Source organism: Suncus etruscus, chromosome 16 (genome assembly GCF_024139225.1).
Source record: "Suncus etruscus isolate mSunEtr1 chromosome 16, mSunEtr1.pri.cur, whole genome shotgun sequence".
Lineage (NCBI taxonomy): Eukaryota > Metazoa > Chordata > Mammalia > Eulipotyphla > Soricidae > Suncus > Suncus etruscus.
Window position 1 is genome coordinate 56,923,530 of NC_064863.1, and position 144,179 is coordinate 57,067,708.

General features: G+C 35.5%; 2 protein-coding genes across 2 annotated transcripts in view; both read right to left on the reverse strand.

Moving 5' to 3' along the window:
* Positions 1-37,818: 37,818 nt before the first annotated feature.
* On the reverse strand, positions 37,819-74,106 carry TMPRSS11D (transmembrane serine protease 11D; the record flags this gene model as incomplete). Its single annotated transcript, XM_049789849.1, has 9 exons — positions 37,819-37,980; positions 41,730-41,872; positions 46,638-46,897; positions 50,422-50,602; positions 51,117-51,155; positions 52,300-52,457; positions 67,617-67,684; positions 68,162-68,280; positions 73,980-74,106. Coding segments are annotated over 9 exons (1,257 nt in total), but the record flags the coding sequence as incomplete, so codon positions are not given.
* A 19,187-nt stretch (positions 74,107-93,293) lies between these two features.
* The window catches only part of TMPRSS11A (transmembrane serine protease 11A), a 54,345-nt gene continuing 3,459 nt past the window's right edge, over positions 93,294-144,179 (reverse strand). The window contains exons 4-10 of the mRNA XM_049789850.1: positions 121,947-122,014; positions 118,221-118,381; positions 109,545-109,583; positions 106,197-106,368; positions 103,803-104,062; positions 97,970-98,112; positions 93,294-93,455 (exon numbers count right to left, since the gene is read on the reverse strand). Of these exons, the coding sequence (XP_049645807.1) occupies positions 93,294-93,455; positions 97,970-98,112; positions 103,803-104,062; positions 106,197-106,368; positions 109,545-109,583; positions 118,221-118,381; positions 121,947-122,014 (1,005 nt within the window). The remainder of the gene's footprint in view (positions 93,456-97,969; positions 98,113-103,802; positions 104,063-106,196; positions 106,369-109,544; positions 109,584-118,220; positions 118,382-121,946; positions 122,015-144,179) is intronic.

The following is a 144,179-nucleotide window of genomic DNA, read 5'->3' on the forward strand; positions in this document are numbered from 1 at the left end:
AAAAAAAGGATTGAAGAATGGTCTCACTGATCAAAATTATATTGGTTAATCAAATTATGATGCATCCATACTGTGTAATATTACCTAGTGCTAGAAAAAAGCTATCATGCATAAAAAGACAGGATAGGATATTAAATTCATATTAATAAGTTAAATATATAAATCTAAATGGGTATATAATTCCAATTATATGACAGTCTAAAAAAGATAAAAATACGGAGGTAGAAAATGTCAGTGGTCACCTGGATTTAAAAGAAAAATAATCTAAGCACAGAAGGCTTTGGGGCAGTCAAATGCTTTGTATGATTCTAAACTGATTAATAAGTGTCATTATAAATTTGTCCAAATTCATAGACTATACACAATTGAGTGAGCACTAATGACATTTATGGACTTAGGTCTCATTCTGAATTGCCAGGTTTATCAATTGCAACAAATGCAACTATCGGACAGCAGTGTTGATATTGAAAATAAATGGTATGTTTCTCAATTTTCTTGGAAACATTAAAGTATTCTGAATATAAGATATGGACAAGGGTGCATTGCCTATTTACTATGACTTCAGAAACATGCTAATTCTAGACTAATTTAATTTTAGGAGCACTTATGTAATAACAGTTGATCATTATAGTGAAACTTAATCTTTCTTAAGTGAGAAGGAATCAAAAAAAAGTGCCCAGAATATGTGATATTTAACTATGCATTAGAAGATAATATTTAGGGCCCGGAGAGATAGCACAGTGGCGCTTGCCTTGCAAGCAGCCGATCCAGGACCAAAGGTGGTTGGTTCGAATCCCGGTGTTCCATATGGTCCCCTGTGCCTGCCAGGAGCTATTTCTGAGCAGAAGTAACCCCTGAGCACCGCCGGGTGTGGCCCCAAAACAAAAAAAAAACAAACAAAAAACACAAACAAACAAACAAAAAGATAATATTTAGATAGTGAAAGGCAATAATTACTCAACCTTGTAAAAGAAGAACAGAAAAACCTGGAATGACTTAAAATTACCCAAAGATAATTTTACAAAGTTATACAGGATGCTGGAGTACTTAGTGTGCATGTTGCATGGTAGTGGTGGCTGTAGTGGATGACAGAAACTGAAGAGGAAGAAGCCAGTGTCTTGATTCAGCCAGATTTACTAGTGTATTTATGGAGTTTGTGTTTCAAGTAATATAGTGTTAATGAAATTTAAATATAATTATATAAATAATATATAAATATTATAATAATATATATTATATATAATATAATATATAATACATATAATTTAAATATAGGAAAAAGTGGTCTTTGGTGTGGAGTAAAAAAGCTAGAAATTTATTTTAGTTATTAAATTATTCAATTTAAATTTATTTGCATCGAGTCAGTAAGATAAAGATATGGAGACTCAGACAAGAGACTTTATAGAATGTAATGACTAAGGAGTTTGAAGAAGTTGAGAAATCAACAATATTAATGTAGCAAAAACATAGGATCCAACTAAACCTAAATGTCCATCAATATATGGTTGCATACTAAAGCTGTGGAATGTGAGCTTTCCAATAAAAAAGATAAAATTGGTACAAAATGGATTAATCTTAAAGTAATCACTTTAAATTTGTAAACAGCAAGAGCAAGTCAGTGACATACATTACTGGATGGTTCACTCACATGTGGACTAAAGCAAAGAGACAGTCAAGAAATAATGCAAATAACTCAGACTAAATAAATTTGTTTATTAATATCTTTATTTAAACACCTTGATTACAAATATTATTGTTGGGTTTCAGTCATATAAAGAACACACCCCTTTCACCAGTGCAACATTCCCATCACTCATGTCCCAAATCTAAAATTAAGGTAGTTACCAGATGGAAGAAAAAGGAGTGGGAAGAAAGAATAGAGGTGTTTTATTGGTAGTGGAATAACATTAGAATTTTGCTGTAGAGAGCAATGAGAATTAGACACAGACTAAGGTGAGAAGCCAAACTCTTGAAATTTTGTAATATTGTAAATAAATAATAAATTAATAGAACATTAAAATGCTTATGAATAATTTTTATCCAGAACAACAATATGTAGATAGGTTACTCTCCAGTTCACGAAACTTTTATTTAGTGTTAATCAATAATCAGATAGAAATATATTAAAATTTTGTAGTATAAGCTTTGCTTTGGGCTTTCAATGTTTTCAGTAGTTCCTATTTAATTTGAGTCAATAATTTAAGGAAAGAGAAATTTGATAAGCATAGCTCACATGATAGATTTAATCAACTTAAGTTATAAAATTATGAGACGTAATACATTATATTACTCATAGGCTAGTTATATGACTGCATTAAGGTCAAAACATAGCAACATAATGAAGATATATATCTATGAAGATTGTTTTTCAGAACAAATAACTAATGATTAAACTTGTGCTGCTACTTCCAATTCCCCCTGCATGTTGTCCATTAACAAAAAAATGTCTGTTCCAAATTACAGTAACTATACTATGAGCTCTCCTTCTTCCTGTATCTTTATTGTTGGTCCTATGATTTCTTGTCTTATGAAGCTTGCAATGAGCTGGGTAGTAAGTTACATTCTGTGGTTTCTAGGATAAAACTGGCATTGTAAGAGATTGCACAAATTGATATGGATGGAGTGTGGGTCATATATCTGACCTCATGCAGGCAAGTTAGACACTCTACCATAGAACCACCCTGGACTCAGTATTATCACTGACATGATTAATTATGAGATCATATATAGATTATATACAATTTTGGATGTAGTGATTTCAGAAGAATTATGAGATTAAAAAACTAGAGAATAAAAGCTAGAAACATGGCATGGTTGAAAGTCAGAAAACGTGGCTGATGAAATTAGAAAGAAAAGTATGGTAACTAAGGTGAGGCATAATATAGCTGAGATAAGATATTATATAAAATATTTGACTCATCATACTTAACTCTTTTGTGAAATTTCTCTTTCTAAAAACACACAGAACATTTATAATAATATTTTTCAGTGTTTTAGTTCCCCCAGAAACCCATTTAATCAGTGGTGAGTCTCCATTTACTGTTTCATACAACTGTTCAGGGCTTACCTCTGGCTTGATTCAGAGATCATTCCTGTTCAACTGAGAGAATTATAAGAGGTGGCAGAGATAGAAACTGGATCTGCCTTATGCAAGATAAGTGTCCTACCTGTTTTACTATATCTGGCATCAGTTCATGGTTTTCTCTTACTTTTTGTTATAGCATTCTAAATTTACTTCCATGATGTCAAACTTAAAAGAATGTCTGCAAGGCAAGCGGTTAACCTATGTACTATCTCTCTAGTCCAGAAGACATTTTAATATACTTTTGAATATGCTATTAAGCATGTGATGAAATCAATTTCTTAAAAATTTATTTTTAATCAACAGAGATTGGTTCTTTTAGTTATGGGAAAAATGAGTTCTTACACAATGTGACTTAACAACACTGAAAATATTCTTTTTATTTTTGTGGCTTGGCTTCGTGTTCAGGAGATAAAAATGCTGAAGGTAATGAGGAAAGATTTCAGTATAAGGCAAGTTTCTAACTGAACTACCATCTCTCCATCCTTCCATTTCTTTCCTTAAATGGGAGGCATCACTCTCTTCAACTTCAAACTGTAATATGAATTAGTAGTCATTGCAACAGCATGATATTCGAATAAAAAATAGACCCTCAGTTCAGTGAATATTCTGAGACTGACTCTCAGTTCTGTGATTAATTAATCTTTGATAAAGGGGCAAGAAATATGAAGTGGAGCAAGGAAAGCCTCCTCAACAAGTTGGTGTTGGGAAAACTAGTCAACCAAATGCAATAAAAGTGAACTAAGACCTCCATCTAACACCATGCACAAAGGTTAAATCAAAATAGATTAGAGACCTTGATATTTGACCTGAACCATAAGACACATAGAGGACAATGCAGGCAGAATATTCCCATGCCATTGAAGCTAAATGTAAATTCAAGGATGAAACAATATTATCCAAACAAGAGGAAGCAAAGATAAACAAATGGGGTACATTATACTAAGAAGCTCCTGCATCTTAAAGGAAACTGACTAGGATAAAAAGACTACCTGCAGAATGGGAGAAACTATTCTTCTCGTACCCATCTGATAAAGGGTTAATATCCGAGATATACAAGGCACTGGAGAGCTTAGCAAGAACAAGAAATTTAACTCCATATAAATCTGAGAAGAAATGAACAGACATTTCCTCAAATAAAAAATACAAGTGGCCAAAGGCACATAAAAAAATGCTCTACATCACTAATTATCAGGGAGATTTCGTTTCACATCACAGAGACTGGCATACATCACAAAGAACAAGAACAAACAATGCTGGTGTGGACTCTCATTCATTATTACAGATTAATTGATCTTAAATCTGTGGGTTGACCTTTGAGTATTCAAGTTTATTTAATTGATTTGAGGGTCTCTCTTTATTCTAATACAATGCTGTTGTAATGACTACTGCTCTATAGTAAGTTAAAGTCAGGGAAAATGTTGCCTTTCATCCTCTTGTTTTCAAGGACTGCTTTAGCAGTTTGTATACATTTATTGATCCATATGAATTTCAGGAGCATCTGATTCACTTCCTTGAAAAATGTCATGAGATCACCCAAAAATTGTCCTTTACCTCTGACTGACTTTACTTAAGATAACACTGATTATTGCATCCAGTGATATTGATTTTATTTATATTTCATGCACTTAAAAATTTATAAGCTGCCCCAGGGACCCCGGCGGGCTGGCTGGAGGAGTGAGTGAGGGAATTTCTGTCTCTTTGCGCGCGGCATTTGGGACGGACCCTTCCCCAAGGAACCCCTGCGTGCCAGCCAGAGAGGGTTGAGTGACTCCCTTCCCCCAGGTGGGAGACTAGAAAGTCAAGTTGAGCGACCCGAACAGACGGGAGAGATAGGGCCAGCCATCTGGACTCGCAGGGGAACTAGAGCAGTCCACCTCCCTGGACCCTGGAGTGGACCAGGGACTCCCCAAGGGTGAGGACAGAGCCTGAAGGGTTGAACTGAGGGAACCCTTCAAGGGAGGCGTGGAGGGGGCGGAGCTCCATTGACTCCCAGAGAAAGGAGGGGGGACTGAGAGCTAGGCTCAACAGCGCCAGTAACCATTGTGGCCAGGAGTGGAACTGCACCGCTGACAGAAATAAGGAGCAGAAAGGGACAAGACCCACAGCAGGAAGGCTGCACTCTAGGTAGCAAAGGGGAGGAGAAAGGGCTAGGCCCAACAAACTCACCCAACAGGCCCCTCTAGAAACACCTTCAGGAAGGGGACCAAAGCAGGCCAAAATTAGAAGCCACAGCACTCCAAAATACACCATTAAATACAAAGAACAATGCGTAAAGCAAGGAAATCGCTAATAACTGGAGACACCATGACAAACCCTATCAAATTTCCAAGTCCACCAAAGCGCACAGATCCACGGGAAGAAGACCTAAAAGCAGTCATGAGGAAGGAAATGCAAGAATTACTAAAAGAATTAAAAGAAACCCTAACAACCGAATATAAAAAATCCATGGACGAACGAATCAGCCAAATTAAAGAAGAAATGTCAAAGAACATGAGAGAGTCCATACAAAAAGAAGTGAAGGACTTAAAAGACAAGGTAACAAGCCTTATGAGCAGAAACACAGAGTTGGAGAAGCACATAGAAGAACTCGAAGGAAAACTGCAATCAAAAAATGATTAAGAAACCAACAAAGAAATAAAAGGCAAAGCACTGGAAGGAAAAATCCAATATCTAATCAACAAGGACAAAAGAAACAATCTAAGAATTGTGGGTATACCAGAAGGGGAGGAAATAGGGAAGGGGGTAGAACAGGTAGTCGGGGAGATAATAACAGAGAACTTTCCCACCCTCTGGAAAGACAATTCAGGACAAATCCAAGAAGTCAAGAGAGTCCCTAATAAAGTAGACCCCAATAAACCCACACCAAGACACATAATAATCCAAATGGCAAAAAACAAAGAGAAAGAGGAACTCCTGAAAGCAATAAGGGAGAAAAAAAACCTCAAGTACAAAGGAAAGGACATAAGAATCAAACCAGATCTCCCATTTGAAATAATTCAAGCAAGAAGACAGTGGAATGACATATTTAAACGACTGAATGAAAGAAATTTCCAACCCAGGGTCCAATACCCAGCAAAACTATCATTCATATGGGAGGGCAGACTAAAAACATTCTCAAACATGAATGAACTTGAACTATTTGTGCAAACTAAGCCGATCCTAAGCGACTTACTCAGAGAAGAATTACACAATCCAAACCCCCGATTGTAACAACAACCACTCCACACAATACAACTGCACAACAGTCCTCTCTATCAATAATTTCCCTAAATGTAAACGGACTAAACTCTCCAATTAAAAGACACATAGTAGAGAACTGGGTTAGGAAAAATAAACCGGACTTCTGCTGTCTGCAAGAAACACACCTACAGCTACAGGATAAGCACAGGCTTAGAATAAAAGGATGGAAAGTAATTATTCAGGCCAATGGAAAACAAAAAAGAGCAGGGACAGCCATTCTTATATCAGACCAAATTGTATTCAACCTCAAGAAAGTGATCAGAGACAAAGAGGGTCACTACTTACTGGTCAGGGGAACATTAGATCAAGAAACACTAACCCTGGTCAATATCTATGCACCTAATGTAGAGTCACCAAAATATGTGAGGCAACTACTGGCAAATCTGGAGAAACACATGAAGGGAATTGTGATAATAGTAGGGGACCTCAATACTCCACTATCACCACTGGACAGATCCTCCAAGCAGAAAAATAGCAAAGAAATAAGAGCTCTAAATGAAAAATTAGAAGATTTAGGGCTAACAGACTTATATAGAGCCCTCCATCCCCAGAAAGCAGAATACACATTCTTCTCAAACCCACATGGAACCTTCTCCAGAATAGACCATGTCTTAGGATACAAAGCCAACCTATGTAAGATCACAAAGGTAAGGATAATTAGAAGTACCATTTCAGATCACTATGCAACAGAGCTTAAAATTGATGTCAAGAAGAAGCAATGGAGGAAAACTAATACCTGGAGACTAAACAACATGCTGCTTAACAACAGCTGGATCAAAGAACAACTCAAGGAAGAAATAAAAAGATTCCTTGAGACAAATGACAATGAAGAGACAACATGTCAAAATCTATGGGACACAGCAAAAGCAGTAATTAGGGGGAAACTCATAGCAATACAGGCCTATGTCAAGAAACAGGAAAACAACAAAACCAACAGTTTAAAAATCACCTCAAAGAATTGGAACAACAGCAACAGAGAAATCCAACCACAAACAGAAGGCAAGAAATAATAAAAACCAGAGCAGAAATAAACAATATCGAAACTAAGAAAACAATACAAAAAATCAATGAGACCAGGAGTTGGTTTTTCGAAAAAATAAACAAGATAGACAAACCATTGGCGAGACTCACCAAAAAAAAGAGGGAAAACACCCAAATCACTAGGATCACAAATGAAAGGGGAGAGATTACAACAGAACCCCAAGAAATACAACATATCATGAGATCATATTATGAACAACTATACTCAAGTAGGCTAGAGAACCCAGTAGAAATCGACAGATTCTTGGACAAACACCCTCCTCCAAGACTGGAAAAGGAAGATCTAGAAAGTCTAAACAGACCAATCACTTCAGAGGAAATTGAAGAGGTAATTAAAAAACTCCCTAAGAACAAATGCCCAGGCCCAGATGGATTTACTGGTGAATTCTATCAAACATTTAAAGAAGACCTATTACCACTGTTCCAAAGGCTTTTCCAAACCATAGAAAAAACAGGAATCCTCCCCAACTCCTTTTATGAGGCTAATATCACACTCATTCCCAAAGAAGGCAAAGACACCACCAAAAAAGAAAACTACAGACCAATCTCACTAATGAACATAGATGCAAAGATACTCAACAAAATCCTAGCAAACCGAATCCAACACTTCATCAAAAAGATCATACATCACGACCAAGTGGGTTTCATACCAGGAATGCAAGGTTGGTTCAACATACGCAAATCAATAAACATGATACATCACATCAACAACATGAAAGACAAAAACCACATGATCATATCAATTGATGCCGAGAAGGCATTTGACAAAATCCAACATCCTTTCATGTTAAAGACACTCAGCAAAATAGGGTTAGAAGGAACCTTCCTCAAGATAGTTACAGCTATATATGAAAAGCCTACAGCCAACATTATACTTAATGGCGAGAAACTAGAAGCATTCCCACTAAGGTCAGGAACTAGGCAAGGCTGTCCACTCTCTCCACTCTTATTCAATATAACCTTAGAAGTGCTAGCAATAGCAATCCGACAAGAGAAGGGAATCAAAGGAATTCAAGTAGGGAAAGATGAACACAAGCTAGCTCTATTTGCCGACGATATGATGATATACATCAAAAACCCTAAAGAGTCCACAGTAAAACTCCTAGAAACAATCAACCAATACAGCAAAGTGGCTGGATACAAAGTCAATACACAAAAGACAGTAGCGTTTCTATATACAAACAATGAAGTTGAGGAGAGAGAGATTAAAAATACAATCCCATTTAAGATAGTATCAAAAAATATCAAGTATCTAGGAATAAACCTTACAAGAGAAGTGAAAGACCTTTACCAGGGAAACTTCAAAACACTTCAGAAAGAAATTGAAGAAGATCTAAAGAAATGGAAGAACATCCCATGCTCATGGATAGGTAGAATTAACATAGTCAAAATGACTATCTTACCCAAACTTCTATATAGATTTAATGCAATCCCTATCCAAATTCAGACACAATTCTTTAAAGAAATAGAACAATCAATCACAAAATTCATCTGGAACCACAAAAGATCCAGGATAGTCAAACACATACTGAAAAACAAGAAGCTGGGAGGCATCTCCTTACCTAACTTGAAACTATACTATAAAGCCATAGTAATTAAAACAGCATGGTACTGGAACAGAGACAGGAGCTCAGACCAGTGGATCAGAACAGAATTCCCAGACATAAACCCCCAGATATACAGCCAACTAATATTTGATAAAAGAGGCAAGAATCTGAAATGGAACAAAGAAAGCCTATTCAACAAATGGTGTTGGTACAACTGGAAAACCACATGTACGAAAGTGAAAATTGACCCATACCTCACTCCTTATACAAAAGTCAACTCAAAATGGATTAAAGACCTTGAAATCAGACCTGAATCTATAAAGTTTATCGAGAATAAAATAGGCAGAACACTCGAAGACCTATATATCAAAAAGGTCTTTGAGAACGGAGCACCAATGGCAAGAACGTTAGCATCAAATATAAACAAATGGGACTACATCAAACTAAAAAGCTTCTGCATGGCAAAAGAAACCCTACTTAATGCAAGAAGACAGCTAACAGAATGGGAAAAAATCTTTTCACTTGACATATCAGATAAAGGGCTGATATCTAGAACATACAAAGCACTCAGAAAGCTGAGCCCCTCAAAACCAAATAAAGCCATAGAAAAATGGGGAGATGAAATGAATAGACACTTCTCTGAGGAAGACAGAAGGATGGCCAACAAACACATGAAAACATGCTCACCTTCACTCATCATCAGGGAGATCCAAATCAAGACAACAATGAGATACCACCTTACACCAGTGAGGTTGGCTCACATCAAAAATAATGGAAACAACCTTTGTTGGCGAGGATGCGGTATGAAAGGAACTCTCATCCACTGCTGGTGGGAATGCCCCCTAGTCCAACATCTATGGAGAAAAGTCTGGAGAGTGCTCAAAGAACTCAGAATTGATCTGCCATTTGACCCAGCAATTGCTCTACTAGGCATATACCCACAAGATGGAAGGACATTCATTCCAAAATATATATGCACCCCACTATTTATTGCAGCACTCAGTATAATAGCCAAATCTTGGAACCAACCTCGATGTCCAACAACAGATGAATGGGTCATTAAGATGTGGTACATATACACAATGGAATATTACATGGCAGTCAGAAACGATACAATCACAGACTTTGCAGCAACATGGATGGACCTAGATCATGTTATGTTAAACGAAGTAAGTCAGAAGACAAAAGATAAACACAGAATGGTAGCACTATTCTGAAACACCTAGAACACATAGTTTATACACAACTAAATCCTATCAAATAACAGGGTAGAAACTCCGAACACTGTAATAGTCAGCATAGACGTGGGAGCAGTGTCCAAAATACATGAAAAAGGAACAACGCAAACACTTGACTACACATTATACCACAAAGAAAACAGCAACAACAGAAACGGCAGCATAGAGAGAACAGGTATGTAATCAGACTTCTACAACAAAGGTCCACAATAATCCCTGAGAGTTCATATACAGGAACACAAGTATAGAACACCAAGGGAAATCACGGACTACAATGGCAACATACCATAACACTACCTTTTAATGCCTTTATCTTACTATACTTTAAATAACCTCTCAGCTTTTCTGCCCACAGGTGCCCTTGGATACAAAGGGCGGACAAACTAAGGTGGCAACTCGGGATACCACACGGGATACCATACCTTGCTTGCACTACGAGATGGCCACAAGAAAACTCTTTAACATACACTTTATCTTTAGGTAATACCTTCATTTAGGAATTGAAGCACGTGACCAGTCAGACCACTGAAGCAGTACCTGAGACGTACAGACTTAAACTACAGGCTCTATTCTTCGAACACATTCAATCAAACCAGCATTCCCTTGCTATTCTCTCCCCTCTCCTCACTACTTTTTTTTTTCTTTTTCTTCTTCTATTCTGCTCATTACTTTTCTCCCTTTCTCCCCCCCTTTTCTCTCTAAGGTATTTTCTCTTTTCTCTCCCTTCAAACCCTTCCCATACACCTTCCCCTTTCCCCCCTCCGGAAATCCAACTATCCCCTCACCCCTCAATCCCATCCAGATCTCCCACCATATTAAAACTCTTCTCCCCCAGTCCTTATTCTATTAGGCATCAAGATCAACCTCCTACCCAATGAACCAGTACCCAGCACCCAGGCGAGAGGACACCCAGATAAAACCACACCTCGTCTCCTGAAAGAAAAGACAGCCAACTCCCCTATGGACTCATGCTGCGAGGCCCTCCCGACCAACTCCCCCTAACGCGAACTGCTCCTTGAAACCGGGCCTAGATCCAAAAGTATCCCCAATGCAAGAACTCTTCCAAGACCCCCCTGCCGCAAATATTTACCAATCTGAAGAAGGTCAGGGGGTGGGTTAGGAAGATGCCTGGGAACCCACACACCACAAGAAAAACCCAAAAGACAATGGGAAAAACTGTACTTCCAACATAGGCATAAGACCTGTAATACACCACCTCTTTACCTGCCCTCCCCCAAATGTAAGGTAGTCTTTTGCACCACTTTGGTCCCATAAAAATTTCGCTAACTCATTTTATTTCTTTTCTTTTTAATTTATTTATTTATCTTTTTTTTAAATGTTTGTCCTTCATATATATTTGTGAGCACATACAGTTTCAATCCCCCCCCTTTTTTTTTCTTCGTTTTTTGGTAGGTGACCTGTGGCTGTTATCCCATCAGTCCACCCACGAATACACAGACATTATAATGTAGCACCACTTCCCCCTACAAAGGCACACTAAGTAAAGGGGAAATTTTACATTTAAAAAAAAAAAATAAAAGAGAGCTCTTATCTACTAGAGATAGGAACTCATAGTTATTTAAAATATAGGGATATCTCCTGTCTTGAAAATATGTCATGTGGAATCAAATTAGACCTCAGGTGATTAGATACCATTCATCCAGCCTTGAACCCTGGATCTCCGACATAGAAACGGCACAGCTCTCCACAACAGCTGCAGGAAACAAACTCCATCCAGGACGGCCTTAATACGACGAGACCAACAACAAGGCCCACCTCTAACATGATATCCTGACAACGGGGAAAATGCGATCATTTTGACCTTAGAGCAGATTAGCCTACCTTACCAACTAACGACAAGACAAAACCAGAAGTCTTGGCTCCCTTTGGTAGGACAAAAACCCAAGATCGGGATTTACAGATGACTGGCTGCTTGATTCACGACCAGACTGTATACATCTTGGGACCAATAAATAAGCCCTAGTTTAGGGTTTGAACTATGACCTGCACAAGAATCATGATCCCCAGCCCCAAAGATCCGGCAGAGACAATTGTAACGGAATGGGGCTTTTGGGAGCACAAAGAAAGACGCTATCCTAGGTGCCACCCTAGGCTCAGTGCAAAGACCAAGATCATCAACCACAGAAGATGGGTTAAAATGACACTGAGGTAACAGAACCTCTAGAACCACAAAGACTGACTTCATCATAAGTCCCACCTCAGGATCTGTACAGATACTGAGACCTCTAAACACAGAGCAGAAGTCTTCCACACACCAAAGGAAAAAAAAAAGAAAGAAAAAAAAAAAACACCACCGGGAAAGTAAAGGATCCTGAGCAAAGTCTAGAGTCGATCCCATGACAGTATGCTCCAAGGACGGAGAAATCCCATATCTCTTAGGCCAAGTGAATTCTTTTTCGAATGACCCCAATATTTACTGTGCCAGTGCAGGAGGGAAAAAAACAAAAATACAAAAAGCACAAAACCTTGGTTATTTTTTTGATATAAATATATATAGTACCTTCATTTATTATTGTTATTATTATTTTTGATTTACCAATCTATTTTGGTCGATTTCTCTGTTTGGGTGTGATTATTGAAAGTGTAGTCCCCAATTATACTTATTTTTTTTATTTTTTTTTCTCTTCCTTTCTTCTCTTTCATTATGTGCTATGCCATGTTTCTTAATTCAAGACCATGGCGTGATTTTTGTTTGTCTGTTTTTGTTTTATTTTTTTTTTCTACTTGTTTGTTTGTTTGTTTTGTCTGCTCTGTGTGGTGCTTATCGAAATAGCTGGAGCCCTCACTGGATATTTGACACTTCTTTTGGTACTAGTGGAGTGTTTCACCTACTTTTTCTCCATCTCCCAGAGTGATGATGAGAGCCTTTAGAAGGACTCCGCCCATTTTCGGGGTATTAGACTCTTACCCCAGTTTATTGCTTTTTTCTCCTTCAAACAAAACCACGCAACTTGAACTAGCTAGTCCTGACTCCAGATAGAGGGGGAAATAAGGGAGGCATCAGGACCAAACAGGTGCAAGACTACTAAGTAGTGGGTTAGATACAGAGGGGACCCATATTCTAGCCGCCCTGGGGTGAGGGAAAAGGAAAAGGGAGGTAGGATAGAAACGGAGGCGTAGGGATGACAATTTGGCGATGGGAATCCCCCCTGATTTTATGTAAATATGTACCTAAAATATTATTGTCAACAATATGTAAGCCATTATGATCAAAATAAAAATTTATATTAAAAAAAATTTATAAGCTATTATTTGTCTTATATCATGATGGGAATTCTGAGATCTAAATCAACTACAGCTAAATTTATTGAAAATGCAAAATTTTTAAAGAATTTTGTGAACTTTGTAACATGTATATTATGTTGTTTTTTAGAAAAGTCATGGCATAAACTGGTGATAACGTTAAATGCTATTATTTTTTCATTATAATCCTTAATGAGTCTATCATTTAACTGTATTAGATTTCATAATAAATATGAACATTAAGTATACATATGCAGATAATGTTTTTGAAAGTTAAAATTTAATGGATAATTAAAAATTAAATGTCAGAATGTCAAATAACAAAATGCATTTCCCATCAAAAATTCATTTGAAATAGCTGAAACACTCATATCAGAATACATTTTCTTTTAATTGATATATAACATCAAGTCTGCTTATCAACAATGAACAAGAAATTTTTCTATTTTGCTCGTTTGCTTTTAAAATTTTAGAAGATGTTTTAGATTTTAAGGGCATGAAAAAATACTTTATGGAGGAAAATATTTTATCTATATAGAGTGGTATTTCTCCTGAAAGTTATTCATATTTTCTAGATTTTTTTTTATTTGTTTTTGGGCCACACCCGGCGGTGCTCAGGGGTTACTCCTGGCTGTCTGCTCAGAAATAGCTCCTGGCAGGCACGGGGGACCATATGGGACTCCGGGATTCGAACCAACCACCTTTGGTCCTGGATCGGCTGCTTGCAAGGCAAACGCCGCTGTGCTATCTCTCCGGCCCCCATATTTTCTAGTTTTACTACTGCTTCTGTTGAGGAAAGACCTACTCTTATATGCTTCTATATTGGAATTTATCTCCTAGATTTTATATACCTACAAAGAAAAGAAACTTAACTTACTTCAGGGAATTTAAAATTGTAAAGATAAAAAGAAAAATCTTTATTTCAATCTCATACCATGGTTATCATAAGTTTCTATAAAAATTGAGGACATTTTCCCGCCAGCCCCGACCGCGCGAATGGCTCCATTTCTCCGGCTGGGGTCCCCTAGCCCCAGACAGAGTAAGGACGCCCCTCCCGCCAGCCCCGACCGCGCGAACGGCTCCATTTCTCCGGCTGGGGTCCCCTAGCCCCAGACAGAGTAAGGACACCCCTCCCGACAGCCCCGACTGCGCGAACGGCTCCGTTTCTCCGATTGGGGCCCCCTAGCCCCCGGCACGGTAAGGACGCCCCTCCCGCCAGCCCCGACGCGCGAACGGCTCCATTTCTCCGGCTGGGGTCCCCTAGCCCCAGACAGAGTAAGGACACCCCGCCCGCCAGCCCCGACCGTGCGAACGGCTCCATTCCTCCGGCTGGGGTCCCTTTGCCCCTGGGAAGGTAAGGAAGCCCCACCCGTGCGCCCCGACCACGCGAAGGGCTGCTTCGCTCCTGCTGGGGTTCCTGTGTCCACGGGAAGGTAGGGAAGGTCCGCCCACCCACTCCGACCCCGCGAACGGCTGCCCTCCTCCTGCTGGGGCTCCTTTGCCCACGGGAAGGTAGAGAAGTTACGGTCACTCACGCAGACAGCGTGAACGTGCCCCGCCCCCCGTCGAGAATCTCCTACCTCCCAGAAATAGCTGGCAACAATAAGGCAAAGCAACGAATCAGACCACAGAAGGAGCACAAGAGGAGCCAAACCGCAACAAGCCCACCCAACAGTACCACTAGATCCACCCTCAGGGAGGGGACCCATTCCCACACCACAGGGGATCAAAACAGGCTGAAAGTGGAAGAAACAGCACTCTAAAGCACAGCAATAAACACAAGGAAATATGGGTAAATCAAAGAGAACCCTAAGATCTGAAGATATGGAGACAAACCTTAACAAGTTTCCAAGTCCGCCAAAACACACAGATCTATGGGAAAGCAACCTAAAAGCAGCAATGAAGAAGGAAACGCAAGAACTAATTAAAGAAATGAGAGAAACTTTAGCTACCGAGTATAAAACAGCTATGAAGGAACAAATCACCCAAATTAAAGAAGAAATGTTAAAGAGTATGAGAGAGTCCATACAAAAAGAAGTGAAGGAATTAACAGACAAAGTAACAAGCCTTACTAGCAGAAACACAGAGTTGGAGAAGCACATCGAAGAACTCGAAGGAAAACTGCAAACAAAAAATGACCAAGAAACCAACAAAGAAATAAAAGGCAAAGCACTGGAAGGAAAAGTCCAGTACCTAATGAACAAGGACAAAAGAAACAATCTAAGAATCGTGGGTATACCAGAAGGGGAGGAAATAGGGAAAGGAGAAGAACAAGTAGTCAGAGACATAATAGCAGAGAACTTCCCCACCCTTTGGAATGAAACTTCAGGGCATAGCCAGGAAATCAAGAGAGTTCCTGGTAAAATAGATCCTAATAAAACTACACCAAGACATATAGTAATCCAAATGGCAAAAAACAAAGAGAAAGAGGAACTTCTTAAGGCAATAAGAGAGAAAAAAACCCTCAAGTACAAAGGTAGGGACATAAGAATCAAACCAGATCTCCCAATCAAAATAATCCAAGCAAGGAGACAGTAGAACGACATATTTAAACGACTGAACGAAAGAAACTTCCAACCTAGAGTCCAATATCCGGCAAAATTATCATTCATATGGGAGAACAGACTGAAAACATTTTCAAACAAGACCGAACTAGAACTATTTGTCCAAACAAAACCGATCCTAAACGACCTACTCAGAGATGAATTACACAATCCAAACCCCCGATTGTAACAAAAGCCACCCTACACAACACAACCACACAACAGTCCTCTCAATAATCTCCCTAAATGTTAATGGACTAAACTCTCCAATTAAAAGACACATAGTAGAGAACTGGATTAGGAAAAATAAACCGGACTTCTGCTGTCTACAAGAAACACACCTACAGCTACAGGATAAGCATAGGCTAAGAATCAAAGGATGGAAAGTAATTATTCAGGCCAATAGAAAACAAAAAAGAGCAGGGACAGCCATTCTCATATCAGACCAAATTGCATTCAACCTCAAGAAAGTGGTCAGAGACAAAGAGGGCCACTACTTACTGATCAGGGGAACATTAGATCAAGAAACACTAACCCTGGTCAATATCTATGCACCTAATGTAGAATCAGCAAAATATGTGAGACAACTGCTGGCAAACCTGGAGAAACACATGAAGGGAAATGTGATAATAGCAGGGGAACTCAACACTCCACTATCACCACTGGACAGATCCACCAAACAGAAAAATAGCAAAGAAATAAGAGCTCTGAATGAAAAATTAGAAGATTTAGGGCTAATAGACTTATATAGAGCCCTCCACCCCCAGAAAGTAGAATACACATTCTTCTCAAGCCCACATGGAACCTTCTCCAGAATAGACCATGTTTTAGGATACAAAGCCAACCTATATAAGACCACAAAGGTAAGGATCATTAGAAGTACCCTCTCAGATCACTATGCAACAGAGCTCAAAATCGATGTCAAGAAGAAGCAATGGAGAAAAACTAATACCTGGAGATTAAACAACATGCTGCTCAACAACAGCTGGATCAAAGAACAACTCAAGGAAGAAATAAAAAGATTCCTTGAGACAAATGACAATGAAGAGACAACATGTCAAAATTTATGGGACTCAGCAAAAGCAGTAATTAGGGGGAAACTCATAGCAATACAGGCCTATGTCAAGAAACAGGAAAATAATAAAACCAACAGTTTAAAAGATCACCTCAAAGAATTGGAACAACAGCAACAGAGAAATCCAACCACATCCAGAAGGCAAGAAATAATAAAAACTAGAGCAGAAATAAACAACATAGAAACTAAGAAAACAATACAAAAAATCAATGAGACCAGGAGTTGGTTCTTGAAAAAAAAAAAACAAGATAGACAAACCATTGGCAAAACTCACCAAAAAAAAGAGAGAAAACACCCAAATCAGTAGGATCACGAATGAAAGGGGAGATATTGCAACAGAACCCCAAGAAATACAACATATCATGAGATCATACTATGAACAACTATACTCAACTAGGCTAGAGAACACAGTAGAAATCGATAGATTCTTGGAAAAACACCCTCTTCCAAGACTGGGAAAGGAAGATCTAGAGATCCTAAATAGACCAATCACCTCAGAGGAAATTGAAGATGTAATTAAAAAACTCCCTAAGAACAAAAGCCCAGGCCCAGATGGATTTACAGGTGAATTCTATCAAACATTTCAAGAAGAGTTACTACCACTTTTCCATAGGCTCTTCCAAACCATAGAAAAAACAGGAATCCTTCCCAACTCCTTTTAAGAGGCTAATATCACACTCATTCCCAAAGAAGGCAAAGACACTACCAAAAAAGAAAACTACAGACCAATCTCACTAATGAACATAGATGCAAAGATACTCAATAAAATCTTAGCAAACCGAATCCAGCACTTTATCAAGAAGATCATACATCACGATCAAGTGGGATTCATTCCAGGAATGCAAGGCTGGTTCAACATACGCAAATCAATCAACATTATACACCACATCAACAACATGAAAGACAAAAACCACATGATCATATCAATCGATGCAGAGAAGGCGTTTGACAAAATCCAACATCCTTTCATGTTAAAAACACTCAGCAAAATAGGATTAGAAGGAACCTTCCTCAAGATAGTTACAGCTATATATGAAAAGCCTACAGCCAACATTATACTCAATGGTGAGAAACTAGAAGCATTCCCACTAAGATCAGGAACTAGGCAAGGCTGTCCACTCTCTCCACTCTTATTCAATATAACCTTAGAAGTCCTAGCAATAGCAATCCGACAAGAGAAGGAAATCAAAGGAATTCAAATTGGGAAAGAGGAACACAAGCTGTCTCTATTTGCCGATGATATGATGATATACATCGAAAACCCTAAAGAGTCCACAGTAAAACTCCTAGAAACAATTAACCAATACAGCAAAGTGGCTGGTTACAAGGTCAATACACAAAAGACAGTAGCGTTTCTATATACAAACAATGAAGCTGAGGAGAGAGATTAAAAATACAATTCCATTTAAGATAGTATCAAAAAATATCAAGTATCTAGGAATCAACCTTACAAGAGAAGTGAAAGACCTATACCAGGGAAATTTCAAAATACTTCAGAAAGAAATTGAAGACGATCTAAAGAAATGGAAGAACATCCCATGCTCATGGATAGGTAGAATTAACATAATCAAAATGACTATCCTACCCAAACTCCTATATAGATTTAATGCAATCCCTATCCAAATCCAGACACAATTCTTCAAAGAATTAGAACAATCATTCACAAAATTCATCTGGAACCACAAAAGACCCAGGATAGCCAAACAAATACTGAAAAACAAGAACCTGGGAGGCATCTCCTTACCTAACTTGAAACTATATTATAAAGCCATAGTAATCAAAACAGCATGGTACTGGAACAGAGACAGGACCTCAGACCAGTGGATCAGAACAGAATTCCCAGACATAAACCCCCAGATATATAGCCAACTAATATTTGATAAAAGAGGCAAGAATCTGAAATGGAACAAAGAAAGCCTATTCAACAAATGGTGTTGGTACAACTGGAAAACCACATGTACGAAAGTGAAAATCAACCCATACCTTACTCCTTATACAAAAATCAACTCAAAATGGATCAAAGACCTTGAAATCAGACCCGAATCTATAAAGTTTATCGAGAATAAAATAGGCAGAACACTCGAAGACCTATATATCAAAAAGGTCTTTGAGAATGGAGCACCAATGGCAAGAACGTTAGCATCAAATATAAACAAATGGGACTACATCAAACTAAAAAGCTTCTGCATGGCAAAAGAAACCCTACTTAATGCAAGAAGACAGCTAACAGAATGGGAAAAAATCTTTTCACTTGACATATCAGATAAAGGGCTGATATCTAGAACATACAAAGCACTCAGAAAGCTGAGCCCCTCAAAACCAAATAAAGCCATAGAAAAATGGGGAGATGAAATGAATAGACACTTCTCTGAGGAAGACAGAAGGATGGCCAACAAACACATGAAAACATGCTCACCTTCACTCATCATCAGGGAGATCCAAATCAAGACAACAATGAGATACCACCTTACACCAGTGAGGATGGCTCACATCAAAAATGACGGAAACAACCTTTGTTGGCGGGGATGCGGTATGAAAGGAACTCTCATCCACTGCTGGTGGGAATGCCCCCTAGTCCAACACCTATGGAGGAAAGTCTGGAGAGTCCTCAAAGAACTCAGAATTGATCTGCCATTTGACCCCGCAATTGCTCTCCTAGGCATATACCCACAAGATGGAAGGACATTCATTCCAAAATACGTATGCACCCCACTATTTATCGCAGCACTCCGTATAATAGCCAAATCTTGGAACCAACCTAGATGTCCAACAACAGATGAATGGATCATTAAGATGTGGTACATATACACAATGGAATATTACATGGCAGTTAGAAATGATACAATCACAGACTTTGCAGCAACGTGGATGGACCTAGATCATGTTATGTTAAACGAAGTAAGTCAGAAGACAAAAGATAAACACAGAATGGTAGCACTATTCTGAAACACCTAGAACATATATTTTATACATAACTAATACCTAAGAATCAGATAACAGGGTTTAACAGGGTAGAAACTCCGAACACTGTAATAGTCAACATATACGTGGGAGCAGTGTCCAAAATACATGAAGAAGGAATAACGCAAACTCTTGACTGCACATTATACCGCAAAGAAAACAGTAACATAGAGAGAACAGATATGTAATCAGACTACTACAACAAAGGTCCACAATAACCCCTTAGAGATCGTTAACAGGAACACAAGTATAGAACACCACGGGAAATCACGGAATGTGATGGCAACATACCATAACACTACGTTTTACTCCCTTTACCTTACTATATATTAAATAACCTCTCAGCTTTTCTGTCCACAGGTGCCCTTAGATACAAAGGACGGACAAACTAAGATGGCAACTCGGGACACCACACGAGATACCGTACCTTGCTTGCACTACGAGACGGCCACGAGAAAACTCTTTAACATACACTTTATTTCTAGGTTAAACCTTCTTTTAGGAATTGAAGCACGTGACCAGTCAGACCACCAAAGCAGTACCCGGGACGTACAGACCTAAACTACAGACTCTAGCCATTGAACACATTCAGCCAAACCAAAATTCACTTGTTTTTCTCTCCTTTCTTCTCACTACTTTAGTTTTTTTCTTTTTTATTATTATTTTTTAAATATATATATTTTTTATATATTTTTTTTCCTTTTTCTTTTTTTCTTCTTTTCTTTTTTCTTTTTCTCTTCTATTCTTCTCTTTACTTTTTTCCCTTTCTCTTCCCCCTTTCTTTCTACGATATTTTCTCTTTTCTCTTCCTTCATACTCCTCCCATATACCTTCCCCTTTCTCCCCCCCCCGGAAATCCAACTACCCCTTCACCCCTCAATCCCATCCAGATCTCCCACCATAATGAAACTCTCCACCCTCAGTCCTTAATCTTTTAGGCATCAAGATCGACCTCCTACCCAACGAACCAGTACCCAGCACCCAGGGGAGGGGACACCCAGCCGAACCCACACCTCATCTCCTGCAAGAAAAGACAGCCAACTCCCCTGTGGACTCATGCTGCGAGACCCTCCCTACCAACTCCCCATAAAGTGGACTGTTTCTTGAAACCGGACTTAGGTCCAATAGTATCCCCAATGCAAGAACTCTTCCAAGACCTCCCTGCTGCAAATTTATACCAATCTGAAGAAGGTCAGGGGGTGAGATTGGAAGATGCCTGGGAACCCACACACCACGAGAAAAATCCAAAAGACAAGGAGATAAACAGTACTTCCAACATAGGCATAAGACCTGTAATACACCACCTCTTTACCTGTTCTCCCCCAAATGTAAAGTAGTCTTTTGCACCACTTTGGTCCTTTAAAAACTTCACTAACTCATTATATTTCCTTTATTTTTTTATTATTTATTTATTTATTTTTTCAAATGTTTGCCCTACATATACATTTGTGGGCACATGCAATTTTTTTTTTCAATCGTATTTGGGTACGTGACCTATTTACGTTACCCACTCTGTCCACCCCAAATACACCGACAATATAACGGAGCACCACTTCCCCCTGCAATGGCACACTAAATAAAGGGGAAATCTTACATAAAAAAAAACAAAAAACAAAAAAAACAAGAGCTCTTACCTACTAGAGATAGGAGCTCATAGTTGTTTACAATACAGGGATATCTCCTACCTTGAAAATATGTCATGTGGAATCAACTTAGACCTCAGGTGATCGGATTCCATTCATGCAGCCTTGAACCCTGGTTCCCAGGCATAGAAACGGCACAGCTCTTCACAACAGCTGCAAGAAACAAACTCCATCTGGGACGGCCTCAATACTGCAGGGTCAACAATAAGGGCCAGCGCTAACATGATATCCCGACAATGAAGAAAACGTGAACAACTTGACCTTAGAGCAGTTTAGCCTACTTTACCAGCTAACGACAAGACAAAACCAGAAGACGTGGCACCCTTTGGTAGGTCCAAAAGCCAAGATCGTGATTTACAGGGGACTGGCTGCTAGAACCACGACCAGACTGTATACATCTTGGGACCAATCAAAAAGCCCTAGTCTAGGCTCTGAACTAAGACCGGCACAATAAGCATGATCCCCAGTACCAAAGGTCCGGCAGAGACAACTGTAACGGAAAGGGGCTTCTGGAAGCACAAAGAAGGACACTATCCTAGATGCCATCCTAGGTTCAGTGCAAAGACCAAGATCACCAACCACAGAAGACGGATCCAATTGGCACTGAGGCAACAGAACCTCTAGACTCACAAAGACTGACTTCACCATAAGGCCCACCTCAGGAGTTGTACAGATACTGAGACCACTCAACACAGAGCTCTGAATGTATCACCCTGGACAAAGCAGAAGTCTTCCACACACAAAAAAACAAACAAACAAAAAAAATAAAAAAAAAAAAAGAAAAAAGAAAAAACACCACCGGGAGAGTAATGATCCTGAGCAAAGCCTAGAACTGATCCCATGACAGTATACTCCAAGGACGGAGAATCCCCATAGCTCATAGGGCAAGTGAATTCCGTTTCGAATGACCCCAATATTTACTGTGCCAGGGCAGAGGGAAAAAACAAAAATGCAAAAAGCACAAAACCTTGGACATATATATATATATATATATATATATATATATATATATATATATATATATATATATACATTACCTTCGTTTATTATTGTTATTACTAATTTTATTTACCTAGCTATTTTGGTCGATTTCTCGGTTTGGATGTGATTACTGAAATTGTTGTCCCCAATTATTCTTTGTGTGTGTGTGTGTGTGTGTGTGTGTGTGTGTGTGTTTCTATTTTATTTTTTTTAATTTTTTTTTATTTTTTATTTTTTTTCCTTTCTTTTCTTTCGTTATGTGCTACACCATGTCTCTTATTTCAAGACCACGGCGAGTTTTTTTTTTTTTTTTTGTTCATATGTTTGTTTGTTTTTGTTTGTATTTTTTTTATCAGTTTTTTGTGGTGCTTATCGATATAACTGGAGTCCTCACTGGATATTTGACACTTCTTTTGGTACTGATGGGGTGTTTCACCTTCTTTTTCTCCTACATTATCCAAATCGATGAGGAGAACCTCTAGAAGGATTCTGCCCATTTTTGGGATATTAGACTCTTACCCCAGTTTACTCATTTTCTCCTTTTCAGGCAAAACCACCCAACTTGAACTGCTAGCCCTGCCCCCACTTAGAGGGGGAAATAAGGGAGGCACCAAGACCAAACTGATGCAAGACTACTAAGTAGTAGGTCAGATACAGAGGGGATCACATATTCTAGCCACCCTGGGGGTGAGGGAAGAAGAAATGAGAGGTAGGACAAAAACGGAGGTGTAGGGAGGACAATTTAGGGATGGGAATCCCCCCTGATTTTATGTAAATATGTACCTAGAATATTATTGTCAACATTATGTAAGCCACTATGATCAAAATAAAAATTAAAAAAAAAAAAGTAATTATTTAAAAAAATTGAGGACATTTTATGCTGTAATCTTTGTTTTCTGAGCAAAAATGGCATTATAGTCAATTTTGTGTGTGTGTGTGTGTGTGTGTGTGTGTGTGTGTGTGTGTGTGTGTGGTTTTTGGGTCACACCCGGCAGTGCTCAGGGGAAACTCCTGGCTCCATGCTCAGAAATTGCTCCTGGCAGGCACAGGGAACCATATGGGAAGTCTGATTCGAACTGATGACCTTCTGCATGAAAGGTAAACGCCTCATCTCCATGCTATCTCTCCGGCCCCTAATTTTTTTGTTTTTGTTTTTGTTTTTGGGCCACACCCGGCGGTGCTTAGGGGTTATTCTTGGCTGTCTGCTCAGAAATAGTTCCTGGCAGGCACGGGGGACCATAAGGGACACCGGGATTCGAATCAACCACCTTAAGTCCTGGATCGGCTGCTTGCAAGGCAAACACCGCTGTGCTATATCTCCGGGCCCTATAGTCAATTTTTTAAAAGGCACCGAGGGGAGAGTAAATGAACATGCAAGAAGTTTATAGTTATTCCCATGACAGTATATTTCAAGGGTGGAGAAACCCTGTATCTATTAGGCCAAGGGAATTCCCTTTCTAATGTCCCCAATATTTACTGTGCCTATGCAGGAAAAACAAAAACAAAAACAAAACAAAACAGCACAAAATAATCTTTTTATTTATTTATCTATTTATTTTTTATTTCTTTGTTTTTGTTTGGATATTGAAGTTGTTGTCTTCGATTTTTTTTCTCCTTTTTGCACTCCATTATGTTTTTATTTCAGGACCGTGGTTATTAAGTGGTGCTTGTTTTTATTGCTGTAGTGCTCACTGGATTTTTTTGATATTTCCTTTTGTATTGCTGTGGTGTTTCACTTTCTTTTTCCCTTTCTGTTCTCAAACTGAGGTTGAGAGCCTCTAGAAGGACTCCGTCCATATTCGGCTTATTTGATTTTTACCCCATTTTATTGCTTTTCTTTTCTTCAAACAAAACCACATAACTTGAACTATGTAGTTCCGCCTCTCAAATAGAGAGGGGAAATAATGGAGACTACCAAGACGGAACAGTTGAATGATCACTAAGTAGTAAGCTAGACACAGAGGAGATCACTTATACTAGTAATCGGGCGGTGAGGGTGGGGGATATGGGATGCATGATGGGAAAGGGGGTGGAGGGAAGACAACTTTGGTGATGGGAATGCCCCTGATTTAATGTTATTATGTACCTAAAATATTACTGTGAAAGCAATGTAAGCCACTTTGGTCAAAATAAAAATTATAAAAAAAGAAAAGAAAAGAAAACAAGCTAATGAAAAGGCAGAATAGAATATGGCATGTGTGAGGGAGAGGCCCTTTAAAAGAGCTTTTGAACAGTCTTCCATTGTTTCTCCGAACAAGTTGTATTTCATTATCTTTTGCCTTTCACCTTTTCTATGATCCAAGCTACATCTACCCTAATTGTCTATGATTTCAATTGTTTGCTTTGTTCCATTTTTATTCTGCAGAAATATATTTCACTTACACTAAAAAAAAAAACACACACACACACATTTAATATGGCACACATAGAAATTTTAGAGAAGGGATTAGAAATAATCAATGTTTTTAAAATAATCCTTGCTTTGATAAATGCTATAAATGAAATATTCTTTTTCACTTAAATAATATAATTAAACAATAATAGTATTTTAATTATACCACCCAATTAGGTGGTATATATATATTTGGAACTAGTGTTGAATTTATTATATTATTATTTTTTGATTTATCTCTTGAAGCTACACCTGTCTATGGTGCTCAGGTCTTATTCCTGGCAAGGGTCAGGATATAATACAGGATGCTGAGGATTAAATTTAGGAAGAACTTTTCCTGCTGTATTATCTTTCTGGCCCTATATTATTCTATTTTTAATGGTTATAACTTTGATAGTTTATTAATATATATATATATACAACACTACCATTATTATTGCCAGCCTAAATTAATTCAGTACAAAGTGTCAAATGCAATCTTTCCATGAGGAAATATGAATTGTCACAAGAACATAAAGCAAGGTTTGCTGGTTAGTTAGACAAAGTAAGTTTGAGTGGTACTGACTTACGATAGAATTAGAAAAACAAAGAAAACTTAGATTAAATTGAAATTATTCACTTGATATTTATATTTCTGATCACATTTTAATGCTTATATTGTTGACTAGCAAGATAACATGATTTTTGCATGAAATTTAATTTCATTTTAATTTATGAAAAAAATTTCTCCTGTATTTTATTTTATTTTATTTTTTAGTTTTTGAATTTTGGACCACACTCGGTGATGCTCAGGGGTTACTCCTGGCTATGAGTTCAGAAATTTCTCCTGGCTTGGGTGACCATATGGGAAGCCTGGAGATCTAACTACGGTCCGTCCTAGGTCATCTGCGTGCAAGGCCAATGCCCTACCACTGTGCCACTGTTCCAGCTCCTATATTTTATTTCTTAATATGTATGACATATAATGAATGTTGTACACCTAAATAAATGGTATAGCAAGGGGAAAAAGAATAAACAGCTGCCCATGACTCTTAAAAATAATCTCAGTAGTTATAAGTTATATACTTATACTTATAAGTAGTATAAGTTTAAATGTCTCTATGCATGTTCTGAGCACATTCACAAATCAATTGTTTGAAAATAAATGATAGAACATGTTTAAATTTTTTTAACTTTATTGTTCAGATACTACCTGACTGAGTTGATGGGGTATCTAAATATTGTTAATCTGCAGCCTTAAATTACATTAAATTATTTATCACTTCCTAGGCCACTGTCATGCACTGGTTTTTGCAAAGAAAAACTCTGGGGAAATCATTATATTTTCCCTCACATGCTTTTTTATTTATTGAAGATACATATCCCTATTTAAAAAAGTGAGGAAATGTATGTAAATTATATATCACAATAATTTTTTAAACTAATAAATAACTTCAAAACTAAATGAAGAGACTTAAAACAATTGACTGAAATGAACCAGAAAATCAGTTTACGTGGGAGTATTCTGGTAAAACTACTAACAATAAAAATAAACTTTTTATTTTGTTTGTTTGTTTTTTTTTGTTTTTGAGTCACACCTGGAAGCACTCAGGTGTTCCTCCTGGCTCTATACTCAGAAATCGCTCCTGGAAGGCTCAGGGAATATATGGGATGCCGGGATTCGAAACACAGTCCTTCTGCATGCAAGGCAAATGCCTTATCTGCATGCTATCTCTTGGCCTCAAAAAATATCTAAATAAAATTATTTTATCTGGAACAAGTTTTAACACAGAATCGAGGAAGCTATAGAAATAGGTATATAGATATAGATATAGGTTGTAGATTCTAATAGATAGTGAGGCCTTTTATCTTATTTTTTTGTTTCTGGGGAATACCTAGAGATGCTCAGAGCTTATTCCTGGCTTTCAGCTCAATGATGATGCCTAGGGAACTATAAGCAATGCCTAAAATCAAACCTTGGTCAGCAGCGTGCAAGGCAACCCTATATTCTGTAATTACTCTGGTTCTAAAGGAAAGGATTGAAAATGTCAACTACCATATTTCAATATACTATTAAGTGTTTAGAGAAGCAATAAAAATTAGGTTTATGCAGAAAAAAATTATGAAAAGTACACAAACATTTTTAAAGAATAGATATATGATGGGAACCAGAGCCATAGTACAGCAAGTAGGGCACTTGCATTGAACATGGTCAAGTCCACACAGCCCACCAGGAGTGATCCCTGAATGCAGAACCAGGAGTGAGCCCCTTTCTTCAAGATAAAACTGATATTCATATTCTGTTCTCTGATTAGACATAAATCTGATATATAAAGAATGTAAACAATTGAGAAAGGCAGGTCCCCTGTCTGTGACATCAGACTGGAAAAATCTACACCTGCCTAGTGGTTCCCAACTGCAAGAGACTGTGAGTTGTTGCCTGTGCATGTTTTTCTACTATCCTGTGTCCTGAACCTCTCGTGAGTGGGCTGAAAAGGGCTCAGAAAAATCGCTCTTTTAGAGTTATTCAGGCTGGGCCAGAGCACCAAGGAAGACTGCGTTGGAGAGTGAAAACAGGCTATCAGCAGTAAATTGCAGAAAGGTAGGTCCCCTGTCTGTGATGTCAGGCTGGAAAAATCTGTGCCTGCCCAGTGGCTCCCAAATGCGAGAGACTCTGAGTGTTGCCTGTATGTGTTTTTCTACTGTTCTGTGTCCTGAACTCTCGTGAGTGGGTCACTTCACTTCGTGGCCGTGTGCTCTTTCTAATGAATGAACGCCACTGCAACACACAGAAAAAAAATCACGCTAGGAACTGTGCTGGATCTCTGGAGCCCCGCATATCTCTCTGGACTGTCTTCTCTGCTGCGTGCTCGGGCCTAAGATTTGATCCTGTGTGTGGCTTCATCCACGGAGGGCTCCCCTTCCTTGGGTGTGAGATTACCAGCCCAGAAAGGGTGGAGCCAGAAGAGAGTGGCCATGCACATCATTTAGCTAATGAATACCACCACAACACGGAGAAAAACCCACAATACAAGTGTGATAATGGGGAAACAACGCAGGCTAGCACCAGGCATAGTGAATGAAGATGACAACTCTGATGACCAGAAAATGGCCAACCAACTAGTCAGTCTCTCAGATATGGAGTTTAGAGAAGAAATATGGAGGATGCTCACAGAACTCAAAGAAAACATAGATCTAGTTGAACAGAACACTAATAAGAACCAAGAAAATATGAAGACAGAAATCAGAAAACTCCAAATTCAAATAACAGATCAAATAACAGGTCTGAAAAACTCAGTAGATAAATTGACAGACAGAATGGATAACCTCTCCAACAGGGTAACAGAAGCTGAAGATACAATTAGTGAGCTGGAAGATGCAATGCATAACAACTCCATACAGCAGAAGAGATTGGAAAAAAGCCTTAAAGCAAAATATCAGACAATGGAAAAATTAGTCAAAGAATGTGAACAGATGAAAATAGAAGTCTATGATAAGCTCAACAAAATCTCCAGGAAAAATCAACGGTCAAGAACATCATTAAACAGAAACTACCAGAACTAAAGCATACATGTGATCAAATCCTGCATGCCCGAACAGTACGAACTAAAAGAGACCCCAGAAAAAACACCCATGACACATCCTAGTCACAATGATGAATCCCACAGATAGAGACAGAATTCTGAAAGCAGCAAGATCAAAAAGGGAAATTACATTCAAGGGAGCATCCTTGAGATTTACAGCAGACCTGCCACAAGAAACACTCAAGGCCAGAAGGTAGTGGTGGGACATAGTGACAAAATTCAATGAAATAAATGCTTTCCCTAGAATACTGCACCCAGCAAAACTCACTTTCAGGTTTGAAGGAAGAATACATGGCTTCACAGATAAACAACAGCTCATAAACTTTGCAGACTCAAAACCAGCCTTAAAAGAAAAACTGAAAGACCTAATTTAAGACAAGACTGACTAAAAGACACACCAAACTTCGACACAAAGATGGTACTAAATCCTTTGACAATTCTTTCTCTCAATGTCAATGCACTAAAAGCATCAGTTAAGAGACACAGAGTGACTAAATGGGTCAAAAAACTCAATCCAACCTTCTGCTGCCTACAAGAAACACACCTGAACAGTCAGAACAAACATAGACTCAAAATAAAAGGCTGGAGAAAATCATCCAAGCAAAAAACACCCATAAAAAAGCTGGAGTGGCCATACTAATATCAGATGATGCAAACTTTATACTCAGAAAAGTTGTAAGGGACAAAGATGGACATTTTGTATTAATTAAGAGATATGTACAGCAGGAAGAAATCACTCTCCTTAACATATATGCACCAAATGAGGGGCCAGCAAAATATTTAATATGATTGTTGACAAATCTGAAAAATAATATCAATAACAACACAATAATTGTGGGAGACCTCAACACGGCTTTGTCAACACTTGATAGATCAGCCAGACTGAAACCCAACAAGAATATACTAGACCTGAAAAGAGAAATGGAAGAAAGAGGCCTAGTAGATATATATAGAACACTTCACCCCCAGAAACCTGGATACACATTCTTCTCCAATGCACATGGGACATTCTCCAGGATAGAGTACATGCTGGCACATAAAACATACCTCCCTAAGATCAAGAGGATAGAAATTTTGCAGGCTACCTTCGCTGACCACAAGGTTCTGAAATTATATGTGAACTCCAAAGGGACTCAGAAGAAAAACTTTAACACCTGGAAGTTAAACAGCCTCATACTGAATAACCAGTGGGTCCGAAATGAAATCAAAGAGGAAATAAAAACTTTCCTGACACAAAATATCAGAATTTATGGGACACAGTGAAAGCAGTCCTGAGAGGAAAATTTATAGCTTTGCAAGCACACTTCAGGAAGGAAGAAGGGTCATACCTGAATAGCTTAATGACACAGCTCATAAAATTAAAAAGTGCTCAACAAAAGGAACCAAAAATAGGGAGACAGAAGGAAATAAAGCTGAGAGCAGAAATCAACGAAGTGGAAACCCAAAAAACAATCCAAAAGGTCAAGAAAGCAGAAGTTGGTTCTTTGAAAAAATAAACAAGATTGATTATACCTGAATAGCTTAATGACATAGCTCATAAAATTAAAAAGTGCTCAACAAAAGGAACCAAAAATAGGGAGTCAGAAGGAAATAAAGCTGAGAGCAGAAATCAACAAAGTGGAAACCCAAAAAAACAATCCAAAAGATCAACGAAAGCAGAAGTTGGTTCTTTGAAAAAATAAACAAGATCGATAGACCATTGGCAAAACTCAAAAAGAGAGAGAAACTTGATAACTCGTTTTAGAAATGAAAATGGGGAGATCACTACTGACATTGCAGAGATTCAAAGGGTAATAAGAAACTACTTTGAGAAACTCTATGCCACTAAAATTGAGAACCTGAAAGAAATGAATCAATTCTTCGACTCTTATAACCTTCCATAAAGAGGATGTAGCATATCTAAACACCCCCATTACTATCGATGAAATTAAAATGATAATCAAATGTCTGCCAAAAAACAAAACATTAGGCCCAAATGGATTTACTAATGAATTCTTCCAAACCTTTCAAGAGGAACTACTACTAATCCTGGCCAGGCTCTTTCATGAAATTGAAAAAATGGGAACACTTCCAAATAGCTTTTATGAAGCCAACATCACCTTGATACCTAAACCAGAGAGAGATGCTACCAAAAAAGAAAATTACAGACCAATATCCCTGATGAACACAGATGCAAAGATCCTCAACAAAATTATGGCAATTAGAATTCAATGCCTCATCAAGAAGATCATTCATTATGATCAAGTAGGTTTTATCCCAGGAATGCAAGGATGGTTTAATATTCATAACTCTATCAACATAATACAAAACATCAACAGCAAGAAAAATTAAAATCACATGATTATATCAATAGATGCAGAGAAGCATTTGATAAGATCCAACACCCGCTTTTGATCAAAACTCTCAGCAAGATGGGAATGAAAGGAACCTTTCTCAATATAGTTAAGGCCATCTACCACAAGTCACTGGCAAATATTATCCTCAATGGAGAAAAACTAAAAGCATTCCCTGTTAATTCTGGCACAAGGCTAGGCTGTCCTCTCTCACCATTCCTATTCAACATAGCACTGGAAGTACTTGCTATAGCGATTAGACAAGAAAAAGATATCAAGGGAATCCAGATAGAAAAGGAAGACGTCAAGCTCTCACTGTTTGCAGATGACATGATACTCTACTTAGAAAACCCTAAAGACTCTACCAAAAAGCTTCTAGAAACAATAGACTCATATAGCAAGGTGGCAGGCTACAAAATTAACACACAAAAACCAATGGCCTTTCTATACACCAATAGTAATAAGGAAGAAATGGACATTAAGAAAACAACCCTATTCATAATAGTGCCACACAAACTCAAATATCTTGGAATCAACTTGACTAAAAAATGTGAAGGACCTATACAAAGAAAACTATAAAACTCTGCTCCAAGAAATAAGAGAGGACACGAGGAAATGGAAACACATACCCTGCTCATGGATTGGCAGGATTAACATCATCAAAATGGCAATACTCCCCAAGGCATTATACAGATTTAATGCGATCCCTCTAAAGATACCCATGACATTATTCAAAGAAGTGTATCAAGCACTTTTGAAATTCATTTGGAACAATAAACAAACTAGAATAGCTAAAGCAATCATTGGGAAAAAGAACATGGAAGGCATTACTTTCCCTAACTTTAAACTGTATTATGAAGCAATAGTTATCAAAACAGCATGGTATTGAAATAAAGACAGAGCCTCAGATCAGTGGAATAGGCTTGAATACTCAGAGACTTTCTCCAGACAATCATTTAATATTTAATAAAGGAGCAAGAAATCCTAAATGAAGCAAAGAAAGCCTCTTTAACATGTGGTGTTGGCACAATTGGCTAGCCACTTGCAAAAAATTGAACTTAGACCCCCAGCTAACATCATGTACGAAGGTAAAATCCAAATGGATTAAAGGCCTCTATATCAGACCTGATACAATAAAGGTATATAGAACAACACATAGGTAAAACACTTCATTATATTGAGACTACAGGCATCTTCAAGGAGGAAACTGCACTCTCCAAGCAAGTGAAAGCAGAGATTAATGGATGGGAATTTATTAAGCTGAGAAGCTTCTGCACCTTGAAGAAAATAGTGACTAGAATACAATTGCCACCCACTGAATGGGAGAAACTATTCACCCAATACCCATCAGATAAGGGGCTAATCTCCAAAATATACAAGTCATTGACAGAACTTTACAAGAAAAATACATCTAATCCCATCAAAAAATGGGGAGAAGAAATGAACAGACACTTTGACAAAGAAGAAATACATATGGTCAAAAGACACATGAAAAAATGCTCCACATCACTAATCATCAGGGAGATGCAAATCAAAACAACTATGAGGTACCACCTCACACCACAGAGATTGGCGCACATCACAAAGAATTCGAACAAGCAGTACTGCGGGGATGTGGAGAGAAAGGAACTCTTATCCACTGCTGGTGGGAATGCCGTCTAGTTCAACCTTTATGGAAAGCAATTTGGAGATTCCTCCAAAAACCAGAAATTGAGCTCCTATACAATCCAGTTATACCACTCCTAGGAATATACTCTAGGGACACAAAAATACAATACAAAAATCCCTTCCTTACACCTATATTCATTGCAGCACTATTTACCATAGCAAGACTCTGGAAACAACCAAGATGCCCTTCAACAGATGAATGGCTAAAGAAACTGTGGTACATATACACAATGGAATAATATTATGCAGCCGTCAGTAGAGATGAAGTCATGAAATTTTCCTATACATGGATGTACATGGAATATATTATGCTGAGTGAAACAAGTTAGAGAGAAAGAGAGAGAGAGAGAGAGAGAGAGAGAGACACGCAGAATGGTCTCACTGATATATGGGTTTTAAGAAAAATGAAAGACATTCTTGCAATAATTTTCAGAGACCACAGAGTGAAGGGCTGGAAGTTACAGCCCACTTCATAACCTCACCACAAAGAGTGATGAGTTTAGTTAGAGAAATAACTACATTGAGAACTATCCTAACAATGAGAATGTCTGATGGAAATAGAAAGCCTGTCTAGAGTACAGGTGGGGGCGGGGTGTGGAGGAGGGATATTTGGGACACTGGTGGTGGGAATGTTGCTTTGGTGATGGGTGGTGTCCTCTTATATGACTGAAACCCAACCACAATCATGTTTATAACCAAGGTGTTTAAATAAAAAATATTATTAAAAAGGAATGTAAACAATTGAATATGAGGTTAGAATATGTAAATATATAAAAATACAAAGAAATATATATTTTAGACATATACTATTTATTTTTTTTTTGGCTATACCTAGCAGTGCTCATATGCTGACTGTTTCTGGTTCTGTGCTCAGGAGTGATCCTTTTCTAGGTTCTTTATATTATATGTGGCACTAGGGATTGGAAATAGGTTTGTGACATTGTACAAGGCAAGCAACTAATCTCTGATACTCTTATTAGCCCCAATTCTGGATAATTTTGAATAATTTATTGTTTGGCAATTTGTAAAAAGGAATGGAACTTTGGTTAATTTAACATTAATAATATGAGATATTCTTAGCACCTTTATCGCTACCCACAGAATAACGATTGTGCTTCAATGGATGCTGACATTGGATGATCTGATAACACATGGCTGTGATATGGTCATGAAATATTTACCTGAATCTTATTTCACTGTGAATATCTGCTCTTCATTATAGCATCTCTTGTGTTCTCCAGTATTCTCTACATTGTAAAGATGGTATAATGTACTATATACATTTTTAAATTGTTTTTGTCTAGTTGTGAGTCCAGAAGAGCCTTCTTGGGTTTCTTAAATTGTGATATGTTCTTTGTAGTTAAGATCTCCAAAGTGGTGCAACCAATAGTTTCTCTCTCTTTTTCTTTGGCTTTATATTTCCTTAGATAATTCTGACTATTTGTTTTGTACACTATAATAAAGTGATTTTGGTTTGGAAATGTGTACTCTTCCATTCATTTAAAAATTAGTATCATTATTTACTTTTTTTCCTTTCTTTTCTTTTTTTGGGTCACATCCAGCAGCACTCAGACTTACTCCTGGCTCTGCACTCAGAAATTGCTCCTGGCAGACTCAGGAAACCATATGGGATGCCAGGATTCCAATCACCATCTGTCCTGTCAGTTGTGTGCAAGGCAAATGCCCTAACACTGTGCTATCTCTCCAGATAGTATCTTTATTTTCTATATGATATTTAGTCTTTTCCCTTGTGTTTATAGTTCTGCTGCATTAAAGCAGTAAGAATTGTGTCCAAAAGCTTCCAAGATATATTTTTAAGGACTGAAAAGGTTTGTGAGTTACTATAGCTTTTCTAAAATCAAAATTTCTTTGGCTGAAAGTTCAAAGTTAAGATATCAGCAATAGGACTACTGAGAATTCTGTTTATGGGTGATTGTCCTTCCACTGTAACTACCTTGTCCTCTTTCTTTGCATCTTTGTTCTCATAATTAAAAATAAAAATGAAAAAAATGTAAAAAAATAAAATTTTTTTTCATGAGGTTAATTGACTCTAAAAATATAAAATTTGTCAGTATATTATAAAAGAATCCTGTAAATAAGTTACTCAGATGTTAATTTTTTTTCGGCCACACCCGTTTGATGCTCAGGGGTTACTCCTGACTAAGCACTCAGAAATTGCCCCTGGCTTGGGGGGACCATATGAGATGCCGGGGGATCGAACCGCGGTCCTTCCTTGGCTAGCGCTTGCAAGGCAGACACCTTACCTCTAGCGCCACCTCACCGGCCCCTAGATGTTAATTTTTTTAAATAAAAATAAGCTTCTTTATAAAAAAATTTATGTTAACACTGGTTGAATTGTATTTTCTGCTAAATAAGTTATTTATATAGTTCCTAATATATAGGAATAAACAAAAATATGTTTCTTTTGTAAAAGCATGTGTGTGCACATTTATACAAACACAAAAACATACTCATACACAAGAATACATTCCTCCTGAGGCTTATATAAATTAGCAGTTTAAAGTCCTCACAGGGTGCAGTCAGGGAGTGTCAAGCTGGACGCTCATCTCAGTTAAACAGTCTGATTATAAGGCATCAGAAAGTGTCAAGTCTTTATAGTCCAGTTGGCAATTCTCTTGGAGATCTAATTAAATTAATTGTTTTTGATTGTCATTCATAAATCATAACATCCATAAAATCGTAGTAGATAAAACTTAAGAGTTTATTAGACTAAGGTGTATTCCAATGATTTGTTTTATACTGTAGTTAAATTGTTAACTCTTTTCTTAAGAATGAATGTCTTTATTATAGATCCTCAAAAATATATATGAATAAATGCAGAAATTTTTCATTACAATGTAAATAATTATTTTGATACCTAGGTATTTGAAGAACTAGGAAGCCCTGACACATAGATGCTCATGCATAACCAAGCTTTTGTTATATGAGGAATAATATAAAATTCAATAATGCTTATGACTCATAATATATAGATTGCTGTATCATTAAATTTTAATGGACTTTATGCTCTTCTGTGATGTGTGTATACGTGCATGTGTGTGTGTGTTTGTGTGTTTAAGAAGGTAGAAAGAGTGAAGTTCTTTAACTCAAGGTAATTTTATTGAAATTAAACCTTTTATTTTTTTGAGGCGGGGTCATTTGGGCCACATCTGGTAATATTCATAGTTTACTCCTGTTTTTGTGCTCATGAGTCACTCCTGGTGGTACATGGAGTACCAAATAAGGTGCTGGGAATTGGATCAGGTTCAATATGTGCAAGAAAAGCACCTTAACATTTGTACTTTCTCTCTAGTCTCCCAAATAAAGTTATTTCACTGTTCTCTTTTTAAGACAATATTTTATCCTTCTTTCTGACTTTTAAGATATGGCTTGGTTTTAGCTTAATGAGTGTCTTTAATTCTCAAAAATAATTTTAATTGGGATCTTTATTTTGTAGAATTACTCTCATATTTAGTTAATAAAAAGTACTTTGTAGTTGTAAGCTAGCTGATAATGTTCTGTAAGCATATTTTCTCAAATTTTCTATGGAGGAAATAAATTCTTTCTTCACATAGAATTTTATTTTTAATAAAAATTTATAATGGAAATTCTTACTGTTTTTTTTATTGGAGTCAGAATTCCTGATTTGATCTGAAATGCTTAAAGCTCATCTGTTCGTATGAAAAAAATTTTCATATAGGATAATTGAGATAGTTGTAGAATTATTCAATGATTTCATGTATTTAATTTCAGAACTTACTTACACTACCTATAAAATATTAAGTAACCAGAAATTTCAAGTAAAGAGTATTTTTCTTGTCTCAAACTTTTTAAAATGTCTTTAATATTACTTCACAACTCTCTTCACAAGTTTCTATGCTTTGCTTAGTAATCAGTTTAGAGAGATTTTTCCTATTGCAGATATGTCAAGATTTTTCAAGCTCAGGATTGCCTTTTCCTCCTCAAATGTAGCACTTGTTACAAATCTAATAACATTGAGTTCTTTCACTAGCTTATTACATTCCACTGATGCAAAACCACATACTATGCAACATTCATAAAGTTTTCATAGAAAATATAATATCTACCACCTTAAAAATTATAACAGCTAGTCTTTTGATAGGTTTATTGGTTAGTTCTCAAAATTTTCTTATAAGTATCAGATGAGAAAAGGAAAGTGTAAAATATTCTAATATTTTTTTGATCAATTAAACCAAAATTTGGATAACTTAATTAAAATGTTTAATAAATTCTTCTGGAATATATGTGATCCATAGTAAAGTTATTTTAAACTAAGTCACAGGTAGAGTACCAGTGACAAATACTATTTAGTATCTCACTTCATTTGTAGTTGGTCCGTGAATACTTGAGTTTAACTGGGCATCCCTAATCTGATGACAATTGATAAAAATCTCATAAAGTCAGCTGTCAGATAAGTTTTATGCAGCAAACATTTATTATGCACAAACAGTTTCTGCTATAGGTCAGGGTTGAACCAGCCACACACCAGAACTAGAACTAATGAAAATTTCAAACTCTAACCGTCATCTTCATATCCCTCATTCCTCTATAGTTCCTTTTTTGGGGGGTGGGGGGAGTGTGCTTGGGCCACACCTTGTTGTGCTTAAAGGTTACTCCTGGCTCTGTGCTCAGAAAGAGCTCTTGGCAGGTTCAGGGGACTATTTGAGATGGATGGGAACCCTGTTTTGTCCTGGGTGGGTAGGATGAGCAGCATGCAAGGAAAATGCCCTACCACTGTGCTATCACTCTGGCACCCTATTCCTCTATAATTCCTAATAGACTAAAACCTTACAAGGAACATGCATAAAACTAAAACTGATGTCACATTCCAGTCCTGAAAGTGATGCTGCTGCCGTCTTTGGAGCCTATGTCTGCTGCTGCTGCTTTGTTCTTAGTTCCTTGACCGGAGTATTTCAGCTTGGGTAGGAAAAATTTTTAGAAGCTTTATTGCTCAAGAAGAAAAACGGAAAAGAAGAAAAGAAAGAAAGAAATGAAAGAAAGAGAAAGGAGAAAAAAGAAAATAAGAAAGAAATGAAAGAAAAAGAAAGAAAAAGCAAGAGAGAAAGAAAGAAAAAAATCTGTATAGCAAAGAAAAATTAGTGTTTTTGAGAACCATTGTATGTAACAAAATGCCAACGATATACTTGTTTCAATTGTGACTGAGAAACAAAATTTAGGGATTTTAAAACAGAAACATTTTTGTAACAGGGTACATTTATTGTGCTAGACTCCAGTGTGTTCTCGTATCCAATTTCGATAGGCTGTCACTCGTGTGTATACCCCAGGCTTATCTGGTAGACCACATTGATAACCCCAGCTTACTATCCCCACCAGGAACCAAAGTCGCCGTGAATCTTCTTGTACCAGAGGGCCACCAGAGTCTCCCTGAAGAGAAAGAAATGCGTAATTACTTAGTGTGAGCACAACCCCAACTATTAGGAAGTTTATTTCTAACTTTAGTTTTTATGACAATAAAAGTCACATTCATAAAAACAACAAGAGTAGTAACATAATCTGATAATATATAACACAAACCTAATCTTTCCTATATAAATATACCATCTTGCAGAAATTTCCTGAATAGCCAAGTGTTGTTCCTTCAGCAAGTGTAAGACTAAGGGAAGCACCTTTACAAGGAGCTGACTGATATTTTTTCTTCAGGAAACTCTCTGACAAACTCCTTTTCTATATTGTGTCCACCAGGTATAGCTTTAGACTAGGTTAGTTTTTCATGCTCCTGTGTCTTATATGTATGTCTTTAACAATCTCTTCTGTACTTTTTACAAGAATTTTTGTGTCTGTTTGGATTTACTCTGACAAATTATTCTTATGTACTAAATGCACTTCTCTACATATTCATTTGTTTTCCTGATTATACCAAAAGGGACATCAGATTGCCCATCTGGCCCATCAGTGACCACTAAACACTAGGCTTCAACCCAGAGATGATGTTAAGAAAATATTTGTTAAATGAATAAATTTTTAGAAGTCTCCTATTCAGTAATACCCTGCATACATGATGTATATCATCAAAAATTTGTTGACGAATAACCAGAAAGATATTTTTATATTTCAATGAGTAAAACACTTTTTATGAAACACCAGCCAATTATAATAATAAATATACTAACATTATAATAAATATAAATATGATAGCAATCTGCATCTAGTTAGTGAGGAAACAATTTTGGTACATTTTACATGCTATTAGCTAATTTGTCATGAGATAAAATATGCTTGAATTATCTAACTTACCAGATATTTGAATTTCATTAAATTAGATAATTATTTCTTTGCATCTTCGTTTTCTTATCTGTCAATGGTGTATTTTTATGCTTACATAAATTCAACACACATAGCACTTTGACTGAAGTTTGGCATAAGCCAACACTAATGAAAGTCAGCTATTATTTCAAGTGCTTCTTACATAGCTTGCTATTCATTTGACTCTCCTAGTAGCTAGTTTTTTCATTCTCACTTAAATACTAGTTCAAGTAAGAAGGGCCAGTTTCTGTAAATCAGCAACAAATATGACATTTGTGATATGCATCTGACCTTTATAAAAATAAACATAATTAGTCTGCTAAGCTTATTTTATTTATTATTTATCTCATTTGGGTCACACCTGACAATGCTTAACGACTATTCCCAAATTAGTGCTTGGGATTTGCTCTTGGAATTATTAGAGGTACAATAGAGTACCAGGAATCATACCTTGGTTTCTATACACAAACACACACACACACACACACACACACACACACACACACACACACAAATGTGCTCAAGCAAACTTGAGCTATCTCCTTTGCCCCTTCCTGTTATACTTAGTTTACTTTATTATTTTATTTCAGATCAAATTATGGAACAAAGATTTATAATTTCAATTTTGTAACTTTGGCAGTACAAATTGTTAGTGACCTTGTTTTGTTTGAATAAGCTTGAATTTAAATATATTTTAGTTTGAATATAATTCAATCTGACATAAATTTGAAGTATAACATGATTATTTTAAGTTTGTATGTGTATTTATACATATATATGTCATTATTATACACAGTGTGTGACAATGTACATTTTAATGGAAATCATACTTCAATATAAATTTACCTAGCTAGCTGAGTGAAAAGCAAGTGCCTTAACCCTATGCTCTTACTTTGGTCCTGCAATGACATTCTTTAAGTGAGTAGAACAAAGGACAGTGAAATTTGTATGAAAGTACCAACATCCCTGAATGGCTTTAGCAAGCCTGTGAAAAAAGAATAATGGGTGCATCATGCTTGAATATATTGGATAGCTACATACACAGGAATAAAACTTTATTTTCATCTTGCACTATGCACAACGGTTATCTCAAAATATACAAAATGATTGTAGATTATTTTTGAAACCACACAATCCAATGAAGAGAACTTAGGCAAAATGTTTTATAATATTGACTGCTCTGCTATATTTAGGTATTTGATTCTAATGTCAAAAGAAACAAAAGCAAAAATAAATAAATGGTATTATATCAAACCAAAATATATTGCAAATGTTACAATTAAAAAAATAAATTTTTTACAAATGAAAAAAGATATTCCCAAATCATCTAAAGGCTAGTAAATTATTAACAAAACCTCAGAACAAGAAAATAAATAACCCCATAAATAATCTCTATTGCATAAAATATTAAAATTGTTCACCCTTAAAAATGGGAAGAGCTGATCAGATATTTCATGAAAGGTTTGCATATGGGCTCAAACACATGAAAAATGCTCATTATTATTATTATTATTATCATCAGGTTTTATGTTCAAATTTTCTGTATTCATTACAATTTTTTATCAGAACAATACAAGCAAAAAGAGATGCCACCTCACACTACTGAGAATTACCTGTATCTAAAAGTCTTGGTAATAACACAAGTTTGTGTGGAATGTTAAGACAAAGGAAACTTCATTCATTGTTGGGATAATGTAATTTGGTTCAGTATTTATGGAAACCATATAGATAACTCTCATAATATTAAAAACAGATGTGCCTAATGATCCAAAAATTCTAATACTAGCAATTTATTATGATAGCCAAGATCTGATAACAGACCAAGTGTCCAATATTGGAAGAACAGATAAGAAAATTGTTGTATATTTATAATGAAACAACTATTATTCAATTATTATCAAGAAGAAATAATTCCATTTGGTACAACATAGGAGAAATTGGAGGGTCATACTAAGTAAACTAAATTGTAGGATAAATCACATATAATCTCACAAATAGTAGTGGTCACTGAAATAAAACAAGAGAAAAAATGTCGAAATAAAATGATCCCTGAGTTTCTGACCTTAGAACTGCTATGACCCTGGCATGAGACATGGTTTAGTAGGACGATATGGTCCAAAAATATGGTGGAAGGATATAAGTACTTACATGTGATTGTGGTATTAGAACAATAACTTTGAATATACATGAAATTTAATTTCTAGAACATATATTATGATAATTTAATCCTATCTCAATAAAACAAATTGAAAAAATTAAAAGATGAACTGAAAATGTAAGTAAAAATTACTTAAAATAGTGCTTTATAGATTCATTGACTAAGTATTCATTGCATCTAATCTTTAGTAGTACATTAAATAATAATTGAATTTGGATGTTATTTTTTTTTTTTTTTTTTTTTTTTGGTTTTGGGTCACACCCGGCGGTGCTCAGGGGTTACTCCTGGCTGTCTGCTCAGAAACAGCTCCTGGCAGGCACGGGGGACCATATGGGACACCGGGATTCGAACCAACCACCTTTGGTCCTGGATTGGCTGCTTGCAAGGCAAACGCCACTGTGCTATCTCTCCGGGCCCGGATGTTATTTTTTTATAGATAAAAATTAATCATAGAGCTAAGGGATTTAAATCTAGGTTTATCTGGGTTGAGCTTGGGAGGTTAATCACTCTACAATTTGGCTTCTCATAATTAATGTTTGAATGGTAGAGAAACTTCATTAAACTTATTTTATCTGTAAAGTTTGACCTTAAATTTTGTATAAAATCAGTTCTGTGTATTTTAATTATGATGTCCCTACTTCTCATGACATCACTTTCCAGTATACACTTGAAAAGTTGGAAGATGAATGAATAACATAATTCATGAATTTACCTGGCATGCATCTACTCCACCTTCAGGTACTCCAGCACATATCATTCCAGAAGAGATCATTCCATTATAGCTAGATGGTGCATTACATACTTCATTACTTATTATGTAGACCTGTGCCTGTTCTAGATCTGGAACACTGTGGCCTGTTAAAAATAAAATCATAAAGAAAATAGGTTTCAGAATAACAAATTAAGGTCTATGGGGCCTATGTGGATGAATAAATGTATCGCAAAAATTAATAAAGGAATCGATATAGACAGTGAACTTAACAATTTCTTCTCAGAAAAATATCTTAAAATGAGGATGGATAAAAGATGAGCTTTTATAAGGATGAGAGAAACAATCTAATTTTTTCTTCTTTTCTCTCCCACCCTTCTCTCTCTTTATCTTTCTCTCACTTTCCCTCTCTTCTTCTCTCTAGCCATCACAGCTGGGCTCCAACTAGCCATACAGTCCAAGAAGCTAAGGCAAACTGAAAGAGCAGCAGAGGGTCCTTTTTGTGACTCAGAAGCACCAATTTCACACCCAGGTAGACCAAGAAGTGGTGCACCGTTAGCAAGCCGCATCGCAGCACATATAAATACTTCCAGACTGAATAATTCACAATGGGAAAGCAAAGCAGAACCATATCCCACTAAGTGAGCAAAGATGGTAGTTCTGAAAAAACAAACTAGTATTGCAAACTATAAAACCTCTATGAGAAAGACATAAGAGAGGAAATGTTGAGGATGTTTGTGTAATTCAAAGAAACTATGGAAGATATAACTAATAAAATTTAAGAAGATATGAGATCTGAAATGTAAAACTTCAAACATAAATGACAGAACGGAAAAATTAGGTAGATGAAATGAAAAATTTACTGGAAGGCCTTAATAGCAAAATAACATCTCCTGAGGACGGATTCATTAAACTCAAGTAGGATTTATATTATGCTCCAGACAGCAGCAGATGGAATATTAAAATAAACAAGCGGTTGACAGAGAATGTTGGAATGAATTCAAGAGGAACAATATAAGAATCATTGATGTCCCTAAGGGTAGAAGACAAGTTCTATGAAGAAATAACATTCAAAGACATCATTGCAGATGTTGCAGAGCAACAGAATGCCTGCACCTACACTCTGAATGCCCAAAAAGAATCAGCTAAAAGAGATCCAAATAAAAATACTCCTAGACACATCATATTTAGAATGATAACAACATTAGATAGAGATAGGATAATGAAGTCAGCAAGTCTAAAGAATGAAATCATGTAAAAAGGAGCTTCCTTAAGAATTACAGCAGATTTGGCAAAACAACTTTCCAGGTCCAAAGACAACAGACAATGAAAAAGATGCCTCACCAAGAATCCTTTACCCAACAATGTCTCATTTTTATTTGAAGAAGTAATATACATATTTATAGATATATAAATATTTAGGAAATTTATAGACACAAAACAACTATAAAAGAACTGAAGGGGTATTTAAACAAGATGAATTTTATCCAAACCGTAAAGTTTTACCCCCATTCTATTTCTTTTTTTTTTCCTTTTTTTCTTTTCAAACAGAACCACATAACTTGAACCATCTTGCTCTGCCCTCAAATTGAGAGGGAAATAACAGAGGTACCAAGTCCAAACAACTGTATGATCATTAAATAGTAATAAAAATGATCAGACTTAAACACCAAATCCAAAGCCAATGACAACAGAATCAATACCCAATATACAACAAGCTAAGACACAGAGGGGATCACTTATACCAGCAGCACGGGGCGGGTAAGAGAGGGGAATATCAGATGCATGCTGGAAATGGGGGTGGAGGGAGGTCAACTTTGGTGATGGGAATTCCCCTGATTCAATGTTAATATGTACCTAAAATATTACTATGAAAGATATGTAATCCACTTTGATCAAAAATTAAAAAACGATGGCACAAAATCCCATGACAATAATATTTCCCCAAATCAATGTACTAAATGCACCAATTATGAAACACAGAGTGGCAAAATGATTTAGAAAATTAAAATAAAACCAGTGGTACAAGAAGAACAAGGATCTACTTAAATGCAAAGCATTCCAACAAACACACCAAACCTTGATAAAAAAATATGACACTAAATCTTATGACAATAATCTTTCTCAATGTAAATGGCCTAATTTTTTTTAAGTAAGATGCACAGAATGGCAAAACAGACAAGAAAGTAGGGTTCAACTACTTTCTTTTCTTTCAGGTTTTGCTACCTGAAAGAAATACATCAGAGCAAACATAATCAGAGAAGAAAAGTAGTCAGAGCAAACATAGACTCATAATCAAAGATAGAGGAAAATCATTTAAACTAAGCAACTCTTATAAAGGCTGGTGTGGCCATATTAATATTAGACAAGAGGGTTTAGGAATAAAAATATTATACGAGACAAAGATGAACATTTTTAAATAAATCAAGGATGTATACACAAAGAAGAAATAATACTCCTAAACATATACACATCAAATGAGGGGCCAGAAAAATACTTAAAATAATTGCTGATAGATTGGAAGAAAGATATCAATAGCAACTTGATAATAGTGAGAGACTTCAACACTGCTCTGTCACTCTTTGACAAGTCAATCAGGTTAAAACTTAACAAGAATAATGCTCTAAAGTAAGAAATAAAAAGAGAGTAGCCTAATATATATATATATATATATATATATATATATCTTAATCCTCAGAAATAATACATATTCTGGATAAACATTCTTCTCTAATGCAGATGGCACATTCGCAAGATAGACCAGGGGCTGTGCCATAAAACATACTCCATTAAATCAAGAGAATAGAAATTGTTTCTAGTATCTTCTCAGATCATGATACACTAAAATTTGAAGTAAATCACAGATATAGTGAAATAACTTTAACACCTGGAAACTAAATGGCCCCCTACTAAAGAACCAGTGGATCACAGACAAAATCAAAGAGAAAATAGAAAGATTCTTGGAAATAAATAAAATGAGAATGAGGACATGAACTGTCAAAATTTGTGGGACAGCAAAACAGTACTAAGAGGGAAATTTACAGTTTTGCAAACATTCATTAGGAATGAGAAATGGCCTACATACATGAAGAAATTAAATCCCTGCTTAAGCAATTAGAAAAAGAGCAACAAAATGAGCAGAGAATAGGCAGGCCAAAAAATAAAATCTCCGAGCATAAACTAATAAAGTGGACATTCCTTCCAAAGTCTAAAAGGTCAACAAAAACAAGAGTTGCTTCTTTGAAAATATAAACAAGATTGATAAATCATTAGCAACACTCACAAAGAAAGGGAGAGAAAGTTGATAATCAGAACCAGAAATGAAAAGGGAGATATTACTATAGATACTACAGGAATTCAAAGGGTTTTCAGATTACTTTGAGAATATTTATGCCACAAAACAAGAAAACCTGGAAAAAATGGATACATTTTGAAATGCTATAACATCCAAGGTTAAACCAAGAAATCTGGAATACACGAACAGGTCCATCACAATTAAAGAAAATGAAATTGCAATTAAAAGACTTCCCAAAAACAAAAGCTCAAGACCAGATGAATTCATTCGTGAATTCTTTCAAACCTTTAAACAGGATCTACTAGGAATCCTTCTCAAGCTCTTCCAGGATATTGAAGAAATGGAAACACCCTCAAATAGTTTCCATGAAGCTAACATCACCTTGATATCAAAAGCAGTCACACAAAAACAAAAAAGAGAATTATATACCTACAACCTTGATGAACACGGTGCAAAAATCCTCAATAAAATATTAGCAAGTAGAATCTTATAACTCATCAAGAAATATACACCATAACCAAGTAGGATTCATTCCAGGAATTCAAGGAGGGTTTATCATACACAAATCAATCAATGTAATACACCACATCAATGAAAGAAAAACAAAATCCATATAATCATCTCAGTAGAAGCTGAGAACGCATTTGACAAGTTACAGTACCAGTTCATAATAGAAATTCTCAACAAGGTGGGAATTAAGGAACTTCTCAATATTGTCAAAGTCATTTTTCACAAACCCATTGCAAAGTTAAACTCAATATGGAAAGACTAAAACCCTTTTCTCTCAAATCTTCCACACAGCAAGGTTGCCCCTTTCACCACTTTTCTTTCTTTTCTCAAAGCTAGTCTTTAGCTTGCTTAATGTATGAAGAGGTGATAGCATGCTGTTGAAGTTTTCAACTGCTATGTGTCATTACTGTCACCTTTTATTTAAAGTCTTTTAGCAGTTACATATTTTTGCTGGTCCCCATTTGGAGGCATATCTGTTTAGGAGTGTGATGTCTTCCTAATGTACATATCCCTTGATTATTAAGAAATGACTATGTTTTATAACATTTTTGAGCCTGAAGTTATGTAATCTGATATTAGTATGGCCACTTTTTGAAAAAGTTGTTTGCTTGAATTATTGTCTTCCAACCTTTGGCTCTGGCTCTGTTTTTCTTGCAGACAGCAGAACGTTGAATTCAATTTTCTGTTTTTTGAAAAAATTCTTTAATCACCATGGTTACAGAATTGTTCATAGTTGGGTTTTAGTCATATAATAAATACCAACGTTCACCAGTGTATCATTCCTGCCACAAATGTACCCATTTCCCTCCCACCCTGTTATCCCTGCCTGTCTTCGGATAGTACATTTTACTTCTCTCTCTGAAACTATTGTTTAAATTATGTTAATGAAATGGTGAATTGCATGTCACTTTACCTCATTTTAGAAGCCAGTTGTATGAGCACTCAATTCCAACTATTATTGTTATAATAGACACCTCTCCACTCTAAGTGCATTTACTGATCTTTGTGGCAAGCTTCCTACCATGGAATGGTTTTCCTGACCCTCATCTCAATTGTTTCAGAATATTACTACTGTATTATCTTTTTTTTTTTCCTGAGATACTTACCATTATATCGTTTTGATCCCCATCCTGTGACATATGCAACGGAATTAGGTAGAATATTCTGGGTAGCCTCTGGGAGACATACTCTATGGATATTTTTGGTAAATTTGACACTTCTCTCAAGTTTCACAGCTGCAATATCATTTTCATGAGTTGCAAAAATGTAATTGCTATGAACTTTAATCGTTTGTACTCTTATGATCTGCTTAGGAAATCTTGTGGAAATACCAAAAGTAGCAGTCCATTGACGAGGATCAGATTTTCTAAAAGACAAAAATCATGCTATTTTTTTTATAACAAGCTTGAGAACATTTAAAATATTTGCATATTGTTTAGTCATTTCTGGCCACCATCTAAGAATGTCATGATCAACATAAGTTTGCTAATTATTTTTGTTAATTAATAGCTAGGAATTAATTCATGAATCTAACTTAAAATGATAGGTCACTTGATAAAATAAACATATTTTATTTTATTTTGGTTTCTAGTTTTTGAGCTCAGGGGATCATATGGGATGCCAGGTGTCAAACTTAGGCCAACCACATGCAAGGCAAATGCTCCATCTGCTGTACTAGCTCTCCAGTCTTCAGTTGATTTTAAACCAGTTCTTTCTGGTCTTTTCTTTTCTTTTTTCTTTCCTTGAGTCCAGCTTAAATAGTAACAATAAGATTGTGCATCTTTTCTTTTAATGAATATAAATATATTGTTTTATGTATTAATGTGATAGATGTAGAAGCTTTTGATACTTGTGTATATTTGTGTGTATGTATAAAAGAGAGTCTATTCAAGAGAGGGGAAGCACACTAACATTTAAAAATATAAACCTTAAACAAAACCAGAGTAATAGCACATAGGGTCGACTACTTGCCTTAATATATGTCTGACCCTCAGTTGATTTTTGCCATCCCAAATGGTTTCATGAGCCCTCAGAAGTGATCCCTGAGTGTATATACAGGAGTGAAGTCTGAGCTTTGCCAGTGTGTCCCAAAAAAGGAAGAAAAAAAAACCCCTCAAACCCATAAATTTAAAAATAAATAAAATAATATTTAATATTTAAGTATATGAAATATGTTTACTAGATCCATGAGAAGATATAAAATAAGGACAATATATAATACCTAAAGTGTTAATATACCAAAGGGTAAATATACCCAAGTGTTTAAATATACCAAAATTATCTATAGGTGAATAGCTGAGAAAAAACTGTTGCATAATAGCAGCTAATTTAATAGGAAATTCATTAAGGGTGAAATCAGGGAGCTAATCGATAATATCAACATATAATTAAATTATTAGTCTTGTGATACATGTAAATTATGACAATAATGGCATCTAAATATATATTTATAGGAATGAAAAACATCAAAAATGCTGGTGAGAATTATGAACTCTTCTATATTTTTTGAAGATCAATTTCTTTTTTGTGTGTGTGTGGCTTTTGGAAGCATTCAGAGGTTTCTTTTGGATCTGTGCTCAGAAATTACTCCTGGAGGTACTCAGGGAACCATATGAGATGCCTGAATTCAGTCTGGGTTGTGCTCCTTAGAAGGCAAATGCCCCCACTACTGTGCTATTTTTCTGGCCCCAATTATTTGGAAAGCATTTGACTAGCAGACTTTATATACTTGTGGATACATATTTAAAGAAAAGTTTTGAAAAGTTATAGAAACAATTACATATATGCCTACATGTCTTTCAGATTATATATGTGTATTTGAAGTTTAAGAAAATTAGTTGGATGAAGGAATATGATGAATTTATGATTGGAACAGATAAATCTTCAGGTTTAAACAAAATAGCAATAATATTTTAATATAATACTACTTAAATAAAAATCATACATATATTTAATAAAACAAACAACCCACCTATATGTCTTATAAATACCTATAATTTCTATATGGAGAAACATAATATATTTTATATATTAAGAAAAGGTCATCGATATTTTTGTGAGGCTTATGAGAAAAAGGGATGATAATGGAAAGATATATAAGAAAAACATATAGTGATGAAAATAAGGATCTGTGATTTGAAGGGCTGATAAATCAGCATTTCTAAGGTTGAGTAAAATATAAACTTAGGCATTTTGAGTAATGTATTTTAATATTTAGGTAATTAACTGGTATAGAAAAATGAAAATTTTATGTTTAAGAATTTTTTCCCTGCTATAGAGATATTACAGAGGTTTAGATGCATGCCTTGAATGTGGCTGATCCTATATATATATATATGATCCTAGATTAATATATGGTACCACAATTTCCTGAGCATTACTGGTGAAGCATAAAATGTGACTCACAATACCACCTTATATAGATGAAAATGTTATTTAAGACAAGTATATAATTCAAACACAATACTTGGATCAAATTAAGCACTCACAAAAATGATTACTTTCATTAATTTTGATCAACAAGTCATTACTAAGCATCTACCTTCTATAAGAGCTTGTATACATTTTTGATGAATATAGCATAAGTAATTATGCTCTTTGTCCCTGAGCAGCTGTCCATACCATCCATATTACTGGAGGAGGCAACCTATCATAAATGACAGGGATCACTATTAAAGACGGGTAAGCACATTTATGTAGGAATGATAAAGTAGGTAACAATTCAGGAATTATCTATATGAGAGTTTCATCACTTCTGTGTTCCTAGATGTAAGGCCGGGCAGATGCCAAACAAATCATCGTGGCTTCTCATGGAAACTGGGTTTACAGGAAAAGTACCATACAAAGAAATCTTGTGGATCAATCATGATAGTGGATTAGAGATAAAAGTGAAAGATGGGGCCGGGTGGTGGCGCTAAAGGTAAGGTGCCTGCCTTGCCTGCGCTAGCTTTGGACGGACCGCGGTTCGATCCCCCGGTGTCCCATATGGTCCCCCAAGCCAGGAGCAACTTTTGAGCACATAGCCAGGAGTAACCCCTGAGTGTTACCGGGTGTGGCCCAGAAAAAAAAAAAACCAAAAAAAAAAAAAAAAGTGAAAGATGTTCTAAGTCTTTAAATAATGAACTTTTCTACAATGGTGATACATTTTCTTGTAACTTATTATAATAATATCCCTTACTTAGATTTTGTTAGTTGGATTTCAAAGAGCTCAAAATATAGTATTGTTTTAATTACATATTCTGATTATACTAAGTGTTGCTAAGTCCAGGTATTTGTAGTATATGCATTTTTAGGGTGAATGATTTCAAATAGCATTTGAAATGTGTCTGTGATTAACATTATATATTTTTTGTCTTCATTGAGACATAACAGTTAATTTGTCACTTTAAGTAAAATATTTAAAAACTCTAGGGTAGCATTTAAATTCTTTAGGATAGGATTTAAATTTATTCACTGAGTATCAAAATATTAAGTTCTAAGATATCCTTGAGAAATTTGAGAATTATTTCCTGGGGTAAGTTCCCAATAATTTTTCTAGTCTAAGATACCTCAATAATAACATAAGGCCAAATCTAACAGATTTTAGTCATACTAAAGCCTAAAGTATTATTACAAGAAGAAGGATTTAAAAAACACATAGAATATTTAAAAGATATGTTTATATATACTACCTTTTCCTGGTATTTTATTATCTTATCAAAGCCTTTGTCACATCAACAAAGGAAGTACATTAGCAAAGTGAAAGAGAAGACATTATGGAAAGGAAGACAATTCTCATGATTATTTTTTGATTTATATGATTTCTGAAACAATTTGTAATAAAGTTTTGTGAATATGGATGTAATCCTGATAAATGTTATTCCAATTGTTTCCAGGTGGGTGTGCTCTCACCCTCTGAAGCAATGAGCTGCTGACAGGACCCAGGAGTTGCTGATGAGAATCCCTCCACAGAAGTGACCATTATTTAGTCGTAGACTGACTTGCCAAGGCCAGTCTCCTTCCTCAGCCTTTGTGCCTCCAATGATCCTCTCCTCTGACAATGTTATTAGATCTGGACGAGCCCCACAAGATGCTTGGAAAAGGGATTAATATGGGAAATTTAGAATTAATTTACAATGGAAAGATCCTCATGTTTTAGCATTATAATGAATTTTTAAATTATTTAATTATTTGTTTACAATAACATTTTTAGGTATAATTTCAATACCATACACATCATCATTGTACATTTCTCCCTCCCTCAAGTAACCCATCCCCTTCTTTTTTTTTATCCCCAACTCAGTTGTGTCAGTTTTCATTTCCATGTAATGTCAATTTGCTTTGAATCTTCGTTGCTACCTTGTTGTGTATCTGTAAGTCTACATCTGAGAGATCATTCTGTATCTGACCTTTTCATTCTGACTGACTTCACTCAGCATATCTTCTAATTTTATTCATGTTGCTACAATTGCCTGGTTTTTCTTTCTTAGCGTTGCACAAAATTGTTCTCAAGGAAATAGATATATACACAACAAGCAGCACAAAATAACTTGACGTTTATTTGATATTTATGTTATTTATATTTATAAAATAATTTGAAAACTTACTTTGAGTAAAAATATCTACAGTCTCCTCATCAGTAATGGCTGGTGTTAAAAAAAGAATAAAATTATAAGCACAAGAAGGTAAAATGTCATACAATCCTCCTAAATTTCTTACATTAGAATACCAAGACACCCAGTTAGAATTATTTAGACTGTAGCTAAAATGCTGCATTCCTAGGCTCCATTATCAAATGGAAGAACTTGAGTTATGGACTCATAAATCTGTGTTTCCAATATTTCTTTAGTTTATACTAAAATATATGGTTTGATTGCCCATCAAATACTTTAAGAGATACTTAAAATCAATAGCACAGTGGTAGGGCATTTGCCTTGCATGTGACTGACCCAGGATGGACCTGGGTTCGATCCCCAGCATCTCATATGGTCCCCCAAGCCAGGAGTGATTTCTAAGCACATAGCCAGGAGCAACTCCTGAGAGTCACTGGGTGTAGCCCAAAAACAAACAAAATAAAATATATTTAAAATCTATCCCTACTTTGGAGTACAGTATTTTTACATAAGCACATTGTTAAAAATGCAAGGGTGGTGGTTGGGATACACTCAGGAAAGATGATGGAGGGAGTTAGTAAATAGTGATGGGATTGGCCCTGATTCATTGTTTGAAAAACAACTATAAAGGACTTTGTCAATCACAGAGGTTTCAATAAAATAAAATTAAATACAAAATATACAATGCAACGAATAAAAAAGAAATTATTTTTATTGAAATATATGAGTATATATTAGCATAGCTTATTACTTCATAAAACTATTTGCTGGAGTTATAATTGTGAGAAAAATAAAAGAATCAGCTCTCGCTTAATTTACATATAAAAACTAAGCAAAAAATTATTCAAATCAATTATTCCAAAGTGGAGAGGAAAGAAATTCTAATTGATTCACAGAAGTTATCATGGTGAGAATACATTGGCTATATATTAAATACTTAAAGTTGAGAGCTAAATATATTTTAAAATCATATTACTTTTTATAAAGTTCAATTAAAACGAAAACAATGTTGATCTTTAAAAAATTTTAAATGTGCAGCTAGACCCAAGTAGTGAGTGGTCTCAAGATCAACCTAGAGTTAACCTATAGCAAACCATAAACAATGAAAAATGTAAATTAAGACTGGTTAAGTTGAGGAATATATTTGATTAAATGGTATGTAAAGAATACTACTTGCGTTTTATCTCAGGTGAAGGATTTATTTCCCAATTTCCAGAGTTATTCAACATATGGTTCAAGACAGACTCAATTCTTTTTTTCATTGATGCTCCATTGAAATTTCTAGTAAATTTAAATTTCATGACAATATGTGCTATCACACCATTATCAGTTTGCCTAAAAATATATCGTAAAGAATATTTAATTATTAAAAAGTCATTGTTTTATCGATTATTCTTGATTAAATAATTTTAAAAAGTTACTTTGGAAATTTAGCTTTAGTAGTGATTCATACAATAGAATTTAAATTTATAATTATATAATAAAATATCCCCAAATATTTTAATGTATAATATTTTGTATCAACCATTTAATAGAGTTCACTCTAAAATCAGACAACCAAGTTTGACTATACACTCTGCCATCAGCTGTTTGGCTTTGGTAAATTATTTAAATTTCTAAATCTTCTATACTTATGTCTTTATATAAAATGCATTGTTCTTAAGATTGTTATTAAACTAATGTGTATAAAATTTTATTATTTTTCTCTTATCCAATAGAGCTAAGGGTTTACTCCTGGTTCTTTACTGTGACATTATTTGGGGGTACTATATACATTTCCAATGATCAAAGATCCAATCTGGGTCAGTATGCAATCAGAACACTCTATCTTCTTGCTAGTTCTTCAGACACTGTGTACAACTTTGTAGTTAACATTTCAAATTATCCAAAACGTTTTTATATATAGCATTAATACTTAAATTATGACGTTTTTAGCATCCAAGACCATCACCAAAGTTTACACAAATAATTATTAGAATACAACTGATATTTTTCAGAGTATTAAAGCAGTTTTATTTTTATTTTCTTATTTTTATTATTTAGCACCATAGTTACAAACGTGTTTGTAGTTGGGTTTCAGTCATAAAAAGTACACCCCTTTACCAGTGCAAACTTCCCACCACCAATGCCTCCTTTTCTTTCCTCCTTCATCCCGTCTATTTTCAAGACAGACATTTTATTTCTCTCACTCACTACCATTGTCATGATAGTTATTGGTGTAGTTGTTTCTCTACACCTAGCAAATTTTTTGGTAGGCTTCACATCATGGGCCTGTTCTTTAAAACCTCATCTCTATTGTCTCTGGGTATTATTACCATATTCTTTTATTTTTCTAAATCCCACAGATGAGTGAGACTATTCTATGTCATTTCTCTTCCTCTCACTCATCTCACTCATTGTAATAGTTCCCATGTCCATTTATGAATAGGAAAATTTCTTTCTTTTTTTTTGGGTGGGTCACACCTGGTGACATTCTGGGGTTATTCCTGGCTATACGCTCAGACATTGCTCCTGGCTAGGGGGACCATATGGGGTGTCCGGGATCAAACCAGGTTTGTCCTGTGTGCAAGCCAAATGACCTACTACTGTGCTATTGCTCTTGCCCCCCCCCCCCGTTTTTTAAAATAGTGTATTTAAACAACGTGATCACAAACATTATTGTAGTTGGGTTTCAGTCATACAAAGAGCACCTCCCTTCACCACTGCAACATCCTCATCACCAATGCCATGGCTTCATTTTCCTGAAAGCTGCATATTGTATATATATTTTGTTTGTTTGTTTTTGTTTTTGTTTTTTTTTTGATGCTCAGGGGTTACTTTTGGTTAAGCGCTCAGAAATAGCCCCTGGCTTGGGGGGACCATATGGGACACCGGGGGATCGAACCGTGGTGGCTAGTGTTTGCAAGGCAGACACCTTACCTCTAGCGCCACCTCTCCGGCCCCGCATATTGTATATATTGTATATAAGTACCACAGTTTCTTTAACCACTTATCTGTTGTAGAGCATCTGGGTTGTTTACAGATTCTGGCTATTTTAAATAAAGCTACAATGAAAATAATCATGAAGAATGCATATTTATATTGTGTTTTTATTTACCTAGGGTATATTCTTAGGAGTGATATAGCTGGATCATATGGGAGCTCAATTTTCATTTTTTTTGAGGAATCTCTATATTGTTTTCCTTAAAGGCTGGACTAGATGAAATTTCCTCCAGCAGTGAATAAGTTCTTTTATCCCTATATTCCCTCCAACACTAATTGTTCCAAAATTGAAGGAACAGAGAAACTCTCCAAAAGTTTTTTATGAAGGTAACTTCACCCTGATACAAAAAGCAGAGAGATGCTGCAATAAAGAAAAATACAGACCAATATACATGTTGAATATAAATGCAAAGATCCTCAACAAAATCCTAGCAAATAGGATCCAACGCCTCATCAAGAAGGTCATATACCATGACCAAGTAGGTTTTATTCAAAAGATATAAGGATGGTTTAATATACACAAATCAAGAAACATAACACATATTATCAAAAGAAAAACCCATATGATCTTATCAATAGATGCAGAGAAAGCATTTGATAAGGTTCAACACTCATTTGTGATTAAAAAGTAGCAGCCCGGGGGGTAAAAAAGGAGGATATGTCATGCATGCTGGAAACAGGGGTAGAGGGAGGACAACATTGGTGGTGAGAATGCTCTGATTCAATGTCACTTTGTACTTAAAATATTACTGTGAAAGATTTGTAATCCACTTTGGTCAAAATAAAAATTTAAAATAAAAAGAAAGAAGCAGCCTTCTAAGCTGTGCAATAAAAAAGTCTGAAAAAGATGGGAATGGAAGAAACTTTTCTCAATATAGTTAAGCCATTTACCACAAGCACACGTCAACTTTTATACTCAATGAAGACCAACTAAAAGCTTTTTCTCTAAAATCTGGCACAAGACAAGGTTGTGCCCTTCTCTGTCCCATCTCACCACACCTATTTAACATACTACTGAAAGTACTTGCCATAGTAATTAAGGAAGAAAAAGATAACAAGGGCATCCAGATATTAAAGAAAGAAGTCAAGCTCTCACTGTTTGTGACTACATGTTACTATATTTAGAAAACCCCTAAAATTCTACCAAAAAGCTTCTAAAAAGAATAGAACCATAAGGTATAAAAGAACATGTAGGTTAAACACTTCATGACATTGAGACTAAAGGTATCTTCAAGGTGGAAGCGCCACTGTTCAAACAACTGGAATCAGAGATAAACAAATGGAACTACATTAAACTGAGAAGATATGTATAGCAAAGTGGCAGCTACAAAAGTATTATGCAAATCAATGGCCTTTTTGTACACAAATAATGATAAAGAAGTGGACCTTAAAAAACAACCCTATTCTGGCTCCCTGTGTGTGACACCAGGCGGGGAAAATCCGCGAAAGTACACCGGCCCAGTGGGGCTCAGCTGTGAAAGACTGTGAGTGTGACCTGTCTATGTCTGTCTACTGTCCTCTTGCATGAAACTCTTGCGAGTGGGGCAAAAAGAGCCTCCAGAAACCTCGCTCGCCCAGACGCCATTTTCAGGGAGGGACTTCAGAGCATAAAAACCGGCTAACCTTTGCAAAAGCTGGCTCCCTGTGTGTGACACCAGGCGGGGAAAATCCGCGAAAGTACACCGGCCCAGTGGGGCTCAGCTGTGAAAGACTGTGAGTGTGACCTGTCTATGTCTGTCTACTGTCCTCTTGCGTGAAACTCTTGCGAGTGGGGCAAAAAGAGCCTCCAGAAACCTCGCTCGCCCAGACGCCATTTTCAGGGAGGGACTTCAGAGCATAAAAACCGGCTAACCTTTGCAAAAGCTGGCTCCCTGTGTGTGACACCAGGCGGGGAAAATCCGTGAAAGTACACCGGCCCAGTGGGGCTCAGCTGTGAAAGACTGTGAGTGTGACCTGTCTATGTCTGTCTACTGTCCTCTTGCGTGAAACTCTTGCGAGTGGGGCAAAAAGAGGCTCAGAGAGCACGGCCGCTCCGCTTCGCTACGCGGCCCTGCACTCTTTCTAAGGAAAGAACTCCATTGCAACAAGAAGGAAAAATCACACTAAGAACGGCGCTATATCACAGAAGCAAACATTTCTCTCTGGACTGTCTTCTCTGTTGCATGCTCGGGCCTAAGATTTGACCCGGTGTGAGGCTTCATCCACGGAGGACTCCCCTCCCTTAGAGGCAAGTCAGCCCATCCAGAAAGGGAGGAGCCAGAGGAGTGTGCTGCCTACATCATATAGACAATGAATACCACCACAACACGTAGAAAAACCCACAATACAAGTGTGACAATGGGGAAACAACGCAGGCCAGCATCAGACATAGAGAATGAAGATGACAATTCTGAGGACCAGATAATGACTGAACAACTAATCAACCTCTCAGATAAGGACTTTAGACTAGCAATATGGAAGGTGCTCAACAGACTCCAAGAAACCATGGATCGAGTTGAACAGAACACTAATAAGAACCAAGAAAATATGAAGGCAGAAATGACAAAACTCCAAACTGAAATAACATGTCAACTAACAGGACTGAAAAAGTCAGTAAACGAAGTGAATGACAAAATGGATAAGCTCTGGGACAGGGTATCAGAAGCTGAGAATAGACTTGGTGCTGTGGAAGATGAGATACATAACAATTCCATACAGCAGGAGAGATTGGACAAAAAACTTAAAGCAAATGAGCAGACAATGGAAAAATTAGTCAAAGAATGGGAACAGACGAAAATAGAAGTCTATGATAAGATCAACAGAAACAACTTAAGAATCATTGGAGTCCCAGAGACCCAGGAAGAAAATTTCCAGGAAGAATCAATGGTCAAGAACATCATTAAAGAGAAACTCCCAGAGCTAAAGAATATATGTGATCAAATCCTGCATGCCCGAAGAGTACCAACCAAAAGAGACCCCAGAAAAACCACCCCAAGACACATCCTAGTCACAATGACAAATCCCACAGATAGAGACAGAATTCTGAAAACAGCAAGATCAAAAGGGGAAATCATGTTCAAGCAAGCTTCCCTGAGATTTACAGCAGACCTGTCACCAGAAACGCTCAATGCCAGAAAGCAGTGGTGGGATATTGTGACAAGACTGAATGAAATGAATGCTTCACCCAGAATACTATACCCAGCAAAACTCACTTTCCGGTTTGATGGAAGAATACATGGTTTCACAGACAAAAAACAGCTCAGAAACTTCACAGACACAAAACCAGTCTTAAGAGAAAAACTGAAAGACCTAATCTAAGACAAGACTACCCAAAAGACACACCAAATTTTGAAATAAAGATGGCGTTAAATCCCAGGACAATTCTTTCTCTCAACGTCAATGGACTAAATGCACCAGTTAAGAGACACAGAGTGGCTAAATGGATCAAAAAACTCAATCCAACCTTCTGCTGCCTACAAGAAACGCACCTGAATAGTCAGAACAAACATAGACTCAAAATAAAAGGCTGGAGAAAAGTTATCCAAGCAAACAACACCCATAAAAAAGCTGGAGTGGCCATACTAATATCAGATAATGCAAACTTTATACTCAGGAAGGTGGTAAGGGACAAAGACGGACATTTTATATTAGTCAAGGGGTACGTAGAGCGGGAAGAATTCACTCTCCTAAACATATATGCACCGAATGAGGGGCCAGCAAAATATTTAATACAACTGTTGACAAATCTGAAAAATAATATCAACAACAACACAATAATTGTGGGGGACCTTAACACGGCTTTGTCAACACTGGACAGGTCAACCAGACTGAAACCCAACAAGAATATACTAGACCTGAGGAGAGAAATGGAAGAAAGAGGCCTAGTGGATATATATAGGACACTCCATCCCCAGAAACCTGGATACACATTCTTCTCCAATGTACATGGGACATTCTCCAGGATAGACTACATGCTGGCACATAAAACATACCTCCATAAGATCAAGAGGATAGAAATTTTGCAGACTACCTTCGCTGACCACAAGGCTCTGAAATTATTTGTGAACTCCAAAGGGACTCAGAAGAAACACTTTAACACCTAGAAGTTAAACAGCCTCATGCTCAATAACCAGTGGGTCCGAGATGAAATCAAGGAGGAAATAAAAAGATTCCTGGAAACAAATGACAATAAAGACACAAACTATCAGAACTTATGGGACACAGCAAAAGCAGTACTGAGAGGAAAATTTATAGCTTTGCAAGCACACATCAGGAAGGAAGAAGGAGCTTACCTGAGTAGCTTAATGACACAGCTAATAGAACTAGAAAATGCTCAACAAAAGGACCCAAGAATAGGAAGACAGAAGGAAATAACAAAGCTGAGAGCAGAAATCAACGAAGTGGAAACTCAAAAAACAATCCGAAAGATCAACGAAAGCAGAAGTTGGTTCTTTGAAAAAATAAACAAGATTGATAGACCACTGGCAAACCTAACAAAGAAAGAGAGAGAGAGAAACTTGATAACTCGTATCAGGAATGAAAAAGGAGAGATCACTACTGATATGACAGAGATTCAAAGGGTAATCAGAAACTACTTTGAAAAACTCTATGCCACTAAAAATGAGAACCTGGAAGAAATGGATAAATTCTTGGACTCTTATAATCTTCCACGGTTGAAGGAAGAGGATGTAGCATATCTAAACACCCCCATCACCATTGATGAAATTAAAACAGTAATCAAATGTCTGCCGAAAAACAAAAGCCCAGGTCCAGATGGATTCACTAATGAATTCTATCAAACTTTCCAAGAGGAACTACTGCCAATCTTGGCAAGACTCTTTCATGAAATTGAACAAACAGAAACACTTCCAAATAGCTTTTATGAAGCCAACATCACCTTGATACCTAAACCAGACAGAGACGCTACCAAAAAAGAAAATTACAGACCAATATCACTGATGAATGCAGATGCAAAGATCCTCAACAAAATCCTGGCAAATAGGATTCAATGCCTCGTTAAGAAGATCATCCACTACGATCAAGTAGGTTTCATCCCAGGAATGCAAGGCTGGTTTAACATCCGTAAATCTATCAACATAATACACAACATCAATAACAAGAAAAATAAAAACCACATGATCATATCAATAGATGCAGAGAAAGCATTTGATAAGGTCCAACACCCATTCTTGATCAAAACTCTCAGCAAGATGGGAATGGAGGGAACCTTTCTCAATATAGTGAAGGCCATCTACCACAAGCCAGTGGCAAATATTATCCTCAATGGAGAAAAACTGAAAGCCTTCCCTCTAAATTCTGGCACAAGACAAGGCTGTCCTCTCTCACCACTCCTATTCAACATAGCACTGGAAGTACTTGCTATAGCGATTAGGCAAGAAAAGGATATCAAGGGAATCCAGATAGGAAAGGAAGAAGTCAAGCTCTCACTGTTTGCAGATGACATGATACTCTACTTAGAAAACCCTAAAGACTCTATCAAAAAGCTTCTAGAAACAATAGACTCATATAGCAAGGTGGCAGGCTACAAAATTAACACACAAAAATCAATGGCCTTTCTATATACCAATAGTAATAAGGATGAAATGGACATTAAGAAAACAACCCCATTCACAATAGTACCACACAAACTCAAATATCTTGGAATCAACTTGACTAAATATGTGAAGGACCTATACAAAGAAAACTATAAAACTCTGCTCCAAGAAATAAGAGAGGACACACGGAAATGGAAACACATACCCTGCTCATGGATTGGCAGGATTAACATCATCAAAATGGCAATACTCCCCAAGGCATTATACAGATTTAATGCCATCCCTCTAAAGATACCCATGACATTCTTCAAAGAAGTGGATCAGACACTTTTGAAATTCATTTGGAACAATAAACACCCTCGAATAGCTAAAGCAATCATTGGGAAAAAGAATATGGTAGGAATTACTTTTCCCAACTTTAAACTGTACTACAAAGCAACAGTTATCAAAACAGCATGGTATTGGAATAAGGATAGGTCCTCAGATCAGTGGAATAGGCTTGAATACTCAGAAAATGTTCCTCAGAGATACAACCATCTAATTTTTGATAAAGGAGCAGGAAATCCTAAATGGAGCAGGGAAAGCCTCTTCAACAAGTGGTGTTGGCACAATTGGATAGCCACTTGCAAAAAATTAAACTTAGACCCCCAGCTAACATCATGTACAAAGGTAAAATCCAAATGGATTAAAGACCTCGATATCAGCCCCAAAACCATAAGATATATAGAACAGCACATAGGCAAAACACTCCAGGACATTACAGGCATCTTCAAGGAGGAAACTGCACTCTCCAAGCAAGTGAAAGCAGAGATTAACAGATGGGAATATATTAAGCTGAGAAGCTTCTGCACCTCAAAGGAAATAGTGCCCAGGATACAAGAGCCACCCACTGAGTGGGAGAAACTATTCACCCAATACCCATCAGATAAGGGGCTAATCTCCAAAATATACAAGGCACTGACAGAACTTTACAAGAAAAAAACATCTAACCCCATCAAAAAATGGGGAGAAGAAATGAACAGACACTTTGACAAAGAAGTAATACGCATGGCCAAAAGACACATGAAAAAATGTTCCACATCACTAATCATCAGGGAGATGCAAATCAAAACAACGATGAGATACCACCTCACACCCCAGAGAATGGCACACATCACAAAGAATGAGAATAAACAGTGTTGGCGGGGATGTGGAGAGAAAGGAACTCTTATCCACTGCTGGTGGGAATGCTGTCTAGTTCAACCTTTATGGAAAGCGATATGGAGATTCCTCCAAAAACTGGAAATCGAGCTCCCATACGATCCAGCTATACCACTCCTAGGAATATACCCTAGGAACACAAAAATACAATACAAAAACCCCCTTCCTTACACCTATATTCATTGCAGCTCTATTTACCATAGCAAGACTCTGGAAACAACCAAGATGCCCTTCAACAGACGAATGGCTAAAGAAACTGTGGTACATATACACAATGGAATATTATGCAGCTGTCAGGAGAGATGAAGTCATGAAATTTTCCTATACATGGATGTACATGGAATCTATTATGCTGAGTGAAATAAGTCAGAGAGAGAGAGAAAAACGCAGAATGGTCTCACTCATCTATGGGTTTTAAGAAAAATGAAAGACACCCTTGTAATAATAATTTTCAGACACAAAAGAGAAAAGAGCTGGAAGTTCCAGCTCACCTCAGGAAGCTCACCACAAAGAGTGATGAGTTTAGTTTGAGAAATAACTACATTTTGAACTGTCCTAATATTGAGAATGTATGAGGGAAATGTAGAGCCTGTTTAGGGTACAGGCGGGGGTTGGGTGGGGAGGAGGGAGATTTGGGACTTGGGTGATGGGAATGTTGCACTGGTGATGGGTGGTGTTCCTTTTATGACTGAAACCCAAACACAATCATGTATGTAATCAAGGTGTTTAAATAAAAAAAAATCCCCTACAAAAAAAAAAAAAGAAAAGTGAAACCAGAGGCTCATGGGATAAGCCACTTGCTACATCTGGAATTCCCTGAACTCTGTTTCTAGGGACTTTGTAGAATATTATCACCACAAATCAGAATAAACTATGCTCTTTGTGTGAAAAAAAAAAAACCCTATTCACAGTAGTTCTACAGAATCTCAAATACTTTGGAGTCATCTTACCTAAAGGGGTGAATGATCTATACAAAGAAAAATTATTAAACACTGCTTCAAGAAATAAAATAGGACACAAGAAAATGGAGATATGTACCTTGTTCATGAAATGGAAGGGTTAACATCATTAAATGGGGCAATATTTCCAAAAAGCATTGTACAGATTAAATGCAATTCCTCTAAGAATATCTATGACATTCTTCAAAGTAGATCAAACACTCCCAAAATTCATTTGCAACAATAAATGCCGATGATAAGCTAAAGCAACCCTTAGGAAAAAGGTAAGTGGCATTAGTTTCCCCAACTTTAATTTGTATTACAAATCAATAGTAATTAAAACCTTATGTTATTGGAATAAAGAAAAACCCTCAGATAAATAGAATAAATTTGAGTACTCAGAGAATGTTTCCCAGCCATACAATCCGTTAATCTTTGATAAAGGGGCAAAACTCTAAAATATCGAGCAATGAAAACCTCTTCAACAAGTGATGTTGGGACAATTGGTCAGCCACATTCAGAAAAGAAAACTCTGTTCTAACCTCCATCTAACACCATGCACAAAGGTCAAATCAAAATATATTAAAAAACTTGATATCAGACCTAGAACCATAAGGTATAAAAGAACATGTAGGTTAAACACTTCATGACATTGAGACTAAAAGTATCTTCAAGGTGGAAGCACCACTGTTCAAACAACTGGAATCAGAGATAAACAAATGGAACTACATTCAACCGAGAAGATTCTGCACCTTTAAGGAAACAGTTGCTAGGATACAAAGGCTTCCCAAGGAATGGGAGAAGAAATCATTCCCCAATACCCATCAGATAAGGAACTAACATCTAAGATATACAAGGTACTGACAGAACTTAACAAGAAAAGACAGCTAACCCCATCAAGAAAATGGGGAAAAGAAATTAACAGACAATTCCCCAAAGAAGAAATACAAATGGCCAAAAGGCACATAAAATATTGCTCCATATCACTAATCATCAGGGAGATGTAAATGAAAACAACAATGAGGTACTTGGCACACAACACAAAGAACAAGAAAAATTTTTGTACAACTTTTAAGAAAAGTTTACAGGAAGCTTTACATACATTAAGTACTAGTATATTTGACTTCACAAATCTTTAAAGAAACCTCCCATCTCATTAAACTTATAAAGAGATATAATTCTAAACTTATATGGCTTATAAAAACTAAGTACTTTTTTAATACTTGTAACCATTCCTCTGAGTGTAAATGTCATACAATTTTCACAGAAATATATTTAGATTGTATTTTGCATTTCAATAAATCACAGATATATATAATAATGTGAAACTGATAATGTGAAAAAAGCTAAAATTATTTAAAATGCAGATAATTCTGCTATTTTTCATGTAAACTGCTTCCTCCATGGGCAGATTTGTTTGTGATACTCTCATATTCCTCCTTATCTTTCTCCTCTAATTAATACAATTTTTATTTCTAATCTTAATTTAATATTTACTCAGTTTATATTAAATAAGAACAAACTAATAATTGTAATTTTGTCTAGTGTTGAAAATTAATTGTAAATAAAATATACCAATGTTATTTTTCATGTATCTTGGCACCAGATGAAGCAGACTTAAAAAACTATAATTTTCATGTCTAGACATAAAGTCTAAATAATTTTATATAAAACAGTCATAAATGGTGGATGAAATGTAATAAACTGTACTTGAAATACACAGCTAAGTTCATATAAAAGGAAAGTTTCAGAGTATAATACTGAAGAGCAATATGAATAATTTGTAGTAAACAATTGGATACCTAACAGCCTTGAGTTTTAACATAGACATGGAGATAAAGATTCTGTATAAAAAGTAGAATATACACACATTTTCTGAGTAAGGTTAAGATTGTAAAATAAATAAACTTTAAAAATAACTAAAAATTTCTTTTCAAATTATCTCATTAGATAGGAGCAAACAAATTTGTTTTTCTTTTTGTTTACTACAAATTATTCATATTGCTCTTCAGTATTATACTCTGAAACTTTCCTTTTATATGATCTACCCAGTATATAAGTATCTCATTTTCCTTCCACCCTCCCTCCCTCCCTCCCTCCCTCCCTCCCTCCCTCCCTCCCTCCCTCCCTCCCTCCCTCCCTCCCTCCCTCCCTCCTTCCTTCCCTTCCTTCCTTCCTTCCTTCCTTCCTTCCTTCCTTCCTTCCTTCCTTCCTTCCTTCCTTCCTTCCTTCCTTCCTTCCTTCCTTCCTTCCTTCCTTGCTGTGCTTCATAATTTTCTTAACATAGGAACAGAAAATTTGTTTAGAGTCAGTTTAAAATGTTTTTATGTTAGAAAAATGATTTCATTACTTTACCAGTCTTTATATCCATGATATATGTTATGATCATGATCATTATGATATACAGATATATCTAAGTTTATGACCTATTTTTTTTGTTTTTCTTTATTTTTAAGGGATGAAGTTTACCCACTACCCATCAGAAAAGAGGCTAATATCTAAGATATACAAGCTACTGACAGACTTAACAAGAAAAAAACATATAACCCCATCAAAAAATGGGGGGAAGAAATGAACAAACACTTTCTCAAAAAAAGAAATCAAGTGGCCAAAAGTCATGAAAAAATGCTGTACATCACTAATCATCAGGGAGATGTAAATCAAAACAACAATGAGGTACCACTGCTAGTGGGAATGCCATCTAATCCAGCCCTTATGAAAAACAATATGGAGATTCCTCAAAAAACTGGAAATTGAGCTTCCATTTGGCCAGCTATATACTACTCTTAGGAACACAAAAATACAATACAAAAATTCCTTCCTCACACTTATATTCATTGCAGCACTTTTACAATAGCCAGACTCTTGAAACAACCAAGATACCCTTCAACAGATGAATGGCTAAAGGAACTGTGGAACATATACACAATGGAATATTATGCAGCTGTCAGGAGAGATGAAGTTATGAAATTTACCTATACATAGATTACATGGAACCTGTTATGCTGAGTGAAATTAGTCAGAGGGAGAGAGAGAGATGCAGAATAGTCTCACTCATCTATGGGTTTTAAGAAAATTAAAGACATTGAAATAATTCCCAGAGATGAGAGCCAGAAAGACTGGCTGAAGATATGAAGCTCACCACAAAGAGTGGTAAGTGCAGTTAAAGAAATAACTATGCTGAGAACTATCATAACGATGTTAGTGAGTGAAGATGTAGAATGCCTGCCTCAAATACAGGCGGGGTTGGGGAGAAAAGGGGGGGCATTGGTAATGGTAAGGTTGCACGGTGAAGAGGGGTGTTCTTGCTATGACTGAAACCCAACTAGAATTATGTTTGTAATCACGATGTTGAAATAAAATAAATATTAAAAAAGGATTTCTGCACTTGTATTATAAGTGGCAATCCCTAGCACTGTTTATGGTCCCCTCAGCACCACAAAGAGAGATGCCTGAGTACAGAACCAGGTGTAACTGAGCACTGCCAACTGAACTCCATTCCATAAAAATAAAGGAGTTGTCTTAAGGTTCATTAAAAATGGCGCAGAAGACCACAGAAAAATTAAGAAGGAACATTGTTGTAACAACTGATAAAAAATATCCAGAATTATTAAGGGCATGAAACCCAGATACCAATAAATCTGAAACATTTCAATAAAAATAAAATACACATATAGATAGACAAATAGAAGTTCTAATAACAGGGAAGGCCTAGTTTGCAAAGATAATTTTTATTATCAGACAATGTTTGATTAGCAACAATGGAGAGAGATATGTAATTGTATTTCCAAAGTTCTCAGAGAAAAAAAAGCTATTAATTTTAAAATTTGATGCCCCTATTAAAGTAGTTTTTAAAAATAATGTTGAGGCTGGTGCGACAATACAGTATGTAAAGCCTTTGCCTTGCACATGGTCAACCTGGGTTTAATCCTTTAAACTGCATATGGTATCTTGAGCACTTCCAAGTATCAATAATTGAGGATAGAGCAGTAGCAAGTTCTGAACACCACCAAGTGTGGCCCCAAACTAAATAAACAAAAAGACTAAAATAAAGATATTTTTTTCAGATAATAGTATAGCAAAAAGTTCATGATGAATCATGAACTCTGGTGAAAAATTTATAGAGCAATTCTTAAAGAAATTGAGGGTCTAAGAGAAAGTACAGTGGTTATGGTGAGGGCCAAATTGCTAATACAGTCGATAGGGTGCTTGCCTTTGCAAGAGGACAACCTGGTTTGATCCCCAGTGTCCATATTATCCCCTAAACAGAGCTAGGAGTCACTATGAGTGTAGAGCCAGAAGTATCCCCAAACATTATTGGGTGTGCCCCCCCAAACAAAATATTAACAAACAAAAATAGTGGTTAGCATGCGTGGCTTGCATATGTTCAGCCTATTCTGATCCCCGCTTTTAAAATTTGAGGAATATGGGGCCGGCGAGGTGGCGCTAGAGGTAAGGTGTCTGCCTTGCAAGTACTAGTCAAGGAACGACCGCGATTCGATCCCCCGGCATCCCATATGGTCCCCTCAAGCCAGGGGCAATTTCTGAGCGCTTAGCCAGGAGTAACCCCTGAGCATCAAACGGGTGTGGCCTGAAAAAAAAAAAACAACCAAAAAAAAAAAACTTTGAGGAATATATAGAGGAGTAAGAGTTAATAAAGTCAATAAAACATTCACTGGAGAAGTGAAAAAACAAGGTGCATAGGATCATAGAAACCTCTACTTGGCACTATTTCAAGGAGAAACTTGTGAAAGACTTGTAATTCACTTTGTTCACAATAAAAGTTAAAAAAAAAAGTGCAGAGGCCGGACTGGAGGTGCAAGCAGTAGGGCGTCGGCCTTGCATGCGCCAACCTCGGACGGACCTTGGTTCGATCCCCAGCATCCCATATAATGCACCAAGCCAGGAGCTATTTCTGAGCACATAGCCAGGAGTAACCCCTGAGCATCACCGGGTGTGGCCCAAAAACAAACAAATAAACAAACAGACAGAAGCACAGCAGTGACAATACTTTTGAGTTAAAAAATCAATAAGGATTTTTGAAGTTTGTGGTTTGTAAATTATTGTTGAAACTAGTAAAAGCAGTCATAATATTGTAATGGGACCAGAAGCTAATTTTTTATTCATTGAGCAGTAAGAAGTAAACAAAGTGGGAAGGCACATTCTTTCTGTGTGGATTTTTCAGTCCTACAAATTTTGGGAGCTAATGATGAATACTGAGACTTTAGCAAAGTATTCAGAGAGATGGATTTAAAAGGACTGATCCAAATTTATTTTGGAAATGTTTTCCCATAAAGACCCTTGATTCTCAATGAAACTTATCATAGCAGTAGTCTATACATCTGAGTACCTATTATGAGTTACCGCCAAGAATAAAAACATTCATTTTTCTTGAGGTGTTCATTTTAGAGAAAGGATAATTTAGTTTATTTTCAAACAACTTTGAGCACATTTAAGATTAATGTGACCTTTGTGATTGGGTTAGCAAGGATAATTTATTTTAGTTGGGGTCCATAGTTGGGAGGTTCTGTCTCATTAAGTGGAAAGGTTCATATTCTTTTTTGTTGTTTTGTTTTCATTTCTGGTCTGTAGCTGGTGGTTCTCAAGACTTACTCTTGGCTCTGTGTTCAGGATTTATTCTGTTTTTTATTTAAGTAAATAAGTAACATGTGGCTTATTTTTACCTTTAGTTATTTTTGGTATTAGTTTTAATGCTGCCTATTATACTATTTTCAAAAGTTTCTAAAATTATGTATTTGCCTTTTATCATTTGTTCTGTGAACAAGATAAATGAATCAAATTACATTTATACTTAAATATTAACATGTAGCTTCACTCACCTTAGTTTGACAACACGAGCTCTAACAAACTGATATCTAAAATTCGATTCTTTGAATGTTTTACTGAGCTGTAGAGAGAAAGAAAAATTCTGTAATTATAGATGTTCCTCATTCATCCCAGTCTTGTGATGTGGGATTAATGATAATGAGGGATAGGGACATTGTAAAGAACTTCTAAGTTGTGAAGTTCTTCTCTTTTTCATCCAATTCATATATACTGACAGATAGCTTTAAGCCTCTTTAAATGAAAGCCCAAATATGTTTCACCTATTTTTGTCCTTAGTTGAACCAAAGCATGATGTTGTTCAACACATTATTTTTGACATATTAAAGTGTCTTTTAGTATCAATATGCTATGTGTTTAGTTGAATAAAGCAAGAAACATTAAAGGGATCTTAAAAATGCTATCTCAAAAGCAGAATTAATGAAGTGTTTTTTCATAGCTCAAGAGAAATATAGAAAGTGTTATAGAAATGAAAACATTAGTTTTACAATCTGATTGGATTTATGATGCCATAATATTGCAAAGACAAATAATAACTTACCAGGGATTCAATTTGATTGCTCAAAGTCTTATATTCTTGTGTAGCTGGTGAATTTAACTGATCACTATATTTAACATTTAAAATGTGAATATCACCATGGTAAAAATAAGATTTTTGATCTGTAAAATAAATAAAACAGATAAATATCACATTACTAAAACTTAATCTGTAGTTTACTCAGAATTACAAAATAATCTGCTACACAATTAAAAGTTTATATCCCTTAGACATATGATCTGCTACCCATATCATGACCTATGTTTCCTTCTCCATCATTCTTTGCTTCTTTCCCTTTCTAACTTACTCTTTCCCTTCCTCTCTCACTTTTTTCCTCCCCTTTTCCCATCGCTCTCTCTTTCCTTCCTTCCCTTCCTTTTCCCCTCTCACCTTCTCTCCCTCCCTCTCTATTTCCTTCTCTCCCTTCCTCCTTGTTGTAAAGTCAAAGATTTCAGTAAAGTACTTCTTTCTCCCTTCCTTCCTTCCTTCCTCCCTCCTTTCCTTCCTTCCTTCCTCCCTCCCTCCTTCCCTCCCTCCCTCCCTCCCTTCCTTCCTTCCTTCCTTCCTTCCTTCCTTCCTTCCTTCCTTCCTTCCTTCCTTCCTTCCTTCCTTCCTTCCTTCCTTCCTTCCCTCCTTCCATCCTTCCTTCCTTCCCTCCTTCCATCCTTCCTTCCTCTTTCTCTCTTTCTTTCTTTCTTTCTTTCTTTCTTTCTTTCTTTCTTTCTTTCTTTCTTTCTTTCTTTCTTTCTTTCTTTCTTTCTTTCTTTCTTTCTTTCTTTCTTTCTCTCTCTCTCTCTCTCTCTCTTTCTTTCTTTCTTTCTTCTTTCTTTTTCTTTCTTTCTTTTCTTCTTTCTTTCTTTCTTTCTTTCTTTCTTTCTTTCTTTCTTTCTTTCTTTCTTTCTTTTCTTTCTTTCTTCTTTTCTTTCTTTCTTTCTTTCTTTCTTTCTTTCTTTCTTTCTTTCTTTCTCTCTTCTCTCTCTCTCCCTCTTTCTTTTTTTCTTTCTTCTTTCTTTCCTTCTTTCTTTCTTTCTTTCTTTCTTTCTTTCTTTCTTTCTTTCTTCTTTCTTTCTTTCTTTTCTTTTCTTCTCTTTCTTTCTTTCTTCTTTCTTCTTTTCTTTCTTTCTTTCTTTCTTCTTTCTCTCTTTCCTCTTTTCTGTTCCATCTCCCCTTTTATCATCTATCTTCTCCCCTCTTCCTCTCTCTCCCTATTACTTTAAATTTTTCTAAGTAAAATTATTCCAAAAAAGATTTCCTTAAAGGAATAAAACCTAAAATGTATATAAATGCAATTATAGTAAAATTATTTATTAAATTATAAAATTATTTTTTCATATTTTGAAATCCGAGAACAATTAAATATATATAATTTGAGCAACATTATTAACTTGAGAAGTTTATGTTTAAATGTATAATTATTGGAGGAAGTTTTGGGTCACACCAGAGACCATATATATGCTGAGGTTAAACAAAGATGACCATATGTATGGCAAGTATCTTAATACCTGTGCTACTTCTCCTGCTCTGAAAATATATCTTTTAATCTTATACACTTGTAATTTTTAATCTTGTATTTTAGGAATATTTTCAATTACAGGTGTTTTAAATGCAAAAATATAAATACCTATTTTATTCTATAATTAGTTTATCATTATTAAGGACTGAAAAAAGTTCTATATAACCCAAGATTTTGCACATATAAGTCAGATGCTATACCTCTGATATACATTCCCTGCATGAAGTCCTAGATTTTTTTTATGTTTTACTATAACATAGTGATTTACTGCATTGTTTATAGTACAGTTTTTTCAGACATTAAATTTCAAATGCCAATCCCACTACATCTTATATCCAGTGTCCCTAATCTCCCACCAACAACACAGTATTCATTCATGTTAGGCACAAATAAATATACTTAAAATTATTTGTTATAAAATAAGGTCAAATAGAATTAGCATGGGTCAATCTGAAATGATTGCCATATGTCTCTATAGGTGTTACTAAAGTCAAAGATTTTATGGGCGCTGATAGTTGGTGCTAGTCGAGTCTTCTGTGTTATGGCTTTCAATCACCAGATTGATAGATTACTCTGTAACTTTTCAATCAGTTTACTTTTGCTAACTTCTGGGGCTGATACTACTATATGACATCAAGTTGTCATGCAGCTGTACTAGATGAATGGTACAGGGTTTATAGATCCAGGTGCCATGGAAGTTTGATAAGGTTAAGTCATGGAGCTGGACTGTTTCTGTCAAAGGTGTAGGGTGTGGATATTTGCTCTTGCAGTTCATGCATAAGGGGAAATCTGCCGCCACTCACCCCTTTCTGAAAAGCAATGGAGGAATCAGCCAGGATTGGACTACCTGGGAAGTACCACTGGCCATCATTTTCTTTCTTCTGGGAGGTATTTTCTGGGAGGTATCAGTGGTTATTATTTTCTTTTGAAATTTTGTGGAAAAGCAGGACAGGGATTTTGGGTTTTTCAGTGGTGACTTTGGTGCAAGGGGGCTTAGTCTAAACCATTTTACAAGAAAGATCTAGAGTTTTGGCGCTGTAGTCCGATCTCACTTGAGAGAATTTGGCTGCTCATATTATTTTATTTTAGTTACCACAGTGGATTCTTTCTGTTGCAGAGTGTGGGGGTGGTGGTGGTGGCATTTTCCTGCTGCAGTTCATGCAGAGAAGGGAATCTCAAGTTCTAGATTTGGTACATCTAGTTTCTAACAATATGTTCCATGTGTATAGAATTGTAATTCTACATCTTTAAAGATGTATCATGCATGTATCACTGCCAAAATTTTTCTTTTCCTCCATAATACTATTAATTTTACCTAAATACCCATCCTCCCTGCCATATTATCAACCATTACTTTCTCTAACAACAATATATGTGTTCTTGTATTAATGAGTTTTTATTTTTGTTTGTATTATAAATTTTTTGAAAATATTTATGAAAGTAAAAATATCTGGTATATGTCTTTGTCCAGCTGACTTATTTCACTTAGTATAGGTGCATGTATGTCACTAATGGTAATATTTCATTTCTTTTTTTGTCTGGTTTTTTTTTTTTTGCTTTTGGGCCACACCCGGTGATGCTTAGGGGCTACTCCTGGCTAGGTGCTCAGAAATAGCTCCTGGCTTGAGGGACTATATGGGACACCAGGAGATCAAAACATGGTCCGTCCTAGGCTAGCGTGCACAAGGCAGATGCCTTACACCCTGAGTCACCACGCCGGCCCCAAGATTTCATTTCTTTAACTAGTTTTAAAAACTATTTAACATAGATCCATAACCATACCCCAAAGCTGCTCCCTTGTCCAATTATTGACCTGCTCCAGAGATTCATTTTATTCTTGAAAGATATTTAAATCAAATAATGAAAAACCATGGGGGCCGGGCGGTGGCGCTGGAGGTAAGGTGCCTGCCTTGCCTGCGCTAACCTAGGACGGACCGCGGTTCGATCCCCCGGCGTCCCATATGGTCCCCCAAGAAGCCAGGAGCAACTTCTGAGCGCATAGCCAGGAGTAACCCCTGAGCCTCACAGGGTGTGGCCCAAAAACCAAAAAAAAAAAAAAAAAAAGAAAAACCATGTGTACACTGGCTTTGTATCTAAAAAAAAAAAAAACAGGGACACTCTTGGAAGAAGGCCAACTACCAGCTCTATCGAAGCTTTGAAAATTTTACCCATGATCCCTACTACTCCAGTGGTCCAACTTCATCACTTTACCACTGATCTCTGCTGAGACACTTAACCAACAAAACTCTAGTTATACCAATATTTAAGCTGAGATCTCCAGGGTTTTGACAGAGTCCGTGTGAACAGTCCCTTATCTTTCCTGCCTTTTTATACTTCTAGAAGCCTTGACAGCCACAGCCACCATCATGTCTGCTACAGAACTTATAATTCTTGGAGCATGTATGACTGCATATGTGGCTGTATAACACCTCCAAATTTTTCAGTACTGACACCCCAGTAGGAACACACTAAATTAGATGTCAAAGTAGTATAGAAGCTACATAAAGTTTGTTGGATATGAATATAACTAAAAAATTAACAAGTTTATCTAGAGAGTTGGTAGTCTGAGGAGAGGGGCAGTAGAAGATCTGAGGGCTCTTAATTTAGAAATTAACTGAATACTGGTACCATTGAAAACACCTTGTGGAGGAAGTCCTGTATTCAGTCTTTTGTCTGCCACCTCTCCCAAGGGAGACTATCTTTAGAGATTTCACCTTAGATTCCAATTTCACCACACATCTCTCTTTGAGATTTAAAGACCCTCTTAGTCTTGTTAACATTAGATATATATTTCCCTTATGGGAGCTGTCCTTTCTCCCATGTTGATTGTCTCTGAACAATAAATACTGTATGTGAAGGACAGTCAGGGCTCTCAGTCCATGAAGCTGTGAGTACCCTGACCCAATGCCTTTTTCCTATTATATCTGTCTTAATTTCTTAATCTTTGTGGCTCCCCTGGTTCAGACCTATTACCCAGACTCCTGTGAAAGTTACAGCAACAAGAAAAAAAAAGCAATAACAGAATGATCAATTAGTGACAGCTTAATGACAATAATCTCATTGTGAGATATAATAACTTTTATAAATTTTATTTTGCTGTAGTATTTTTAATAATTCTATTACCACTTGTTAGCAAGCAATATAAAATAAATTATTTCTTGGCTGACTAGGGGGCAGGCATGGGGGTGCATGAGAATTAGGAGACAATGGTAGAATCAGGGGGCACTTAATGGTGGGATTGATGTTGAAACATGGAATGGCAGAAACAAATACATTATGAGCAACTAACACATAATATCTGAATGTTTTTCAATTATTTCAAATAATATTACTTAGAGAGGATTTTGTAATTTGTCATTAATATATATGCACTAAGCTGGAAAACAAATATCTGAGAAGATAACCAATCTGGTGTTCACTGGAAAATACTTTCATCAATAAAAATCTTCCAGGGGCCAAAGAGATAACTTGAGGTAGGGCATTTTGCCTTTCATGCAAAAGGATGGTGGTTCGAATCCCGGCATCCCATATGGTTCCCCAAGCCTGCCGGGGGCGATTTCTGAGCGTAGAGCCAGGAGAAACCCCTGAGCGCTGCTGGGTGTGACTCAAAAAAAAAATCTTCAGAGAACATATAAAACAAAAATCTTTTAAAACTCCTCTGTTCACATCTTAAAAGTACTATGAGTATCAATATAACCTGTGTAATCTATTTAAGAAAAAAACACTTTATTTTTTCTTTTGCATACATAAATTCTGCAGAGAAATATTTTAATCAGGGGAACAAGTTAGACCCTCAAATCTTTTACATAACCAAACTTGCCTTTTCACTTTTTTTATTTCTTATTGTAAATTTCTCTCTTGTCCTAACTCATCTTTAACTAAATTTGCTTTCAGGAGACTGGTAATGAATTAAGAAATTTTATAAATAACCAACTTTTAGGTATTGAAGTTTAAGGTTCTTTGCAATATCTAACCTTTCTTATTTTATCATAATAGAAAATAAGGTAAGAGACAATCATAAGAGAAAATTATGATATGAATGAAAAACAGCAGATAATCTATAACAAAAATGATCAATTTCTTTCTTTGACTAGAATATTATTTCCTGAGTAATCATGTTTAGTGCACTACAAAGATTAGCTAAAGAATACTTGTTGAGGAAAATGCACATATTAATAAATATGTTTGATATGTAAGATAATTTGTTATATTATGATAAAAAGTAGTAATAAAAGGGAGGACAAAATGCTAACCTGAAGTATATAGATTTAACTTTAAATATGGTACTTTTAATTTTTTAATACATACCAAAAGCTAGAAAGTGGATAAGTAGACCTATAATCACTGCCAGGATCACCACCACAGCAACAACAATAAAAATCACTATACATGGATTCAGGAATCTTGAGTTCGATGGCACCCGTGCTGGCCTTAGGATAAGAGGAAAAAGATGAAGTCAACTCATTTCATTTAGAAATTTCATTTCTAGTGCTCATAATCACCATCTACTTTTTTCAAGTTCTTGTTTGGCAAATATATCTATTTTTAAGAAATAAAGTGGTTTTTGGATATAATTCTGGGAACAAACCTGAACTAAGTAACAGAGTAACCATCTTATATTTTGACTGATATACTATGATTTATAGTATTGTCAGAGAATTCCATGCATGCCTCACTTTAAGACCACACCTACCACCAGAGTGCCCGCTTCCCTCCACCAATGTCCCACTTCCATACCCTCTTTTCATTCCTCTACCATCACTCCAAGTAAGCTCAGTTCTGTAGACCAAGATTCCAGTTTCATTGCTGCCAGTCATTTGTTATTCCCTTATTGTATTTTCTCTTCCCTTCCCTTTCCTTCCCTTCCCTTCCCTTCCCTTCCCTTCCCTTTCCTTTTCTGTCTTTTCCTTTCCTGTCCTTTCCTTTCCATTTGTTTTTGGGCCACACTCTGTGGCACTTGTGGTCACTCCTGGATCTACACTCAGAAATCACTCATGACAGGTTCGGGGGACCATATGCAACGTCGGGGATCGAACTGTGGTCCGTCCTAGGTCAGCGAGTGCAAGGCAAACACAGTATGATGACACCTGTTACCAAGTCTTAACTAGAGATAATAGTGCTGCAGTGAACATAGGAATACACATGTACTTTTAAAATTGTGTTTTTGGGCCCTTGGAGGTAGATGCCAAGAAGTGGAATTGCTGGGTAGCAAGAAAGCTCAATTCTTAAATTTTGATAGCAACATTATTGTTTTCCAAAGAAGTTGAACCAGTTGACATTACCACCAACTAATACTCTTCTTAATGGTTTTATTTAAAATATTTTAGCACAAATTATTGACATTTATTTAAGTATAAGGAAATTCCTGAAGGCACATGCTTTCTACATATTAGGTTTTATATTCATTTATTTATTCCTATATTTTTGAAATGTTAGGAACCAACTCTAAGAGCAACACATAGAAAGCAGACATATATTCTACCATTGATTTACTTCTCTAACCCTTTTTTTTTTTTGTTTTTTGGGCCACACCCGGCGATGCTCAGGGGTTACTCCTGGCTGTCTGCTCAGAAATAGCTCCTGGCAGGCACGGGGGACAATATGGGACACCGGGATTCAAACCAACCACCTTTGGTCCTGGACCGGCTGTTTGCAAGACAAACGCCGCTGTGCTATCTCACCAGGCCCTCTAACCCTTTTTTATACAGCAAATTTTCCTTGTGTTTTTTAGCCTCTATTTATGCAACTTACTTATTAAAGAGTATCACAGTATTTTGTAGTATATATGCCACTTGCATATTGGATGCTGTGACCCTGGGACCAATTAACATTCCAGATTATTTAAGAGAGATTTTCCAACTTTCAATTTTGTTAAATAAACACTAACACTTTACAAAATTGACTGCAAATAAACATAATTATTAAATCAAAATCATTTGAAAACATAAATGTCTATGTGGCAATTTTAGAAGAATAAAAACATAATTATTTTTCCTTTCATTATTATATAATATTAATGCAGAAAATACTATTTTTATATTAGTGATTTATTTTTATTTATTTTTAAAAAGAAATTATTTTCTATGTGAATAAAAACTAATTTTTACTATATCACTTTTTTTTTTTTTGGTTTTTTGGACCACACCCGTTTGATGCTCAGGGGTTACTCCTGGCTAAGCGCTCAGAAATTGCCCCTGGTGTGGGGGGATCATATAGGACTCCGGGAGATTGAACCGCGGTCGCGATCTTTCCTTGGCTAGCGCTTGCAAGGCAGACACTTTACCTCTAGCGCCTCCTCGCCGGCCCCATTATGTCACTTTCAATTACATTCACTGTGCTAAATTTTAAGCTGGAAAATAGCACTGATATTTATTGTATGTTTTGAGCCTCGCTGTACTTATCTGTTACTCTATGGGGTTCTGAGTAAAAAAGATGAAATGTTTTGGTTTCTTGTTAGTGGGTGCTGGGGAGTGGTACAGCCAATATGAGATAGATCTAAAACATTTAAGGTAAAACATACATTTAAGTTTCAAACAGATTAAACATCTTCTCCTAACAAGGGGACTGACTATAATTCTAGACATGATATGATATGCCAACATGACTGAGTGTGAGGTGATAATACTTACAATAAGGATTAAGTTTTAAACTAACACCTCAGAAAACAGAAACCAAAGTAGTCTTAGCATTGCTTATTTACTTGGATGAACCTCTGTAGGAATGTAGGAATGACTTTAGAGCCAATTTATCTGAGCTAAAATATTTATAAAGGATTATTTTAAACTCAGTGACTGAAAAAATAATGTGAGACACGTGACTCAATAAACAAAGGGGTGTGATCCTAAATATCCTTAATCCCTCAAGCCATAGTTTATTTCAGTAGAATGGATCATACTACCTTTAAGAGATAGTTGAAGAACTGTCTGCTTTCTTTATTTTTTATTTTTATGTTTTTTTTGGGGTCACACCCGCAGTGCTCAGGAGTTTACTCCTGGCTCCATGCTCAGATATCGCTCCTGAAAGGCTCGGGGGACCATATAGGTACACCGGGATTTCGAACCATTGACCTTCTATATGAAAGGGCAAAAGCCTTAACTCCATGCTATCTCTCTGTCCTGTCTGCTCTCTTTAATGGTGAAACTCTGTACTATTTTGTTGTTCTTAATTCTGGTTAGCATTTTATGTATATGAGTTGAAATTCATCTTGACTGAATTTCAAGTCAAGCTCAAGTCTTAAAATCTTGAAGTCAAGTTCATCATTAGCTATCAATTAATTCAAGGTTGTTTTTATTTATTATTACTTTTTTTTGGTGTACACCTAGCAGTACTTGCAGTTTATCCTGGCTCTGGGCCTATGTGTGGTACCAGGATTAGGACCTGGGTCAGCCATGTACAAAGCAAGCACCCTACCTCTGTACTATATTTTCAGTCCAAAATTGTTTTTGAAAAGCAATTCTTTTGATTGCCATTCTTTTTATTCCTTTCAATTTTTTGGATAGTTGCTTCTTTTCCATTCAACTCAAGTGTTGGGTTGACAGTTAAATATTTTTCCTCTAATTTATTTTAATAAACTTTAATTACAATCTAAACTAATAACACTCAAGTGGTTATGTCAATTGAAAATATTTGAAAACCTTGAAAAAGTAAATTTCTTGTATCCAACACCCACATAGTCTATTTCGGTATGTTTGAATTTGTTATTCTGCAGGTTCTGCATCTTTAACAATTACTTTTGGGTGTTTAATCTTAGGTAAACCAAAGATTACACTCAGGGAAACACTGATCAATAGATGACTTTTAATCAGAGTTCAACTTTATTCATATATTCTCCACTTGGTGCTCAAAATTTATTATTTGCAAAGCTGAATATCTTGTCAAATTATCTTATCAAACTCATATATCTCTGCCTTATCAGATCCATTTTGGAAAAACTCTTAAAATCACATTTGGTACACTCTTTTTGTTTGCCTGTTTTGGGGCCACACCAAGTGATGCTCAGGGTTTAATCCTGTCTCTGTACTCAAGAAATACTCGTCGTCAGTTAGGGGGACCATATAGGATTCTGGGTACTAAACACAGGTTGACAGTGTGCAAGGCAAAAGCCCTACTAACCTACTCTGACCCAGTGGCACCACTTTTGTCTAACTGAACACCAAAATCATTCTTTCTATATTTGTAGGTATAGCTTGTTTTACTACCACTCATAATTTTTCTTTATCAGCTTGGCATTTCATCTAAGATATAACCCTATATCTTTAAAAAGTCTAACAAAAAACTGTATGATCTGTGTCCTAACCCCATTTAAGTTTCTGTTTAAATAGTATTTCCTCAGAAAAGCACACCATACACTTATAAGTTGTTCTCTCAATTTGGATGCTTATGTTAGAGAAACACTATTTAATAAAAATTAGATCATATTTTTAAAATGTTAATTACTACTGCTCTCATTTGCGGTCCAGAAGTGATTTCCAACAATGCACAAACAGGCAAAATTTTTTGTTGGTATTGATAGAAAATAAATGAGTTATATAAAAATTGCTTTAATTCATCTTAATTAACCAATGACTTTAAGCTTTTCCCCTTTGTAATGCACTTACTGTAATAGGAAATAGGTAGTTGGTCCTTTACCAAATTTTTAGTGTCTTAATAAACATGTGAGTACAGTTCAGTTCTTCCTATTTGACTTCTTCGTGTCTCATATAGCTTCATACAAATTAGGCACTCAAAGAAATTTTGCTTGTTATAAGTAGTTTATATTTATTTTGTCAAAATGTATAAAGTGAAAAATAGTATGAGAGCATTCTTGTTTTGTTTTTTTGGATCACACATGGCAGTTCTCAAAGTTTACTCCTGATTCTATTCCTAGCACACACCTTTTCAAATAAATATTACCACACTACACTACTAAAGTTCATTGGACTTCTTTGCCCTTTTGCTTCTATCACTTTCCTTCTGAAACTTAGTAAGTTCTGAGATCAGAAACCAAAAGTTTATTGGATTTGATTTTGTTTACCCCTTAAAAAACTGACAATTTTTCAAATGAATGAAGGTAAATGTTGCAAGGAATGAACTAATCTGTAATTTCCTTCTTGTTAGAATGTTTGCATCATCATTAGGTAACTTGCTCGAACATATATGATCCTATACACATAGACTGATTTGCCTAAGTATAGCACAGTTATAATGTTGTTGCCACTCATCTAGCATGTAGAAAAACAGTAGAAAAACATCCTGGCCAAATGGAAGAGTGTTAAGCATGAACTTAGTTTTGTTTCACATCTTAGATTTGGTAGAAGTATATGTAACTGTTATTCTTTTTGGGAAAAGTGGATCTTACCCAACAGTGCTCAAGGCTTAGATCTGGCTTATTGCTCAATGATCACTTATAACAGTGTTCAGATAACCATATTTAGTCCTAGGGATCAAAACTGAATTGGCTGTGTGAAAGGCAGACCTATCTACTGAATTAACTCTTTGCTCCCTGACTCTGATATGAAAATTTTTTTATTGAAACCATTATGGTTTATAAAGTCCTTCATAGTTGAATTTTAGATATACAGTGGGTCAGGGCCATTTTCACCACTAGTGTTGATCTCCCTCCACCAATGATCCCAGAGTGCATCCTATACCACCACTCTTTGTCCCCTGGCTTGTCAATCTAACAAGCCCATTTAAGTTTAGATTGTTAAAGTTTAAGTCTCTTGATTCTAATGCCATTGTCTTTGGCTTGGTATTTAGTTCTGTCCTTATTTTTTTTTTCTCGACCAATGAATTTGAGACTACTTGGCCCCTGCCCCCCCCCCACCTTTCTTGTTCTCCCTTCTTCTTAGTTGTATAGAAAAATTCAGAAATTTGTAGCAAACAAAGTAATCGTGTCCCAAGGTTCTATGAAAAAAGATGCTGACCCTGATTTTTGTGGCACAATTTTAACTTAAATGAGCTTTGTGAGTGAAAAGTCATTTAGCTAATTTCTTTTAAGGAATTACCTTTGCTCTACTGAGTTAAAATTTTAAGCAAGTTTTCAAAAGCTAAATTATCAATTTATTGACTAGAAATGTAGCAACAAACAGTTTTGCAATTAAAGCCACCTGCCTCTCCCCTACTTTTCTGTTTGGTTAGTTAGGAGATATGTGATCCGAGTGGATTGGACTTGTCTTCATAGTTAATCATATTATGAACAGATAAAAGAGAAGAAAATAGACATATGATATATTATAGTGGGAAGAGTCTTGCTAAAACTTGTCTGTTAAAGCTGTGTTATACTCATTATCTTGTCTTTTCTTAAGCTGCATTCTAAAACCTAGTTTGTAAGTCATCTCAAACTATATCTTATGAATTTCATGTAATCCAGTGGACACTGATTTTTTAGTATACTTCAGGACATTTGAAACACTATTAAGATTTGTAATAATAATTTTTCTTATTATAATAACTACTCAGTTTTTCTGAAGTCTGTGGTATATTTTTAAGAGAATGAGCAATCAAAGTAGAAAAAGAAAACAACAGAAAACCTTTAAAATATTCAAGAAAGAGGCCAGAGCAATAGCTTTGCATGAGGATAACCTAGATCGATCCTCAAGACCCCATATAGTCCCCTGAGTACCACTATCAGTGATTCCTGAATGCAGAGTCAGAAAAACATCTGAGCATTTCTGGATGTGGCCCCAAAACTAAATAACTAAAAAACAAACAAAAAATAACTAATAAACTAATAAGCAAAAAAATTAACTTTAAAAATTCCTATTCAAGAAAGAATAATGTTTAAAATGTCAGGAAGTTTATATATAAAAGCAATAAACCAATCCTAAAATATATCCTCAAAAAAGTATCATACTGTGGCATGAGATTTGCCTAAAATTACTTAAAATATATTATGCACGTCCTTTCCCCTTTTTTATACCTCTTTTTTTTTTTTTTTGGCTTTTTTTGGGGGCGGGGGCACACAAGAAGATGCTCAGGGCTTACTCTTGGTCTTTGTTCACCAATCTCTTCTGGCACATTTAGGGGACCATATGGTGTGCTAGGAATCAAACTAGTGACTAGTTTGATATAATCTCGCCACTTTGTGACTCTGGTCCATTCTGAAGAAATTTTGATGCACTGTATATTCAGAATTGATGGAGAAGTTGGAAAATAGAAACGTTTGTAAAATTTCCCTATGGTATTTCAATATGCTTCTTCCCTTCTCATAGAAAATTCTGTTCTTTATTGAGGTTACTAGAAGGCATAGTTTCCTAGTGATTAGTATGTAATTGATAAATGAGGACAAATTGTTATTTTGTAAACTTTAGCAATATAGAATGGCAAATCTCAAATTTATTCTATTTTGGGGAATTGTGTGGGACCACACCCAGCAGAGTTCAGGATTTATTTCTGGTTTTATGCTCAGGGATAATTCCTTGCAGTGCTCAGGGGATCATGAGGCATATTGGTAATTGAATATAGCTTAGTGGCATGCAAGGCAAACCACTACCTGCTGTACTATTGCTCTGACTACACAAGTTTATTTTAATAATTGCTAACCAACTAACTAATGAACAAAGTTTTTTGAAATTTTTGTATACAGACACAGACACATACATTTATAAGTTAATATAAATGGAAAAATTATCAATAGTAGGTGCAATCTGTATATGAAATAAAAATATTTAAGTTTTCTGTAGGAAACAAGGTTCCAAAGAAATATTCATTGTAAGTGAAATTCACTTCTGAGCAAGTGATTTATATATATTGCAAGCATTGATCAATTGTGAAATTAGATGGATTCAAAAATTTCTAAAATTACAGGTCTGGGGGCCAGAGCAGTGGTGCTAGAAGTAAGGCGTCTACCTTGCAAGCACTAGCCTAGGACGGAACGCAGTTCGATCCCCAGGCTTCCCATTTGGTCCCCCAGGCCAGGAGCAATTTCTGAGCATATAGCCAGGAATAACTCCTGAGCATCACCGGGTGTGGCCAAGAAACCAAACTAACTAACTAACTAAATAAATAAAATAAAACTACAGGTCTCATTTTTTGTTTGAAAGTTCATATGTCTTTTATATTCCTTTAAATAATATTTGGTCTATATTTAGCAGTTTGTGTGTACAAATTTTGGGAACTAGAGACATATCTGCAATTTAAAAAATGTTTTAGAAAAATGTAGTTTTAATTATACTCTACCAAAATGATATCATTGTTATGAAAATATTAGTAATAAGGGGAAATATAATATAATTCATAGCCTAATTTAATTAACAAATATTAATGTTTTAGATTACTCATTAGACTTTTAACTATATGTTGTTTTATAAGTCAGAACATGAGTAAATGCAATTTTGTGGTTTATTTTTCATTCAAGTAGAACAGAGTACAAAATTACTTTAGATTCTAGCCTGTTTTAATGAATTAATTTCACTAATAAAGGTCTCATAAATTGTTTTCAGTTATCCTATTTATAATTTAAAACGTTTACTTTAATTTTTAAGTTATGTATTAATATAATTGTACAGTATTTTGATTATTTGAGTTTTCATTTGTTTGGAGAGTTAAGTAAATGTGCCTACATTTAGTGAAAACATTTTCAGTCAACAATTTATGAAAAGGCTTATAAGTATCACATTTGTAAATTAATGTTTAAATAAAATTATCAGCATATATGTAATTTATGGCTGCACATACAACATTGAATTCCATAATGACTTTGAGATTATACCACTGACATCTAGAGTATTTCATAATTTAATTTTATGTGAAAGCATAGTATATAATTATGAACAAAGACAAATATGATTTAACATATTATTAAAAGAATTTACTTGAAAATCATGATATCATGACTATGTAGAGGTAGATTTAGACTTCATTATTTTAAAGAGGACACTCTTGTCCATTATGAAAAAAGCCAGAATTTACACTGTGGTATAAATTAAAATTCTTTAGATTCTCAACTATTTTTGCAAGGATAATTATGAGAAACAAAAATATTTTTTTAATTTAAACATATGCTATTGTAAGGCTGTTATCCAATTTTATAGGCTGTTCACTCAAGCAGATAAGCTTTAATTCATTGTTTAAACACTCATTGTTTAAACATCAGCATCAAATCAAAACAGTATCTAGAATAAGCAAATATCTAGCATTCTATGAAATTTCCAGAAAAGTAATAGATCGTTAGACACAGATAAAGCTAGTTTCTCTATACTTTTAATATAGTATTAGATATAAAAAGAAGTTACAGAAGCAGAAATTGACCTTACCTATACATTTTATTTCTCAATAGCGAAGAGATTCCTTTTTCTGCCTATCCAATTGCTCCGAGATTTTCACTCAAATGAATGTCATGTATTAAGTGTGGCCTATGAATAACTGGAGACAAAGGAGGAAATCCCACACAATTTAAACCTAACTTGTTAAGCAAGTCTGAAGGAATCAACTTGAACATACAATATGACTCGTAGAAGGAAATCAGAAACAGAAATTATTAAAAAATACTAAGAATTTTATTCTGATACATTTTTATTAAATAGGAAAACATGTGGGTGGTGTTTTATGAAATTTTATAATTACTCCACTATGCCATAGGATTATTGTTTTCTTTTTTTTAAAGATGATGTGACATCCTTGTCTGTGTTATATAGCCAAACACCTATTTTTTTTTTTTTTTTTTAGTTTTGTTTCATTTTGGCCACTCTGAGTGGTGTTTAGGGTTTACTCCAAACTCTTTACTCAGGGCTAACTCTTGGAGGCTCTGAGATCATATGAAGTCTTGGGGTATTAAATTCTGGTCATCTGTCAGTGTCTGTCCTACTGTACTCTCTGTCCAATCCCAGGCATATATTATCTTTATGTAAACAATAGGAATAGGAATGAGAGTCTCCTATTATGTTTACTTATACATTTTCATCAGATCTTATATTTCTCTAGTATTTGCACATTTTTTTCTTAGTAAAAATAAGGAAATAAAAACTTCAACTGAAACTAAACAATTTAAGGATAATTACATTTAAGGACTGGAGAAATAGATGTGGTTTAAGACTTGCCTTGCATGAAACTGACACAGACTTAATACCCAGCGTGCATATGGTTCCTGTACCCCTCCAGGATTAATCCCTGAGCACAGAGCCAGGAGTAAGTACTAGTAATGCCAAACGCAGCATTCCTCTCAAAAATAATCCAAGAAATGAAGATTTATCATAAAATGTAACTTTTTTATATTTAACTGTTATATTTAACTGTTTTCTATATTTAATGGTATTTTTATAACATAGTAAGATAATATTAGCATTTTTGTAGCATTACATATTATGTATAATAAATTACTTATGAATATAACTCACTATATTATAACTTAAAATTTGTGTTTATAGTATCTTTTAACATTTTATGGTTGCATTTTATTTATTTATTTATTCATTTTTAAATATCTTTATTTAAGCACCATGATTACAAACGTGTTTTGATTGTATTTTAGTTATAAAAAAAGAACACCCCCCTTCACCAGTGCAACATCCCCACCACTAATGCCACCCAACTTCCCCCTACTCCACTCCTTGCCTGTGTTATGGTTGCATTTTAAAGATAGGAAAATTATACTGAAATATTGGGGGAGGGTTGTTTTTGGACACACCTAGTGGTGCTCAGGGGTTACTCCTGGTTCTCTGCTAAGAAATCACTCTTGGTAGGCTCAAGGGACCATATTGGATACCTGGAATCAAATCAGGGTTCATCCTGTGTTGGCCGCGTGCAAAGAAAATGCCCTACCTCTGTGTTATTGCTCTGGCCCCATATACTGAATATTTTTTTTATCATAAATACTGAAACCAACTCAATGCAAAGAAGTTAGACATTTTCTTTTATTATTGTTGTATATATATGTTTTCTTTTTTTGGCCACACCCGGTGACACTCATGGGTTACTCTTGGCTATGAACTCAGAAATCGCTCCTGGCTTGGGGGACCAAATGAGAAGCCGGGGGATCGAACCATGGTCTGTCCTAGGCTAGCGCAAGGCAAGCCTTTCCACTTGTGCCACCTTTTTGGCCCCTGTAGTTCATATTTTTAATAACCACCTTCATGTACATGGGTTATTTTCATATTTAGTGGACCTTTTTTATTTAGGCTAAATAGAAATGTATTATTATATAAAATTCTTCAAATATTTATTTAAAAATTATCCTTGTTTAATAAGTTTACTCCTTATATTCTTTCCTCTAACTTTTTATTGTTTATAATAGTCAGCAAGGGACTTCTAAAGAAGATTTTTGGGGAGCTGGAGATAGAGTACAATGGATAGGGCACTTGCCATGCATGCAGCTAAATATCATCTGCATCATTGAAAGTGCCCTTAGTTTGCAAGGAGTGAGACAGAAGTTAAGCCTTCACACTGCCAGGTGTGGTCCCCAACAACAACAAAATTTTTTTTGGACTAAGCAAGGTGGACCTCATTGGCTACTCCCAACTCAATGCTTGGTGTTACTTCTGGAGCTTCTTGGATAATAAACAAATCAAAACAACATGCAAACAAGCTTTCATATCTTTTAAGCTACTTTCCTGGTGCACAAAGGACATCTTTGTAAGTAGATGCTTAGTCAACACATTTTGTTTTAATGTTCAATAACTGAATGTGTTAATGCAGATCCTAGAGTACCATTGTGATTTAAGAAGAATTTGGGATTGAGTCAAGGGAGTGGTATAAAATACCACATTAAGTTTGAAAGAAACTTCCTGCTTCTCTGTGATGATCTCAACACAGAAAGCTAGGTGGGGCATGAAATTATGTTTTGTGAGGCAGATGAATTGTTCTTACCAGGAACATTTTCCAAAGATATTAACTTTTAATCTTAGGATCCACAGGGAGTGCCAGGTCTGGCATTCAACTTTCCTATTCTTAAAGAATATAATTTTTCTCTTCACTTTTATCATTACAAGATATTTTTATAAAATCATTAGCATGAAAAAAGATATTTTTATAGATGCAAGTATAAGGGATATAGAATCAATGTAATAGTGCTATAGATTTAATTTGACTGCAGTTGTATTATAGTAAAATAGCAGAAAGCAAGCAGCCTAACTCAGAAAAAAAGAACAGAAATAAGTTTCTGAGAAATAGAAATGATTATTTATTGTGAGAGAGATAAAACCAGGCTGATGATATTGGTTGTTTTGACAGCTTAGGTTGAAGTAGAAAGATAATGGAAATGAGAATATTTTCAAAATGAGAATGCTTGCAAACACAACCTTGAAGTATGAGTCATAAAGACCATCATGAGAATAGGATAAAAAAAGAGCAAACAAAAAAGCAGAGCTCCTAAGGTGGAATTTGAGCTGCATTTTTTAAAATTTGGAATTTGTTTAATCATCAAGTCTAAAAGAGAACAGGACTGGCAATGGATTTTTCATGATCTTCCTTAAAAAGTAATGATAAATGGGCCTGGAGAGATAGCACAGCGGCGTTTGCCTTGCAAGCAGCCGATCCAGGACCAAAGGTGGTTAGTTCGAATCCCGGTGTCCCATATGGTCCCCCGTGCCTGCCAGGAGCTATTTCTGAGCAGATAGCCAGGAGTAACCCCTGAGCACCGCTGGTGTGGCCCAAAAACCAAAAAAAAAAAAGTAATGATAAATGAAATAAAAATAAATGCTATGAAAATTATTTTTGTGTTAAATGAAATTTTATATTTACTATAAGGGTAAATAAAATTTAATTTATAATTATATTTCATAAGGGTGGCGATATTTATATTCATGGTTTATGGCCTACTAGGTTTCAAAGATTGTCTATTAAAAAGGCAAATGTTTATGAAAACATTAGACTTTTTGGAGTTGTAATACATCGATAACGAAAAGTTGATTCTTCTATTTACTACTGCGAAACATTTAGAATACTGTATATTTCTGTAAAGTTTTCTTATAAATATAAAAATGTACAATTAAAATCCCATTCTCACATAACATAATATTGAATATTAAATTTAATAAAATGAATAATAAAAGCAACATGGCACCTTTTGCAAAATGTATAATATGCATCCTTCATCAAATTCTCAAGGAAGTGCATACATGAATAGGGAATTGTGTTATCAAAGGGCAGAAAACATAGTTTGAAAATAGCCAGGAGTGGTTTTAAAAGAACCCTTTTCTATAATAACATCCCTGAGAGTGTCTACAAATATAAAAAAATAAAACAAAATTCTAATTGTATTGTCTATCCATTCCCCAAGTATCCATGCAAATGTTAAGAATTCTGAAACTCAGTTCTATCTGTGATGGCTCCCATGTTAGCATCTGGTCCCTGTGCATTTCAAAAACATTTTATATTAGTATAAAAGTAAAAGTTATTATAGGTGCTTAACTAATTTAATATTTAATATCAATAATAATATGTATTATTAAAAGACGATAAATCTATCTTTCCTAAATTTTCCACTTGACTCCCTTTTTAGCTGCATGAACTTTTTTCTTCTGTGGTGGGTGGTTTCTGCCTTATAGCATACATGCACATATTTGACTACTGTACTTTTCTTTTCTTTTCTTTTCTTTTTTTTTTTTTTTTGGTTTTTGGGTCACACCTGGCGATGCTCAGGGGTTACTCCTGGCTGTCTGCTCAGAAATAGCTCCTGGCAGGCACGGGGGACCATATGGGACACCGGGATTTGAACTAACCACCTTTGGTCCTGGATTGGCTGCTTGCAAGGCAAACACCGCTATGCTATCTCTCTGGGCCCGACTACTGTACTTTTCCTCACATTCACTAAAATGATATAAGACAAAATAAAATACAGCAATATTGTTATATAATGTTCTAATCATATAACTATGGCATCTAGCAGATAAAATAAATTTATCAAGAATTAGAAGTGTTTATGATTGATAAGACCTTAATAAATACACATGACTTTTATAAGTAAAATCTATGGTAAGACTTATATAACTAAAATTTTAGACTATTGGTGTTAGGTGGTCTGCAAGTACCCTAGCAATATAGCTAGGTTTGTTCTGTCAATGTCTAGGTTACTGTTTGAAAAATCATTTCTTATATTTTATACTTTACTTGTTTATAATAAGCAAGATTCAATTTATTGTTTTGTTCAACAAAAGGAAGACAAAGAATTATATATAGTCAACAATTTTTTTTTTCTTTTTGGGCCACACCTGATGACGCTCAGGGATTACTCCTGGCTACGTGCTCAAAAATTACTCCTGGCTTGGGGGAACAAATGGGACTCCAGGGGATCACACCAAAGTCCGTCCTAGGTTAGCGTGTGCAAGGTGAACACCTATCGCTTGTGCCACTGCTCCGGCCCCTGTAGTGAACATTTTTTTGATAGCCTATATCAAATATTTTATATTTCCCCCAAATGTTTATTTCTCAACTCTTTGTTTCAATAGTTCTATTGTTGGTGTAAGAGACAGATGTGTTTAGATGGACACTCAACCACATGTTGTGAAATCTATTAACTCATGTATCTGTACATATTCTTCCTGTTATAAGAGAAATTATTTCTTAACCTTTCTTGTAAGATTAATCTTTCCCTTTGTGCATTTGTTTTCACATCTTTATCCATCTTCTTTCTAAACCTGCTTCTCTAGTATTTCCTTTTTTTAGGAGCCTCCCATTTACTCAGCTTCTCAGACAGGAAATACGGGTGTCATCTTTGACTCCATCTCAATGCCTTACTTGTACAAATATTCAACTAATTTCCTTTTATGTCAGTCTATCCCTAATGCTACCACCTGAACCCAAGCCACTAATGTCTCAGCTGATTAATGCCTATCTTCCAATCAGTTTCTTTGCCTTGTTTTTTTTTTTGGGGGGGGGGGCTAGTCCATTTGTTAGATCTGCAAAAGAATCATGAAAAATGAGTAAAATCGCTTGTCTTTAATTTTTTTAAGTATCTTCCCTTGCTCTGAAGATAAAGTTAATCTTAAGTCCTATTGCATCAGTGGCTTGTTTATTTTTTTCACTGTCTTTCTCATTCTCTGCTTTCCATGCTCTATACTTTATGCATTACATTTCTTTTACTTGATGTATCTAACGCGTTTATATTTTCTCAAGCAATGTTACGTTGGCTTATACCAGCTCTTCTTTCCTCTTTCAATAGATTTTTTTTTTTTTAGTTTCCAAATCTGGCTAATCTTATAGATGTGCTTATATATTTCTTTTCCCATAAGGACATCTTAGGCTAAGTTTATTTCCCTACAATGCGACTTACATCAGTCTTGATTTTCTTTTTACGTTTATTACAACACTTACCATAATTCTTAAAATAATTTAAAAAACAAGCCATGGTGTTCTAAGAAAAAAGACTACTGTATTATCAGAGCCTAACATTTATAAAAGATGTAGTTAAAATTTTATTTCACACTTTGAATTATTGAATAAAATAGTGTACAATTTCAGGGAAGTACTCCAGCTATGTTAGGTTTTTTTTTTTCTTTTTAATCACTCTTGAAGATGGCAGGGAGATGTACCCTAACATATGAGGCATAACTACTGAGTTGTTTACTGCTTAAAAACTCTGAGCTATTTATGACTGCACGCTTTTATAATAGAGAGTGATTAGGAATAACTGTTTGATACTGGGTATGCTCTAATCTGTCTACTGGAACTGAAATTGGATAGACTTGGAGGATTCATCCAGTCACTCCATAAAATTGGATTAGGGCCAAATACGGGAAGCTAAGAATTCCACAGTACAATGGAATGTGACCAAAACCCTGAAGCTTGATCTTAGTAGAGAGCAGCTGAAGCAAGCTGGCGCTGGCTATGCTTTGTGTATTTAAATGACCGAGGATGGATAATAACTGAGGAAGTGAACTCCAGACTCTGTTACCCATTGTCTTAAAAAAAAAAAAAAGAGGGAACATAAACTGTTGGAGGGGTACCAAAGCTCTGTACTTGAACACCATAGTTGTCCAAGGTAAGCAATGTTGGAATGATTTAGCTCTGATAATAGAAACTATGATACATACACACAATTGAATATTATGCAGCCATAAGAAAAGATAAATTCGGACCGAAGTGATAGCACAGTGGTAGGGCATTTGCTTTGCACGCGGCTGACCTAGGATGGATCCAGGTTCTATCCCGAGCCTACCAAAAGCGATTTCTGAGCACAGAGCCAGGAGTAACCCTTGAGAGTCTCCGGGTGTGGCCCCAAAACAAAACAAATAAAAGATGTTAGAAAAAGATGTTAGAAAAACATGTTAGAACCTAGAAAGTATCATGCTGAGTCAGGTGAGAGGACAACACAATTCTCTTATGTGCTGGAATAAAGAAACATAGTGGTAGAAATATGAATGCTAACAAGTGATGGTTACAAAAATATGAGAGCTGGTATCCAGTAGGAAACACACTACCTGAGAAGACTGGGAGATAGGACACAGAGAAGACAATGGCTCTTGTGGAAGAAAGTGTTCAACTGGGAGAAGGAGGTGAGGTGGTAAAGTGATATATGTAAAACCCTATTAGTGGTAGTACTGTACACCAAAGTGCAAAATCATATATATGTATATAAATTTTCCCTTATATAGGCAGACTAGTTGATGGAAAACAATTTGGGGGAGGGTCGTTAAAAGGAAGCAGGCACTGGTGAAGGAACTGGTGTTGAAACAATGCATGCCTGACTGAAACCCAATCACAATAACTTTAAAATAAACTGTGGCAAATAATTATTTAAAATAATAAACAAATAGAACTATCTTACCTGTTTGAAGAAAGATAAAGAGGCCTTAAGAACCCAAGTTATAATGCCTGTAGTTATCAGATCAAGAATGAAGAGTTCAAAAAAAGAATTTTAGTTAGTGATAGATATTGATCCTAAATTATTTGTCTCCACACTAAGCTCAAAATACACATCAATTTACCAAACTATGTAATGAGATGCTAATTAAACATGAAATGTATATGCACAGGTAATTCTTTTTTTTTTTTTTTTTTGTGGTTTTTGGGTCACACCCGGCAGTGCTCAGGGGTTCTTCCTGGCTCCAGGCTCAGAAATTGCTCCTGGCAGGCATGGGGGACCATATGGGGCGCCGGGATTTGAACCGATGACCTCCTGCATGAAAGGCAAACACCTTACCTCCATGCTATCTCTCCGGCCCCCCACAGGTAATTCTTACATGCATGTATATTTTAACACCATCCAATACTTACATTCATATCAACCCTTTTAGACATATTCGTTACTCATGGCTCATTTTTTAGAAACCTTTGTCCACAAAATAAGTGTGTACAAAACCAATATAGTTCTATACATTTTTAGTAAATAATACTAAATAATACTTCAAATAATACTAAAATACACTTTATTTTTTTTATGTTGGTCACCACCATCCCCTTCAGTTCTTTCTTTTTTTTTTTATAAAAAAAATGTTACATGTTCTATTAGCTGAGTATTTATTTTAAAATATTTTTTTAATTTTTGTGAACAAAATGAATTACGAACCTTTCACAGTAATATTTAAGGTACACAGTGATAATAAATCAGGGGAATTTCCACCACCAGTGTTGTCCTCCTCCAGCCCTGTTCCCAGCAATTATTCCATATCTTCCTTCTCTGCCCTCTGGACTGCTGGTGTAACTGGTCCCTTCTGTGTATAACTAGTAGATTGGGTATCAATTCTGTTGTCGTTGACTTGGGTTTGGTGTTTAAGTCTGATCATTTTTTATTTCTACTCAATGTTCATATGTCTGTTTAGTCCTGGCACCATCCATTCCACCCCCCTCCTCAATTTATGAGGCAAAACTAGATGATTCAAGTTATGTAGTTCTGTTTAAAAGAAAAAAGGAAAAGAACTGGGAGGAGTTCATCACAATTTTCTATTCAAGAAAAAGACAACAACTATATAAGTATAATTTTAAATTTCAGAGTGACATTCAAGATTTTTTTTAATTTATTTGATTAGTTTTTGGTGTGTAAGACGCCTCCTACACTTAGAAAATAAAATAATTCAGACAGTTTATCAGTTAAATAATAATCACTAATGAAACAAAATTACATGAATAGCTACAATCTCCAAATCAAGTTTCTTTTTCCTAAAACTTAATTTATTTCTTTGTATTAAAAATAAGTAATTTTTTTCATAGTGGGATTTTATGTTTTTAAAAAGGCATTAGATTGCTTTATTTAAATATCATGGTTACAAGCTTGTTCATAATACAGTTTTTTTAGATACAAAGTTGTTCATGATTTAAAAAATGTTCATGATTGAATTTCAGTCATACAATATACAACACCCTTCACCAATACACATTTTCTAATACCAATGTCCCCAGTTTTCCTCCTACCCTACCCCTTCTATGCTTCTGGAGCAGAAAATTTTCTTTCTCTCTCAGACACACTCTTCCTTTCTTTTATCCTTTAGACACTGTAAGTTCTCAATATTGTTACTGAAGGGATATTATGCAATTTAACTATTTTACCTCCTTTCAGCACCTGATTCTTGTTCAAAGTGATCATTTTCTACTCTCATTGTCATAATGGTCCCTTCTTTGCCTAACTATTCTTTCCCACTATTTGTTGCAAGCTTCTTACCATGGATTATTTCTCCTGGCACCCATTTTTATTATCTCTGGACACTATTACTATGATACCTTTTGATATAGTGTTTTTCTTTCTTTTTTTTGGTTAGTCTTGGTAATGTTTTATCAATCTTATTTACTGTTTTTTCCAAAAAAAAAAAACCCTCTTTCTTTCATTGATCTTTTGGATTGTTTTGGGATGTTCAGTTTATTAATTTCTGCTCTAAGTTTTATAATTTCCTTCTGCCTGCCTACTTATGGCTCATTTTGTTGATAATTTTCCAGTTTCTTAAGCTGTGCCACTAAGTTATTTTTAAGCCTTTTCTTCCTTTCTTCCTCATGAATGCTTGCAAAGATATAAATTAATACTCTTAATACTACTTTTGCTGTGCACAACAAATTTTGATATTCTGAGTCTTCATCTAATTTGTGTGAATCTTTTGATTTTCTCTTTGAGTTCCTCTCTGAATCATTGTTCAGCTTAATTCCAGGTGTTAATGCTATTTCTCTATCTTTGTATTCACTTCTATTTTTAGTGATTCATAGTCTCAGAAGATAGTAGATACAATTTCTATCCTCTGATATTGAGTGTGTTTTGTGGCCCAGCATAAAATCTATTAGAGAACCACCCATGTATATTGGAGAAGAATGTGTATTCAGCTTTTGGAAGACAAAAAAATTGCATTTATATATCAACTTAGCCACACTCTCCCATTTCTTCCTTGGAAGCCAGTATATCTTTATTGAGTTTTAGCTTCGTTGTTCCATCAAGAGAACAACTAAAATCCTTTTCTCTAAAATCTGTTACAAGACAAGGTTTCCCACTCTCATCACTTATTTTCAATATAGTATTGGAAGTATTTGTCATAGCAACTAGGCAAGAAAAGGATTTCAAGGGCACATAGATAGGAAAGGAAGAGCTGAAGCTCTCATTGTTTGTAGATGTGATATTATGTTTAAACTGGTTATTAATTATTGGTTAATTAGTTGTCAAATCATATGCTGTGTCTTATTATTAGGTTCAGTCATTTAATCTTACTTCATTATATTATTTTCAATTAATGTTTGTATTCTTATTAATGTATGATTTTAATAGAGTTTTTGATATCTAGTGTACATGGAGAATTAGAGGCCTGTTTTTGAAGCGATCCATTTTCGAAAATAAGTCACTTTTGTGTAGACCCCAGGTTTGTTCTTTTGACCACAGTTATCTCCCCAGCTCACAATTCCAATGAGATACCAGGTATCTTTAAGATCCTTTATAACTAAAGGTCCCCCAGAATCACCCTGAAAATAAAGAAAAAAAATTGCTAAATGTCAAGTTTATCATATATAATAATAAACTAACTTATTAGGCATACATATAGATTATCAATTTAAAAGTAACTATTACATATAAATTGCAAAAGTTAAAAAAAATTCAAAATCAAAATTTTAAATTTTAATTTTTCTACTTAAAATATATGTTGGATAATTATAATTTATATATATATATATAATTCAAGGGATGATTAGGTATACTTTGAAATCATTAGCATAATCAGGTGAGTTTATATATATATTGCTTTGCTTAGTTATTTTGTATTTTATCACGAATATGCTTAAGATATATTTTTAGCAAATTACAAATAATGTGATAAAATATTATCCAGTTGTAATAGATGTGTGTAGAGAGATAATCCTTCCCTAGGTAAGGATTACTAATTATACAACAAAAAAAAACAAACAAGAGCATAAAATATGAAAGTCTTTTAAATAAAATAAATGATGGTAGAAAGCAAGTTAGACTCATGATAATGATTGGAATTGTGTTAAAATGCTGATTAAGTCACTTCCTTATTTTTCCACAATACAGCATCCAAATCCTGTTAACTATAATCTAATTATAACAGAAACAGATTGTTAAACCTCCACCCCCTTTGAATCTGTTCTTAAGCCTGAGTGACTGTGGTCCTAGAATCAAGTTCATGGAAAGGGAAAAAATGTGTGTTTAAGAAATTTTAAGATTCCACAAAATCTGGTAACCAAATCCGGTGACCATAGCACCACAGAACCCATTTCCTGCTCAGTAACACATTTACTTCATCAAAAGCTCCTAACCAGGGACTGTGGGCAGCAAGTGGGAACTTGCTGTCTTCCTTAGTGGTAGCAAATAAATCTTTTTTATTTTTCACCAAAAGTTGTATTCTATGATTGACTTTGAAGCATAAAATGCTTGAGGTTTGATATCAATAGGACAACTATCTCACACTGCCCCCCCAAAATAAATGAAAAAAAAATAAAAATTAATAAAAATTGAAAAAAAATCAAATTGGACAAAAGCTTAGACTCAAGTCTATAAAATACATTGAAGAAAACATAAGCAAACATATTGGGTTCAGTGGTATCTTCATTTGACAAGGAAAACAAAAATTAGCAAATGGTATACAAAAATACAAATGACAGCACTGGACTGATAAAAGAACTATCACTAGAACAAAAACTTACCCATTAAATAGGAGAAAATATTTGAAAAAAGAGAAAAGAACCCCAAACTCATACTCTTGACAAAGGGCTAACATCCAAGCACATACAAACAAAAACCAAAAAAACATTCTCAGTTCAAAAGTGAGATCTGAACAGACATTTCTCCAAAGAAGCCATATAGATTGTCTACAGGCATATGGTAAAAAACAAACAAACAACCAAATAAAAAGCACACCAAATGATTAGAAGCACTGAATAAAGAGAAGTACAAATCATTTGAAACAACAGTGAGGTAACTCCTCACTCTGATGAGAATAATTTATATCAAAGATAATAGAAATAAGTGCTGGTGGGATGTGCAGAAAATAAAACAGGGCACACTCTTTTTTTTTTTTTTGGTTTTTGGGCCACACCCGGCAGTGCTCAGGGGTTACTCCTGGTTGTCTGCTCAGAAATAGCTCTTGGCAGGCACAGGGGACCATATGGGACACCAGGATTTGAACCAACCACCTTTGGTCCAGGATCGGCTGCTTGCAAGGCAAACGCCGCTGTGCTATCTCTCCGGGCCCAGGGCACACTCTTAATGGGAATGTAAAATGGTTCAAGAACTATGGAAAACAATATGGAGATTTATCAAAAAATTAAGTGAAGAACTACTAAAAGATCCAGCAATTCTATTCTTAAGTGTTAATAGTAAAAACACAAAACAACTAATTTTAATATTATATGTATGTATCCATTTTCAGTATGAGGTACAATAACCAAAATCTCAAAATAAACCAAGATCCCATCAAGAGATAATTAAGGAAGGTGTGGTGTATAATACCACTGAATAGATTCAGCTGAGGAAATATGAAAATTTTCACTTTTTACTACAAAAAGTTGCACTTTTACTACAGAATGGAAGAAAATCAAATTAAACAAAATAAGTCATTAAAATGCATGTTGAGGAGAAAGAAAAATACCAGATTATTGAATTTAAAATTAGTATAATTAAGAAACAAAACAAGGGAAATAGACTATGTCTAGTGTATAAGTGGACAATTTTACCCTGAGAAGAATATTGAGGTTACTTAAGTGAGGGAGTGGACTGGAAGTTTCCTAGGAAGGTTATGGAAGTTTATTTATTTTCCAGATTTGGGCATGGTGTGATAATATTTTTACCCTAAACCATAAACATTTATATTTTTACAAACTAATGTTTTCTAAAAATAAATAATAAAAATCCAATATTACTTTAAAAATTGTTGTTTTATGTCACACCCAGCTATGCTTGGGACTTTCTCTTAGCTCTGCATTCAAGGATCACTGTGGAGAGGGTTAGGGAACAATAAAAGATCCCCAGGATTGAACCAGATGCACTACCAAGAGTACTATCTCCAGCCCCTAAATCAATATGATTAACTTTTAGCTAATTAGAGCCTTACAGATTGTTTATAGTATTAATGAAGTCATATATCCTTCAAACAGAAATTTTCAGTTAAATTAAATTTTTAAAAAATTATCCCTCAGCCTAAATTAAAATTTTTATTAAAAAAAACCCATGTACTTAAAAAGAATATAAAAACACTTAGAAAGCAATTATAGGCTTCTCTAGTTTGTTCTCTAGAATTATTTATGTTTATAATGAACGGTTTTTTACAACATTTAGTTCAACATTGATATGAAGCACAATCACCTTGCTCTTTGTATAGTGACAGGTCAGAAATATTTCTGTTCCTTAGTTCTGTGAAATTTCTTAACATTCACCAATATCCTTCACCTGGCTTTCATATGCTGTCTGTTCCTAGTCTTCTGTCACTACCCTTCACATGTCTGTTATGGCATATACCTCATTTGGATTTTTGAATTCTAGCTTTCTCTTTTCAAATTCTTTTTTTTTTTTGGGGGGGGGAGTTACTCCTGGCTTTGCTCTCAAAAAATCGCTCCTCACTCAGGGGACAATATGGGACCCCAGGGATCAAACCCACATCTGTCTGGGTCAGCTGTGTGCCCTACCACTGTGCTACACGCTCTGACCCCTCTCTCCAAATTCTTAATAACTATAGTTAGATCCATTTCTAGCCCTACACCTGTATGCTACAAATTTCTGTCACATTTTTGACTAGTTGTATGCTGTATAACTTTTGTACACTAGGCAAAAGAAATACCAACAATTCAGCTCCAATTCATTTTACCAAATAGAATCACCTCCTTGGAGTTTTTAAGTATTGTACATTATGAAATGAAGTTCTCTAGGAAGAAGTATATTTGATACTATTGTCAGTAAATACACATGCAGGATAAATATTTGAGGGCAAATGACACTAAAAATGTACTGAATATTCACAACATAGCATAATCTAACATTTTTTCTTTAGTTTATTATCACCTCTAAATTTTCTTTTTTCTTTTTTTTCTTTTGGTTTTTGGGCCACACCTAAGGGCGGTCAGGGTTACTCCTAGTTCTGAACTCAGAAATGGCTCCTGGCAGGCTCGGGGATCACATGGGATGCCAGGGATCTAACCCAGGTCCATTCCTTGTCAGCCACATGCAAGGGAAACACTCCACTGCTGGTGTTATCGTTTCACACCTTCCCCTAAATTTTCTTAAAATGAGACCCAACAAATTAATTGGGTTTCCTCTGATAAGAATAGTAATTTTATTTCTTTATAATTTGGGATGTGCTCTTTTTCTCTTTTTCGATATTATTTTATAACAGAAAATTCCAATGACCCGTTTGAATGTTCCGTTTGAATAAGTTTTTTCTAAATATTTCCCTCATGAATATTCTGAGGGTAGAAAGATAGATAGTGTGGCAGGTAAGGTTCTTGCCTTGCATTTGACAGGCCCAAGTCTGAATCCTGGCACAATATACCATCTCCTCAGTATCTTCAGGCATGATCCCTAAGTATGGAGCCAAAAATAAGCTCAGAGCAACTTCCTAGCGATGGTCTCCAAAACAAACAAAATCAAACACAAACCAAATATGTTCTTTTCAGGCTAAAACTTTTGTTTCTCTATTATATAATTTCTAACAACATATAACAGTTTTTCATGATTCTTTTCCTTTATAGATGTGAGCCCTTCGGGCAAAGAAATTCAGCTTAAAAGCCTTTGGATTATGTTTATTAGGATATTTCAGTTTTATTGAAGAATAGCAAAGAAAATGATTTATTTAGTTTGCTTAATTTGCTAAATTAAAACTTTTAAAATGTTCTTGTTACAAAATTTACATTTGAATTAATATTCTGACAAGATAACTTCATTTTGTACTAAATAAAATATTGAATTTTGGGGATCAGATGAAGCATGCTTGAGCTAATAAAATAAAAAGAACTCTCTCTCCACTTACCCTGCAGGCATCATAAATTCCTTCTAGATAGCCAGCACAAAACATTCCAAATTTTATATCACTGCCATACACATGTGGTTGCTTGCATACATCATCACTTATGAGTTGTAGTCTGGCTTCTCGAAGTTCATTTTGGGAGTCCCCTTAAATAAAATAAAGTACTCTTAGTGTTCACAATCAGTATCCCTAGATAGAATGGAGTGGAATTTTTCTAATCTTTATCACACCAAAAATTTAAATACAAAATGAGTTTAATATAAACAATTCTAAAGAACTATATTAATCCTACTACACATAATAATTATTGTTCTTATATTTTTAGAAATACTTTTATACACGAGGGAAATATTTTGCCCCCTTTTCCCTAAAAAAATCTTTAAAAGCAGGCTGGAGCAATGGCGCAGCGTTAGGGCATTTGCCTTGCACATGGCTGACCCAGGACAGATCTCTGTTTGATCGCCGCGACCCATATGGTCCCCCAAGCCGGGAGCAATTTCTGAGTTCATAGCAAGGAGTAACCCTAGGCATCACAGGGTGTGATCCAAAAATAATATATATGTATATTTAAAAGCAATTTGCTTGTATATTTGAAAGCATTTTCTTTAAAAGAAATTTGTAATTCTGAGTTCCATAATATTCTCAGAAACTTACCGAGCTAGATGGTTTCTCTCTTATTCCAATGAAACAACTATCATACGGTGTGCATTAATTTTATTCTTTACTTTTAATGAATAACTTTCCATCAAGCCACATAAAAGGCAACAAATTTTACTTCTTATGATTCAGAAATTTGTAATTCCAGTTTATACACCTATAATGAGTTGTAGAAACTCTGTATGACCGAAAAACCATTGCCTAATGTAAAAAGGCAAATATCACAAGCATTCAGATATGCTTTATAATACCATATATTGTTTTAGAAAATGACTATAATAAATATAATTTTATGAAAATTCTCAATATTCCTATGTGTTTTCCCACTTCTTGAGTATAGGTAAAGATTTCTGTGTATTATGGATAGTATTCTCAAGATTGTGCTATGTTATATGGCCCAAGTGAGGAAATTTTATAGATACAGAGAAAATTCAAATGTTATATAGAGAAAATTCCTTATCTGTTTGACTTTAAATTCACCTAAAAGGTGATTGATTATTCAAAGATAATTTAGATGGTTCTGGTGTAACCAGATGAGAAGCTTAAAAATGGATTTAGGCTTTTTCTAAATTCAGAGCCATTTTCAGAAAGGTAGTAAAAAAGTAAAATGATGTGTTCGACAACTACAAGAAACTGAATTTTGATGGTTGAAGAGATGGTACAGTAGAGTGAAGTATATGCCTTATACATGCCCTACCCTGTTTTCACCCCCAGAATCCCATATGGTACCCAGCTACTAGGAGTGATCACTGAGGTCAGAGCCAGGACTAAGTCCTAAACACTGCCATGTGTGGCCCCCAACCCCTCTCAAACCCTTCTCCAAATTCTACCCATAACCTCTGAGCATGGACAACAACCTGGAGGCAGCCACAGATGAGATTGATGAGATTACAACTCTTGTCAACACTTGGTTTCGGTTTTCTGAGACTATTAACCTAAATAAACTATGTCTGAACTACTGACTCACAGAAGAGAGGTTATAAAAAGGTTGGGTATTTTTTTTCCTGCTTTTAAATTTGAGTAGAAAATGTTATTGTTAATGTAAGAACTTTCTTTTCTAATGTATGCATTTTTCCTAAATATCCCTACCAGCTCTAATTAAGATGAATCCTGCTTATTTATATACAAACTTTAATATTCTTTAATACTTCCTCTTTGGGGCTTGAGAGATAGTATAGGGAGTATACAGAGTTGAGTCTGGTTTGAGCCCCAACACCACATATAGTTCCCAGAACACACCACTAAATGTGTTAATTAAAATATTTTTCCTTTTTATTATTTAAACATATATTATTTAATTTATAACTCTTTATTTTATCATTCTATTACATATTTCTAGTTTTATTCCATTATGATATAAGAGCATGCTTTGTTTAATTTTAGTTCCTTTAAATTTGTTGAGGATGTTTTATAGATTTAAATAGGGCCTCAGAAAATATTCAATAACTTATAATAATAAACACAAGTTCTGTTATTTTTAACTATGGTATAATGCTTTATACATACTAGTTTGAAACAACCAATTTTTTTGCTACTCAAAAATATCTGACTGTGGTATAATTCTTAATTATCCCCACCAATAAAATGGCAATATGAGATGCTCTTTTCTTTACCATAAAGAAGAGAATGCAAACCATACCTAAAAAAAAATAAAAAAAGTTGAGAACACAGAAATTGAGGTGACAGGCTTAGAGCCCTCCTACCCACCTCTGAAGTTAATAAATTATAAACTATGATTTCTGAGTTTGTTAAAAAAATTTTAGGGAAAGCTCTGTATAAAGCTTTGTATTAATATTGACCCAATCTAGAGATCATCAAACCTTTTTGGTCACTTTTGGAGATAATTATTCTGTTCCCCATATGAAGAGTATTAGTTAAAAGTTTACTATATAATATATATATATACTTATAGCTATATATGTAAAATCTTATATATAACTCATTATATATAAATTACATAGAGTTCCAAAAGTTTTCATTTTCTTCTTAAGCTAGAGTTACATGCATGCACCTAAAATCAGACAGTAGAATCGGGAGTATGAATGACTAAGTTTACCAAAAATATTTTTTTATTTTTTTATTTAAACAACTTTATTACATACATGATTGTGTTTGGGTCTCAGTCTTGTAAAGAACACCACCCATCATCAGTGCAACATTCCCATCACCAATGTCCCAAATCTCCCTGCTCCTCACCCAACCCCCGCCTGTACTCTAGACAGGCTTTCTATTTTCCTCGTACATTCTCATTATTAGGATAATTCAAAATGTAGTTATTTCTCTAACTAAACTCATCACTCTTTGTGGTGAGCTTCCTGAGGTGAGCTGTAACTTCCAGCTCTTTTCTCTTTTGTGTCTGAAAGTTATTATTGCAAGAATGTCTTTCATTTTTCTTAAAACCCATAGATGAGTGAGACCATTCTGCATTTTTTTTCTCTCTCTCTGACTTATTTCATTCAGCATAATAGATTCCATGTACATCCATGTATAGAAGAATTTCAAGACTTCATCTCTCCTGACAGCTGCATAATATTCATTGTGTATATGTACCACAGTTTCTTTAGCCATTCATCTGTTGAAGGGTATCTTGGCTGTTTCCAGAGTCTTGCTATGGTAAATAGTGCTGCAATTAATATAGGTGTAAGAAAGGAATTTTTGTATTGTATTTTTGTGTTCCTAGGATATATTCCTAGAAGTGGTATAGCTGGGTCATATGGGAGCTCGATTTCCAGTTTTTGGAGGAATCTCCATATTGCTTTACATAAAGGTTGAACTAGATAGCATTCCCACCAGCAGTAAAAGAGTTCCTTTCTCTCCACATCCCTGCCAACACTGCTTGTTCTCATTCTTTGTGATGTGTGCCAATCTCTGGGGTGTGAGGTGGTACCTCATAGTTGTTTTGATTTGCATCTCCCTGATGATTAGTGATGTGGAGCATTTTTTCATGTGCCTTTTGGCCATTTATATTTCTTTGTCAAAGTGTCTGTCCATTTCTTCTCCCCATTTTTGGATGGGATTAGGTGTTTTTTTCTTGTAAATTTCTGTCAGTGCCTTGTATATTTTGGAGATTAACCCCTTGTTTGATGGGTATTGGGTGAATAGTTTCTCCCACTCAGTGGGGGGGGGTGCTCTTGTATCCTGTGTGCTATTTCTTTTGAGGTGCAGAAGCTTCTCAGTTTAATATATTTCCATCTGTTAATCACTGCTTTCACTTGCTTGGAGAGTGCAGTTTCCTCCTTGAAGATGCCTTTAGTCCTAATGCCCTGGAGTGTTTTACCTAAATGTTGTTCTATTTATCTTATAGTTTCGGGTCTGATATCCATTTGGATATCATTTGGTCTTTCATCCATTTGGATTTAACCTTCGTACATGATGTTAGCTGGGGGTCTAAGTTCAATTTTTTGCAAGTGGCTAGCCAGTTGTGCCAACACCACTTGTTGAAGAGACTTTCTTTGCTCCATTTAGGATTTCTTGCTCCTTTATCAAAAATTAGGTGATTATATGTCTGGGGAACAGTCTCTGAGTATTCAAGCCTATTCCACTGATCTGAGGGCCTGTCTTTATGTCAATATCATGCTGTTTTGATAACTATTGCTTTGTAGTACAGTTTAAAGTTGGGGAAAGTAATTCCTCCCATATTCTTTTTCCCAATGATTGCTTTAGCTATTCTAGGGTGTTTATTGTTCCAAATGAATTTCAAAAGTGCCTGATCCACTTCTTTGAAGAATGTCATAGGTTTCTTTAGAGGGATCACATTAAATCTGTACAATGCTTTGGGGAGTATTGGCATTTTAATGTTTACCAAAATATTTTGAAATATTTTAACTTCTTAACAATGATCTAATAAAATCTATGTTAAGGAAGTTAAATAATAATATTGAAGCAATGTAAGTTTATTATAAAAAACAATTAATCTTTTAATAAATATTTTTATATATATTAAGTTAGCCTTTAGAGCTCTGACACATTTTTATGCAGTGGACACCATAGCTAAACAAAAGAAAACTGTTGTAAAATGACTAAAGACTATGAAAATGAGTGATGCAGTAATGCCAATGCGAGAAGGATAAGAAGTATAGAGATCAAGGGGTCTCAGAGATGCAATTTAAAGTGAAATCCTTGGAATGAAGGCGGTCATAAAGATTGCACTATTTTTAAGGCACGTAAGTAACATTGCGTTTTGAAAAGAAAAATCAGGCTTCTTGAGGAATTTTTCATTTCTTTTATAGCTTCCTCAAAGTCTATTCTTTAGGACCTGTCTTTATTTCATTGTATGTTATTTTGAATAGACTACTAACAATACAGTAGCTTTTCTTGGTATAGACATAGAAATATCTGAATTAGGGGCCGGGAAGGTGGCGCTAGAGGTAAGGTGTCTGCCTTGCAAGCGCTAGCGTAGGATGGACCGCGGTTCGATCCCCCGGTGTCCCATATGGTCCCCCAAGCCAGGGGTGATTTCTGAGCGCATAGCCAGGAGTAACCCCTGAGTGTCAAACGGGTGTGGACCAAAAACCAAAAAAAAAAAAAAAAAAAAAAAAAAGAAATATCTGAATTAGCTATCAATTTAAGTATCAGGTGAAAGAAACGCAGGGATTAATGTAGATTCCAGCCAAGAGCCAGACCAGAGGTGAAAATCAATCCAAGCTGTTTCTAACCACCTTCGCCACTATTTCTGGCTAGAGTCCTTTAATATGAAGATGACCTAGATGATATCAGAACCAGAAAATGGGTTCAGATAGTCAATCTAATTGCAGCAAAGGAAATTCTAAATCTGGCTATGTCTGAAGACTTCTCCTCTGTTGACTTCAAATAGCAAAAATTGAATTTTTGGTGTTATTTGCATATTGTGCATTAGTTAATTTGAGCTGAGTTTTGACTGCTTCCAAAACAAGAGCTCTGAAGAATCCAGTTAAGCTCAGGGTTGGAGAGAGAGAGATAGTAGAATGATTTAAATATATGCACTTTATATGTTGGAACCCGACCACATGATCCCTGATTATCACCAGGTATAACCCTAGTCCAGGAGGAGCTCCCACATCTCCTGAGGGAATCTTCACCTCCCCATTCCCTAAAGAATTGATCAGGCTCAGTGAAAATGATTAGTATATTATTGTATTATTAATGAAAATTATATCACTTTACACTACAGAGGGCTTTGAATCCATTTTGAGATACCTACCACCAGAGTAAAGTGCTCCAAATCCTGTGATATAAACTGTTGAATTTGGTTGAAATGATGCAGAGACTTCTGGCAAACACACTCGACGGATGTCATCAGTAAAGGTGACTCTAGGTGAGAATTGCACAACAGCAATGTCGTATTCTTTTGCTGGGGAGTGATATCTCTCATGGACAATAATTCTTTTGACATTTCTTTTCATTAATGGAGGGTTGATTGTTGTTCCAAAGCTAACAGTCCATTGACGTGGATTTGCATTACTACAAAAGGTTAGAAAGAAATAGAATATCAAAAACTTCGCTATAGTGATTGTATGAGGACGGATAATGTCACCTTCAAATTACTTGACTATAATGATAATTTCTCTTTGACCACTTTGTCTCCTTTGATCATTTGAATTTAGTCTACTGTCACTATTTAGTTGTTTTTTTTTTTTTTTTTTACTGCTGTTCTTTCAGAGTCACATCTTTTGGTGCTTGGAGCTTACTCTTGACTGCTTATGAATCATTCTTGGCAGTGCTCTGTTGCTGAGTTAGTGGGGAACCAAACCTTATAATATGTTATAGCAGCTGCAGCATCAGGGTGCATATGGAGATGGACAAGGTCATTCAGTAATGGTGCAAGATCTTTGAGTAAAATCTCTGCTTTATAGAAAGAAATGATCAGACCTAGACTGTTTATGGCCTAGAGTCATGTCTGCTTGCTTTTCTCTAATATGTTATTCAGAACATAGTTCTCATCCAAAATCTATTTATTAAGGCTTAGATATATCATCTAATGAGTAGGTTAACTTACATAAATAATGAAGTACAAGTAGTAGATACTATCCATATACGTAGTTGTTTTTTAACCTAACTATTTCACAAGTACTGATAGTGATAGAAAGTACATAAATTACAAAATAAACTCCAATTTAACAGCTGTTAATTGTGCTACAATTAGTACTTTGATTTTAAGTAATTTGTATCCTTATTATTATTTTGCTTTGATTTGCAAAAATTCTCTACTGAGAAAAATAAATATTTGTTTGAAAACAAATATTTTTATATATTGACTTTTAATAAATCAGACATTTTTAAATTTTAAATTAGTAAAATGGTCTCTTTAAACTTAATTATACTGAGATGAACTTAATATAATCAGATATTTTGAATTTATAAATGAAAAAATGATGAGTCATATTTATTTAAATGGGGATGATTATTAAAATCTTTTAATCTTGATACTAATAAATATGGCTGACTGTATTTATTACATTTTTAAATTTTATCACTCCTTTTTGCAATTCTTGCACTTATTCTGGTAATTTTGCTTTCTGCTTGTGATCTTTATATGCCAATATTATATATAGACACGGCATAGATTTTTATGTGTCTATATTATATTTGATTATAGAAAATCTCTATTTCACTTTAAAATTCACTTGATCTTTGCTTTTTTTTTTAATTTATTTTTGAACACATCTAGTGGTGTTCAGGGATTACTTCAGACTGTATTTGTGAATCACTGTTGGATGTGCTAGGTAAGTCATATGCGGCATTAGTGATGGAATGCTGGTTGGTCATATACAAAGCAAGTGTCTTGCCACTGAATTATCTCTCCAGCCCCTAACTTGATTTTGTATGATTAACATGAGGCTAACTCACATGTTTGCAAAAGGAGACATTAGTATTAAGTAAAAAAATTATAGAGGGACTGGAGATATGGTACAGTGGGTAGGGTGTTTCAGCAGTTATTAACTACTACATTTTCTATAGAGTAACTAGTCAACCTGGTTAGATCACCAGTGCCAGATATGATTCCTTAGCACTGGCAGAAGTAAATCCCTGAGTACATATTCAGAATATTTCTGAACTCTGAACCTCTCTGCATTTGGCTTTAAACCCATCAAAGCTCATCCCATCAAAAACAAAGACAGAAAAATATTAATTTTGTGTTCTTAGTACATATATATTAGAATGCCTTTTATTTCCTTATATTTTTTTATTTAAAATTCTGAAACTATATCAAAAACTGAAAAGAAAATAATGACTACTAGCTATTTATTTATTGTTCTGGGTGGTTAGGTGGTTATATTTGATAGTCCTCAGAGTTTAATACTGTCTCTTTGCTCAAGGATCATTCTTAGTGTGCCACAAGGGATCTTATGGGATTCTAGGGGATCAAACACTGGTTGCCATGTGCAAGGCCATCAGCTATATCATCAGCTATATAGCTTATCAGCTATATGATCACTCCAACCTTCTCCCCCACTAAGTTTTAAGAAAAGTATGCAAGTGAGTCCTTCTTTTTGAGAAGAATGTGAAAAAAATTATCTTAGTAATATTTGGACATTGTTATACAAAACATAATCAATTAAGCATATTGTGATCAAACTTAAGGTCAATGACTTACTACTTAAAGCAGTGTGCAGCTGTGACTAGCCATGTGTTACTAATCAAGGTGGCCCCACACTGATGAATGTTGTTACTTTGAAGTGAAGCTTGCCAAGGCCAAGCGGCTTTGGCAGCAAGATCTCCAGACATTATTCGATTGACAATTAATGGGACATTTCTTTTGCCGCAACCTAAAAAAGATGAGTTCATTAAGTTAACAAGAAATAAGTTCATAATTTGTGATATAAAGAATTGAAATAGTACTACATTGTAATTCATTTCCATCATAATATCAAATGAACCATATTAGTAAGTAAATAAATTCATTTTCTGTATCTTCTGATATGTCAATATACTCACTTCCAGTTTTTTTTTAAACTTGGATATATATTGTCTACTAATGCTAAATTAAACTGCAAGAGATTGGGATAACATAAAATTTCAAGTCAATTCTGAAAAAACTGTAGTGACAAGTATCTAGCTATACTGGGGATTCCTATTAAGAATGTCATATCTCAATATTTTTTGTAAACAATTAGTGTTACTTTGACATGAAATCCAATGCAAAGAACAAAGGTTCCTGACCAGACAAAAATAAATTGCCCATTTGTTGCTACTCATTCCCATATATGTTTCTGAATAACAAGTTATAAAGTGCATATGGATGAATATTTTATGACCAGTTTCTATTTTTTATGTCTTCATAAAAGTACCATTCTGAGTATTGTTGGGAATAAATATGTAAAATATGTAATCTATGAATCAAGTCAGAGATTACTGCTAATGTTAAAAATTGAAATTAAGCCTATTTTAGTGTTTGTTTCTAATAAAACAGAGATTAATTTTTATTCAACAATTAGATATAAAAATTCTATCTTATTAGATTATTATACTCCAACTATCTCTAGTTTAGAAATCTCTATAACTCTGCATCTATTGTCACTCAATTAAACTACACTTTATTTTTCCTTCCTTCCTTCCTTCCTTCCTTCCTTCCTTCCTTCCTTCCTTCCTTCCTTCCTTCCTTCCTTCCTTCCTTCCTTCTTCCTTCCTTCCTTCCTTCCTTCCTTCCTTCCTTCTTCCTTCCTTCCTTCCATCCTTCCTTCCTTCCTTCCTTCCACCCTCCCTCCTTCCCTCCCTCCCTCCCTCCCTCCCTCCCTCCCTCCCTCCCTTCCTTCCACCTTCCCTCCCTCCCTCTCTCCCTCCTTCCCTTCCTTCCACTTTCCCTCCCTCCCTTCCTTCTTTCCTTTCCTTCTTTTTTCCTCTTTTCTTTTCTTTCATTCCTTTCTTTTGGGGGGGACATACCCGATGACACTCAGGGGTTACTCCTGGCTATATTCTCAGAAATCGCTCCTGGCTTGGGGGACCATATGAGACACTGGGGGATCGAACTGTCTTAGGCTAGCATGGGCAAGACAGATGCCTCACTGCTTGCACCCCCTCTCCGGCCCCTCTTTTATTTTTTTCTTAATTTTTCTTCCTTCTTTCATTCTTCCCTCCTTCTCTCACTCCATTCGTTCTTGCTGGTTTTTTTTTTTAATAAATTAAAAGCTTATTTTCTTAAACTTTAAAGTCCATGTGTGATTGTTTAACTGAATGGAGAAGGGATTGCAAAAAAATTTATATATATATATATATATATATATATATATATATATATATATATATATATATATATCTTAGGGTTTGAGGCCACATCTAGCAGTGCTTTCCACTTATGAATCACTTCTGGTGGAGGAGGGCAACTATGTAGGGTGCCAGGAATTGAACCTGGAGTAGTTACATACAAAGCAAACATTCTAGCCACTACCCATATAAAATTTTATTTTTAAATAAATTTGTGATTAGTTTTAGCAATAGTTCAAAAGCATATATGTTTTACATATTTTTTATTTTTTATTTAATTTAATTTTTTTACATATTTTTAGTCACATAAAATGTTCCTGGGCTAAAAGGGAAAAGTTTGAATGGAAAGTTTGATAATCCCTGACTTAGAGGACCATAACAACTTCCAGTTCAATTCTTTCTCCATACAGCAAATAAGTGCTTTTTCTGAAATATGTAAATCCTGAGTGGGAGAAATAGTATAGCAGATAGACTTCTTGCCTTGCGCATGGCTGACTTAAGTTTCATCTATTACATCTTATCTCTGAACACTGATTATTAAGAAGTTGGTCTCTGCCCATAGATCCCTAGGCACAGCTGAGTTAACTCAAAAAATATTTTTCACTGCCTTTCAAATAGACAAAATATTTTAGTATGTTTTTTAATTGTACCTTTTTCCATGTTTCCAATCCTCACCATATGTTTTAGCAATACTAATAGCTTTCAAATTTCAAAAAAAGATCTATTGCTTTTATAAAGACAGTTTTTTTTAACTTCTGACCAGAATAGTCATTCCACTTAATACTTGGTTTGTGGTATCTGATGTCTGAGCTCACTTTCTGACTGCACAGGATTAGGGTAGCTGAATCCTGATGGACTTCCATAGTATTCTCACTTTTTTCCATCACCACATTTATCAAACTTTTATTTTTTACCTTTTATTGGATCCATAGTCATCAGTGATTAGAAACTATGAGGTCATATTCAGTGATTGATCTGGCTGTAATTGGAAGCTACTTACTGGCTATATCTGGGGATGCTTGGGTGGCCATGATATATAGGAATTGAACCCCGGGTCAACTGAATAGATAAGTGCAATGAACAGATACATACTAGGCATACATTTTAACAAATAAGCGATTCTTATCCCTATATACCCATTTAAAATTTTGCATTCTTTGAATTATGTTTTTTCCCATTTTGAAACTCTTTATTTCAGAGGAAGGAGCATATCTCAATTAATAGCACATTGCTAAGCTCTTAACATGCTCCTGGAACTTTGTGCATGTTAAAAATATTTAACTCTTAGAGGTGCACAAAGATCCATGTGCTACTATTTGAACCCAGATATTCACATACTTTGGCAAATGCTCTCTCACTGAGCCACATCCCTGGCCCAACATTTTATAGGTCACTCACAGATGATAAGTATTATCTTCTGCTCATTTATCACATTCTTATTATTTTATTTCTCAGCAGAAAGCACATTTAAATAAAAGAATTTAAGAAAGCAAATAGATTTATTCCAAATCAGAAATATATAATTTCTTCAATATGAAATGTTATGTTTTTCAAATATGTGAATTATTTTTCTCAAACTTTAAAAGATAATTCTCAGAATTGGGAATGAATTATGTTTTATCTATTACCCAAATGTTATTTTTCTCTCCAAAATGTAAAACATAGATGAAATTGTTGAGCTACTATTTAAGATGTCCTTTTTGATGTGGAAATTGATTATTTTTAAGCTAACTAGACTTACATGCATGGATAGTTAGCTTTCCTGTTGATGAGCTCATTGCTGAAAAACAAAATAGAATGGAGAGTGATAATTTGATAAACTTCCAGCTGATATAATTGATCAGAACCTGGTCTGATCAGTATTCAGAGAATGCTGATCATATTAATTCTATATAGTTAAGCACATAAATAAGTCAGGAGACAAGTTAATGTACTAGGATATTTACACAATAAATAGAGACAGTTATTAGCTACCATTAATGAAGTAAATACAACCTCAATTAGTATTAAGGCACACAAACAAAAAAAGATGACTGAAACCCACAAATACCATTTATGCCTATTACTTAGTTTATATTCTCTCTTCCCTTTTGGTACCCCATTTTGCTCATATAGTCTGTTTTGTTTTTAATTTGTAATGTTAATTTGTGTATGTCTTCCACTTGTGAGTAAAATTATACAACTTTTGTCTTTCACCATCTTCTTATTTTACTTAACAAAACACCCCTTGGTCCATCATGTTGTAGGATACAATGTATTCACAAAAAATTTGTATTAATACAACACAGTAGTAGTCCAACTGGCAAAGGTAAGTCTCTTTGAATTTAATGTCAGAAGATAAGGATGCCATGACAGAAACAAGTAGCAGATTTCCAGAATTTAAAGCCAGCATCTGTCATAAAAGGTCTACTTTATTGATTCTGTTTGTTTAAAGTTTCATATAAGCTTTTATTGAATGAGTGAGGAATGAAAATAATTTAAAAATATCACATACACAATTATAAAATTATTTTAAATAGTTTCTAAATGATAAAAAATTCCTGAAATATTATAATTATTACCCACAATTTCATGAATATTGGTAAAATCCAGATTAAAAAGCTTATAATTAATGTGATAATCTAACAATGTTAGTAATATGATAAAAATAGTTACATTTAAAGTTAAATTGGAGTAAGGTAGATCCTCTGGTCTGTGAAGGCAGGTAGGAGGAGTCTGCCCCTGCTGTGACATTACCAACTGGGAGAGACTAAGGGGACCTGTCAATTTTGCATGTTTCTCTACTCTTCTGTCTCCTGAAACTTCCTGAGAGGGCCAAGAAGGGCACAGCAAAAACTCTCCTAGAGCTCCAAAAGAGCACAGCTGCTGCTCCGATTCGCTTCATGGTAGCACACTCTTTCTAACTAATGAACCTCACCATAACACACAGGAAAAAAAAATCACACTATAAGCATGACAATGGGGAAATCTCGCAGGCAAACACCATGCACAGAAAATGAGGATGATAGTTCTGATGAGCCAAAAAATACCAACCATCTGATTAATCTCTCAGATAAGGAGTTTAGAATAGAAATATGGAGGATCCTCATGGAAATCAAAGAAGACATAGCTTTAGATGAACAGAACACAAAGATAGAAATCAAAAAACTTCAAACTGAAATAACAGATCTGAAAAACATGGTAGCTCAACTAAAAAATTCAATGGAAAATCTCTCCAACAGGGTAACAGCAGCTGAGGGCAGAATCAATGAACTGGAAGATGAAATGCAGAACAACTCCATATAGCAGAAGTATTGGAAGAGAACCTTAAGGCAGGGGTCTCAAACTCAATTTACCTGGGGACTGCAGGAGACAAAGTCAGGGTGAGGCAGGGCTGCATAAGGGATTTCGCTTACTGAATATTCACAATAAAAAAAAAATAGCATTAGTAAGAAAAAAATCGCAAAAGATCGAATTAAACATTTGCATACCTCGAATGGAACTGCTTGGGGTATATGAATGTTTAATGCAAAATTTTTCTTACTAATGCGATTTTTATTGCGATTATTCAGTAAGCGAATAATCGTGAATACTGCAATATGTGAAGGCTGGCCATGGGCCACAAAATATTGTATGAAGGACCGCAAACTGCTGCGGGCCGCGAATTTGAGACCCCTGCCTTAAGGCAAATGATCATACAATGGAAAAGATACTCTAAGAATGTGAACAGATGAAAATAGAAGTCTTTGATAAGCTCAACAGAAACAACATAAGAATCATTGGCGTCCCAGAGTCCCAGGAAGGGAATCCACAGGAAGAATCAACAGTCAAAATATCATCACAGAGAAATTCCCAGAGTTAAAGACTGCATGCACTCAAATCCTGCATGCCCAATGAGTACCAGCTAAAAGAGACCCAAAGAAAAACACCTCAAGACACATACTAGTCACAATGATGAATCCTACAGACAGAGATAAAATACTGAAAGCAGCAAGATCAAAAAGGGAAATTACACTCAAAGAAGCATCCATAAGATTTATAGCAGACATGTCACAAGAAACTCTCAACATCAGAAGACAGTGGTGGGATATTGTGACAAGACTGAATGAAATGGATGCTTCACTGAGAATACTGCACCCAGCCCGACTCATGTTAATGTTAGAAGGAAGGATACATAGCATCAAGATAAGCAACAGCTCAGAAACTTTACAGATGCAAATCTAGCCTTAACAGAAAAAACTGAAAGGCCTACTTTAAGACAAGACAGACCAACAGACACACCAAACTTATACACAAAGGTGACATTAAATCCCATGACAATCATCTCCCTCAATGTCAATAAACTAAACGCACCAATTAAGAGATAATAGTGGCTAAATGGATCAAAAAGATGAATCCAACCTTCTGCTGCTTACAAAAACACACCTGAATAGTAAGAACATAGACTCAAAATGAAAGGCTGGAGGAAAGTCATTCAAGCAAAAAGCACCCTTAAAAAAGCTGGGGTGGCCATATTAATATCAGACAACACAAACCTTAGATTCAGAAAAGTTGTAAGGGACAAAGATGGACTAATTAAAAGATATGTACTGCAGGAAGAAATCACACTACTAAGCATATATGCACCCAATGAGAGACCAGCAAAATGCCCAATACAATTATTGACAACTTTGAAAGAGAATATCAATAATAACACAATAATTGTGGAAGATCTCAACATGGCCCTGTCAACACTTGATAGGTCAACCAAACTGAATTACAACAAAAATATACTAGTTCTGAAAAGAAAAATGAAAGTAGCCTATTAGATATTATAGGACACTCATCCCCAGAAACCTAAATACACATTCTTCTCCAATGTACATGGATCATTCTCTAGGATAGACCACATGAAGCACATAAAATATACTTCCATAAAATCAAGAGGATAGAAATTTTGCAGGCTACCTTGGCTGACCATAAGGCTCTGAAATTAGATGTGAACTACAAAGGGACACTGAAGAAGAACTTTAACAACTGGAAATAAAACAGCCTACTATTGAATTGGAATGGCTGTGCTCTTCTAGAGCTCTAGGAGAGTTTTTGCTGGGTCCTTTTTGGCCCTCTAAGGAAAGATTCAGGAGTCAGAAAAGTAGAGAAACATGCAAAGGTGACAGGTCCTTCAGACTCTCCCAGTTGGTTATCTCACAGCAGGGGCAGAATCCTCCTGTCTGCCTTCATAGACAAAGGATGTGCCTTTCTGCAGAGGCACCTGTGGTAGCAGGTTTTCACTCAGTCTTTCTTGGCCTCTTGGGCTGGGTGACTCTTGAAGCAGGGTGTTGCTGGGCCTTTCCTGGCTCTCTCAGGAGGGTTCAGGTGACAGAAGAGTAGAGAAACACACAAAGGTGACAGATCCTCTCAGACTCTCCCAGTTGGTAATCTCACAGCAGAGGCAGAATCCTACCTGGCTTCATAGACAAAGTATCTGCCTATTTGAAGGGACACCTCTGGTATTAAAAGTCTGCAAAATTAGTGTTCCTGAAAAACAATGGTTTAGCTGTATAGCCTATACGTTTTTTTAAGTATTGTTTTGAGGACTTCACTGAGTTGTCTACGCACTGGGCTTTTGAGCACTAAGACATTGTCTGCTCTTTAGTTGCTTGGAAGTCTTCAGTGTTTCAGCTCTTTCTATACTATTTGATCATCATATTAATTCTTTTGATTTTTTTTTGTTTTTTGAGCCACACCCATTTGATGCTCAGGGGTTACTCCTAGCTAAGCACTCAGAAATTGCCCCTGGCTTGGGGGGACCATATGGGATGCCAGGGGATCGAACCGCAGTCCTTCCTTGGCTAGCGCTTGCAAGGCAGACACCTTACCTCTAGCGCCACCTCTTGGGCCCCAATACTTTTGAATTTTAAAGAATATGTATATCTTAATAACTTATCTAGTCAGTCTAAATATCTCATATTATATATTTAATTTACTTGTATATTATCATATTATGATTTCAAGGAGAAAAATGTTATTGATTCAATTTTACAACTAAGATTATAAAGCCAAGACAAAGACAAATTACTTGGAAAGTATAGCAATAATTCTGTGGCAGTTAGAATTATATAATTCTAAGGTCAACTTCGCTAATAGCACAGACTGCCCTTCATATAGTACGGTCATTGAAATATGTTGCAGTTCCGCCAGGAGTTTGGTTCCTTGCACTGGCATGTGGTGAGCACTGGGCTGGACAGCTAGCCAAAGAACCCCCCGACTGCCAGTCAGTCCGGGGGCCCAGACTCCCCCACGCCAGAGGGTCTTCATGACCTGATCTGGTAACCTGGGCCTTGGGGGATGGGATAGGGTGGAGCAAAACTCCACCCCGATCCATTCATTCGCAAGCAACAGAGGCAGAGCTGGGCCTGGAGAAGCTGCACGCCAGGAGTTTGGTCCCTTGCACTGACATGTGGTGAGCACTGGGCTGGACAGCTAGCCAAAGAACCCCCGGACAGCTAGCCAAAGCAGATTTATCTCAATCTTTTTCAAAAGCTCACGGGTGCGTGACATATACCCTTTTTAATATAGTCCAAAAATATTCTTATTGTTGACTATTTGTAGGTAAGGAAATGGAATATATTATGTATGGAGGATAGCACTCAAATAGATCTCTGAAGTCAGTGTCTAAGTAAACATTACTTTCTATACAGTTGTCCTATCTGACTACAGAGCCTTAGCCTTAAACATTTTATCTATACAATGTATAGAGCCCTTCTTCTGTATTGCCTTTCCACACCCAGAGACCTCTCTATCCCCCCCTTATATCCCAACCTGGATTTGTTGTCTCCCCCTTATTTAACCCTGTTTACCCTCAGTTTTTAACTCGTTAGGCACCAAGACCGACCTCCTTCTCAACAGACCACCATCCAGCTCCTCAAAGAAAGACACCCTCTTGATCCCTCATCTTGTGTCTCAGCAAGAAACCACAACCAATAAGCCTCCTGACTCAAGCTTGTGACCCCTCTCACCCTCTTCAAATTGTGAACCGTTGCATGATACCAGATTCAGCTGCAGCAAAACCCCTAGCTCAAAGACACTATAGGACTCTGAAATGCCACAAATCATATAGTAAACTCTAGACCAAAGTCTGTGATACGAAAAAGTATCTTGGCTTTTGCTCCCCACAAGAATATGTCAGAAGACCTAATTGGGAGGCCTATATTGCCTACATTAGCTTAATACCTTTTTAAAAATGTATCTTAAGATATGTATTCATAAACATACAGATAGCCTCCCCAATCACTTTCTTCTTTCAAATACCTTTTCTCCCTTTTTTCTCAATTTCCTTTTTTTATATATCTCAATTTTATCTATATAATCTATTTTTATATATACATATTATCTCTACCCTCACCAATTTTGGTGCTGCTTGGTCAAAAACCAAGAAAACGTCTTGCTTGGGATAAAAGCTCAGACCACACCACAGATACTGTACGTGTGGTCTGTCAACCTTACCTGGAATAGCACCAGAAATACAAAAGAACACCACACAGTTTTGTATAGGCACAGTAAATAAGGGGAAATCATGGACTCAGACACAAGATCATATCTTCTAGGATAAGAACTCACACTTTTTATACAAGGGTGCCTCCAATCCTGGACGTATGTCATGTGGATACAACTCAGTCTCCACGAGATTGGACAGTGTTAGTTCATTCTCAAACCCCAGATTCCAGACATAGAACTGAAACAAACCCATGCAACAACACCAGGAACTAAGCTGCATTGGGAGATATACTTGTGCCAGTGTTAATATGACAATGAGGACAGCGAGGAAATGAAAACTTGACCTAAGGCCAGGAGGTCTTAACACATCACCTAACATTAAGTGGAAATCAGAAGAAGTATCGTCCTTTGAACTATAAAAAATAAGAGCACTAACTTCAGAAAACTGACTTTGAGAACTGTGACTGAACAGAACCTACCTGGAGACCATTAAGGAAAACCCTACCGTAGGCTATAGCCCAGTCTTTTACAAAAATCAAGACTTCTTAGTACAGAGGCCCAATTCTGACAACAGAGACTGAGCAGAACTATTGGAACCATAATTTCCTAGACTTCAGCTTAGGGAACGAGCAAAAACATGGAGCACATGATACAGAAAACTGGACACACCAACAATAGTGGAACAGTACCTCTAGAACCTTAAAGACTCTATCCTAGGCCCTGTCCTTGGACCTGCACAAATACCAAGATTGCTTGCTATAGTGGCCTTATTTTCTCATCCACAACAGAGAAGAAAGGTTCCTGACACCACAAAAACAAACAACAACAACAACAACAACAACAACTACCCTGGGATATGGCAATGAGAAGGTATGGAGCCAGTGGTTGTTACCATGACAATATGCTTTAAGAATGGAGAAACCCTGAATCTCTTAGGCCACGGGAATTTCCTTCCTTCCCCAATATTTGCTGTGCCTATACAAAAAAAAAAAAAAGGTGGGGTAACACAAACCCTGCCACTGCAGCACTTTTTCTGGTGTTGTTTTGTTTTATTTATTTTTGTTTGTTTTTTGATATTATCTTCCTTCTCCCTTTTCTTCCATTTTTTCTTTCTTTTCCACTTTTGTGAATATTATTAGGTGATTTTTTAAATTTATTTTATTCATTTATTTTTTTAGTAATTGATACCAAATTTTTACTCCTTTTTCTTAACCTTTTAACCTCCAACAGAATAGCATTATTTGAATCATTCAGCCTCATAAATTGAGGGGGGAAAAATGATACCAGGACCAGTCATATGAACATGTAGTATAAATTAAAAAATGACCAGAGTGGAACACCAAACAGAATAGATACCCAACCTATAACAAGCTGTAAGGCGGTGACCATTTACTATAGGATTTTGGGGGGTAGAGGAGGGAGATGTGGGAGACATGCTGGGAACAAGAGTGGAGGGAGGATAACATTGGTGGTGGGAATGCCCTTCATTCATTGTCACTATGTATCATAAATAATTCTATGTAAATGAACTTCAGTCACAATAAAAATAAAAGGAAAGAAAAGAAATATGTTGCAGTTCACAAATTGATACTTATATCTAGCATCCAATGACTATTTCTTGTTTCATTTCTGGTTTCAGATATCTCAGGTTTTTAATTTCTGATAAATTAACAGATTATTGGTAATTACCTTACCTAACTTATCACAATTGCCACTATTTCACAACTTTAGTTTCTTTGCTTCCCTATTTAACAAAACAATCTGTTAAGTCCTTGATAGGTTCTTTCCTCCTAGGATGGGAGGAGTACCCAACTTTTTCCCCAAAGTTCTCAACTCTATATCACATCACCAAACTGCTGCCCATCCATTACCTAAGATTTTTGCTTCCTGGTTAGATTTCCCCTTGAAGAGTAGGTCAGACCCTTACAGAAGTAGGAAATCTTGTTTCTAGTATGCTATTAATCACTTACTCTTTTTTTTTCCTGTGACTAAAAAGTCTTGTGTCTATTGCAATTTTTAGGGAAACGATATCTGTGTGTTGAGAGAAGAAACTAGTGGAAATAGAAAAATAGTTTCCTTTATAGATGAATGTCTCAGACTCTTCCATGTGTTTATATACAAGATTAATGTATAAGGCATGAATATCAGAGATGATAACAAGAATGCATTTGATCACTAAATGCTTTCATCATATTTCTATCTAAAGATATCAGAGATGTAGGTTTAAATATTGGCACTTTTTAATTATTAAAGTACCTTTGTTTTTCTTGTCTCTGAGCTATAAAGGTAAATTGTACACCTTGTAATTACACAAAAATTAACTAAGAAACTTAAACAAGGGGCATATCAAGTCTTTCTAGACTTGATAAAATGTGATGCCCTATTAGAAAAAAATAATGGTATAATGAGCTAAGCGTAAAGAAGAAAAGAGAAAATAATGAGACAATATGTAAATGAGTCAAAGTAACTACTTTAGTTACTTTTCTAGCTTTAGTGATTTTTTTAAACTGTTGCATAAAATAATGTGTAAGCATAAGGATTTTAGTAACTTCAAACTTGGTTCACTGTTTTCCCAAATGCTCATAGAAAATATTTAATAAGAACTTTATATACAAAGTCTATATTTTTAAATCAGATTAATCTATATTTAAAAAGGTTTAACCCATAAATATGTTGTTAATAATATTTGTTATTTTCATTTGCTTATTCATGGAGGCAGTGAACAGTGTCAGATTAATTTTTCACTATTGATTGAGATTTTATTTTATTTTTGGGATAAATGCAGTCATTTATTAAAGGATAAATAATTTGATGTCTAAATTTAGACATAGAATATAATTATAACATATTAAAGTATTTTAATTTTAATGAGTTATCTTAATTAATTATTTTATTTATGGTAGAAAAAATGGTGAGCTTATGGTTAGATATAAAATAGACTTACTTAAATCATGTCACATACCATTAACTTGAAGTGATGAGGCATTTATTGACAAGGCTCTTGTGTTTCTTATCTTTTGATTTAAAATACTATGGATTTTCTTTTGTATTATCATTCTTTGCTCATCAGAGGGGAACTGAAACACCATAATGACATCAGCTTTCACACCATCTTCTTCTGGTCTAAGACACACAAGAGAAAAGTTTTTATTCAATGAATATTTCTGACATTATCTTACATTATTTTATGCCTCAGATGCTGAATGTGTCAAGAACTAATTCTCTAACATTAAGAGTTTTATTATTGTCTGTGCCAGCTAGTTTATATAATCTCTTCTCAAGTTTGTATTATATTTTGAATATGCTTCTTTAATAACTTAAAGACTTATGGCAGTTGGGGAAAACCCAGACATAAAAATTTTAAAATAAATTATAAGGATTGAAACTAACAAAAAATGTGATCATTTTGTCTAATCTCTTATGTATGTGATTTCTGCAGCATCCATGACAAGTGTCTCTATAACCCTAGAGAAGCAATAAAAATGATGAGAAATTTAATCACCTAAACAGGCTTGTTTTTCTTGGGTCCACTCTGATTTTATGAGCATTCTCACTTTTGAATTGAAATCCTCTTTTTCCATTAAATTAAGCTTACATCTAGAACAGTTTGAATATATATTATGTAAACTATTACTTTCTTTTTATTTATAAATTTTTGAAAGTAATGATAATATGGTCCTGAAATATTTTTCATTTTAAATGGGTGCAGTTCCCTGAACTTTTTCATGTAAAAGTTTTAAGTATTTCCACCAGTGGGATTAAATTTTTATTCGTCTTAAAGAAGAAAACTATTAACTTAAAAATAGAAATTTGTAAGCCCGAGGGTAGAAAAGTGGATAAGTTATTATTGGATGTAGTGATCCAGGTTCAATTCCCAGTACTACATAAGGTCCCCTGAGCACCACTAGGAGAGATCTTTGAGTATATATGTAGGAGTAAGCCCTGAGTACTACTGGATGCAATCCCAAAACAACTTTAAATCTATATATTGATCTAATCTAAAAGGCCTCTTATTTTTATTGTTCAAAAACCATGAGATTTAAAAAGCATCTATTGTAAATGTTGGCCCTTTTTATGTCATTCTTTTTTCTTCCTTGGACCATTTCACATGGGAGATCTGTAGAGATTCTTGTGTTCTTTCCCTTATATTTATGGTTTTTCTTCTGAATTAAGGCTTTAAAAAAGTTAATATATTGCTCTCTCTATGTCAATCTCTGTCTCCTGTCATTTTGATTACTATATATCTTGGTGTTTTCTGTTTGAGTCTTTTTTATTTAGTACTCTTTGACCTCTTAAATTTGCTCAGCTACCTTTTATTTAGAGAGTGGGTTAGGTCTCTACTATTATCTGTCCCACTACTTATTCTTCACTGTTTCCCTTTCCCTCACCTTCTAATATTTCTATAATTCAGAGATTCTACTTCATGTCTTTATTCACTAAATACTTTACATTTTCTCCCAACCCTTTGTATCTTTGCTTGTTCCAACATCCTTATTAATGTTGGCTTGTGATTTGTCTTCAATTTTATCTAACTGGTTTCCCTTCACTTTGAGATTCAGCTGCTATGGCTTTTTTTTTTTACCTCCTTTAATTCAATCTGTATGGATTTTTTCACCTTCTGAAAAAGTTCTTCATGACATTAGTTGAATTTATTATCTATTGATTGTTCAATTTTTCTGGCTTCCTTAGTTTCGGTTGCCAGTGCTTTAAGTGTTGATTTTAGGTCCTCATCAAAGTGGTTCAAGCAATGTGATGGGATTGCTTACATTTCTCTCCCTAACTACAACTTCAATCAAGCTCCTTAGTTTCCTCATTGTTCTTTGAGTTTTGTGGATATTAAAGGTGGGGTTTTAGATTCCCAGTTACTTGAGAAGTGATCTGTTGAATTCTTTCAACCAAATGGCCACTAATAATATATTTTTTCAGGTAATTTTTTCTTAGCATACAGAATTATTTTATATGCTTAGCAAACTGTTCAGTTCCTTCTTTGGGTTAACTAAGTTTTGAGGCTGTATAATTCCTGAGAAATAAGAGTGCTATGCCCCACCTGCACACAAATAGTGGTTATATATTGGAATGCATTTGCCAGGACATACTAGAATGCTCTTGTGGTTTTGGGTTCAGATATTAGATAGTCCTTAGATCTGGCAACTTTCTGGCCAAGTGGCTGGGGGCAGGGGGAGGCACAGGTAAAGACCTTAGAGTCCAGGTTGGCTGGCTCAGTTTCAAGAGGGCAGATACCACCCACAGTATGACACACCTGGATTTAGAGGCTATAGGGTACTCAAATCTGGCAACTCTCTGGCCACAGGGCTTTGGTGGGGAAATTTTAGGTAAAGAGAATGGGAATCTAAATTGGCCAGATAGAGTAAAGAATTTCCTATAGAAATTTTATATTAAATTGGCAAGCATCAACCAAATGACCTTCCCTCCTAGGTCATAAGAAAAAGGCATTTACTAGGTAAATATTATTTAAATCTCACAAATATTTGTACTGATAAAGCCTATAAATCCAAAGAAATTAATAAGTTTATTATAAAGTGCTACACTATTATGGAAAAACAGATATATTTAGTAAATATTTTCTAAATAATATCTCCTTTACCTTCTACATCGTATAAAATGTATCCTATATTATAAAATCCTTCTGGGAAGTCAACAGTTAGTAAAAGTGTAAAATTGTGTTTGGTTTGATTTGTTTTTGGATCATACCCAGCAGTGCTCAGGGCTTATTCCTGACTCTACAGTCAGGAATTACTCATTTTAGTGCTCAGAGGACCATATGCAATGCCAAAGATTGAACCTGGTTCAGCTACATGCAAAGTAAAAGCCTGAGAAAAGCTCCTGAGAAAAATTTAAAATAAGTCTGTCAATAACACACTAGATATTGAGAAGTCATAATATTTAATAAGATGAGTCATTCCAACCTCTTATGTATATTTATTTTTGTTTGTTTTTTGTTTTTATTTTTGTTTTCTTTTGGGGAGGGTAACAAACCTGTGATGCTCAGGGGTCACTTGGCTATGCGCTCAAAAACTGCTCCTAGCCCAACCAAGGGACTATATCTAACCCAGGTCAGTACTGCGTCAGCCGCATGCAAGGCAAAAGCCCTACTATTATGCTATCACTCCAACCCCAAGTATATAATCTCCTATGAGCATTTCAATGACCACAATTAAATGATCTGAGCAACTTTTAAAATTGATATGAGTCTTCCTCTTCCACAACCACAAAAAGCAATTATTGCAACAGGAACATGTTTTTGTTCAGGCATGTCTGCTGTTATGAGGACTACATTATAAGTAAAACTTATAATTAAATTTAAACTTTACCCTCAATATTTTTGAAGTGACATATATGTCAAAAGAACTCAATTCTGGACCTGGAATGACATGTTGCTGTATTTCACTGAGACCATAGGTTTTAATCTTCTCAGACCTTGTATTTACTTGTACTTAGGAATTAAATTCTGGCTCTGTAGTATGAGGATAGCTGTTACTCAAGGGACTTTTAACATGCTGCTTAACTCCACCAAAACTTATTTTTTTTTATTTACAAAAACCTTGTGTTAAAAATTAAAATTTGTGAACATCTGAGCCCATTGATACATATATCATATGAAGATTCCTGTGAACTTTGCCCTTTTTTTTCCACCATACTTGTAACTTCACTTGCCAATTATACATACGTCAGTCTGATTACTTGGTTCTTGATATAATGTTCTTGCAAGGTAGAATCTGCAAAGACGTTATCTACCTGTTATAAAGAAATAAATATGTATTAACTCTATATTTTACAAAAAGCATACACTTTGGATTAAATGCTAAATCAAAGCAAAAGTTTTACATGACTAATATGTCATGATTTAGAACAATGGTTCTTAAACAGAATGCCTTAGAAAAATTGCTCGGCCAAATTAATCCTCAATTTTCTAACCTAATAATCAAAGATATTGATATATTAATTAAATACATATAAAATTCGTGTTATATTCTAAAATAAATTACTAATGCTTCTCTGTTCCTCATTATGCTATTATAGGCCTCAACTTTTTCTGTAGATCTTTGGTTGTAAGTAAAGAGTTCCATACTTAGTAAAGAATAAGAGGTTTTAAACTTTTTTTCATTTATTGTGGGCTATGGGATAATCAGAATAGAATATGGTGAAAGGAGGTACTAGAGGCTGAGTTTCGACATGTGGTACTCAGTTTGTATCACCAAAGAAAGAAAAGACACAGTTTGGGCTCTCGTGCTTAAATTCATTTACTTTTTAAAATTTTTTATTGAAACCATTGTGAATTAAATCGTTCACAGTTGGATTCAAACATGCAGTAACAGTGAATCAGGTCCATTCCCACCACAAATGCTGAACTCCCTCCATCAAAATTCCCAGCATGTATCCTATAATACCATTCTTAGCCACCTGACCTGCCAGTGTACCAGGCCCATTTTAATTTAGATTGTTATAGTTGGGTCTCTTTTTCTATTTTTGTTTACTTTGACTTGAATATTTAGTTCTGTCCTTTTTTTCTTCACCAATACACCTGAAATCACTTGGTTCGTTTTAACCTGAACTTAGGTCCCAGAAGAAACTAATCTACTACAATTGCTTACTAAGCAGATCCACTTACTTTTAATTTCCAGCTGCAGATTTTTTGTTCTGTGACAGGCTACACCAGGTATTGGCTTGCAATATCCTCTAATGACCACTTGGTGGCAACAGAGTAATCTAAATATGGGCATAGCATTTCACAATTGCTAAATAAATAGAATGTGCAAACCTAAAGACCTGCATGTTAAATATTGGCAAAAATGCCAACTCCTATTTTGAAAAACAAAAACTGTAACCATAGGGAAGATTTTAAGAGGTCAAGGAATAAATTAAAATTTTTGCATTATTAAACAATCTTAAAATGCTTATATATTATGTTAATGTATATATAATTATATATAATAATAATAAATATATATTATATAATGCTTAATAATTGCGCTAAATTGGGAATTCAACTATATAAGTTTTTCTTTAATTCTTATTGTACTTTATGAAATAGGCATTATACTGATTTTATTTGAAGAAAAACGTAAAACTTAGAGATGTGTGAATTCTCTAACATCACTGAATATTAAGTTTAACTAATAGTTAAACTTAAGTAGTAATTAAACTTATCTTCTATTCTTTTGGGGGTGGGAATAGAAGCATATACAGCAATGCTCAATGTTTTCTCCTGGATCTTCATTCAGAATTACTCCAGGAGAACTTGAGAAACCATATAGGATAACAAAAGTTGAACCTGGCTAGGTCACATGCAAGGCAAATGCTCTCTCTATTCTCTGTACTTTCAGCCACTTAAACATTTATTTTTTGTTCATCTTCAAGCTAGATAATGACATTCTTTTCAGTTTCTTGTTTGTCAGTATGGTTGTGGCTATCGAAGGTCTTTTATGGTTCAACACAAACATTGTAACTCAGGAAATAGGTTAGTTCCAAACAATAGCACTAGCACTGAAATAATGAAAGTAGGGTGCCTGCCTTACATATTGCTGAACCTGGTTTAAATCCTTTGTAACAAATATGTTCTGCCAGGCATTGCCAGACGCCATTCCTGAGCACAGAGATGGAAAAACCCTTGAACACCACCAGGTGTGCTTTCCCTGCACTCCTGAAAAGCTTTAAATCAAAATCCCTACCACGATGTAGTACTTCACAAGTTCTCCTAGCCTAGTCCAGGTATCCACACTGGCAGCTACAGAATAGTATAGATTTGGCCCTGAAGATAACTCCACAACTCTGCCACTTCTCACCAACTCTACCAGGGTGACCCAGGAGGTCCTTAGCACTGCATGGCCTGAGTAGCTCCACATCCTTGGGCTTGAGTACAGAGAGGCTCAGAGATCCTCTGATCATTTACTTTTTTTCAAAGGAGTGGGGAACTATAAAACTTACAGAACTATTTAATTTGTAATACTTGTAAACTCCTAAGTTTACAAATACATAAAAGATATCTCATTGTTATCTTGATTTGGATTTCCCTAATGATTGATGAAGAGCATTTTTTCATGTCCCTGCTGGTCTTTCTAAGAGAGGTTTCTGGGTATTTATTCTCCCATTTTTTTTAATGAAGTCTTAAGATTTTGCAGAGTAGTTTTGTATAGTAGTTGTGAGTAGTTTGTATATCCTAGATACCAACCCTTTATCTGATGTTATGAGTAAAAATATTTTCTTCTGCTCAGCTTTCTTTTAGTTTTAGCCTGTGCTTTTAAAAGATGTTTTTATTTATTTTTGGCGGTGGTCACTACTAGTGGTATTCAGGGTTTTTTTTTTAGTCTTTGAGTTCAGAAATTACTCCTGACAGACTCAGGGACCAAATGGGCTGCAGGGGATCAAAACTGGGCAAATGCCCTACCCACTATGCTATTGCTACAGCTTGCATGTTTCTTTTGCCACATAAAACGTTTTTTGTTTGATGTAGTACCATTAATCCTGCTGTTGGCAACATATCATTGAAAACTCCCTTAAGGTCTAGGTCTTGGACTATTCTGCCTATGTTTTTTTAATATGCATTATGAATTCCAGTTTGATCTCAAGGTCTCATCATCATCACTTATCATTAGAAAATCCAAAATAAGACAATAAGAAAATATCATCTTACACCAAGGAAAATGGCACATATCAAAAATATTGTTAACAATCTGTTGATAGGGATATGGCGTAAAAGGAACTTTCATCCACCGATGGTGAGAATGCTGCCTGGTCCAACCCCTATTGAAAACGATAGGGAGAATTATCAGTAAACTCAGAATTGAACTTCTTTTGACTCATCAGTCCTACTTTTGGGAATGTATCCTTAGGGGGAAAAAAAGCATTGATCCAGAAGATGTACGCACACCATTATTCATCACAGCACTCAGTACAATAGCTAAGATTTGGAATCAAATCAACCTAGATGTCACATCAATCTAGATGTCCAACAAGAGACAAGTATATCATAAAGATGTGGTACATAGACACAATGGAATATTACATAGCTGTAAGGAATGACACCATCATATAATTCACTGTAACATGGATGGAACTGGAAAGTATTATATTAAATGAAATAATCCAGAAGAATAAAGATGAATACAAGATGACATAACTTAAAGGTGGTATTTAGAATAATTTCATGAACAAATACAATAGTTAAATGTTGAGAATACCCTAGGCACCATAATATAGTAAGGAGAAGGAAAAAATAGGGGAGAGAAGAGACATACAAAATGACAGGAGAAGGAACAGGACTAAATATCCATCCAGAGTCAATAATGATGAAATCACAAGACCCAAACTAGCAATCAAACTAAAAAGATGCCTGCTTTGATGACAGGCTGGTACAGGGTAATGACATGGGATGAACTCTGGGAATATTGGTGGAGGTAGGGTGAGACTGGTGGTGGGACTGATCCTGAAACATTTATGTCTAAAACCAACTATGAGTATCTTTGTAAATCACAGTGTTTTAAGTAAAAATAAAATGACAGATCATAGATAGTATTTAAAACCTAAAAATTAGTAGTATTAGAATTTTACCTTTATTTTCATATAAATATGGAAAAATTGGGGCCGGAGACATAGCATGAAGGTGGGGCATTTGCCTTACATGTAGGACTGTGGTTCAAATCCCAGCATCCTGTATGGTCCCCTGAGGCTGTCAGGAGCGATTTCTGAACATAGAGCCAGGAGTAAGCCCTGAGCACTGCTGGGTGTGACCCAAAAACATACAAAATAATATGGAAAAATTCTGTGCATTATTATTGTGCTTATATGTTAGTTAGTCAAACTATTTTGGAAGAAATATTTCCATAAATGTGACAGGTTGTATTTTTGTTTTGTTTTGTTTTAATTTTGTTTTTTGGTGCCACATTCGGTGTTGCTCAGGGTTTACTTCTGGAACTGCTCTGAGAAATTGCTCCTGAAAGGCTTGAGGGACCATATGAGATGCTGGAGATTGAAACCTGGTCTGTCCTGAGCAAGGCAAAAGTCCTACCCACAGTGTAAGGCATCTGTTCAGCCTAAAGAGTGCCATTGTTATGAAATTTTATTCCTTGTACTCTGCAGTCAGCCTTACTGCTTTTAATCTGGAGAAAATTAAAAAGGCAAACAAAAATATTAGGGAGAATAATAAATATTAAGAAGGAAAAAAGCAGATGGTAATTGAGAATTCAAAGCAATTATCTTCTGAAATTCTACCCATAAGTGATTCCTCTTTCATTTGTAACTTGTTGGTGGAAGTACCACATTAAGTCTTTCCTCTTCTCTTTTCTTCTTTATTTTCATTATTTCTTTTTCTATAGTTAAGCTACCCCATCAGTACTCAGGGCTTACTCCTGGCTTGGTGCTCAGGGGACACTCTTCATGTGACTAAGGGTACCATATACAGTGCCTAAGATTGAATGTTATTAGCAGCATGCAAGTCAAATGCCTTACCTGCTGTACTATCTCTCTGGCCATCCTTTAGGTTTCTGACTGGTTGATATCACACATCAGGCAACATGCCTACTAAGAAAAATTTGTAAATCCAGCATCAATTCAAGTATTGAATGTTTTAGTTGCTTAGAAAGAAAAGGGTTGAAAAAAATCTAGGTAGAAGAAACTGGTAATTGTAGAAATAAGGATGTTTCAACTTTATAATTAAAAATCCTGGACTCTGCCTCTTTAAAGCATCATTGATTAGGTCTGGGATGAGAAGTAAAAATCTTAGGTTGTCTAGATAGAGTGAAGAAAATCATTTGAGAAATTCTGGGCACAGAGACTGCCTGAAAGTGTTCTCGCATTAACATCATTTACAGTGGAGATAAATCCAACAACACAAGAGCATCAACTTTATGGCTGAATGAAGTTGAATATGAAATAACTTTCTAGAGTGTTGCTTCTTAAATTATTGGCCAACAACCCATATAAAGTCACAAAAGATTTGAAAAATTGTTTTAAAATATTATTTTTTTGAACTTTTCTTTTTGTTTTGTTTTTTTGGCCACACCCGGTGGTGCTCAGGGGTTACTCCTGGCTGTCTGCTCAGAAATAGCTCCTGGCAGGCACGGGGGACCATATGGGACACCGGGATTCGAACCAACCACCTTTGGTCCTGGATTGGCTGCTTGCAAGGCAAACGCCGCTATGCTATCTCTCCGGGCCATAAAATATTATTTTTAAATTAATTTTTATTGTGGCCAAAGTGAATTACAAATATTTCACAGTAATATTCAAGGTTCATACTTTTGATGTTTATTATCATCAAATATTTGACCTGTGTATATACTCTTTTGATTCTTTACTTAAATATAAATATATACTTGTTTGGGGCACTACATTAACTGCTACTCAGAGTCTATTCCCCATTCCATGCTCAGAGATGGCTTGTGTCTTTTCTCAGGGTTTCATGTGGTACCAGGGATCAATACTAACCTGCCTTATGAAGATCATGAACTCCACCCCTTTGGGTGATCTCACTGATTCTTATAAACCCATTTTATACTCCTAGTATTACCTAAAATATTTTTCAGACAAAAAGAAGGTTATAAATAACAAAACTTAAAGAAACTCTACACTAGAAAAATCTAAGATTAATATGCTTGTCAGATTAAGGCCATCCTTGTCCAAAATATTCCCCAAACGCTGTCATTCTGAATTTCCAGAAGGTTCTGAGGGTATCATTTTTGAATGTTTATGCAAATTTATGATAAATTTGTTATTATTTATACAACAACCTAATTAGTGATTTGTAAGTTTCTTTTCCTTCCCATCTGGGTTTATGTGTAGAGTTGAAGTTGGTCTCTGAACAATAATCAAAAGAACCCCCTTTCAAGGTAGTACCTCTATTTTTGATGGTATTGAATTACTCAGAACTGGGTTAAGCTTAAATTCTAAGAGGGCAATTGAAGGTTAGTTGGGTGTTTAATGAAAGAGTTAGGGAGAGGCTGTCAAATTCAAACAAACAGACCCGCCCAAATGCTCAGTTCACATTCCCAAACTAACTCTGTTAGCACACGTCTCCATTCACTGATTTCACTGTCAGATACTTCCCCACTGACTCCTCTGCAGCAGTCTGTTTTCACCTACAGAGTGTTTCAAGTCTACAAACTCTGGATAGTTTTGCCAAAGACTAGTCAATGAAACAAAAAAACAAAGACTTTCAATTTCACAGCAGAGAGTAACTAAGAACTAAAGGAAACAAAATATATGCTATGAAGAATATGCATATCCACTTGCTTTCTTATTCATTGTTTTGAGTACCACAGAAAGTCTGGTTCAAGAGATGCCTTTAAAAATCACATTAAAAGAGGCCCACCTCCACTTCTCCTGATCTTCTCTTGTTTCTCCTGACTACAACCTTGGACATTTCTGGAGCCAGAATCAGATTCCCCTCCCTTAGCCTCTACATTTCTCTGACCTCTGCCATTTCGCAGCCCTACCTCCTGAACTGACAGTTTCACTCATCATACTTTTCATAGGTCACACTTATACTTCTATCATTGGGTGAAGACGGGAAAGGGAAGAAAATTAGCATATAGCTTAATCCCTCAGAGACTCCCATAATGATTTACTATAACGAGTCATCTTCAATCCAGTAGGAACACAGAAAATACAATGGCTAAGACAAATAGAAACACACCACGCTCAATGTGTGAAGATAATAACATGGAAAGCTCTACTATTACTAACCAATTCTATAAACTCTCAATAGTGACTTTAGTGACACTGTATTGCAGATGTTTAATAAGCTAAAAAAGCTATGATACAGGTAGTCAGCAAAGCAAAAGAAACTACAGGAGTAAGTAAGTAAATAAGTAAACTACGGGAGAAAAATAAGAAAATTATAATCACAAATGACAAAAATAAAGAATATTGTTGGTGACATAAAAAATGAACAAAATGGCTTATCAGCAGAGTAAAGTAAGTATATCATGGCATTCCAAGATGAGATGTAGATCTCTAGTAAACATTTCAAAGAAAATAAACAGCACATCAAAGAACTGTGATATAAGGTTAAGAGAAATAGAATGTCGCTAAGTTGAAGTATGTAGGCACTGACATAGGAGACCTGAATTGTTTCAGAAAAAAAGAAAACTGAATATTTAATATTCAGAAATAATAGTGACAAGATCAGGAGGACCAGTCCATGGTAGAAAGCTTGTCACAAATACTGGGGAGTACAGTTAGGACAAAAAAATATACTATGGCAATGATAGTTGGAAATGTTCATTCTGAACAAGAACTGGATGCTGAAAAGAGACAAAGTAAGATGAATGATAGCCCGTCAGTAATATTGCAAAGCACAGTGTCTAAAATTATAAAAAAGAGAGAAAAACAGGGACAAAGAGAAAGGCAGAGAGAGAAGAAAAATGTCTGCCACAGAAAGAGGCAAGAGAGAGGGCAGGGGGTAGTGCATATGGGGACATGCAGGGCAGAAAACATGAAGGAAGGGTGTTATACATTATATGACTAAAACTCAATCATGAAAAACTTTGTAAATGTGTATATCATGGTGATTCATTTAAAGAAGTTATTTATTTATTAAAAAAAGAGAAACTTGGAGGGCCGGAGAGATAGCACAGCGGTGTTTGCCTTGCAAGCAGCCGATCCAGGACCAAAGGTGGCTAGTTTGAATCCCAGCATCCCATATGGTCCCCTGTGCCTGCCAGGAGCTATTTCTGAGCAGATAGCCAGGAGTAACCCCTGAGCACTGCCAGGTGTGGCCCAAAAACCAAAAAAGAGAGAGAGAGAGAGAGAGAGAGAGAGAGAGAGAGAGAGAGAGAGAGAGAGAGAGAGAGAGAGAGAGAGAGAGAGAGAGAGAGAGAGAAATCTGAAAAGAAAACCTCCAAGGCACATTTTAACAAATGACAAAATCCAAAGATAAGGAAGAGGGAAAAAAAGTAATATTAAAAAAGGAGCTTACATACAAAGGAAAGTAAAATCCACAGTAAATATGTAAAAACGATACTCTGAGCCATAAGAGAATGGTGTGATACAGCAAACACAAATAGACAAAAAAAAAAAACACAAAAAAACAAAACAAAACAAAAAAAAACAACCTAAAATGATGAAATAAATACATCTCCAAGAATTTCAATCAAGGCAAATTTTCATTCAAATTTGAAGGATATTTATACAGAGCTTCATGGGCAGGCAACAACTAGAATATTCATAGTCTTGAAACCAGTTTTGCAAGAAGCACTAAAAGTGCTTCTTTGGAAGACATGACAAGTTTCTCAGCACTTTTCCACTGAGTGTAACATTGACTCAAGGTGTTCATGCTTGCCTTCTACTAGATTAAGAAAGATCTGTTTACTCTTAGCTTGCTAGGGAATTTTATACCTTATCAATAGTAAATTAATGTTTTCTTTATGTTGAATTTAGAATTTTTCCTATTCAGGTGATTTTATTATATTCGCTAAGATTTTTTTATATATATATTTTATTTAAACACCTTGATTACATACATGATTGTGTTTGGGTTTCAGTCATGTAAAGAACACCACCCCTCACCAGTGCAACGTTCCCATCACCAATGTCCCAAATCTCCCTCCTCCCCACTCGACCCCCGCCTGTACTCTAGACAGGCTTTCCATTTCCCTCATACATTCTCATTATTAGGATAGTTCAAAATGTAGTTATTTCTCTAACTAAGCTCAACACTCTTTGTGGTGAGCTTCCTGAAGTGAGCTGTAACTTCCAGCTCTTTTCTCTTTTATGTCTGAAAATTATTATTGCAAGAATGTCTTTCATTTTTTTTAAAACCCATAGATGAGTGAGACAATTCTGCATTTTCTCTCTCTCTCTCTCTGACTTATTTCACTCAGCATAATAGATTCCGTGTACATCCATGTGTAGGAAAATTTCATGACTTTAGCCATTCCTCTGTTGAAGGGCATCTTGGTTGTTTCCAGAATCTTGCTATGGTAAATAGTGCTGCAATGAATATAGGTGTAAGGAAGGGGTTTTTGTACTGTATTTTTGTGTTCCTAGGGTATATTCCTAGGAGTGGTATAGCTGGATCGTATGGGAGCTCAATTTCCAGTTTTTGGAGGAATCTCCATATCGCTTTCCATAAAGGTTGAACTAAACGTCATTCCCACCAGCAGTGAATAAGAGTTCCTTTCTCTCCACATCCCGCCAATACTGTTTATTCTCATTCTTTGTGATGTGTGCCATTCTCTGTGATGTGAGGTGGTACCTCATAGTTGTTTTGATTTGCATCTCCCTGATGATTAGATATTCACTAAGATTTTTATTATAAATTCTTACTAATGCAGATACTTAAGCACTATCAATAATATGATCTTTTATAACATAAAGCTAATATTTATTTTTAGTAGCAAATATACATTTATACCTTTACTGTTCTGTTTGGATTTCCCTTTATGTTTTTCTCAATTCTTTTTCTCTAACTTACTAATTTTATAATTGTAGAATTAATCTATTTCAGGGGCCAGAGTGGTAGCACAGCAGTAGGGCATTTGCCTTGCACATGGCTGACCCAGGACGAATGCAGGTTCGATCCTGCCATCCCTGAACCCTGGTCCCCTGAGCCAGAAGTCATTTCTGAGGACAGAGCCAGGAGTAACCCCTGGCATGCTGTGTGTGGCTCACCCCCCAAAGAACTTATTTATTTCAGATTAATTTTAAAAGTAGCATAGAATTATTCACACTCTTAATTTTTAAATTAATATACCTATAAAATGATATACAACATTTGAAAATTTTTTTTATTCAACTTAACATTAACTTAAAATTTTGTAGAATTTCAAGAATTTAGTTTTATTCATCTACATATGCATAGATGTCACCACCTCCATAATAAATTAAAAACATTCTTTCATATATGGGATATAAATAAACATAGAAAGGAAATAACAAATAGTCAAATTCAGGGCCAGATATGTGGTGCAGGGAGTAGGGTGTTTGTCTTCCACATGCTAACCTAGGATGGACCACATTGGGTTCAATCCCCCAAGCCAGGAGCAATTTCTGAGCACATAGACAGTAGTAACCCCTGAGAGTCACCGGGTGTGGTCCAAACCCCCCACTTTCCCTCCCAAAATACCCAAAGCAAAACAGTCAAAATCATTGAAACTGAGTTTTGTCTATAGAACTGAGATTACATGGGAGAAGTGGCTGGGAATGACCCTTGAGACACTGGTGGAGGGAAGTAGGCATTATTATGGGTGTGGGTTTGGGACAATGAATTTATGAGAGGAGTTAGTAACAGTATTTTAAAACCCAGTTTCTCAATTAAATAGTATCAAAAATAAATAAATATAAAATGTCAGTATTATGGCAAAAAGAAAGCAAAGCTCTTGGTTCTAAATTACAATAATAAAAGAATAAGGGATCTGGGCAATAGCACTGCGGTAGGGCATTTGCCTTGCACACTGGAAATCTGGGTTTTATCCTGGCATCCCCCCAAGTCTGCAAGGAATAACCTCTGAGCTCTGATAGATGTGGCCCCAAACAAACAAACAAACAAAAAGATAAAAGGCTAAGAATAGAGAGAAATAAAGTGAGTGGATAGGAGTAAGAAAAGGCAAATGTAAGAAAATATGAACAAAGGTTGGGTACTTGGAATCGTTAGTTTTGTGGAGGTATCCTCTTGGAATATGTATATAACTAAGTATATATAAAATAATCTATATAAATATGTATAAATAAATATATAAATATATACATGTACACTAAATATATATAAATAGAGATTAAGGTGAAGCTGGGGATCTGATGACAATAAGGAACAGAATTAATAATGGCTGTAGAGTTGGTGTTGGAACGTTGAATGTCTGGAAATTTAAAATGGACACAGTATAAGAAAATGTAGTAAACCAAGGTGCCTAAATAAAAAAGTATTAAACATAAGATGAAATAAAAAATATTATCAATGCAAGGTGATCAATTTCACATAATTAATTTAATGTAAAATTTTTACATAACTTCAATTATGTAAATAAAAGCAAAATAAGCATATCCATAAATTTAAAAAATCAAATTTAAAAGAAATCACATCTATTGCCTATTTGAGTTGTATTTTTCTAAGATCTTATTTCATCTGTTCCCATTCTTTGACTAATTTTTCCATTGTCTGCTCATTTGCTTTAAGTTTTTTGTCCAATCTCTCCTGCTGTATGGAATTGTTATGTATCTCATCTTCCACAGCACCAAGTCTATTCTCAGCTTCTGATACCCTGTCCCAGAGCTTATCCATTTTGTCATTCACTTCGTTTACTGACTTTTTCAGTCCTGTTAGTTGACATGTTATTTCAGTTTGGAGTTTTGTGATTTCTGTCTTCATATTTTCTTGGTTCTTATTAGTGTTCTGTTCAACTCGATCCATGGTTTCTTGGAGTCTGTTGAGCACCTTCCATATTGTTAGTCTAAAGTCCTTATCTGAGAGGTTGATTAGTTGGTTGGTCATCATCTGGTCATCAGAATTGTCATCTTCATTCTCTATGTCTGATGCTGGCCTGCGTTGTTTCCCCATTGTCACACTTGTATTGTGGGTTTTTCTACGTGTTGTGGTGGTATTCATTGTCTATATGATGCAGGCAGCACACTCCTCTGGCTCCTCCCTTTCTGGATGGGCTGACTTGCCTCTAAGGGAGGGGAGTCCTCCGTGGATGAAGCCTCACACTGGGTCAAATCTTAGGCCCGAGCATGCAACAGAGAAGACAGTCCGGAGAGAAATGTTTGCTTCTGTGATATAGCGCCGTTCTTAGTGTGATTTTTCCTTCTTGTTGCAATGGTGTTCTTTCCTTAGAAAGAGTGCACGGCTGCGCAGCGAAGCGGAGCGGCCGTGCTCCGCTGGAGCCTCTTTTTGCCCCACTCGCAAGAGTTTCACGCAAGAGGACAGTAGACAGACATATACAGGTCACACTCACAGTTTTTCACAGTTGGGCCCCACTGGGCCGGTGTACTTTCGTGGATTTTCCCCGCCTGGTGTCACACACAGGGAGCCCTACTTATGATAAATTTTATCCAAACTTTCTCTGTTTTTGTCTCTCTACTTTCATATTTTATTATTGCATATAATTCTTGTCTATGTTTCTGAGTCTATTGTAGGGTTCCAGAGTAGAAGGATGAGACCACACAACTGGAATAAAGTTTTTAACACTTTTTAATCCTACTGCCAACAAGACCCCCAGCCTAGCCAGCCAGGGTCCTTTCCCTGAAGGAGATGCTAAGATCTTATTTCAAAGTAAAAATAGAAAATAGAACAGACTTTATTTGGTGACATTGAATTACAAAGTCATACATATAAGGTGTTCACTCTCATTGATCAACACTCATTGATCTTCAATACGACATGAGCCTTTCAGACTTGGTCATAATATTTCTAAGCTTAACTTGTTTTTGCCAACAATTTGTTCTTTGCGGATTATTATTATTATTGTCTATGGCATTCCTCCCATTCTACTAGCTCTGCTTTTCAGTATATCAGCATTTCTTCAAGGTATATTTCAGATATTTTAAAGGGATAAATTTTGAATTTCAAACTAATCTTTTCTACTATCTTGATTCCTCTTATACTTTTTTATTTTTGTTTAATTTTTATTCAGTTTTTATGCAAATATATTTTCCATTCGACTAAACTTCAAACTAGTTGAATGGGGACAGTCAGTGTTCATAATCTACAACACATAGATATGAAGCATATATATATATTTTATATATAATTTTTATTTTAATTATAGTGGCTTACATATCATTCACAGTAATATTCCAGGTACATATTTACATTGAATCAGGGGAATTCCCACCACCGAACTGTCCTCCCACATTCACTCCCAGCCTGCCTCCCATATCCTCCACTCTCCCTCCCCAGGGGCTGCTAGAATGCGTGGTCCCTTCTGTATCTAGTTTGTTACTTAGTGGTCTTATAGCTGTTTGGTCTTGGTGCCTCCATTACTGCCCCCTCTAATTGGGAGGCGGGGCTAGAAAGTTCAAGTTATGTGGTTTTGTTTGAGGAAGAGAAAGGTAATATAATGGAGTAAAAATCGACTATGCCGACTATGCGCAGAGTCATTCTAGAGGCTCTCATTCTTGGTTTGAGGGACAAAGGGGAAAAGAAGAAGGTGAAGCATCACAACAGTTCAAAAAGAGGAATCAAATAAGATATCCAGTGCTCACTGCAGCAATAAAAATATGCACCACATACATATATATTTTTAAATATAATGATGAACCTTATTTAAAAATTATACTTTTTCATTGACCTTTGTGCATGGTGTTAGGTGGAGGTCTGAGTTTACTATTTACAAGTACCTGATCAATTGTGCCAACACCACTTGTTGAAGAGGCTTTTCTTGCTCCGTTTTGCATTTATTGCCCCTTTATCAAAAGTTAATTGATTGTATGTCTGGGGAACATTCTCTGAATACTCAAGTCTATTCCACTGATCTGAGGGTCTATCTTAATTTCAGTACCATGATGTTTTAATGACTATAGCTTTGTAATACAATTTAAAGTTGGGGAAAGTGATGCCTCTCATATTTCTTTTCCCAAGCATTGTTCTAACTATTATCAGATGTTTATTGTTCCAAATGAATTTCAGGAGTGTTTGATTCACTTCAAAAGCCTTTCCACACATCTATATTCATTGCAGCAATATTTATAATAGCCAGACTCTGGAAACAACTAATATGCCCTTTAACAAATGAATGGCTATGGAAACAGTGGTACATATATACAATGGAAAATTAACAGCAGTCAGGAGAGATGAAGTCATGAAATTTTCCTATACTTGGACCTACGTGGTGTCTATTATGATGAGTGAAATAAGTCAGAGGGAGAGAAACACAGAATAGTCTCTCTCATCTATGGGCTTTAAGAAAAAATTAAAGACATTATTGTAATAATGCTCAGAGATAATAGAGCTGAGAGCTGGAAGGACCTGCTCATGATATAAAGCTCACTACAAGAATGGTAAATGCAGTTAGAGAAATAACTACACTAACAGCTATGGTGACAATGTTAATGAATGAGAGAAGTAGAATTCATGTCTCAAATACAGGTTGGGGTAAGGGGAGGAGGGAGATTGGGGACATTGGTGATGGGAATGTTTCACTCATAAAGGGGGGTTTTCTATTTATGACTGAAACCCAACTATAATAATGTTTATAATCAAGGTGCTTAAATAAAGATAATACTAAAAATAAAAATAAAACTTAGTCTTTTAAATTTCAAAGAAAAAGCAGCAGATCAATTTGTAGAAACCTAGTTAATACACTTTTGCATGTGCAAGAAAACTATCAAAGTTACTCATATAATATATTGAACATATTTACAATATTATCCATTTTGTTTTTTCATAATGTTATAATGCTTTTATTTCAAATAAAATTTACATTATTTATTCACAATGAACTTTTTAAAACACCAAACCTCTGGCTTGTAAGAAGGGCACTTTCAAAATGAGCAATTTTATTTTAATCTGACGCTTTTGCAAACTTAAAAATTTTCAATTATAATACAAAATTTTCCTAGAAGCCAAAGTATGTCTATATTTTGTTTTCTAGGAGCTACATTCAGAATAGTAGAAGAAAAGAAATGTGGAATTAAAAGGCAGACATGAAAATAATGGATCATTGTACTGATGAGATATCTGGCTTATGGCAATTGTATACTAAAATTGGCAACTGTGTACTAAAGCTATATTTCTAAGTACTTGTTAAATATATTCAGGATAAAGCCAACCCAGCATAGCAAAGTGGAAATACAAAATAATCACCATACTTCATTCTTTACAACAAATACTTTAAGCCAAAAGGAAATACAGGCTATATTCAGAAACCCAAATAAAACATGCTTAATAGTTAAAACAGCTTTTACTGATTTAGTACAGTCTTGACTCTCACTACTTTGAATCCTTTTTTACTTAAGTCTAAGATAGGTGGAATAAAATGACAAGGCGTGCTTGGCTGAGTGACGGGTGACTTAATGAAACACCCTAAGGTTGCTGCACTGCTATATCCTTTAGTGCTACTTGGCTCTTGCAATACTGGGAATAATCTGGGTCACTTTTTTTGGTCCCCCAATTCACAATACAGACCAGGCAAAGAAAAAATATCTGGGTCACTTTTAAGGTGTCTTTGAGGTCTCTAATTGCTGCTTTGTGATGTTCCAGTGACCATGTAGTTCTAGGCATACATACACCTGGTTTAGGCATATGGAAGGCCTATGCCTTAAACCCTATTCTTTCTCTCTAGCCCCATATATTTATGAAAAGAAAAAAATTGATAATTTAGGGCCCGGAGAGATAGCACAGCGGCGTTTGCCTTGCAAGCAGCCGATCCAGAATCAAAGAAGGTTGGTTCGAATCACGGTGTCCCATATGGTCTCCTGTGCCTGCCAGGAGCTATTTCTGAGCAGACAGCCAGGAGTAACCCCGGAGCAACGCCGGGGGTGGCCCAAAAACAAAAAAAAAAGAAAAAGAAAAGAAAAAAATTGATAATTTATATGTCAAGTGGCTTGCATTTATTGTTAAAGTTCTTCAAGAGATTTTAATGAGCTCTGGATAATCTTTCTGGAGAAAAAAAGTTCTCATCGTTTTGAGATAATTTAATTCTTTTGAATTTATAATTGTAATTTTTGAAATTGTAATTATTATTATAGTAGGAATTCTTTTATCTCAGTTTCCTGGCACTTGTGTGTCAATTACAAACTCCATTGTTTGTGAACTCATTTGCTCTTTAGATCAACTGTCTCTGGGGTGACTAATATTGTTATAAGATGAGGAAGTACTTGCCCAAGGTGACACAGAACTAGAATTTAAAACAGGGATGTCCAGCTTCAGAATTTATGAGCTCACAGTGCTGACTTCAAATTTAGCACACATACAACTTTTCTCTTCTGTTCCCTCCCACTTTTCTTTTCCTTCCCATCTCCTTTCTGTCCCCTACCCCGCCCCTTCCCATCTTCTCCACTTCTGTTTTCTTTCCCCGCCCCTCCCCTTCCCTTCCTTTCCCCTTTAGTCACAAAGGAACAAAAGTCTGAAGTCCTGTGTAAGAACTAAGCCACATTCTAACCTAATACTTTTAATCTGAATATTAAATATCTTTAATTTTTTTTATTTGGGCCACATCCAGTAACGCTCTGGGGTTACTCCTGGCTCTGCTCTCAGAAATCACTCCTGGCTTGGGGGATCATATAGGACGCCAGGGAATCGAACATCGGTCCTTCCTAGGCTAAAGTGTGCAAGGCAGATGCCTTACGGCTTGTGCCACCACTCTGGCCCCATTCACTATCTTTATTTTTTCCCCTTTAGAATGCAATTTTATTTCTTTTTTATTTTATTTTTATTAATATTTTTTATTTTGACCAAAGTGGGTTACAAATCATTCACAGTAGTGTTTCAGGTACATAGTGACATTGAAGCAGGGACATTCCCATCACCAATGTTGTCCTCCCTCCACCTCTGTTCCCAGCATGCATCCCATATCGCCCCTTGTTTGGCCTTCAGGCTGCTAGTATCGATTCTGTTTTAGTTGGCTTTGGATTTGGTGTTCAAGTCTGATCATTTTGTATTTCTACTCAATGTTCATACGACTGTTTGGTCTTGGTGCCCTACACTATTTCCCCTTTAATTTGTGAGGTAGAACAAGATGGTTCAAGTTATGTGGTTCTGTTTGAAGGTAAAAAAGAAAAAAAGGGCGGCAAAAATTCAAACAAGCAAAAAACGGGAAGAGTCCTTCTAGAGACTATAAATATCAGTTTAAGAAAATAAAGGGAAAAGGGAAAGAAAAACATCATATTTTTGCTAATATCTTTAAGCACCATGATTACAAGCATGATAGTAGTTGGTTTCAGTCATAAAAAGAACACCCCCCTTCACCAGTGCTACATTCCTATCATGAAAGACCCCACCCCCGTCTCCTTCCTCTTGAACCCCTGCCTGTATTCAAGACAGGCATTTTTTGATACATTTTTTATTTAAACAACTTTATTACATATACATGATTGCGTTGGGTTTCAGTCATGTAAAGAACACCACCCATCACCAGTGCAACATTCCCATCACCAATGTCCTAAATCTCCCTCCTCCCCACCCAACTCTTGCCTGTACTCTAGCTCTAGACAGGCTTTCTATTTCCTTGTACATTCTCATTATTAGGATAGTTCAAAATGTAGTTATTTCTCTAACTAAACTCATCCCTGTTTGTGGTGAGCTTCATGAGGTGAGCTGTAACTTCCAGCTCTTTTCTCTTTTGTGTCTGAAAATTATTATTGCAAAAATGTCTTTCATTTTTCTTAAAACCCATAGATGAGTGAGACCATTCTGCGTCTTTCTCTTTCTCTCTCTGACTTATTTCACTCAGCATAATAGATTCATGTACATCCATGTATAGGAAAATTTTATGACTTTATTTCTCCTGACAGCTGCATAATATTCCATTGTGTATATGTACCACAGTTTCTTTAGCCATTCATCTGTTGAAGGGTATCTTGGCTGTTTCCAGAGTCTTGCTATGGTAAATAGTGCTGCAATGAATATAGGTGTAAGGAAGGGATTTTTGTATTGTATTCTTGTGTTCCTAGGCTATATTTCTAGGAGTCGTATAGCTGGATCATATGGGAGCTCAATTTCTAGTTTTTGGAGGAATCTCCATATTGCTTTCCATAAAGGTTGAACTAGATGGCATTCCCACCAGCAGTGGATAAGAGTTTCTTTCTCTCCATATCCCTGCCAACATTCTTTGTAATGTGTGCCAATCTCTGGGGGTGTGAGGTGGTACCTCATAGTTGTTTTGATTTGCATCTCCCTGATGATTAGTGATGTGGAGCAATTTTTCATGTGTCTTTTGGCCATTTGTATTTCTTTGTCAAAGTGTCTGTCCATTTCTTCTCCCCATTTTTTTTTTTTGATGGGATTAGATGTTTTTTTTCTTGTTAAGTTCTGTCAGTGTCTTGTATATTTTGGAGATTAGCCCCATGTCTGGTGGGTATTGGGTGAATAGTTTCTCCCACTCAATGGGAGGCTCTTGTATCCTGGGCGCTATTTCTTTTGAGGTGCAGAAGCTTCTCAGTTTAATATATTCCCATCTGTTAATCTCTGCTTTCACTTGCTTGGAAAGTGGAGTTTCCTCCTTGAAGATGCCTTTAGTCTCAATGTCCTGGACCTGGAGTGTTTTACCTACGTGTTGTTCTATATATCTTATGGTTTTGGGTCTGATAGTAAGGTCTTTAATCCATTTGGATTTAACATTCGTACATGATGTTAGCGGGGGGGGGGGGTCTAAGTTCAATTTTTTGCAAGTGGCTAGCCAGTGGTCCCAACACCACTTGTTGAAGAGGCTTTCTTTACTCCATTTAGGATTTCTTGCTCCTTTATCAAAAATTAGGTGATTGTATGTCTGGGGAACATTCTCTGAGTATTCAAGCCTATTTCACTGATCTGAGGGTCTGCCTTTATTCCAATACCATGCTGTTTTGATACTATTGCTTTGTAGTACAGTTTAAAGTTCGGGAAAGTAATTCCTCCCATATTCTTTTTCCCAATGATTGCTTTAGCTATTCTAGGGTGTTTATTGTTCCAAATGAATTTCAAAAGTGCCTGATCCACTTTTTTGAAGAATGTCATGGGTATCTTTAGAGGGATCGCATGAAATCTGTACAATGCTTTGGGGAATATTGCCATTTTAATGATATTAATACTGCCAATCCATGAGCAGGGTATGTTCTTCCATTTCTGCGTGTCCTCTCTTATTTCTTGGAGCAGAGTTTTATACTTCTCTCACTTATTAACATTGTCATAATAGTTGTTAGTGTAGTTATTTTCTAACTGCATTCACCACTCTTTGTGGTGAGCCCGTCCTTCCAGCCCTCATTTCTATCATCTCTGGGCTATTATAATAATATCTTTTATTTTTCTTAAAAGCCACAGATGAGTGAGACTTGAATATTAAACATCTCAAATAAGCTATACTTATTTTTTCAAAGCTTTCAAACGTGATGTTCTCCACTTAAAGGGTCATAACCCTACATGCAGATGTTAGCTGCATGTAATTCTTTCTATGTTAGACTTGCGGTTTTGAAAATTTTTATTTTAGGATCTAGTTATCTTTGGTGTTCCTGGATATAAAGATTATAATACTTAAAACTGTCAGACACAGGACAAGTGTTCCTTTTCTTTGTTCCCTATTTTTTTCCTTATTTTTTGAAACAATCTCAAATTTTTTTTCTACAAGGAAGATAGTGTTTGATAATTTAGACTTAACATAGAAGAAAGAGTAGCATATAAAGGATCATTATTTGTAGTATTATTGCAATTTGTGGGATGGCAGATGGAAGTAAACTCACATCAAAGCCAATCAAGAAGACTTCTACCACATGACAGAATTTTATGAATAATAGGAAATATAAAATCATTAACCTATCATGCGGTAACTAAATGATCTTTAATATGCAGCAAACTACATTGTGAATAATTTTTACTTCAATTTTCTCTCCTATAAAACTGTGAGAGAAATTGGACTTTTCTCAAAACATTACTCTTGACAACTAAAATAATACACATAAGGTACTTTGTTAGAATTCCACTTCCAATACAATAAACTCTATATACATCACTGATGTTATTTAGTTTATCTTTCATATTTGTAGTCTTATAATTTAAAATTTTTTATAAAATTTGTAAAATTTCTGTTTAAATGAAGAACTCCCTCAATAGTCAAAGCAAAATAATAATATAGATAAGGATAATTTTGATGACAATAATGTGACTTATTTTGTAATATCATTTGTTATTATCTTTGGTTCGACAATATTCTATGAAATATAGAGTAGTAAGCTATGGCTATGCTATTAGCCACTATAGCAGGGAAACTGGATGGTTTCTAGCAGTATTTTAGCATGAACTAATTTACTTTTCAACTGTGTTTCCATTCAAATCAGTAAATATCAAATTACCAGGAAGAACAGGACCTGCAACTTCTTGTTGGTTATCTAATGAATACCCATAGAAGGTAGAGAAAAATATTGCTTTATTCACTGGGATTTAGCAACAATAAACAGGAGTGACTCAGGATGATGCATGAACCCTTCCTGTAATTCTTGTAAAAGTATCTTGGTAAGGGGAGTGGAGACAAAGGGATACTTGTCTTGTTTAAACAAGGTTAAAATAATATAAATTCCTTCCTGACCATAGAAACCTCCCTTAAGCTTTCTTTTCCTTGAAGTTCCTGTGTACTTATTGTCTTCCACTTAAGATTTAATTATTAATTATCTCCTGTTCTGCTGTTCAGTTTCATGTGTACTTATCTATTCTTCCAAAAAGATTTGTAAGCAGTTTGAGGTGATAGATCCTATTAGATCATATTTCCTTTCCTGAAATATTCAGGTATCAAGAAATACAAAAATGCTGAATGGCTAAACTATATGTTTAAAGGAAAGATTGATTAGTGAACCTGAAAAATCTGACTAACATATAGAAAATAAAAGCTGTAACTCCTGGTAGTTGACCCCAAAATGGATAAAAATTAAGACATTAAAGTAAAAAGTAAAATACTAAGTTAATAAAAGAAAATGTCATAAAAGTTTTGCAATTTACAAAATTTATCAAAATGGCTTAAATGCTTAAAAATAGAACTATAGGAGAAAGCAAATGATTAAGGTGCCAGAAAGATAGTATAGAAGAGAAGGCACTTGCTTCCAGGTATGGTCCAAAAACAACATTTTTGTTTGCTTTTGGGCCACACCTGGTAATGCTCAGGTATTACACCTGGCTATGCTCTCAGAAATCGATCCTGGCTAGGGATCAAACCCAGGTCTGTCCTGGGTCAGCTGTGTGCAAGGCAAACACCTTGCCTCTGTGCTATCTCTCCTGCCACACCACAAACAAATTTGAAAAGAGGATGAGAACAACTTTAATAAATTTCTGTTTCATGAAGTATATAGCATGGTCCAACATAACGGTTACATAGAGACAAACTCCATAAGTTCATTATCTACAAACCGCAAACTGCTGAAGCTCAATGTTACTAAAAAAAAAAAACAAAACACTAATAGAAAATTGAGAAGTCAGAGACATGGTATAGTAGGTAAAGTGCTTGCATGACCTTGATTCTATCTCTGGCATTTAATTGGTCCCTAAACGCCATCTGGATGACTCGTGAGTGCAGAGACAGAAATAAAACCTAAGCATCACTGCATGTGGACCAATAACCAAAACAAAAAAATAATAATGACCAAAGAATATATGCAGTCAGTTTATAGAAAGCCTAACAGTCTAACAGTTTATATAATGATGTACCAACATTTTAATAAATAGGAAATTATGCAATCACAAATAAGATATACCATAATTTCTATTAGTTAGGCATAAGTTTGAAGCTATATAATGCCTATTTTTACAAAAACATTTAGTTCCTAGGATGTCAAAGTACTGTAGATAGAAGTACATATTGATTCATACATACTGAATGATCCAAATCAAATTAATCAATTTAAGGGTATGATAATTCAGTGATTAGTAAGGCTGCTTCTCTAAGAGACTTCATGGATCTAGAAGGGAATACTAAAAGGATTAAGTCTAAAATTTCTTAAAATGACAGATAAGGTAAAGTGTGGTTGATATGCATTATGAGTAATTATATAGCACTCAATGCTAATAAATTAGATACACAGTCACATAAATGCATATTTAAAAATAGACTTGAGTTTTGAAAAAGTATAAAACTTAAAACTGAGAGATAAGGGCCGGAGAGTTAGCATGGAGATAGGGTATTTGCCTTGCATGCAGAAGACAGTGGTTCAAATTCCGGCATCCCATATGGTCGCCTGATCCTGCCAGGAGCGATTTCTGAGATTAGAGCCAGAAGTAACCCCTGTGCGCTGCTGGATGTGACCCAAAAACCAAACAAAAAGTTACTGTATCTTTTAAACTTATATTAAGTTT